General features: G+C 40.0%; 2 protein-coding genes, 1 non-coding gene and 2 pseudogenes across 3 annotated transcripts; 3 read left to right on the top strand and 2 right to left on the bottom strand.

The window, feature by feature from the left end:
* Nucleotides 1-9,948: 9,948 nt before the first annotated feature.
* On the bottom strand, nt 9,949-10,855 carry LOC114110789 (small ribosomal subunit protein uS2-like; annotated as a pseudogene).
* Nucleotides 10,856-31,530: 20,675 nt separating this feature from the next.
* Nucleotides 31,531-32,396, top strand: LOC101102285 (small ribosomal subunit protein eS1-like). The gene has a single exon (XM_042240883.2). It carries the CDS (start codon nt 31,553-31,555, stop codon nt 32,345-32,347), a length of 795 nt encoding a protein of 264 aa, XP_042096817.1. The 5' UTR covers nt 31,531-31,552; the 3' UTR covers nt 32,348-32,396.
* Nucleotides 32,397-36,958: 4,562 nt separating this feature from the next.
* On the top strand, nt 36,959-37,040 carry TRNAS-UGA (transfer RNA serine (anticodon UGA)). Its single transcript has one exon. It is a non-coding gene; the product is annotated as a tRNA-Ser (tRNA).
* Nucleotides 37,041-67,408: 30,368 nt separating this feature from the next.
* Nucleotides 67,409-109,783, bottom strand: DNAJC12 (DnaJ heat shock protein family (Hsp40) member C12). Its single transcript, XM_012105161.5, has 6 exons — nt 109,498-109,783; nt 100,952-101,056; nt 93,670-93,748; nt 84,449-84,588; nt 75,272-75,476; nt 67,409-67,956 (listed from the first exon to the last, which is right to left on the bottom strand). The coding sequence occupies exons 2-6, from the start codon at nt 101,027-101,029 to the stop codon at nt 67,862-67,864; spliced, it is 597 nt and encodes a 198-aa protein (XP_011960551.1). The 5' UTR covers nt 101,030-101,056; nt 109,498-109,783; the 3' UTR covers nt 67,409-67,861.
* A 24,431-nt stretch (nt 109,784-134,214) lies between these two features.
* Nucleotides 134,215-135,723, top strand: LOC114110790 (tumor suppressor candidate 2-like; annotated as a pseudogene).
* The last annotated feature ends 4,228 nt before the right edge of the window (nt 135,724-139,951 follow it).

The following is a 139,951-nucleotide window of genomic DNA, read 5'->3' on the forward strand; positions in this document are numbered from 1 at the left end:
AGTACAGTAGAATTCTGTATCACATCTGAGATAGTTTTTTCCTCTGAAATCTTACCAAGCATCATGCTCTGTGCTTCTAGGGTTTATTTAGACCCATGTAATTATTAATAAAGAATGTAAGTGAAGACTTACCAAAAGCTCCACAGGTGAAACCACTATTAAAATCACACACAAAAAAAAACTCTTTTCCAACAAAATTTCTTTTTCCTACAGCTATTCTTTTATATATTTCCTCTTTCCCTTTTTAATCTCTCACTATCAACATCTTACATTCACCGGAACAATCTTCCATACCCCTGCTTTATGCTTAATCACTTCATCTATTCCTTGACACCCCTCCTGAACTTGTACCATATTCTTTTAGGCATTAATACTTTTGTGACTTTCTTCCAAAGTCATAAAAGTAGTGACTGTAGTAGTAGGTGGTCACTACCCCTAAAATAGAACTGTTCGTTTGAGGTTTGGAATTCCTGTTCTCAAAAGGCTGAATTCAAAAACTTTTAAAGGCATTTTTTTATTAGCTCTATAGGCACTCTTAGAACAAATATTTAGGGAGCTAAGAGGAAAAGGCAAGGTCTGCAAATTGTCAGAGAGAATCAATTATGAAAGAGGTCTCATTTTACATGATTTCTAGGGAAATCTGTGAAATAACTATTTTCATGTAGCTTCCTTTAAAATGTGCATACACTTGACATTACATTTCTCTAACGATTCTTAGTTGCTAACATATTGTCTTCCCCAGATTTTTTTTTAAGCAGCTTTTTCCCCCTGGAGAATCTCAGAACAGCCTCTTTTCACAGTGAAAACAAAGAGTAAGTTTTATGTCTCTCAATCCATCTTTTCTTGAATAAAGAAATCACTTTTCACTTGCAAAATAGAAGTTTTTGTTTTAGAGCTTTAATAATGAATGTTTTCTAAACACAGACTGTTGAATTGAGCCCAAGATTAGACACCCAAATTCTATTATGAGCCAGCCTGCTCCTACTTTAAAGCCACAGATAAGTTACTTACCTGCTCTGTACCTCTCCTTTCCATCTGCAAAATGGAGATGAAAACCCCTATTCTTTCTATCTACTTTTCAGGGGATATGTGATTTTACATGGATCAAATCTGAAATGCTTCAAATTACATTGAGCTCCTCAGAGATGCAATACAGATACAATTATATTACTTGGTATAATCAAAGCAATTAAATAGTATAAACAATGAAATATAATTTTAAAGAGCTCTATAAAGTTGTATGTTTTTTTTAAATTCCCTCTTAAAAATGTCTGCAGCCTTCAAGATAGGTTTTAGCTGAAGTATTTCCCACTATAGCCACAAGAGGTCCTCCTCCTAGCAATTCAAATCACGTCAGATTTGATGAGCAGAGGCCCCACGGTTCTCTATATTTATATCGGTTGGGTGACAGAAAATACAGATCACCTATGTCAGATTTCCATAGCAAACTATAGGGTAGCAAACAAAACCGGAAAAATCTGGCTTTCTCTGGGTGATCACTGAAGCATGCTGAACACTAAATAGTTCCTGTAAACTACACAGCCACTGCATTTTGTGCCCTGGCCCGCTTCCAGATTTTCACAGTAATTCCATCTTGTCACCTTGCCCAGTCTTGTTCAGTATTTATTATCCTTCCCTATTTACTTGTTTTCTTTCTTTATACTTTAAAAACTTTAAAATTTTAGCTCACATTCTTCCTGCAAGCAAACAAATGTTAAGGATAGAGGAGCTAGATAAAAAGAGAAAAAAGAATAAATCAGAGCCATCACAGAAATCCTTCTGAGGTAATCAAGGGTGTCTTTGGCTTTAGGTATCAGGGCTGGCCCCAGACAAACTCACTCAACCACATGTACTGAGAAGCCCCTTGACGCAGAGCCCTGTGTCAGGGGCCAGTTAGATTAGAGGAACAGAAGGGAGGCCTCCAAAAAGAAAACAACTCAATCCCTATCAGCAGTCCCTCCTGGGAAATCAGCCTTTCAGGGTACAATCAGTATTTTAATCAGAATGGAATACAATTTCTTCTCTACATTAAAATCCCTTAAAAAATGAAAGTTAGCTTTTGCATGAACCATGAGTCCATTTTATTCTATATATGACACCCGAAAACATCGGCTTTCAGACGTAAAAATATGTATTTTCTGAACAGCTATAACACTTTTTTTTTCCCTAATTCATGTTTTATTGACTAAGGAGAGGCACCTAGCTGGAGTTTAAACACAAGATGGAAGTTGGAATGTCCCACCCAAAATCCTCTTTCTCATTCCAGCGTTCCAAGTAGCCTCTGTGTTGTTCACCTCACCTTGCCTCTGTCACACCTTTTTAAGATGATATTTGAAGTGAAGAATACTTTCAGTTTGTGATAATTAAAGGTATTTTATTCTAAAAATATGTGCTAAATAGTTCTGGTACTTTGTTGGGCGTTGTAGATGAATCTGCTCCTATTTCAACATATGTATACTGTAGTAAAAAGATGTTTACCCCACTCTCCCTTTCTACCCACCTTGTTTTTAAGTATTAACCAACTCTCCTGCCTCATTCACAAAAACAGCCATCTTGGAAGACAGCCTCTACCTTCTCATCATCAAATCTACAAACCCACCCATTCGAGTCCTGACTTCTCTCTTATTACAATTCAAGCTGTACCCTTGCTCCTACCGAAGGTTAATCTCTCCTCTCCTGCTCTGGATCCCTTCTTCTCCTACCTTCTCTAGGACTCTGGTCTTTCATTATCTCATGTACTTCATTATAACCCCTTCTCTACTTTCCTTGGCAGAAAATCAGGCCACCACCTTTAATTTTAAAACATCGAACAAACATCAGCTTCACCTTACAGATCTCTCCAGCTGCTCCTCCCAAGTTCTCTGCTGCCTTCATCACAACACTTCCCTGAGTTGCTTGCCATACCTATGTTTTCACTTCTCATTTATTCTACAAACCCATTCCATGTGACTTCTGTCACCTTCACTGCCATAAGGACCATTTTAAAGTCTATCCACAACTTCCATGTGGCCAAATCCCCAGCAGGGATTACATTATCCAATCTGACAGTTTTAAAAATGAGATCTGTAATAGGACGCTGAGCAGAATTTTTCTTATTGCTCAGAATTGGCAACTAAGGCTCAAAATGAAAGAAAAAGAAGCCTTCTGTGTACATCACATGCTAAGGGATTTTCAGTGTCTGAGGACAGACATCTCTCTCTGGGGCTTACTGAAAATCAGTTTAAAAAAAAAAAGCACATCATGCTTCCCTCTCAGCCCCAGCAACAGACAAATAGTTAGGGGACTTGAAAAACTAAAGGAGTCCATGGGGTCACTAAGAGTCGGACACGACTGAGCGACTTCACTTTCACTTTTCACTTTCCACTTTCATGCATTGGAGAAGGAAATGGCAAGCCACTCCAGTGTTCTTGCCTGGAGAATCCCAGGGACGGGGGAGCCTGGTGGGCTGCCGTCTAGGGGGTCTCACAGAGTCGGACACGACTGAAGAGACGCAGCCAACTACTCATCTCCTCTAGAAGATATCAGAGCAGGAGAAGTGGTGGAAAAGTCAATCTTGCCCCTTCCTCCTTTCAGGTCCCTCAAGAGGACATCTGGTCAGTGCTGGAGGAAAGGGAGGAGATGAGATTTAAATAGGAATGAGATGAAAGTTTCAAACTGGACTAAGCAGGCCTTAAAGCACTGAAAATGGCAGGAAAATTATGGAACCCACCAATGTGCCATTAAGGAATGAGACAGGGTGGTGTAGCAGAGCAGAGTGAAATGTAAGAATTGAACTAACTGATACACTCAACAGTCACACCTTCACAGGCTAACCATTCTCAAACTTGTATCCCCAACCCAGACCTCTCTCAGGAGCCCAGAGGCATATATCCAACTGCTATTTCTATTTGGAGAGCAAACATACATTTCAAATTTATTCTGTACCCAAAAAAATGTTCTTGATTTTTCCCTCCAAACCTATCTCATTTATGGTGATTATAACAGAAATATCAAATCAATATGTTGTACACCTGAAACTAACATAGCATTGTAGGTCAAGTATATCTTAATTTTAAAATTATAATTTAAAAAAATTAAGGGATGGAGGGGTGTAAAAACCCTATTTCTATCTCTCATACTCTAGTAATTGGCACCATCACTTAATTGCTTAAGCCAAAATCTTGCAGTCATCTTTCATTCATTCTTTTCCTTTACAATCATCAAGAATTTCCATAAATCCTACCAAAAGTTATCTTGAATACATCCACCTGTCTCTGTCTCCCCTACCCCAAGTATTCTGAGGCATTTGCAATCCATTTTCTACATAGCATCTAAATGATATTTCATAAGACAGTTTAATTCATGTTATTCTCCTGCATAAAGTTATCCAATGCCTTCCTATTATCCATAGCACAAAAGGAAAATCATTTACCAAATCTACAAGACCCTTCATGATCTGGCTCCTGTCGACCTCTCCCACTGGACTCACAGTACTGTTCCCCCTAGTTCGCTGACTTCAGTTACACTTTCTGTTCAAAAAACATCCAAGCTTATTCCCTTAGGGCCATTGCACTTGCTGTTCTTTTGCCTGAAATCATTTTCTCCCAGCTATTTACATGCCTGGCTCATTCTCATCTTTGATATAATTCCTCAGAGAGGTATTACCTGATTACCTTTTCTCACTGCCCCTAGTCACTTATCACAACCTTGCATATTTATTTATATGTTTACTTTTTCTGTTTTCACCACTGGAATAAAAGCCAGGGGCAATGGCAATGTCCTTAACAGCATGGCATATGAAAATTGACTATACAAGATAAAGTATCAATAGCTATTGGCTTTCAAACGAAGAAGAAATATCTCTAGAAGGAGGAGGTAACCAAGAAAATTTCCTGGAAGGAGTTATATTTGCCTTGATACAGAAATGAAAGATGTCAGCATCATGACAAAATGATATGCTATTAATTTTATTTCTCAAATATCCTTCAAACCCATTGCCTCTCCATGTTTACAGCTATTACCCTGATACAAACTACGGTTGTCTTGCTTGCTGTCTTTATATACTTACCACTTAATTTCTCCCTCTCCCTCTGTTTCACTTTGTGTAAACCCAAATATGGTATTTAGATGCTAGTCAGAATATGTGGATGCTAAAATTTTAAATCTTGATTTAACTATTTCTGAATTACTAAAACTGACACATTAACTTCACTGCCTTGGTGAAAACAGAAGGGCTAAAATGAATGTTCTTCTGATTAATTTTCTCAGAGTGCCATGCCTCAACTCTGACAGCTCATCTTGCTGTTAGTCAATAACCTTAACGAGCACAGTAATTACAGTCAATCATGTCTGCTTTACTTCATTGATTACTTTGTTATTTCTTTTACAACTTGTTAATGAAAATTCCCAGCACAGACATCCTGGGTGACATTTCTTTTATTAATTAACTACCCTATCAGTCCCTTGACTATATTATAACACCAAAGCATCTTGTATTGATAGTTTTAGAAACAACTTGCTCTTGCAGCTTTGAAAAAAATCAAAATCATTTTCAAGGCCATGGGATTCTGAGCATAGCCACAGTTACTGCCATAATTATGATGTGCTGTCTTTTCTTTTTCCTGCCTCTTTGTACAAACTTTAGTTAAAATGTTATCCTGTAGAAAATTAAGGAAAGGGTCTATTTCTTGAATTAGATGGAATATCGACCTGGAGAACAAGAGCAAAAGCAGCAATGCAGCAGCATGGCAAGGCATCCAAAACAGGAAAACATGATGGACCTCTTCCTAAACACAGCTGAGAGAGCTCTGGGCATGACTCAAAAATAAACCAGAAACACATTCAGGGGCTGATTTCCAGCACTAAGGCAGTAAGAATTTAAGCTATTGCAGTCTAGGTATCTAAAATAATACTGAGACTTCATTTTATAATACAGGTGTTGAAATAGAAATTTTAACAACATAAAGTTTTCAAGTAAATAGTAACTGTTTTTAATCATGTTAACTATGTAGTAAATGGTATACAGTTCATATTGCATTTTAGGCAGGCTCTATTTCAATTTCAGCAGTGAGAAAGTACAAGAGAAAGAACCAAGCAACAATAAAGAGCTGAGCCCAATCGAAGTAGCTTGGTGGCCTAATGAAATACAGTTAACTTGTATTTAATTAGGACCAGTTACAATATCTAAGAACCAACAATCTAGAGAGTGGGACACTGCAGCAGGAGTCTCTACCCAGCAATGTCACTGTATGTTAGGTGGTGGTAATGCCCTATTTCACGTGGTTCAACTGAAAACATCCAACCTGAGGCATAAGTTAGAGCCACAGTCAAGCACACTGGGCAGAAACCCACCTAGATTAAATGAACATGGTGGAAAGTTAGATGGAAGGCTATGATTCAATGGACACAAAATTGCTCAGGCTTCACACAGGCACACCAGATATGGGACTAAAATTCTGGCTTCTGGCTACAAGGTAGATTCATTTGGAAACAGGATCTGACTAAGGCTGTAGATTGCAAACATTACAATCTACACAAGTGAAAAAGTTTGGGGTAGGCATTCTTCACATAATATAGGTTTAGTTCTTCTCAAGTAATCAGTGCAAATACTTATCATGTCCTAAGCTGTAAGAACCCTTTTCATACACATATTCTTAGGAATAGGTATCTTTTTGCCTATAGTCAGCTGAATAAGAAGAACCTTTACTATATGGCACCTAGATATGAATGATCCTTGTTTGGGTGGGCTACTCCTTTCAGTAATACAAACATAAGAGTTTAATGTTTTACTTCAGAATTCAGATTGTCAAATACAGGAATATTAACACTTATCATGTGCAAACTAGGAATTTATGTCTCAGAAATTATGCAAAAAAACTTTAAGTATTCATTAAATTAATGAATGTATTTGCTCATGTATATTCAGTGTTTATGAACTTGATTAAAATCCTTTTGATGGGTTTATTATGACACAGAAACACTGTATAACCCAGAGTTTTACTTGAGGAAAAGGAAAGAGAAGGGAGAAAAAACTACATTTTCTCCCAAAATTTTTTCAGTACTCTGATAAGCAATTTAATCTCATGATCGTAAATAGTAGCTTCACTGTGAATAAATGTTTCATCCACCTTTTAAAACATTATAAATCAAGTATCAGCTATATCAGAAACTTCTGGTTAGCCTCACCCCTGATTCCCATCACACCTGTGGAAGATAGTTACTGGCAGGCCATAACACCCTCACATTGTTAGCATCACACCTCACATCTCTCACCGTCTGCAGTGGGGCTTCTCCAATACCACAGAGAACAGGGGGAACCCACTCAGTATGTGCATATCCATAGAAGTCCCCAGGACTGAGTGTCCAGGATTAAGACACAACCAGTGAGAGTGAAGAACTGCTCCCTCCAGTTGACTCCCATGTAGAGAATTCTAAGGGGCATTTTACACAATCCTCAGAAGGTTCTGGGTCGCATCAAGTCACAGTTGGACTCAGTAGTAACTCTGACAATGCAAGTTTATAAGATTCTTTTCTCTTTTCCTCATCTTGCCCAGTCTCTCATCCCTGCTCCCTGGTGCTACCACCTAAATAAACTACCTAGACACAAGTCCTTAGCTCAGGCTTTTGCTTTCAGGGAGAATTCAAGTCAAGGCTTGGAATGGGTTCCCCCTCTCCTCTGTGGTATTGGAGAAGCCCCACCGCAGACAGTGAAAGATGTGTGGTGTGACACTGAAATGTGAGGGTGTTCATGGCCTGCCAGGAACTATCTTCCACAGGCATGATGGGAATCAGGGGCTAGGCTAACCAGAAGTTTCTGGTATAGCTGATATTTGGTTTATAATGTTTTAAGCCACTTAGAATCAAGTAGGCCTAGAAAGCAGGTCCTTGGAATGATACTCTTGAATCAGATCACTAAAAGGCCAAATGGAAATAATAGCCTATTGCTGGTGAGTTGCATGTGGCATCTCATCTATTGGGGGGTAAGATGAAGTTACAGGTGAGAGAACTGACTGCCAGCATCTAATTCCAATTCTGCATTTACTGACTTCATGTAGGTAATTTTTAAATGCCCCATGGCTAGGAGTATTCACTGCACAAAAATTGTCGAACACTACAAATCAGGGCTTTCCCTTTCCCAGCATTCTCTTGAAAGGACTAGATGTTTGGGAAGCGGCTACAGAAGTTTGGCCAGCACTCTAGTTTTTAGCTTCTTTCTTTCCATACCCCATTTAAAGAGGTAACCTGATAACTTTTCCAGGATTTATGCTATAAATCACCAATTCCAAGGCTGCTCCTGTTAGCATATAAATCAGCTGCTTCCGCTATGGTCAACCTTGTATCCAAATGCAATAAATCTCTTTTTAGCAATTAAAAATTCTTCTATAGTGTAGTTTGGGAAAGTTTCTAAATATACAGTACATTGTGGTCTGCTAGTGCTCAAGTGAGGTTTCCATAAACATAAACAGGTAATACATATTAGTCATATTCTATTTTTATAAAATCATATCATTTGTACTCCAACTACAATTTATTTTCAAACTTTTTATCTCTCAGGGCACATAGTGCTTGATAAGACAATGGCTCTACAGTCTCTACATGAGTCATTTAACTATGTATCCACCTAATAAAAATATTAATTTATTATATTGCTTTTAAATAGCAATATCTGCCTGTCTAATATACTCTAAGGACGAGACCTTTCTTTCTCCCAATTTCCAACTACCAATTCCAAAATAAAAGCGTATAAATATACTAAGGAGAAAAAATTTTTCTTTTCTGATTGGTTATCTTTCAGTGGTAAAAGCATACAGGTACCCAGAATACTTGCCAGTCTCTAGAACAAGAACAAACCATGCTCTTCTTTTTCCAGCAAGCTGCCTTCAAAACACCCTCCAACCACTCCTTACGACTGTCCATTTCCCCACACACTATGGTGAAGAACAGGAAAGCCTGCCCTGCCACAGTCCATGGGGTTGCAAAGAATCAGACAGACTGAGCAACTGAACAACAACACTTTCATAGTGGTAGACACTCTGCTTGTCTTCAATTCCCCTACAATAAAAAAACACTGCAGCAGGAGACTTCCTTGTCAGTCCAGCGGTTGAGACTCCATGCTTTCAATACAGGGGGCACAGGTTTGATTGCTGGTCATGGAACTAAGATCCCACATACTGGTTCATGGGTCCCAAAATAAATTAATTAATTAAAAAGACAAACACTGCAACAAAAACCCTTGTAGTAATACTTAGGATAGTGTTATTTACTGTAACCAACAAACCCAAAATTTTAGTCCTCTCAGCTCCAAATCTACTATTGCTTTGTGATACTGGAGCTGGAACTTAGCTTGCCCTCCTTCACCAGGCTGGTTTTCTCTTAGCTTCTTCCAAGGACACTCGAAGGCAAGAGAGTAGGTGAAATTTGCTTTTTCCTATTTCCTTGCTGTTCATACAGCTCAGCCCAGCAATGGTTCTTCATTCCTTGAATCAGCAACAGCTGTTCCAGGTTCAGCTCCTTCACAGTCCCAGAAATGTCCTGTCTGTATCCTTCATCCTGACAGTTCTCTCTCCTCAGACAGCTGTGTCCTGGCTCCACTGGACCAACTTGAAGGTTTTAAGAATGCCTCTTCTTGCCTTTGTTCCCCCAAGGGTGATAGCTGTGCCTGTATTCCCTCTGGTTCCCTGATTTTCAGCCCTCCAACACCAATTTAACCATTTCCTAATAGTGAATTATTTTTACTAAACCTCCCTGTATTTTTTTTTTACTAGATGCTGGACATATACAGTTTATTGGCATTAATTATGCTATAAAGTCACCATAAACACTGAACTAGTGACTACTGAACCATTGCTCCTAGGAGAAATACAGTTACTGTGAGTCTGTGGTCACAATATTTCCACTATGATCAATATTTGCTTCTTGTTTTACGTGTGCTTCTGTTAAAAGCATCTTACTTGATATATTCTCTTTTTTTTACAACTGTTCATCTTCTGTCAACCCAATTTCCATTTTAAGAGTTTGAGGAAGAACAGTTTCTCCCCATTCCATGGCCCGAGCAGTGTGAGCTGCAGAGCAGCGGGCAGCGGCAGGCTGAGCACTCCATTCTTCAGTGGGGAACCGCTGAACAGGCACGGAAGGGACCGGCACACCTTGCGACCAGTCCAGTACCTCAGGTTGAGGAGAAGTGAACTCTGGAGCTGAAGTAGTCCATTTACCCTGAAACCCCTGCTCAGTCACACCTTCTCAGCTGCTGCCTGCTCTTCCTTTTCAATCTCTTCAGGATATCTGTCGATATCTCTTCAGGATATCATGCAGAGATGAAGCGTGACTTCCCATGAGTGTTCCACGCATGTGCTGAACTTCCCAGTTGAGCATCCACTGCACTCGACCCACTAAGTGAGCTCCCTTGTTGTTGCATGGGATGGCAATATCCACAGTGGAGAATCTGTCTTACACAGAGCAATGGTAGGCAGGTTACCATAGGCTTCTGTGAGAGGCTGGTGGTCAGCCCTGGGGTCAGTAAACACCAGAAATCATGGCTCCCAGAACACTGCATGTATCTGGTTAGTGAAGGCTCCAGGAGTGAAGCAGCCAACAATAGAAGTGGCAGCAGCGGCAGCAGCGGCAAAGTTCAACAAAGCTCGCTGGCCAGTGTTCCTAGAGAATATGACACCAGCATCAGCTGGGTTTTCAATCGCAACAATGAACAAGCTGCCAACAGAATCTTCTCCCAGGCTCTCTTCAGATTTATGATTTAGATGCCATCATTTTTGTAGATGTACTGTTCCGTGTGGAAGTCAAGGTTGGTGCCACCTAGGTGGGTTCCTACTGCAAGGAATTGGAGGACATTCTCCTCCTTCATTTGCAGAATGAAATCCATTTGAATTCTTGACCAGTAGCCCTATAACTCATATCTGAAAAAGCTTATGTAACACAAATATCTTCTCCATAAAACACATCACAGACTCCTTGCACTTAAGAACACTAGAGAGCGCTTGAACACTATACATATGTGAGAGTCATTTTAGATAGTGAAATCACTATCAAAAGGCACAAAATTGGGACTTCCCTGGTAGTCGGGGGATTAAGAGTCTGCCTTCCAAAGGAGAGTACGCAGGTCCAATAACTGGTCAAAGAACTAAGATCCCACAAACTGCAAAACAAATAAGCCAGCATGGCAGAACTAGAGAACCTGAAGGCCACAAGAAACATGCCCTGTGACGCAACTAAGATCTGACACACACAAATAAATAGGCAAATATTTTTTAAAGCTGTGGGAATGTGTAATAGTACGGCTTTTTAATATGTATTGATATCTGTTTTCCAGTAGTCATATATGGATGTGAGTGTTAGACTGTAAAGAAGACTGAGCACCAAAGAATTGATGCTTTTGAACTGTGGCATTGGAGAAGACTCCTGAAAGTCCCTTGGACTGCAAGGAAATCAAACCAGTCAATCCTAAAGGAAATTAATCCTGAATATTCATTGGAAGGGTTGATGCTAAAGCTGAAGCTCCAATATTTTGGCCTCCTGATGCCAAGGACTGACTCATTAGAAAAGACCCTGATGCTGGGAAGGATCAAAGGCAGGAGGAGAACAGGACAACAGAGGATGAGACAGCTGGATGGCATCACCGACTTGATGGACAGGAGTTTGAGAAAGCTCTGGGAGTTGGTGATGGACAGGCAAATCTGGCGTGCTACAGTCCATAGGGTTGCAAAGAGTTGGACTAGACTGAGCTACTTAACTGACTGACTGACTGATTTCATATCTAGCAATCTCACAGAACTTTCCTTAGTTTTATATTTCTTGGTTGATTCCTATGTCATCTACAAATGATAACAGTGCTGCTTTTATATTCTGCTCTCTGTTCCCTCAGATATACCAGCCTGGGCCACTCTGAACTTGGCTCAGACAAACATTTTCTTTGACAAGTCTTACCTAATTGCCTGGCCTCTTATACAACCATCAATCCTTGTTCCCCAACTAATTAAATGCCAAGTTAAATGTACCAACCCCATGCTTCTTTCTATATACCTCTGTTATAGAACTTAGCATATCAAAATTATGTGTTCACATGTTTCTCCACAAAAGAAATGAACTCTACCATATCTTACCCATGCTTATCCACCTAGGACCAAGCATGGTATGTAACACATAATATTCACTCAATGAAAGGTCGATAAGTAAATGAATAAATGTAATAGGCCAAAGTATTGCACACTGCTCACTCAGCACTTGGAGAGAACAAATAAATATAAATATAATCACTTAAGTGACTCATGCTAAACAGCTTTCTTGGAGTCAATAAACATATGTCCAAAATCCCCAAAATTATACAATATAAGAATAAAGCTTAATTGTGCTTCCTTTATTTTTCAGTTAGTATTTTAAGTTATGATGCCTAAGAACTGAGCATATTCACAGATTACAAAAAAATATTAAATAAGCTTATAATTAATAGTACACTAATATATGCTTTTCCCTGCAAATTTCTAGGAAAGCTGTAATTTATAATGACAATAAAAATAAACTTACTTTACCAAAGATAACTTCCTCTGAGAAAGTTTTTTATAAGTTTGAGTTTTTAAAAAGAAGAAGAAAATAGGAATCTGAGATAATGCCTTCTTAAAACACCTTTTCCATAAAAATTTAAATTTTAAAGGTTAAATATAATTGCAGGAAAAAGTAGAGCCAGTTTTCCATTAACATAAAATGTAAATAACTTAAGCATTATTAGTCACAAAAATGAAGAGCTAAAACCAAGAATCTCAGCAGCTGTACAAAGATGGCTCTAGAGTTAAACAAACACTAATAGTGCTTCTAATAGTATTATCTAATAGTTAATGGGAATTTGTCAGACATTATCCTAGCACTTTATATATAATGTAATGCTCATATCTATAAATTATAATTTAAGTGTAACATAATGCTCACATTTATCAATTAGATACTGTTAGATTATTTCTTTTTTAGATGAGCTAGTCTAAGCTCAAAGGTATTTATTTTCCAGAGACAGAAAACTAATACATGGAGAGGTGGTCTGTCTGGTTCCACAGGTCCTCCATCAACCCCTATGCTTAAGTAAGCAAGCACCTCTATGCTGAGATCCAAGGCAAGTAGGTCAAGTACCTTTTCAATTACTTATCATAGTCTCCAAATTCCTGCCTTTAGGGGTTTTAAGATAGAACCTGAGGAAGACTGTGAAAATATTTAATGGAAGAAACGAATCCAAAAGACACTGAGCAGCAAAAGGGTCAGTAAACTGAGGAGACAGGAAGTATACAAGCCTAAAAGGAGGTCTCAAAAGGAGAAGACATGAAATGGAAAACACAAAATTGTAACAAATTAACATTTTTAAGCACCAGCAACTGCCTGTTTTACAGTTTCACCAAATTTGTCTATGCCTTTTTGACAATATGAGAAGATATTGGTAAGTATATACAAAATAATATTGTAAGCAAGGAACTGCTCCCTCATCTCAACTTCTAAAAAGATAACCTTCCATAGTACAAATGTGGAAAATAAACAGAATGAAATTATGGACTTTTAAGCAGTCTTTAAATAGTATCTTTACAACATACTTTTAATGACTTTTACAAAGTACTTTTATTCCATAATGGTAAGTCCAAAAAAGACCAAAGTTTCAAATTGTATAGATTATATTTTCTAAAATTTGTAAAAGTATGTGTAAGAAAAACCCCTTAAAGAAATATTGAGGGAGGACAATTTTAGAAGACAAAAAAAAAAAATTCTTTTATTTTCATCTTTACTTCGGGATTTCTAGGCCAAGCCCAGTAATTTGTCAATGCAGTTTTGGCAAAAACACTGGAGGGCACTCTATCAGCGAATAATAGGGTAAAAGTGAAAGTGAAAGTCGCTCAGTCCTGTCTGACTCTTTGCGACCCCATGGACTATACAGTCCATAGAATTCTCCAGGCCAGAATACTGGAATGGGAAGCCTTTCCCTTCTCCAGGGGATCTTCCCAACTCAGGGATCGAATCCAGGTCTCCTGCATTGCATGGCATAGTAGGGTAATTCTCCACTTTCCAAATTTTAACGTGAGTCCTGTATTAGAACCACCTGGTGGTCCAATGGTTAAGACTTCATGCTTGTAATGCAGAGAGCCCAGGTTCAGTTCTTGATCAGGGAACTAGATCCCACATGCCACAACTAAGAGTTTGCATGCCACAGCTAAAGATTTTGCATGCTGCAACTATGACCTGGCACAGCCAAATAAAGAATGTTTTAAAACACAGTTTAAAAATAAATAAAATAAAGAACCACCATGAGGGCTTATTAAAACAGGGCTTGCTGGATCCCACCCCTAGAGTTTCTGAATCAATAGATACTATAGTTCTGACAAGTTCCTAGGTGATGCCAATGCTGCTGGTCTGGGACTCACACTTAAAGAAACACTGTTTTAAATAATTACATATATGTATATATTTATATACATAATTTAATTAAAATGTAATTTATTTTACTTATTTTATTATAGTACTTTGGTTATTATTTTCTATTTAATTTACTATCCATAATTAATGTAATTAAACTTTGTGCTTTTTTATAAATCTCCATAGTTACATAGATTTATTAGGTATATGTGTTGTTGTGTGGTATTTTATTCCACACTAAAACAGGAAAAAGAGACTAGCTGTATATTTGATTGATAGAATAAAACAACAAATTTGGCTTAACTGTTACTCATGACTAACCAAAGCTGGTGAGAGTCTGCTTTCCAGAGAGAATGTTTCTTCCTCTGAAACTTTCTTATTCATTTCTAAATCTCATTTACAAAATAAACAGCTAGATAATAAGAAAAGCAGAAATCTGAAGGCAAGATATCTAATTTTTAAAAATAGAGTTTTAGGAGAAAATGAAAAGATAAAAGCATTCTCTGACCCTTTCCCTATTCCCTTCTCTTCCACCCCCCACAATAGTACCAGAAATTATTCTCCATAAAATTCTACCCACTTTAAGCCCTGTTTAAAAGAGAATCTCCATCACAGAATGACAATGATGATCATTCTACAGCATATGACAAATGAGAGCATATGTGCTGGTTAAAAAAAAAAAGCAAAAACATTTACAGATCTATTAACTTATTTGCTAAATTAACCATTCTTTATGAGATTTGCCTACTCAGCAGCCTGCATTTTCAAAGTCCTATAGCAGTACACTTCTAAATATCCTAAAACAAAAACAATAAATAAAATGTTATTCTAGGTTTTTGAATACTATGTTCTGATTTAATTTCTACATGACTGGATTCAAAGAACATGATAGGAAGAAAGGACATTAATATCCTTTTGAGATTTTCTGATAAGAAAACTACAAACTGTATAAAGTGAAGCTCTAAAGGAATTGCATGGTCAGAATATAACAATCTGGCTTATTTCCATGGTGGCTGGTATATTAAGAACAAATTTTGAAGCCAGTATACCAGTTTATGTTCTAGAAAAAGTATCCATGTCTAGATTGGGCGGTCTTTGGGGATGATAAAAATGTTTTGGAACCAGAAAGCGGTGATAGTTGCACAACACTGGGAGAGTACTAAACGCTACTGAGTTGTCCTCTTTAAAATGGCTAATTTGGGGGCTTTCTTGGTGACTCAGTGGTAAAGAATCTGACTGCCAATGCAGGAGACACGGGTTTGATTCCTGGTCCAGGAAGATCCCACATGCCGTGGAGCAACTGAGCCCATGCACCACTACTATTGAGCCTGTGCTCTAAAGCCCATGCTCACATCAAGAGAAGTGAGAAGCCCGGGCACCACAACCAAGAGCGCCCTCGTTCAGCACAACCAGAGCCTGCCCAGCAACAAAGACCCAACACAGCAAAAATAAAACACAGATAAAATGACTAATTCTTGTTTTGTCTTTTTCACCTCAGTAAAAAATAATAAAAGCAAAAACAAAAATCAGCAAGACAACTTTCACAATGTCCACATCCTTTTAAGATCCTTGCTCCTGACATTTTACAACAGGAAGAAAACTTTTAAAAAGAAAATATTACATTTCTTATGTATAAACCCAATGGCCAAAAAATCTTCAATGCTCTACTCCCAAAAGTATTGAGAGAGTCAATTACTAGGCAGGTTGATAAGAACTCTGGCGGTCCCCAAGGAGAGAGGGGTCTGGAATTCTCAAGGAGGAGGAAAGGACAAACTTTTTTTCCTCTACATTCCTTAGGATTATATAACAATAATGTATCCTGCTTGAGGACAGTTTCTGGGAGGAAAAAAAAAAAAACCTTCTGGCTAATCTTGTTATCATAAAATGTAAATTATGGGAGTGGGTCTAGTAACATCTTTACAACCTCCAGACATTCTTTCGATACACTATAATATTTTTCTGGGCTCCAAAATCACTGCAGATGGCGATTGCAGCCATGAAATTAAAAGACACTTACTTCTTGGAAGGAAAGTTATGACCAACCTAGACAGCATATTAAAAAGCAGAGACATTACTTTGTCAACAAAGTTCTGTCTAGTCAAGGCTATGGTTTTTCCAGTGGTCATGTATGGATGTGAGAGTTGGACTATAAAGAAAGCTGACCACCGAAGAATTGATGCTTTTGAACTGTGAGAGTCCCTTGGACTGCAAGGAGATCCAACCAGTCCATCCTAAAGGAGATCAGTCCTGGGTGTTCATTGGAAGGACTGATTGCTCAAGCTGAAACTCCAATACTTCGGCCACCTGATGCAAAGAGCTGACCCATTTGAAAAGACCCTGATGCTGGGAAAGATTGAGGGCAGGAGGAGAAGGAGACAACAGAGGATAAGATGGTTGGATGGCATCACCCATCAATGGACATGGGTTTGGGTGGACTCTGAGAGTTGGTGATGGACAGGGAGGCCTGGCATGCTCCAGTTCATGGGGTCACAAAGAGTCAGACACGACTGAGCGACTGAACTGAACTGAATAACTAATTAAGAGTATATAACTTCATTCCTAACACTAGTGAGGGGGTACTCTTTCTGCCCTCTTCTGATGTCTATGTCAGAAGCTTTCTCTATCCCTTTTATACTTTAATAAAACTATTACACAAAAGCTCTGAGCAATCAAGCCTCATCTCTGGCCCTGGATTGAATTCTTCTCTGAAGGCCAAGAATCCTGGCATCTTCTTGGTTCAGCAAAACCTTTCAGTATTTAATTTGATTGGTTTCCCCAACCCACCTGTTTCTTCATCTACTCTCCCCTCTCTCTTGGAGTGACAGTCCCACTCTGACTTCACACATGTTATCAGTAGTTCTAGAGAAATTTTCAAAAATTTCTAAGTAAAACTTTACACATACATCTGAATGGTACACAGTTTTAGAAAAGAAAGTGTCACAAAATCTCAAAAATCATAATTTTTACAATTATTGTTGACTTTATCTTTTGATGAGTAAAAACTTTGCGTTACTAATTTCACCCGAACTAAGAAGTCACTTTGTGTTCTAAGCACTTACTAATGATATAACTTCGAATTAAAAATGCACTATGTTTAGGGTTTAAAAAAAGACATAACCTTTCATTTCAGAGCCCATCAGTGACAGAATGGCTTTATTTCTTACTACATTATTTACAAATAATGAGCCAACAATACAAAAATGGGCAGCGGTTTTATAACTGAGATATTCTAATAGTGTATGAAATTAGATAAAATATTTTCCAATTTGCAATCTTACACAACATATTAGTTTCTCATTATCTTTTTATTTGTCCATATAACTCTATAAGACCTGACTGTTAAAACTGTGCACTATAATTTATCAAGAAATGATTAAGAAATAGGTTAAAGATGGTAAATTGAGCACACCCTTATCTTCTCTTCCTCTCAAGAATTCATTAAAATTATACAGTTAAGCAAACAAGTCCAGCTCCTAAATGATCAGAGAGCAAACACACCAAACTTGGAACAGTGTTTATGGGAGAAATGCACAGAGATAGGAACAATAGCAGGTTCACAGTCCCATGTTGCCCAATACATAGCCAAAAAATGTAAATGGCTAGGTATGTGATATAGGTACTTGCCTGAAATGAAAATATAATAATGCTGCAGAAGTTGTAATGAATTACCCATGTACTTGTATTACATACATTTTATTTAAATTTTTAATTTAGGGACTTCCTTGGTGGTCCAGTGGCTAAGACTCCATTCTCTCAATGCAGGGACTGGGGTTCAATCCCTGGTGAGGGAACTAGATCTCACATGATGCAACTAAGAGTTCACAGTTCAGTTCAGTTCAGTTCAGTCTCTCAGTTGTGTCCACCTCTTTGCAACCCCATGAACCTCATGCCACAACTAAAAGGATCCTACAAGCTGCAAATGAAAAAACAAACAAACAAACAAAAACCCTGTATGCTGCAATGAAGATAGAAGATCCTACATGTTGCAAATAAAACCTATTACAGCCAACCAGATAAATAAATAAATACAGCAAAAATAAAATTTTAATTTAAAAATCAGTAAAGTTCTGTTTTGGAAAAGTTCAGATTAAAAAATAAAATGGCCCATAAAAATTTTCTTTGAAAAGTTGCTACTATACTTTCAGTTCAAAAGATTTTATTTTTCCTGAAAGAGTACCAGCTCAAATCATGATAAATCTATTTGAATGTGTCAAAGGCATTTCAAATACAACAGATATCTACAGTGGAATTCTCTATCACTCACTCATTCTCAACTTACTCTCCATTCCTAGATCATACCCACATCCCACCTCCATGCATTGATTCAACATTTAGAGAAGATGTCCACAGTTTGGAGAAGGGCCACAAGGACTTATGATGGTATATATTCTCTTCTATTGCTCAAAACAATTCAATTCTTGCCCTAAACTTTTGCTTCCTACTCACCTTCTCCAAGCTAGACTTCAACAGTATGTGAACCATGAACTTCCAGATGTTACAGCTGGATTTAGAAAAGGCAGAGGAACCAGAGATCAAATTGCCAGCACCCATTGGATCATAGAAAAAGCAAGAGAGTTCCAGAAAAATATCTACTTCTGCTTCATTGACTATGCTAAAGCCTTTGACTGTGTGGATCACAACACTGTGGAAAATTCTTAAAGAGATAGGAATACCAGACCACCTTACCTGCCTCCTGAGAAATCTGTATGCAGGTTAAGAAGCACAGTTAGAATCAGTCAAAGAAAAACAACATGGCTCCGAATTGGAAAAGGAGTATGTCAAGGCTGTATATTGTCAACTTGCTTATTTAACTTATGTGCAGAGTGCATCATGAAAAATGCCAGGCTTGGTAAAGCACAAGTTGGAATCAAGATTGCCGGGAGAAATATCAATAACCTCAGATATGCAAATGACACCACCCTCATGGAAGAAAGTGAAGAGGAACCAAAAAGTTTCTTGATGAAGGTGAAAGAGGAGAGTCAAAAAGCTGGCTTAAAACTCAACATGTATAATATCATGTATGAAATGAATTGCTAGTCCAGGTTCGATGCATGATACTGGATGCTTGGGGCTGGTGCACTGGGACAACCCAGAGGGATAGTACGGGGAAGGAGGAGGGAGGGGGTTCAGGATGGGGAACACGTGTATACCTGTGGCAGATTCATGTTGATGTATGGCAAAACCAATGCAATATTGTAAAGTAATTAACCTCCAATTAAAATAAATAAATTTATATTAAAAAAACTCAACAATCACAAAAACGAAGATCATGGCATCCGATCCCATTACTTCATGGCAAGTAGATGCGAAAACAGTGGAAACAGTGACAGAATTTATTTTCTTGGGCTCCAGAATTACTGCAGATGGTAACTGCAGCCATGAAATTAAAAGACGCTTGCTCCTTGAAAGAAAAGCTATGACCAACCTAGGCAGCATATTAAGAAGCAGAGCTATTACTTTACTGACAATGGTCTGTCTAGTCAAAGCTATGGTTTTTCCAGAGTCATGTATAGATGTGAGAGTTGGACTATAAAGAAGACTAAGTGCTGAAGAATCAATGCTTTTGAACAGTGGTGTTGGAGAAGCCTCTTGAGAGTCCCTTGGACTGCAAAGAGATCAAACCAGTCCATCCTAAAGGAAATCAGTCCTGAACATTCATTGGAAGGACTGATGTTGAAGCTGAAGCTCCAATACTTTGGCCACGTGATGAGTAGAACTAATTCACTGGAAAAGACCCTGATGCTGGGAAAGACTGAAGGCAGGAGGAGAAGGGGATAACAGAATATAAGATGGTTGGATGGCATCACCGACTCAATGGACATGAGTTTAAGCAAGCTCCAGGAGTTGGTAATCGACAGGCATGTCTGGCTTGCTGCTGTCCATGGGGTCGCAAAGAGTTGGACACGACTGAGCGACTGAACTGAACTGACTCAGCACTCAGCAAAGGAAGATTGGACCCACCTTCCTTGGAAAGTATCTAACTGAACACATCTTCCTTAGGTAATAGTTTAGCAACATCTTTCATTGTTGGAGCATGTTGCCCACAAATATCCCATTATTAGCACCCTCCCCACCCCCATCATTCCAAGCGTTTTAGTGCTTCCTGTCATATTTACTTTTTTTCCTGAGAGACATTCAGGAAAACACCATTTTCTCCATTCCATTACATTGCCACTGACGTTTTAGTAACACTTATAAGTGACCATTTGGGGGAGCTTCCTGGTGGCCAGAACCTAAATTTGATGCTGCCCTTTAAACAACACAAAAGAACAAGCCACAGTCCGTACCCTTCAAAGTTTCCCTTTCCATTAAAAGGCTGCAACTGGACCATTAAGAAGGAGACAGCTTTTCAGAAAACACTTACCCTCCACCAGGGAATTTATTTTGTCTCATAACAAAATAAAAACACACTGGGATAGTTTTTATTATGTCCAACTCAAACTCTTCCAGAAGCAGTGTCAGTTCCTTCTATCAACTATGTAAAACCCACTTATGGACTTGAGCCTTATTAAATAACTCTTTCCCTTTCTCTTTTTCTAGCCAATTAAAATTCCTTTAACCTGTGTTCAAATATTAATTCTACATTTTAATTAATTCAAATTAATTGTCCTTTTTTAAAAAAAAAACAATGAACTTAAGAACTGTGTGAAGATGGACTATGACTATGGTCAAAATCAGTGTGTCATTGGGACTGAAACATTAACAATCACATAATACGTTCTGAATCTGGAAGTAAAGCTGAAAAATCTCCTGTTTCTGGGATTCAAATCAAACAGATAAAAATTTATTGAGTGCTTACCCAAGACAAGCATCCAGTAAAGACAAATATGAAGAAATAAAAGATTCAAAAACATATCTGATCCTGAAAAAGTGAATAATTTAACAGAAGAAAATAATACGGTTTTACCTATCACAAAAGGGATAATTCATATAACAGTCAATTAATCAAAAGAAGGAGAAACTATTTATTGCTTATTATCAAAATATAAGAGAATAATCAGACTGGGCATAAGAAAGTCAAGAGTGCAGAGAAACAGATAGCAAGACACTTCCAGTGTGTACGCAAATTGGGAAAACAACTCTAAAGGACAATTTGGCAACAAGTACCAACATCCTTTTCAAAATACATACTTTTAATCAGAAATTGCATATCTAGGGATTTTTCCCAAAGAAATAACCTGTCAAGTATTTAAAGACACATGTACTACAAGGAAGAAAGCAACACAGTTTGTAACCATGAATAATTACAAATAATCTAAATGCCCTACAATATGGATGTGAACGTGATGACATAGCTGGCTAACCACCAGCATGGAAATATCTTTAAGATAGGATAAATGGGAAGCTTTATTAACAATACAAAGTATTTTTCTGAATAATATATACCACTGTTTTTAAAGACAAGTAATGTCCCCACAAAAAAATAAAATAAAAATAAAGACAAGCAATGTCCCCACACACTCTAGTATAAAAGGCTTAGAGCAAGGCCCGGAAACGTGAATTTTCAATATTCCCCCTCCCTGCACACGCACACACACACACAACTGACCTGGGTAATCCTGGCACAAGTGTTCTATAGAGGACCCTTTGAAACATGGTGTATGAACATACCTCAAATTTGAGAGTGAGTATATATGATAAAATATATATACATGATATATGATATATGATAAATGATATGATATGATATATGATAAAAATATATACATGATAAAATAAGAAAGTACAGTCTGGAAGTGATGTTTAATTGGAAGATTGAGAGATAAAAGAATAAGAAAATGAAATATAATACATCTACTCAGACTATCATGTAACCATTAAAATAATAACCACAGTGACAGAAACAGACAATATGATATAGTTTTAACTTATGTCAATCAACAGCCAAAAAAAAAAACAAACCACAAAAATATAGATCAAAAAAAGGCAAAGGAATTTGTGACAACACAGATGGACCTTGAGGGCATTATGTTAAGTAATACCTTTCTCAGACAAAGAAAAACAAATACTGTATGATGTCAGCAATATGTAGAATACTTTTAAAGCTGTACTCATAAAAATAGAGAGTAGAATGGTGGTTAACAGGGGCTAAGGGGTAGGGAAACTGGGGAGATGTTATTTAAGGGAACAAACTTGCTGCTAGACAATAAATAAGTCCTAAAGATCTGGTGTACAACACAGTGATTATAGGAAACACACTGTATTATAGATTTCAAAGAGACTAGATCTTAATTATTCTTCCCATAAAAAATGAAATAATAATTATGTGACATGATACAGGTATAACCTAATGCTGTAATGGTAATCATATTGCAATATACAAATGTATAAAATCAAAACACGGTATATTTAAACCTACACGATATTATAAATCAATTAAATCTTGATTTTAAAAAATAGGCAAAGGATTTACATAGACATTTTTTCAAAGGAGATATACTAATGGCCTATAAACACACTGGAAAGAGTTCTTAGTCATTAGTCATTCAGTTCAGTTCAGTCCAGTTGCTCAGTCGTGTCCATCTCTTTGCAACCCCATGAATCGCAGCATGCCGGGCCTCGCTGTCCATCACCAACTCCCGGAGTTCACTCAGACTCACATCCATCGAGTCAGTGATGCGGTCCAGCCATCTCATCCTCTGTCATCCCCTTCTCCTCCTGCCCCCAATCCCTCCCAGCATCAGAGTCTTTTCAAATGAGTCAACTCTTGGAAATATAAATCTAATTTATAGTGAGGTGAAAAAGCAAGAGAGTTCCAGAAAAACACCTATTTCTGCTTTATTGACTATGCCAAAGCCTTTGACTGTGTGGATCACAATAAACTGTGGAAAATTCTGAAAGAGATGGGAATACAGACCACCTGACCTGCCTCTTGAGAAACCTATATGCAGGTCAGGAAGCAACAGTTAGAACTGGACATGGAACAACAGACTGGATCCAAATAGAAAAGGAGTACGTCAAGGCTGTATATTGTCCCCCTGCTTATTTAACTTCTATGCAGAGTATATCATGAGAAACGCTGGGCTGGAAGAAGCACAAGCTGGAATCAAGATTGCCAGGAGAAATATCAATAACCTCAGATATGCAGACGACACCACCCTTACGGTAGAAAGTGAAGAGGAACTAAAAAGCCTCTTGATGAAGGTGAAAGAGGAGAGTAAAAAAGCTGGCGTAAAGCTCAACATTCAGAAAACGAAGATCATGGCATCTGGAGCCATCACTTCGTGGGAAATAGATGGGGAAACAGTGGAAACAGTGTCAGACTTTATTTTGGGGGGCTCCAAAATCACTGCAGATGGTGACTGCAGCCATGAAATTAAAAGACGCTTACTCCTTGGAAGGAAAGTTATGACAAACCTAGATAGCATATTCAAAAGCAGAGACATTACTTTGCCAACAAAGGTCCGTCTAGTCAAGGCTATGGTTTTTCTAGTGGTCATGTATGGATGTGAGAGTTGGACTGTGAAGAAGGCTGAGCGCCGAAGAATTGATGCTTTTGAACTGTGGTGTTGGAGAAGACTCTTGAGAGTCCCTTGGACTGCAAAAAGATCCATCCAGTCCACTCTGAAGGAGATCAGCCCTGGGATTTCTTTGGAGGGAATGATGCTGAAGCTGAAACTCTAGTACTTTGGCCACCTCATGCGAAGAGTTGACTCATTGGAAAAGCCTCTGATCCTGGGATGGATTGGAGGCACTAGGAGAAGGGGACGACAGAGGATGAGATGGCTGGATAGCATCACTGACTCGATGGATGTGAGTCTGAGTGAACTCCAGGAGTTGGTGATGGACAGGGAGGCTTGGTGTGCTGCGATTCAAGGGGCTGCAGACTGAACCGAACTGAACCACTTTACATCTATTAAGATACAATAGTTTTTAAAATGGAAAATAAGTGTTGGCTAGTATGTAAAAAAATTGGAACCCCCATACATTACTGATGAGAGTAATGTGTAAAAGATAAAGTGTAGAACGATGCAGCCACTGCAAAACAGTTTGGCAGTTCCTCAAAGAGTTAAACATATAATTACCCTATGACCCCACAATTCTACTCCCAGGTATCTACTCAAGAGAACTGCAAACAGATGTTCAAATTCTTGTATACAAATGTCATAGCAGAATTATTCATAAACATAGCCAAAAAGTAGAAACAACCCAGTGGTGATTAGATAAACAAAATGCAGTATACCTATACAATGCAATTATCATTCAACCTGAAAAAGAAATGAAGTAATACTTGTACACCACTGTTGACAGCAGCATGATTCACAAAAAACAAGTTAGAAACAACACAAGTATCCATCATTAGACAAAATGGATAAACAAAATGCAGTACTACATACACACAATGAAATATTATTCTGCCAAAAATGAAAGGAAACTATGATACATGATGCAACACGGATAAACCTTGGAAATATTCAGTTCAGTTCAGCTCAGTCGCTCAGTCGTGTCCGACTCTTTGCAACCCCATGAACCACAGCACGCCAGGCCTCCCTGTCCATCACCACCTCCCAGAGCTTACCCAAACTCATGGCCATTGAGTCGGTGATGCCATCCAACCGTCTCATCTTCTGTTGTCCCTTTCCCCTCCTGCCCTCAATATTTCCCAGCATCAGGGTCTTTTCAAATGAGTCAGCTCTTCACATCAGGTGGCCAAAGTATTGGAGTTTCAGCGTGAGCATCAGTCTTTCCAGTGAACACGCAAGACTGATCTCCTTTAGGATGGACTGGTTGGATCTCCTTGCAGTCTAAGGGACTCTCAAGAGTCTTCTCCAACACCACAGTTCAAAAGCATATTACATTAAGTAAAATATGCCAGACACAAAAAGATAAACACTGTATGATTCTACCTAAGGGAGGTTACCAAGAGCTGAGGAGGAGAGGGAGGACTCAGGAGTTATTGTTTAATAAGCACAGAATTTCCATTCAGAATGATGAGAAGGTTCTGGAAATGGATAGTGGTTGGTGGTACAACACTGTAATTGCATTCAGTGTCCCTGAATCCTGAATTGTACACTTAAAAATAGTTAAAATGGCATATTTTGTGTTACGCATATTTTGTCACAATCTTTTAAAGGCAACACAGAAAATTACTGTCAAAACACACACAAAAATTAAAAAATAGTGATGTATGGTATAGTCACATATAACCTTGGAAATGATATGCTAAGTGAAAAAAGCTGGACACAAAAATCCACATATCATATGATTCTATTTATATGCAAGGTACAGAATAGGCAAACCTATAGAGGAAGACCTAAGACCATGGCAGCCAGTTCCCTCACTTCATGGCAAACAGATGGGGAAACAGTGGAAACAGTGACAGAATTTATTTGGGAGGGGGGCTCCAACATCACTGCAGATGGTGACTGCAGCCATGAAATTAAAAGACACTTGCTCCTTGGAAGAAAGCTTATGACCAACCTCAACAGCTTATTAAAAAGCAAAGACATTACTTTGCCAACAAAGGTCCATCCAGACAAAGCTATGGTTTTTCCAGTAGTCAGGTATGGATGTGAGAGTTGGACTATAAAGAAATCTGAGTCCCAAAGAATTGATGCTTTTGAGCTGTGGTGTTAGAGAAGACTCTTGAAAGTCCCTTGGACTGCAAGGAGATCAAACCAGTCCATCCTAAAGAAAATCAGTCCTGAATATTCACTGAAAGGACTGATGCTGAAACTGAAACTCCAATACTTTGGCCACCTGATGTGAAGAACTGACTTGTTGGAAAAAACCCTGATGCTGAGAAAGATTGAGGGCAGGAGGAGAAGGGGATCACAGAGGATGAGATGGTTGGATGGCATCACCGACTCTATAGACATGAGTTTGAGTAAGCTCCTGGAGTTGGTGGTGGACAGGGAAGCCTGGCGTGCTGCAGTCCATGGGGTCGCAGAGTCGGACACGACTGAGCGACTCAACTGAACTGAACTGATAGGGACAAACAGATTAATTGCCAGGAAACAGAAAGAGTGAAAGAGTAGGGAGTGATTGCTTAATGGGTACAGGGTTTCCTCCTAGGATGATGAAAATGTTCTGTAGTAAGATACTGTGGAAAAACTCAAATGAACTTTTTGGCTAGCCCAATAGATAATGTTGATGCTTTCACGTAATGAATGTACTGGAAGCCCCTGACATGTACTTTAATGGTTAAAATTGGGAATTTTATGTTATATGAATTTATCTCAATAAAACAAAAGCAGAAAAATTGTCACATACACAATTAAAATTATGCAAAAACCTATGTAAGTGTAAGGGGAAAGATAAAGCAGAGATGCTAAAAAAGGCTTAAGTGGGTCAGGGTGTTTTCTATTTCTTAAAACTTTTTATAACATTATTACATTGTTTTCATAATAAAAAGAGAACTATCATGTATCAAGTACCTACTAAAAAATTAAGCACTCTGTTAGGCTTTTTCATGAATTGTAAGTACTTTCCAACATACTGGGTGAACAGGAAACATTTGATAGAAACATGTAAAGGAGAGCAAAGGAATCTAGTTATGGGCATGTGGGGTTGAATTCTTCGTTATGTATTTCTGTTTAACAATCCCAAAACATGGCTTTAGAAGAAAGATTTGTACATTTAATTCATAAGCTTATATAAGCTGCCTAAGGTCAACACTTGATTTTCCCTTATAATTGAATAGCCCCAAAGAGAAATCAGAATTAGTAAGAGACAGCATTCTTTTACAAAGAACCAGGACAGTGTTAAAATTATAATTCCTTAAAGTTAGGGCTTCCCTGATGGCTCAGACAGTTAAGTGTCTGCCTACAATGCGGGAGACCTGGGTTCGATCCCTGGGTCGGGAAGATCCCCTGCAGAAGGAAATGGCAATCCACTCCAGTATTATTGCCTGGAAAATCCCATGGACAGAGGAGCCTGGTAGGCTACAGCCCATGGGGTCGCAAAGAGTTGGACACGACTGAGCGACTTTACCTTACCTTACTCCTTAAAGTGAAAAGAAAACTGGTCTATGAGTTGTTTTCCAGTCAATTTTAAATATAATGAAGTGATCATAGCTATATTTTTATATAATTCATAAAGTTATTTTTATGACCTCTGTTCATAATTTCAGTTGCCTTTATAAAAACCACTTGGAGTAACAACCTGGAGGGTAGGACTGGGTAGGGGGTCGGGGAGAGACTCAAGAGGGCGGGGAGATGTGTATACTTATGACTGATTCACACTGTTGTATGGCAGAAGCCAACACAAAATTGTAAAGAAATTACTCTCCAATTAAAAATAAATTTTAAAAAATAATTTTAAAAAAAATCCCACTTGGAAACCCCAGTATCATCAATTCTATACAGAGAGCCAGTCCAGAGAGTTTTATAAGGCAATTCAATTCTTATAAATAAGCTGGGTGCAGATTTCATCCTTAATAAATTTATTCTGTCCTTTTGATATTTAATTGCACTTAAAAGTATACTAAGATGTCTTCCCTGGTGGCTCAGACGGTTAAGCATCTGTTTACAATGTGCGAGACCCGGGTTCGATCCTTGGGTCGGGAAGATCCCCTGGAGAAGGAAATGGCAATCCACTCCAGTACTATTGCCTGGAAAATCCCATGGACAGAGGAGCCTGGTAGGCTACAGCCCATGGGGTGGCAAAGAGTCAGACACGACTGAGCGACTTTACCTTACCTTTACCTTACCTAAGATGTCTTTAGTAGATCTAGATCTCTGCTGTTTCAAAATCAGTAGGTGCTGCTATTGAGAACTCAAGACTGAATATCATACCAGCATCATACCCTTCAAGAAAAGAGGATTCCATCATTCTTGACTTTATTTCTTAGTTGACATGGCATTAGAGGACTGATTAGGGAGGAAAATCCTACCAACAAATTGTTCTAGTCCTTACTAGGATATATCTCCAGTCTTCTTTAAAATATATACATATAAGCAATAAAATGATCAAAAAGCAATCCACAACTAATTGCTTAGACTTTAAAAGCACAGTTGGTGGCTTCCCAAGTGGCTCAGTGGTAAAGAATCTGCCTGCCAATGCAGGAGATGCAAGAGACACAGGTTCCATCCCTAGGAAGAGCCCCTGGAGGAGGAAATGGCAACCCACTCCAGTATTCTTTAACCTTGGAAATCCCATGAACAGAGGAGCCTGGTAAGCTACAGTCCACGGAGACTCAGTCAGACACGAATGAGCACACACACATGCAAAAATATAGTCATTTGCAAAGGAATAATTTTCAAGAGAATTATTTACATCACTTTTCAAGATGCCTGTAATTTAACAACTAAATTTTCATCAGGGTTTTGCTGCCAATAAATCAGTAAATTTTTGGCCATTCTGAACTAAGCCCCTTACATATGTTGTCACAAATGTACAGCTAGGTTTATTCTCCAATCAGTATAGAATTAAATTCAAGAATCTTGAATGGTGGCTAAGCATCTCAAACTCCACAGTTGTTACCAATTCTATTCCTTTTAAATGAAGTACAAAAGCACACAAAGCAGCTAAGTTAAAATTTCCACACTCTGATTACCTATCATTGGTTACCATATGTACTGTGCAGTGCTGAGTTCAATTCAGTTCAGTCGCTCAGTCGTGTCCGACTCTACAACCCCATGGACTGCAGCACGCCAGGCTTCCCTGTCCAACACCAACTCCCAGAGCTTACTCAAACTCATGTCCATAGAGTTGGTGATGTCATCCAGCCATCTCATCCTTTGTTGTCCCCTTCTCCTCTTGCCTTCAATCTTTCTCAGCATCAGGGTCTTTTCCAATGAGTCAGTTCTTCGCATCAGGAGGCCAAAATATTGGAGCTTCAGTTTCAGCATCAGTCCTTCAAGCAAATATTCAGCACTGATTTCCTTTAAGATGGACTGGTTTGATCTCCTTGCAGTCCAAGGGACTCTCAAGAGTCTTCTCCAACACCACAGTTCAAAAGCATCAATTCTTCAGCACTCAGCTTTCTTTATAGTCCAACTCTCACATCCATACATGACTACTGGAAAAACCATAGCTTTGACTAGATGGACCTTTGTTGGTTGTGCGCTGTGTAGGATGCCCATAAAAATACAATTATATAATGGAAAGAAGAGGGATTCTGAGGGACTCTGATTGGCCCAGCTTGAGCTGTCTGGTGGACAGAATTCAAAGATAGCTCCCCAGATCCCTGCCCACACTGTACACAGCCTGTATAATCCCCCTCACTTGAGCAGGATCTGTGGTATGATGCAACAGTGATTACATTATATTATATAAAACTCTACTGTAGTAAACTAGAGAGCAGTTTTCTCCTGCTGGCCTTGAAAACCCCAACTACCATGTTGTAGAGAGGGCCACATGGCAAGGTAAGTGGGCAGCCTCTAGGAACTAAGAAAGGTCCTCCACTGACAGCCAAAAAGTCCTAAAACCACAGGAGCTGAATTCTGGCAACAACTAGTGATCCTAGAAGAGGAAAATCCCAAGCCTTAGATGAGAACAAAGTCTCAGTCAGCGCCTTGAAAACTGGTGAGACCCTAAGCAGAGGACACAGTCAACCCGTGACCACACATCTGACCCACAGAAACATAAGATAATAAATTCATGTTGTTTATGCCACTAAGTTTGTGATAACCTATTATTCAGCAACAGATAACCAAGTCCCATGCCTACCCCTTAACCAGAGCAGGATGGAATACCTTGACTAACAGATGAAGTAGGTCCATATCCAATGCGGGAGGATCCATCCTCCTTAAGCGCAATTGAAGTGTCATCATCAGTTTGGAGGATGCATACTGGAAAAAAGAAAAGCAAAAATTATCCACCACAATATATTCAGTATCTGATATTTCATAGGCTTTCAGTGTTCAACTCACAACTCTTCCCTATTGTTGGCTCCCTAATCTCCCTCCCAATGCAAGAGATACAGGTTCGATCCCTGGGTTGGGAAGATCCTCTGGAGAAGGAAATGGCAACCCACTCCAATATTCTTGCCTGGAAAATCCCATGAATAGAGGAGACTGGCAGGCTACAGCCCATGGGGTTGGAAAGAGTCAGACACGATTGAGCATGCATGCACACTGCCGTATACACACTTCTAGAGCTACCCGTCACTGAGCCAGAGAAAACATGAGGGCAACAAAATCTAGTAAACAAAGTAGGCTAATATAACAAATTATAGTCTTGGCTCTGCCCACTAATTAGATGTGTGACCTTGGGCAACCACTCATGGGCCACAGTTCCTATCTGAAAATAAAAGGATTGGACTAGCTATAATGCTATTCCAACATTTAAATTCTGATTTATTAAAATTGGGGGGATCATCAAAATAATTCAAATTAAGTTTTGATTTGTTATAAAAGGACAAAGAAATGTCACACTGCTCCCAAACATATGCCTTATCCCTCTCAGGATTCTGCTTCTGAAAGTGGCATCAAGAAAGTTTTCGAGTGAAAGCCACAAATATTTGCCTTCCATACGCAAATTAGCTTAATAAAAACTACCACATAAAGGAACAAAATCTGGGGGTGGTATGGAGTAGGAGGCAACCAGAATCACAGGGACCTTTATAAACTAAAATGTCCATAGTTGAAAATCAAATTTTTATGATGTTATTGTCTTGAATGATAACATATCATAATTGGGTTGAAACATATGTATTTTATTTTTTTTCTGTTACTTGCCACTCACTGCATTAAATGGCAAGGCTAAAGAGCTAATGCTGGAAAAGAACTAATTTAGAAATTCACACTTTTTAAAAATAACACCTATAATAAATTTGACCTCCTGGCTCATTTTAGCAATATGATAAATCATTTTAAAAGGCAATTTAAGCTTTTTAAAAGCCTACAGTAACTCAAAGAAGCTGAAAATTAAAATTCAGAGGAAAAATCATCAAAATAATGTTAAACCTAGGTATTGCTTTTTTTAAATGATTCAAAGAAAAATTACTCACAATTGTTCTTACCAAATGCACATTAATTTTGTAATATTCTTTTCCTTTGCAGCATTGCTTTCGTCTACACAAACACACAAAAACCCTCAGTAGAATTTCTGATTGAACTATTTTAACCATAATCAACTCTCATTACCGTCAAGTGTTTAAGCAAGTGAAGAAAATTCTTAAAAGGGGAAGGGGAAGTTAAGGAAGAGTAAGAATTTTCCATAAATATTATCATTCAACGACACAGAAGAAAGGAATTTTTAAAAGACTTCAATTTTTGGCTCTCTGAGCAGCACCATGGCGGTCGGCAAGAACAAGCACCTTATGAAAGGAGGCAAAAAGGGAGCCAAGAAGAAAGTGGTTGACCCATTTCCTAAAAAAGATTGGTATGATGTGAAAGCACCAGCTATGTTCAATACAAGGAATATTGGGAAAACATTGGTCACGAGAACTCAAGGAACCAAAATCGTATCTGATGGCCTCAAAGGTCGTGTTTTTGAAGTGAGTCTTGCTGATCTGCAGAATGATGAAGTAGCATTTAGAAAATTCAAGCTAATTACTGAGGATGTTCAGGGCAAAAACTGCCTGGCTAACCTTCATGGTATGGATCTTACCCGTGGCAAAATGTGCTCCATGGTCAAAAAATGGCAGACCATGATTGAAGCTCACGTTGATCTCGAGACTACCGATGGTTACTTGCTTCGTCTGTTCTGTGTGGGTTTTACTAAAAAGCACAACAATCAGATTCGGAAGCCCTCTTACGCCCAGCACCAGCAGGTTCGCCAGATCTGCAAGAAGATGGTGGAAATCATGACCCGAGAGGTGCAGACAAATAACTTGAAAGAGGTGGTCAATAAATTGATTCCAGATAGCATTGGAAAAGACATAGCAAAGGCTTGCCAATCTATTTATCCGCTCCATGATGTCTTCGTTAGAAAAGTAAAAATGCTGAAGAAGACCAAATTTGAATTGGGAAAACTCATGGAGCTACATGGTGAAGGTAGTAGTTCTGGAAAAGCTACTGGGGATGAGACAGGTGCTAAAGTTGAACGAGCTGATGGATACGAGCCACCAGTCCAAGAATCGGGATAAAATGCAAACTCTTAATGGTGACAAATAAAAGATCTTATTTGTGGTAAAAAATAAACAAATAAATAAATAAAAAGACTTCAAGATATAACCAATAAATAGTAAGATAAAATTATAGATTATCTCAGCACACATAGAATATAAGAGATAAAAAGACAAAGCTTTATTTCTTCTTGGATAGTGTCTAGTAGAAAAGCAAACGTCAATATAAATGTTAATATACATGATAAAAGTACGTGTGCATACGTGATACAAAAGTAAATGTTAATATACATGATAAAAGTTATGCCTGGAAATATCAGAATAATTTTGCTCTCATATAGTGTTCATAAAGAAACTGAGACCACCCACGTAGCTCTGCCAAATTAAAATCAAACAAAAAGATAAAATTTTTAAAAGCAAAATCTCAAATTAGATAAAACTTATTCTTACAATTCTCAAGTATTTTGCTCCTCATCCACAATTCAGTTCAGTTCAGTTCAGTTCAGTCGCTCAGTCATGTCCGACTCTTTGCGACCCCGTGAATCGCAGCACGCCAGGCCTCCCTGTCCATCTCCATCTCCCAGAGCTCACTCAGACTCACGTCCATCGAGTCTGTGATGCCATCCAGCCATCTCATCCTGGGTCGTCCTCTTCTCCTCCTGCCCCCAATCCTTCTCAGCATCAGAGTCTTTTCCAATGAGTCATCCACAACTAAATAGATTTAAACTAAAGGAGATCAGTCCTGGGTGTTCATTGGAGGGATTTATGCTGAAGCTGAAACTCCACTACTTTGGCCACCTCATGACTCACTGGAAAAGACTCCGATGCTGGGAGGGATTGGGTGCAGGAAGAGAAGGGGACAACGGAGGATGAGATGGCTGGATGGCATCACTGACTCAATGGACATGAGTTTGGGTGAACTCCGGGAGTTGGTGATGGACAGGGAGGCCTGGCGTGCTGCAATTCATGGGGTCGCAAAGAGTTGGAAACCACTGAGCGACTGAACTGAACTGAGACACTTAGTACCTTGTTTTAGTTAAGCTGTTGTTCTGTCACTCTGTTGTGTCCGACCCTACAACCCCATGGACTGCAGCATGCCAGGCTTCCCTGACCTTCACCATCTGCCGGAGTTTGCTCAAACTCATATGCATTGAATCAGTGATGCCATCCAATCATCTCTTCCACTGTCATCCCCTTCATCTCCTGCCTTCAATCCTTCCCAGCATCAGGGTCTTTTCCAATAAGTCAGCTCTTCACATCAAGTGGTCAAAGTATTGGAGCTTCAGCTTCAGCATCAGTCCTTTCAATAAATATTCAGGACTGATTTCCTTCAGGATTTACAGGTTTGATCTCCTTGCTGCCCAAGGGACTCTCAAGAGTCTTCTCCAGCACCACAGTTTGAAAGCATCTATTCTTTGGTGCTCAGCCTTCTTAACGGTCCAAATTTTTCACATCTGTACATGACTACTGGAAAAACCATAGCTTTGACTAGACAGACCTTTGTCGGCAAAGTGATGTTTCTGCTTTTAATATGCTGTCTATATTTGTAATAGCTTTTCTTCCAAGGAGCAAGCATCATTGGACTTCATGGCTGCAGTCACCATCCACAGAGATTTTGGAGCTCAAGAAAAAGTCACTGTTTCCATTGTTTCCCCATCTATTTGCCATGAGATGATGGGACTGGGTGCCATGATATTAGTTTTTTGAATGTTGAGTTTTAAGTCAACTTTTTGACTCTCCTCTTTCACCTTCATCAAGAGGCTCTCGAGTTCCTCTTTGCTTTCTGCCATAATGGTGGTGTCATAGGTCATTGATATTTCTCCCAGCAGTCTTGATTCCAGCTTGTGATTCATTCATTCACAGCCTGGCATTTCACATGATGTACTCTGCATATAACTTAAATAAGCAGGATGACAATGTACAGGCTTGATGTACTCCTTTCCCAATTTGAAACCAGTCTGTTGTTCCATGTTCAGCTCTGTTGCTTCTTGACTTGTCTACAGGTTTCTCAGGAAGCAGGTAAGGTGGTCTGGTATTCCCATATCTTTAAGAATTTTCCACAGCTTGTTGTAATCCACAGAGTCCAAAGCTTTAGCATAGTCAATGAAGCAGAAGTAGATGATTTTCTGGAATTCCCTTGCTTTTTCTAGATCCAACAGATGTCGGCAGTTGATCACTGGTTGATGATCGCTGGTTCCTCTGCCTTTTCTAAGTCCAGCTTGTATATCTGGAAGTTCTCAGTTCATGGACCATTGAAGCCTAGCTTGAAGGATTTTGAGTATTCCCTTTCTAGCTTGTGAAATGAGTGCAATTGTGCAGTAGTATGAACACTTTTTGGCATTGCCCTGCTTTGGGATTGGAATAAAAACTGACCTTTTCCAGTCCTGTGGCCACTGCTGAATTTTCCAAATTTGCTGGCATATTGAGTGCAGCGCTTAGCTAAGGGAGATGGCCGACAAACATGGGAAGAGATGTTCAACATCACTAATTATTCAGTTCAGTTCAGTTCACTCTCTCAGTCGTGTCCAACTCTTTGCGACCCCATGGATCGCATCACTAATTATTAGAGAAATGCAAATCAAAACTATGAGATGCCACTTCACACCTGTCAGAATGGCCATCATTTTAAAAATCTACAGACAATGCTGAAAAGGTTGTGGAGAAAAGGGAACCTTCTTGCATTGTTGGTCGGAATGTAAACTGACACAACCACTATATGGAAGTTCCTTAAAAAACTAAAACTGAAACTACCATATGACCCAGTAATCCCTCTACTTGGCACATACCCAGAGAAAATCATAATTCAAAATGACACATGCACCCAAAGGTTCGCTGAAGCACTATTTCCAATAGCCAGATTATGGAAGCAACCTAAATGCTCATCAGCAGAGGAGTGGATAAAGATGTGGTACCTATATATAGTGGGATATTAATTACTCGGTCATAAAAATGAGTGAAATTGGATCGTTTGTGGAGATGTGGATGGACCTAGAGATTGTCATACAGAGTGAAGTCAGTCAGAAAGAGAAAAACAAATATTATATATTAATGCACTGGGCTTCCCAGGTGGCACTAGAGGTAAAGAACCCGCTTTCCAATCAAGAGACATAAGAGATGCAGGTTCCATTTCTGCATCGGGAAGATCCATATGTATGGAATCTAGAAAAATGGTACTAATGAACCTGTTTGCAGGACGGGAATTGAGACACAGAGGTTGAAAATAGACATGTGAGCATGAAGAGGGTGGGGAAGAGGACAGTGGGACAAATTGAGAAAGTAGCGCATATGTGTGTGTATACACACTAGGGAACTCCACTCAGTGCTCTGCAGTGACCTAAATGGGAAAGAAAGCCAAAGAGTGGACATATGTAAATGTATGGCTGATTCACTTTCCTATGCAGCAGAAAATAACACAACATTGTAAAGCAACTATACTCCAATAAAAATTATTTTTTTTAAAGTTTAGATGAGAAAGGTACTGGAAAAAGATCTCAAGAAAATTCACACAACTTTCAACTGAGGTCACTTAACATCTGGTCTTCCAAAGAGCAAGAATTCGTTCTCCAGCCTTACTATGAAATCCCGGCCCACGCCCGGGAAAAATTCTGTATCTGTGAAAATGTCTGTGAGAAATTACCGTGAGAAAGATGGTAACGTTTCCCTGAACAGGTTCAGAAATTTAAAGTAATAAAAGGCCTCCTATGGTTTTCTGAAGATCTTCCTTCAACAGACAGAACTTTCGGGTAGTAGGACGCCACAGTGTGCGAGTAGGAGGTGCTTGCGTGCACCCTGGGATTCCCAGCGCCAACCCCTGGGCCACATTGCCGCCTCAGTTCTCTGAGGTAAGAACCAGGGTACAGACCTACCGGATTCTGAGAACCTTAACGAAATAACGCAGTTAAAGTACCCAGTGCAGAAGCTACACTTTACAAGTGAGGGTGGGGGGTGGAATTAATGGCATTTAAAGGTAAAATGCAGACCTAATTCGCAGAACTTTGTTCTCAACGCATCTCCAAGTCACCACGTCAACTGAGAAAACTGAGGCCACAATCGGGCACATTTTCTTCCAGAAGGGCTCAGCAACGAAGGCGTCAATGGGGAGAAAATGAAAGGTGACTGCATGGGCAAGAGCCTGGGAGAGGCGAGCCCCAGGGCAGCTGCGGAGGGCTCATGCATACCCGCACTCCTCCCTATCATTCCGCAAAAAGAGGAGCGCTCAAACGCGATCACCGCGGTCAAAGCAGTCCAAGATGCAGAACTTTTCCAGGGTGCGGGCCCGCAACACTGAAGGAGAGAGTTATTTGTTTCAGATCTCTCTCTGTGACCTAATGAGGAAGCGGGAGGGCAAACAGCAGGTCTGAGACCAGAAGCTAAGCAAGGTGGCGATTTTCGATTTTCCAAGCGCATGGAAGGGAAGGATTTCTAAGATCCTCCCTTAAAGGCGTTTACTTAAACTACTTAAGGGAGATTTTATTATTTCTTCGCGTTAACGAGGTAGCTCCTGCAACTTGAGCCCCGGCCGCCTCTCACAGCAGACCTCCGGAGGATTGTAGGCCCCGCCCACTAGCGTGTTTGGTGCGCATGTGCTCAGTTTTAACACTAAAGTGTCTCCGCCTTCCCTTTCTCGCCGTGGCAGCGATGGCCGAGTGGTTAAGGCGTTGGACTTGAAATCCAATGGGGTCTCCCCGCGCAGGTTCGAACCCTGCTCGCTGCGGAAGCGGTTGACTTCACTCTTTTTTTCACCGATTTCTAATAAATACCTTCAAATGATAATCCGCATTCTTCAGCTGAATTTCCGGTATCTGCCGGCTAAATGGTCTGACTACAGAGAAATTAAACGTGTCAAAGAAAAGCCACTAAGTGTCAGTGCTGTGAACATGCCGCTGTTCACACTAATGGAAATAGTCTTCCTTTATCCTAAACAGCAAGCTAATCTTTCAGAATCTTGTTCCTGTTTCGCAGAATAAAAATAAAATGAAGATAAATATTGGTGAGAATTTTCAGGCTATGATAGCCTGAACAAGCTATCATCTCATTAAAACTGATGGCAAACCTAATATTATCTCTCCTTCCATCCCAGAATCACCTTCACCTCACAACATCTAAAAGTGGTGTGAAATGCAAACTTCTAAAAGTTCAACTTCTAAAGTAGAATAGGTAGATCCGCACGATGGAACGCTGCATGTAGCCACTAAAATGATATTACAGACATGGAAAGACTTTTCCAACATATTTCCAAATGCAAAAAGTTGGACAGGTGGAAAGACAATATATATTATTATCACATTTTTGTTAAACAATTCATTTATATAATCATTTATGTGGAAAGAATGGCAGAAAAAAAGAATAAATGGGGGCTGGAAAGAAAACCAAAATGTTAGCAGTAATTATTATCTCTGGATGGTGGAATTTGGGGGGGGGTTAATTTTAGTTTTCCTAAAAGATAGTTTTTTGTTTAACTTAGTTTTCTAAAATGTGTGTATTTATCCAGTTTTTTTTTTTTTTCTTTTAATAATAAAAGGACCAACTCTAGCAGCTTAAACACATAAGTGGTTTGTCTCAAGAAATCTGGGAACAGTTAACTCTCCAATGGAACAATGGAACAGTGCTCTTTCCAGCTTTCTTTTCTGCCATTTTTATTTTATTTTATTTTTTGTCCATATGGCACACGTGGGATCTTAGCTCTCCAACCAGGGGAACCATGCCCCCTGCCTTGGAAGGACCAGTCTTAACTAGTGGGCTGCCAGGGAAGTCCCTCTGCTCTGCCATTCTTAATGCACAGGCCACATTCCAAGCATGTTGTCTCATTGTGCTAAGATGATTGCCAGACCTCCAGACCTCACATCTATATTCAGCTAGAAAGCGAAGAGACAAAAACCCTGTTTATATCTCATTTCCTTGAACTGTGTAACATGACTACCACTCAGTTCAGTTCAGCTCAGTCGGTCAGTTGTGTCCAACTCCCACCAGCTACAAGGAATTCTAATGAAATAAGTGTTTTAAGCTGACTGTATTGTTACCCAATTCAAAATTAGAATTTCACTGATAAGGAAGAAAAATGGATGGATAGGGAGTGGACAATCAACTGTTTCTGCCACACTCTTCTAATAGGAAAGTCAAAATTTCTAGGTGTAAGACCTTCAAAATAAGTCCCCTATCTGCCTCCCCAGCCTTCCCGTCCTTCTCTTCCATCTCCTTTTGAGTTATTAGAAGGCTTCCCAGCCCTGTTTGATGGCTCTTGTCTTTGAACCTTTTCACTTGTTCACACACAATTGCCTTCCTAGTTAAAGGGAGGCAGCATGTGACCTAGGCCCAACCAATCAGATGTGCTCACTGCCCCCAACTTTCAATCAGAGGTATTAATGCAAAGAAGCAGGGAGGGTAAGGATCCACCCTGTTGGTAAGCAGAGGCCACAGTGGCAGCTGCAGAGATTGCTAAGGGTAGCAGCACCAAGGTTACAAACGAAGTTTACAGTCAGTCCTTCAACAGCAGCAACAGTAGTGTCGTCATTCCACAGTGTCGTCATTCCACATTGATCTTGGACTTTGCCTAGCCTAACTTACTCCTGTCCCATTTTCCAAAAGTGGCTGTGCAGCCCTCCTGGCGATCCTATGAACTATTTGATTTCCTTCCAGTAAGTATTCTGCTTAAATCAGGCTCAGTCAATTTCTTTTCTTCCAAACACCAGATATGGCTTCCCTCTTCACCTCACCATTACCTGCTGGGAAAACTCATGTTCTTTCTTTAAATGTCACCTTCTGGGTAAAGCATTCCTGCAACTTCCAGGTTTGACCCCAGAGGCCCCATTTTTATTCTTTTATTCTCGCTACTTATTATAGCAAATCTCACGTTGAACTATTTCTGCCCGTTTGCCTCTCTGCCCACTAAACGGTAAATTTCCTGAGAATGTAAAAAGGGATCATGTCTCATCTTTGTATCCCTGACTAGCACAGAAAAGGTACTCTATAAATCTTTAATAAAGGAATGAATAAATATATGAATCAACACACAAGTCCACAGTCCACCCCTAGAATACCCTGGAAAAAATGGCCGGAGGGAAGCAAACTTGTTATCTTCCTTTTGAAGACCACTTACCTTTGCCTCAAGAGCAATTCTCCTGGGTTTCCTTACCCTACTGCTCTCCACCCGGGTGTCCTTTCCCAATAAAATCTCTTGCTTTGTCAGCACATGTGTCTCCTCGGACAATTCATTTCCGAGCGTTAGACAAGAGCCCAGTTCCAGGCCCTGGAAGGTGTCCACCTTCCTGCAACAAATGGCGACTCTGGTGGGATTCTTCTTCGCTGAGATTGACATCCTGACCACTCGGGGTACTCAGGGGCCAGCTTGCCTGCCAATGGACCAGACCCAGCGGCCACAACTGGGACCCTTTTGTCCCTGGTCTCCTCCTGACATGGACGACTGGCCAGAGTGCCCCGACCGGTAAGGAACAAGAGACTTTATTGACCTCTCTCCCCTTCCCTCTGTCTTTCCTCTCCTTAACCCTTCCTATCCTTCCCTGTTTTTCTAGTCCCCTGGTCCTGGACGCAGGAATCTGGTCAAAGGGCCCTCAGCCTAAGCTGAGGATTGGAGACTGATCACCTCCTCTTGGCAGAGAACTCGAATTCTGGTTCTGGTCTGGTCTGATTTCTGATAGGGCCGAGTTCCAGTCCTCCCTTCTCTGGAGGCCCAGAGAAAAGTTCCAAAACCCCTGGGCATCTGTAGGTGGCAGGTGGTGTAGGTAAGGCCACCCCTTTCGCCCCCCACCTCCCGCCCCTTCTTCTTTCAACCTGGCTTCCTTTCCTCCCTTGAAATCTTTGATGTTAATACTTGGATTCTTGTATTTAAGGGCTTCCCTGGTGGTGCAGAGGTTAAAGCGTCTGCCTGCAATGTGGGAGACCTGGGTTCAATCCCTGGATCGGCAAGATTCCCTGGAGAAGGAAATGGCAACCCACTCCAGAATTCTTGCCTGGAGAATCCCATGGAGGGAGGAGCTTGGTGGGCTACAGTCCATGGATCACAAAGAGTCGGACACGACTGTGCGACTTCACTTCACTTTCACTTTACCTTTGCCTCAGGCTTCCCAGGTGGTACAGTGGTAAAGAATCCGCCTCCCAATGCAGGTTCCTGAGTTGGGAAGATCCCCTGAAGGAGGGAATGGCAATGCCATTCCAGTATTCTTGCCTGGAAAATCCTATGGACAAAGGAGCCTGCTGTGCTACAGTCCATAGGGTCACAAACAGTCAGACACAACTGAAGCGACTTAGACACGCAACCTTTGTCTTAGCATGAACGTGAGTTAATTTAATATATAACATCTTCCTCCCTTCCTTACCTTTCCATTTCCTTCCCTTTCCTTATTTTTTCCTTGCCATCTTTTTATTTTTCTTCTGTTCCCTTGTCTTGTAGCACTGAAAGAACCAACTGAACCAGGAGGCAAGGGCATACAGACCTCTATCTCTCTGGGCAACCTCCATGCCCATCTCCCTACGAGTGGTTCACTTTCACCCTGGCCTCCATGTAACCTGAATGTCATCTCTCTCTGTGGGGAGCAAAGAAAAATCCACAGAAGATTTTGGAGGAGATGTGGAAGTGGTTCTGTAGCACACTCCTCAGAGGACACAACCTCAACTTCTTCTCCTTCCACGTTTGTCTTCATCCCAGTTCCCCAGCACCTTCACTCTCCTGTGCATCCCTGAAGCTTACAATTTCCAACCCAACTTCATATGGTGAATTTTTGAGGATTTTCCCCCAAGATCCCAGCTCTCTCACTCTTTTATAATACAGAGTAATTAAGTCTCATCCCTGTGCATTGGCATCAGTGTGCCCAACAATCAAAGAGCCCCTCTTAGAAGGCAGAGGAAGTTATAAATATGATTCCAAAGTCTCCTTACCCTACCTCAGATATTTCTCTATCCACTTCTATTAATACAAAATAAATCCTTAAAAAAGTAAATAAATAAATCCTTCAACTTCCCAGAAAATTTTTTCAATGTAGATAAACTGAAGAGAATTTTTTGTAAATTGTAATCAGTCGATCTGTAAGCAAATGCTGAACTCTTAACCATCCCTCCTCACCTTCCAAATCCAGGTCCTTCTCCATCTGTGCTTCCAGTTTGCAGCATCTCGACCCACTGAGCAGGACATACCCACTTGGAATTATCCTGATACTTCCTATTCCCCACCTCATCTATCCACCCCAAGTGCCCCTGAGGTTACCCCTAAATATGCTCAGAATCCACTTTGTTCCAAATCTACCACCATCACCCAATCTAAGTCAACATCACCTCTCAGGCTGATTACTTCTCAGCCTCCTGTCTCCCCCATCTACTCTTCCTCCCCTTTAATCCACTGTCCATAAAATAAAATTCAAAAATTTAATATACTGGGAATTACCTGGTAGTTATGACTCTTCTTTCACTGCTGTGGGCCCAGGTTCAATCCCTGGTAGGGGAACTAAGATCCAGCAAGCCACGTGACACAGCCAAAAAAATACTTAATGCACATTTGGTCTAATAACTCTGCTCTGAAGACCTTTCTTGAGATTCCCAAGTGCTCTTAAAATAAAGACTAAACTCCCTACAATGACCCCTTAGCTCCCCATGATCCTGCCAGCATTCCAAGTGGGCTTCTCCCACTCATTCTCTGGCAAGATATACTGTCCTTTCCTTTAGCTTCTTGAAGAGATTCCACTCTTTCCCACCTTAGGAATTTTATGTATGTTCCAGTGTAACCCTCCCCATCAAATTAGGTTGCCTTCTTATGTGATTTCATACCATTTTATTCTTTTTTTTTTTTTTCACAACATTTACTGTACTATGTGACACATTAGTATGAATATTTGTTTAATTTCTCTCTGTATGTGAACATATAGTGTGGGATATATATGTGTGTTTAACCACTGAAACTCCTTATCTGGTCCTTAGTGGGCCCGCAATAATTTTGCTGAATGACTTTTGTGGTTGAGAAGATCAGCGAGCACAAGGTCTCAAAATGGGACTCCTCTGGTGGCCCAGTGGTTGGGAATCCACCTTGCAATATGGGGGACAAGGGTTTGATCCTGGGCAAGGAACTAAGTTCCCACATGTCTCAAAGCAACTAAGTCCACAGCAGAAGGATCCTGCATGAGGCAACAGAGATCCCCCTATGCTGCAACCAAGAACTGATGCAACCAAATAAATTTGTTTAAACAGATCTCAGAATACTTGAAACAGTAGGAGATAGAGTCTCTAATGAGGGTGGGTATACTCTGCTTTCCTTCAGCTTTCAGGGATGAATCAAAACTGTACCTGAGGGACTTCCCTGGTGGCTCAGTGGTAAAGAATCTGCCCGCCAATGCACAGCACAGAGCTTTGATCCCCAGTTCAGAAAGATCCCACATGCTGCGGAGCAGCTAAACCCATGCACCACAACTACTGAGCCTGTGCTCTAGAGCCCAGGAGCCACAACCACTCAAGCCCTCAAGCTCTAAAGCTTCTGCTCTTCTATAAGAGAGGCCACTCCAATGAGAAGCCCGCACACCACACTGAAGACCCAGCACAGCCCAAAATAAATATAAATAAAAACTGTTTAAAAAATTATGCCTGAATAGATTTGTGTCCTGACTGCATAGATCAGCAGGAGTGTTGCAGCTGAACCAACTGATGTATTGCAGTACTCTCTAGCATGATTTATGAAGCTGTTATTTTGTTTTAACACATCATGTTTATTGTAAAGGAGTTTCATCCCCAGTGGTTTCATTGCTGGAAACCTACACTGGGGTGTGTAGTGTGGCTGGGGAAAAGCGATTCAGAGATAGGGCTGGCCTAGAACATGGCAACCCACTCCAATATTCTTGCCTGGAGAATCCCATGGACAGAGGAACCTGGTGGGTTACAGTCCACGGGGTCGCAAAGAGTCGGACACGACTGAGCAACTTTACTCACTCACTCAGAACATGTATAAAACTTATATTCCAAGTCCCTTCTGGCCCTGACAAACCCCCCATGCCCACTTCTGAAGGCATCACTCCCCAATGTGCCCACATCCTCAAGAACATCTGGTCTTAGGCCTTTTCTAAATGCAAGAGCAGAAACAACTAACAATGATGCCTAAGTCATAGTCCCTGCAGGAGCTAGAGAGACAGAACTTGTGACACTGGAATTTTCAGATAGAACAGATGATTTGTTCTAATCTGAAGCAATGATGGAGAAAACTTAAGAGCTTTCAGCTCTTGTTTTAATCACTAGTTTCCTTCCCAACATACATGAAGTTAATCAGACAAGCTCACTCAGGCTGGTAGACTGGATGCCACAGGAAACTGGTTATTTCTTTTTCCTTCCCATTTTCCCTCACTTCTACTCATCAGTCCTAGGCCTGGGGGACACTCAAGAGTTGAATTCCAAGACCTAAAGAGTGGATGGGAGGGACTTAGATTTACCTTAGCTTAGTTAGTCCTAGACCTGGGGACACTCTTTCATGGGTTGGATTCCAAGGCCTAAAGAGGGACTTAGGTTTACCTTAGCTGCTTTGTCTGGTACTATGCTGCCAGGGGAGGCATGAGTGAACAAGGCCAGGTATCCATTGGTATCTCTAGGCCAATCAGGAGACACCAGTGACAGAGAACATGGCCCATGGGTTTCATGCTCTTGATGTTCTTTGATGCTTGAGGTCAGGGATGGAAAAGAGTCAGGAATTGCTCTGCTCCTCACTGAGGTGCTGAGGCAAGGCACAATCCTGGCCTGGTCAGCTCATCAATACCAGGTCCCACCCCAGAGATCTCAGAATCCTTTGTTCTTTCGTATCACATTCATTTCCAAACACTTCGGGGGGATATGTTTCCCTCCCAAACATAGTCATTTGAGACAAATTCAAAGTATTTGTCTAGAGAGGCAATTTTTTGCATATTTCACCTGACACCATATTTCATTCTAAGAGATAAGTATATACAGTGTCCATATAAAAGGTATTTATCTTCCAGATGTTAAGACACATGCATCAGTGGAGAAAGACTGTTATTGTTCTGACATCATATATATTGGGACGTTGGAGCTCAGAAATACCATACTTCCTTTTGGTACATATTTGTAGTACAAAGATCAGCAAGGTTTTACTGTAAAAGATCAGCTAGTAGATATTGCTTTACAGGTCATGCGGTTTCTGTTGCAACTACTCAGCTCTTTGTAACCTGTAAGAAGACATAAACAAATGAGTTCCAACAAAACTTTATTTACATGACCAGGCAGCAGTGAGAGGGTAACAGGTAGCAAGGCCAAAGGTCCCCAAGCAGCAAGAAGAAATAAACTGCAAGTGGCAGATGTTTTCCCTTCCCTACACAAAATTAAAGAGTGCTCAACTCTTTGGGACCCCATGGACTGTAGCCCACCAGGCTCTTCTGTCCATGGGACTTTCCAGGCAAGGATACTGGAGTTGTTTGCCATTTCCTTCTCCAGGGGATCTTCCCAACCCAGGATCAAACCTGGGTCTCCTGAATTGCAGGTAGATTCTTTACCAACTGAGCTACCAGGGAAGCCCTCATGGCTTTCTAACGGACATAAAACACTTTGCTAAAAACTGGCAAGGGGGCACTCTTTCTGTCCCCTTCTGATGTCTATGTCACAAGCTTTCCCTATCTCTATTATACTTCAATAAAACTTTGCTACACAAAAAGTTCCAAGTAGTCAAGCCTCATCTCTGACCCTGGATCGAAATCCTCTCCTCTGGAGGTCACCAATCCCGGCGTAACACACAGCTTGTAGCAGCAACCTTTCAGCAGGCTGGATTGGCCCACAGGCTGGAGTTCACAATCCCTGCTCTAGAGGACTCTCCCCGGTATAATTTTAAAAAAAGAAAAAGTCTTTCCAAGTCATAATTGTTAAAATACAATTAATTGGGACATTGTTAAGAGGCTGTTAACATTTCACTTATGGTATCACATTTATATTAATACCTAGCTATGAAATCTTACAATTCCCATTAATATAAATATATCTGGCTCAGTGGTAAAGAATCCACCTGCCAGTGCAGGATTCCCAGGTTCGATCCCTGGGTTCAGAAGTTCCCCAGGAGAAGGAAATGGCAAACCACTCCAGTATTCTTGCCTGGGAAATCCCATGGACAGAGGAGCCTGGCAGGCTATAGTCCATGGGGTCACAAGAGTCAGACATGACTTAGAGACTAAACAAGAAGAAGAAAAGATATCAAGAAAAGACATCAGTAATACATACATGAAACAAAATTGGGAGTAAATGTTTTCTCAGATCATTCCATCTCAATACATCAACGTGAATACATTGGAATACAATCTCAATACATTTGGAGTTCTTTCCTGTACATCATGCTTGTCAGCTCCACTCAGCAGACTGATAGGGTGCAGACCGTGGAAATACCTGCTTATTTTCTTCTCTTTCTGTATTTTGCCATGTAGGCCTCTGCTCTGAAATAAGAAGGTATTGGATCTGCTGTTGTAAACAAAGCCATTCAGCCTTTGAGCATCTTAAGGTGAGGTTTGAATTCCTGTTTGCAAGTTTATTTGCAAACTGCCCTGAGCAAGCAGGAAGAAGAGGGACTTTGAAGTCAGAGCAACCAGGCTTCAAATCTAGGCTCCTTTCCTTTCTTGCTGTGTAACTCCGGGCTTGTTAACTTAACCTTTCTCAGCCTTAGTTTCCTTATCTACTAAGAGGCAATAATTATTACTTCTACACTGTGGCATGATCAGAGCCATTTTCTGAACTGGAACCATAGGTCTGGCACTGTGGTAAGTGCTTTGTATACATTGTTTCATTTAACTCTGGAAACAGGTCACAGCTAGTTTACCAGTGAGGAACTGAGGGTGGGATCACATGCTGTTATGTCCTTCCCCTTTCTCCAGAGCTGGTCCCTCACAACAGTGTCTAGGACCAACTCAAAGGAGCCACTGGATAGAGATGAAAGAGGTCTTTCGATTTATGTTGCTGGGGTGCAATTTTCTTTGTTCTGTTGTCTGTCTCAGCTGGATAAATTAGGGAACAAGTTCCCAGGGAGTTGATAGGTAAAGCTGCCCACGCTCTGGTAAGGATGTGTTTGAGACTAGCTGAGGCCTTCTCTAACAAACTAGCAGCTCCTTTGAGATTCTCTTATGTGGGCTTTTTTCCCCTGATGCCTTTAACCGTTCATTATTGGTTTCAAAAATATAACTTCCCAGCCTGTGTTACATTCCTCCTTCCAACTCCAGTCCACTCCAGTTGTTTTTTTGTTTTTTAACTTATTTGACTGCAGCGGGTCTTAGTTGCAGCACGCAAACTCTTGGCTGCAGCAGGTGAGATCTAGTTCCCTGGCTGGGGTTGAACCCAGGCCCCTTGCATTGGGAATGCAGAGTCTTAGCCACCAAACCACCAGAGAAGTCCCTGCCCCTGCTTTCTAAATGTATGTATCAACTGCATGATATGTGTCTTAACCCCGGATGTGAGATGACCTATCTCTGGGAAGGAAAAATCTGATTTGGAGGACCCTCTTTCCTGCATCTTCTGGACTTGCTAAGTCTGTCTGGCCACTATCATTGCCTCTTCTTAGACAATGATCTGAACCACCAATCTCCCCAATGGATCCCCTTGGCGGGCAGAATAAAGGCAAACTCCCTAGCTTAGGAGTCTTAGCAAAGGCCCCTCAAAATTTGGCCCTGACATCTTTATTACCTTCTTTCAAAGTACTCCCCAACATGATGCTGGAAGTGTTAATCTGACTTAACAACATCTCCCACAGAACAAACTTAGCAGTTTCTCAGACGCTGGCACTCTTGGCTCTCCTTAATGGCTGATTTGGAATATACACACCCAGCAACATGCACGTACACATACATACACACACACTACCCCACACACACAGATTTGAGGATGAAGGAAAATTCAATTCATGTTCTTCCTTTTCTGTCCCATGTTCAAGAAATACTCCAGAAAAGCCAACAAGAATATCCGGTATTATATATCAGGGAAGCCAAGAATGGAAACACCAGGAATCCTATTATACAGCAAGACAAAGTGAAGATTTCTTTTTAGTTAAATTAGGTTGACTTGCTTATCAAATAGGCAATATATTCTTATAGATCAAAATCATAGTGGTTCCTGCCCTTCCCTGGCATCCTGCCAACATCACCTTCCTGGACCACCAGCTATCAGTTTCTCGTTTTTTCTTTCGGCACCTTCTTTATGCACACACAAGAATATACATATTTTTAAAACAATGTTAGCATCCTATACAAACTGTTCTGAACCTTCTTTTGCTATTGAAAAGAACATTGTGAACATCTTTCCATAAAAAGCTTTCTCATTAAAAATGGCCTCTGCTAACTCAAATACCACCTGCAGGTAGAGCTCAGTGCCTCAGAATGAATGGACCCAAATTTATTTAACCAAATCGTTGTTGACAATCATTCAAGTTTTCCAATCTTTTCAGTTTACCAAAAAAAAAAAAAAAATGCTTAAAAGAAAATCTTGTGTGTGTGTATACAATTATATATGACATTTTCTAAAGCAAGAAGCTTAATCTCTGTTACCCATTTTCATGTACAATTGGGAGAAAGGGGTCAGCCCTTTGAGCACCTAGCAAGAATTCGCTACAAGAAATCAAACTCTAAAAGCATAGTCAAACCTCAATAAAGCTGAAAAATAAATAAAATAAAAAGGTATAGTCTACACAAATAATCTAGAAAGAAAAGGGAAGCCTCCACTCTGGTAATCTATTTCATTTCCAGGGGAAAGGGAGGATCAGAAGTAAAAGTACTCATTTACCTTTTGACATCTCAAGTGAGTTAATTTCTGTTTCCCTTCTCTTCTTCCTGTTTCCCCTCCCTGCTGCTTAGCTCCACATTCTACCCAGTAGCTACTGGGCTTCCTGGGATTTTTATTAACAATTGAAGATGCTCCAGGAATCATTTCTGTGACCTCAGCCAATGGCCTCTGGGCATAATGCTCACTGCCTCTGGCTCATAAAAAAGACAGCAAAGGCTGATGTTACAAATAATGCAGGTCTGGAACTTTCCCTGAAGAATGACAATGATTATTCGTAAGGCAAGGGAGTGATGGAAGGTCCACAAGACCCACTCTCAGTTCCTGCTTCTATTTTCAGGGGTGAGATGTATGACTTGATGAATTTTTTCAGTACCTATATTAATATCATGCCACAGTCCCAACTCCTTTGCAAGACTGACTTGAGGGTGCATCCATTGCAGAAACAAATTTATTTCTTTTTTTTAATATAAATTTATTTATTTTAATTGGAGGTTAATTACTTTACAAAAATTTATTTCTTAAATGCAGGCAAAGAGGCACAGAGACACTCTTATCTATTGCTTTTCCTGTTCCTGTTTTTGCCATGAAAATTAGCTAATATATGGTTCAAATCTACTTGTAACAATTTGATTTTGCCTTACATTCATCCAGGCTTGAAAAATGACCAGAGCTCAGGCAGATTGATGCTTCCTGGCCACTCGTTTCTAACATGTATTAATACACCAGCACCACCAGCACCAACTTTGAGTAAATTATTCTTTGTTTTTACCCCCAATGCTTTTTAAACTTCATTAAAACAGAAACCCCTAAACATTTTTCCTGATTGTCTCTATGAAACACCCAGACTGCTGACAACTAGGCTGTATCTTCATATTTTCAATTTTTTAATTTTTTGGCCACACCACACATCACGTGGGATCCTAGTTCCCCAACCAGGGAGCCAACCTGTGCCCCCTTCTTTGGAAGTACAGGGTCTTAATCACCGGACCATCAGGGAAGTCCCCGTATTTCAATATCTTAGCTGCTCTTTTTTATTATCTATTACTATTACAACAGCATTCCCATTGAGGGGAATGTTGGGCTATTGAGGGAATAGGAGAGATTTTCATTGGTCAAAAACCAAAATTCAATTGAGTAAACTTGAAGATCTAATTGGCTTTCTTCAATAATTCTTGAATCAGGCAGCGACCCAATCAGTAAATAGAGAAGCTCTGAGGCAGAATGAGGGTGAGGCAAGAAGGTATTAGCAAAAGAAAGGATTCTTTTAGGCCAGGCTGATGTCTTTGGGCGAAAGGGAATGGTAGGGGTCTTTATCACAAAGGATTCCTCAATAGGGCTGATGAGCAAATTTCAGATTGACTGTTTAAGCGGTCACTTTTCTAGTAGGTGTTGAAACTGCAACTAAATCTTGGTATTTTAGGGGACAAATGATTTCATTTGGGGTCTCTTTTTCTAAACACATTTTTTTAAGGTAATAGTCTCTCTCCCTTTTTAAAAATATGAATTTATTTATTTGGTTTCACAAGGTTTTATTTGCAGCACATGGGCTCTTCGATCTTTGCAGCATGCAGGATCTTTAGTTGAGACACGTGGAATCTACTTCCCTGAGGGGGAGTGAACCTGGACCCCTAGCATTGGGGGGGCAGAGTTTTAGCCGCTGGGCCACCAGGGAAGTCCCTTGACACATCTTTCTGCTAAAGCCCACCACACAGCTACATCATTTCCAATTATGACTCTTCTGCAATGTCACAAGTTCTAGTGGGCATTATATTTGGAAAAAAAAAAAAAGTATCAAAATGTTTATATCTGTTCTAAAAAGTAGGTTTTATTATTCAGGTATGGTAAGGACAACAGAGATTATCATTGAAAAGATAATTTGTTATTCACAATATTGACTGAAAAAAAAAATGCACTGGGTGAGAGTTGTGAGTTAAGTTTTTACTGGGGGCAATAGCCCAGGAGAGAGTTCTCAGGAATTGCTCCAAAGTGGTTGGGGGAAGGTCAGTACTTTATTTGATTTTAGTGAAGGGAGATAAGTACAGACAAACACACATATAAACAGAAGGTTGCTGCTAGTCATGAGGAGGGGATGTCTCTGTTAATTATTTTAGTGCTTTTCTAAATATGAGAAGATTCAAAAAACTGGACTCATAAAATCTCCTGAAAATATTTAACTATCCAAAACCTGTTCTGCCAGTTTATCCAGAGCACAGAGTGCCTCATGCCTGATCTCCACCCTGAACTTCTTTCAGGTCAGAGACTGAAGTAGCCCAACCTAATCCTTATAGCGGCAGATGTTGTTGTTAAGTCACTAAGTCGTGTCCAACTCTTTGTGACCCCATGGATGGTAGCCCACCATGCTCCTCTGTCCATGGAATTCTCGAGGCAAGAATACTGAGTGGGTTCCTTCGCCAGGGGATTTTCCCAACCCAGGGATCAAACCCACGTGTCCTGCATTTTATACATTGGCAGGCAGCTTCTTTACCACTGAGCTACCAGGGAAGCCCACAGAGGCAGATGGCAAGTGACAATTTTTAGCTGGCAACAGTTACCAAAGGGAGGGGTCATGCCAAGCCATGGGTCTGTCCAGAAGTAGAGGAAGCAAAGGGGAAAGTTGGGCAAGGGGCTCCATTTTAGTTTCTGTGAGGAGCTGGGAAGACAGGGCAAATAGGTTTAGGATTGGCTAGTTTGAATGATTTCAGCAGGCTGTTGGGTACTTAAGGTTTATTCCTAGTTGTCTGGTATCTGGCCCTGGAGTGATCAAGACAGAGTAATAGTGGCCCACAGGTGGTGGAGGTACGGACTCAGGATTGGTTCACTTGCATATAAAAGGTATGCTTGCAGCTGAGATGTTCACTGTCTCCAGGAACTGGTTGCCCTGGGAGGGACAGTCTCTCCAGGGTTAGTAAGGTCCCAGATGTCAAAGCACCAAAAATATAGAAAATGAAAGGGCATGATTAATAGAGTAGCAGCAAGTATCTCAGCAAGAAACTGAAAGTACACTCAACTTAGGGCAATCCTATATGGGCTTAGTAAGAAAAGACTATTTTCGAAGGTTATGGAGAGGGTACAGAAAACTCACAAGGGACAGGAAAGTGGTGAAAACAAGGAATGTCCCTTGCCATCTAGTTCTGCAAGGATTACTGTCAATGACCAACAGTACACCCTAAAAGGAATTCAGGACTAAGAAAAAGTTGAGGCATTCTATGCTTCAGGGAAACAGGCCCTGAGATAGTAATATGAACCCAGAGTCTTGCATCTTCCCACACTTAGAAAAGCACAAGAATAATTAACTGAGATACCTGCTCCCTGTGCAGCAAATGTCTACTGAGACGTGTGCTGGGCCGCACCTACTCCTTAGTCAATATCACATTATATACTCACCTCTCCCCTTACATCCTCAGAGCAGTTCCGCAGAGCTCTCTGAAAGGCTGTCTCCCAGGTTGTAGTCCTTGCTGAGTCCCCAGATAAAACTGAAACTTCGTTTTCTCATTGTGCCTTTTATGAGGAGAGGGAGTGGACACCAGAACTCAGAAGGGAGTTCTGAGGAAAGGACTGTCCCTGAGGAGTCCGCAGCGATCCTGAAGGCAGAGAGCTGAACCTGCTCACTCTTCTGCCTCCCTCCACACCCTGAGTGGGCCTCCCCATGGTCCAAACGCCTCTAGTCAGTCTCTGTAGCTAGAAACCGGGCAGAGAGTGGGTCCAAGGGGGCAGAAGGAGATAGCAGGACTCTGATTTACATAAAACTTGGAAAACAGAAAATAAAAATACTTATACCTAATCAAGCACCTGACACACCAACTTTATAACAATGGTCTATTTCCTTCCTGTTCTATTTGTATATAGTTTAGTACAGAACTGTATTTAAAATTCAATCATTGCACTTCCCTAATGGTCCAGTGGCAAGAATCTACTTGCTAGTGCTGGAGGACACAGGTTCAATGTGCCACAACGACTAAAGCCTGAACGCCCTAGAACCTGTGCTCCACAACGTGAGAAGCCACCGCGATGAGAAGTCCGCACACTGCAGCCAGAGGGTAGCCTCTACTCTCGGCAACTAGCTCGTGCGCAGCAACAAGGACCCACATGATGTACTCTGCATATAACTTAAATAAGCAGGGTGACAATACACATCCTTGAGGTATTCCTTCCCCAATTTGGAACGAATCCATTGTTCCATGTCCAGTTCTAACTGTTGCTTCCTGACCTGCATACAGATTTCTCAGGAGGCAGGTCAGGAGGCAGGTCAGGTGGTCTGGTATTCGGGTCTCTTTTAAGAATTTTCCACAGCTCGTTGTGATCTACACAGTTAAAGGCTTTGGCGTAGTCAGTAAAGCAGAAGTAGATGTTTTTCTGGAACTCTTTTGCTTTTTCAATGATCCAACGGATGCTGGCAATTTGATCTTTTGTTCCTCTGCCTTTTCTAAATCCAGCTTGAACATCTGGAAGTTCTTGGTTCACATACTGTTGAAGCCTGGCTTGAAGAATTTTGAGCATCACTTTGCTAGCATGTGAGATGAGTGCAATTGTGCAGTGATTTAAACATTCTTTGGTATTGCCTTTTTTTGGGATTGGAATGAAAACTGACCTTTTCCAGTCCTGTGACCACTGCTGAGTTTCCCAGATTTGCTGACACTTGAATGGAGCACTTTCACAGTATCATCTTTTAGGATTTGAAGTAGCTTAACTGAGATTCCATCACCTCCACTAGCTTTGTTTGTAGAGATGCTTCCTAAGGCCCACTCAACTTTGCATTCTAGGATGTCTGGTTCTAGGTGAGTGATCACACCATCATGGTTTTCTGGGTCATGAAAATCTTTTTTGTATAGTTCATCTGTGTATTCTTGCCACCTCTTAATCTCTTCTGTTTCTGTTAGGTCTATACCATTCCTGTCCTTTATTGTGCCCATCTTTGCATGAAGTGTTCCCTTGGTATCTCTAATTTTCTTGAAGAGATCTCTAGTCTTTCCCATTCCATTGTTTTCCTCTATTTATTTAAATTGATCACTTAGGAAGGCTTTCTTATCTTTCCTTGCTATTCTTGGAACCCTGCATTTGGATGCGTATATCTTTCCTTTGCTCCTTTGGCTTTAGTTCCTCTTCTTTTCTCGACTATTTGTAAGATCTCCTCAGACAACCATTTTGCCTTTTTGCATTTTCTTTTCTTGGGGATGGTCTTGATCCCTGACTCCTGTACATGGTCACAAACCTCCCTCCATAGTTCTTCAGGCACTCTATCAGATCTAATCCTTTGAATCTATTTGTCACTTCCACTGTATAATTGTAATGGTCTAGTGGTTTTCCCTACTTTCTTCAATTTAAGTCTGAAGTTGGCAAAAAGGAGTTCATGATTTGAGCCACAGTCAGCTCCCAGTCTTGTTTCTGCTGACTGTATAGAGCATCTCCATCTTTGACAGCAAAGAATATACTCAGTCTGATTTCAGTATTGACCATATGGTGATGTCCACATGTAGAGTTGTCTTTTGTGTTGTTGGAAGACAGTGTTTGCTATGACCAGTGTGTTCTCTTGACAAAACTGTTAGCCTTTGCCCTCCTTCATTTTGTACTCCAAGGTCAAACTTGCCTGTTCCTCCAGGTATCTCTTGACTTCCTACTTTTGCATTCCAGTCCCCTATGATTAAAAGGACATCTTTTTTGGTTGTTAGTTCTAGAAGGTCTTGTAGGTCTTCATAGAACCATTCAACTTCAGCTTCTTTGGCATTAGTGGGTTGGGGCATAGACTTGGATTACTGTGATATTGAATGGTTTGCCTTGGAGATGAACAGAGATCATTCTATCGCTTTTGAGATTGCATCCAAGTACTGCAATTCAGACTCCTTTGTTGACTATGAGGGGCTACTCCATTTCTTCTAAGGGATTCTTGCCCACAGTAGTAGATATAAAAGTCATCTGAATTAAATTCACCCATTCCAGTCCATTTTAATTCACTGATTCCTAAAATGTCGATATTCACTCCTGCCGTCTCCTGTTTGACCACTCCTAATTTACCTTGATTCATGGATCTAACATTCCAAGTTCCTATGCAATATTGCTCTTTACAACAAAGGACTTTACTTCCATCACCAGTCACATCCACAACTGACTGTTGTTTTCGCTTTGGCTCCATCTCTTCATTCTTTCTGGAGTTATTTCTCCACTCTTCTCTAGTAACATATTGGGCACCTACCAACCTGGGGAGTTCATCTTTCAGTGTCATACCTTTTTACCTTTTTATAGTGTTTATGGGATTCTCAAGGCAAGAATACTGAAGTGGTTTGCCATTCCCTTCTCCAGTGGACCAGGTTTCATCAGATGGCCTCACTGGTGCTGACCAGAAAATTCCAAACTGAGCAGTTAAAACTACATTCCTGGAAGAGACTGAAACTGCAACTAGGGTAAGTTCTAAGTTTCAGTTCGGTGATGTGAGCTTAGCACTCATGACTTCATTAGAGGCCTGTTGCTTCTTTTGTAACAATAGTATATTTTATATTTTCCATTAAAATTATTTCATAAGGTTTTTGCTCTCCTTTGTCTTCATAATCATGATTTTTAATGCCTCTGTAATAAACTAAACAGTAGCTGCATCAAATTTAATGAAGCAATGATACACTGTGGCTGCTTCCTTTTTTAATTTTTGCTAAACAGCAATGTTAAATAATGTAATGTACATCCCTGAGATAGAAGTTTTTCCCATATTTTATTTTATTTCTTTAGGATCTACATCTCCAGGAATGAGAATATTGAAGCTGAGGATATGAACATTTTTGTGGCTCCAAATACATATTCCTAAATTACATTCCTAAAGAGGTGTACCAATGCCTAGTGCTACCAGTAATGCTTAAGAAAGCTGTGATCATAAAATACTTACCTACCTTGAATATTATCACTTGCAACTTTTTTTTTTTGCTAATTTAACAGGTGACATGCTCATTTTTATTAATTTGCTTTTCTTTGATTACTATTACTGTTTCTGTATTTTACTGTATCTTTGTTTACTAGTTGTACTTACTGCTTAGTTTTTGACTTTATACTGAATCAGCAACCAGTCCCTAAAACTGCTGCTGAAATTGACTCTTGGAGGAATCCTCACTGAAAACAATTGAGCATCATGGTGATAAGACAGTAATTTCAAAGGAAAGAGGCTAATGAATTTCAAGTTAAGGGTTTATGGTCTTAACATCTACTTTTCTGGGAAGTTTATTATTTAACTCTATTGGATTACAAGATAGATCCACCTCTTCCCTAGTACCCTTCTTGCCCCTGTTTCACCACTTAAAAGAACTTTTGCAAAACTAAATTCAGTCTGACTGACTGCAGTCGCCAATCATATTACTTTCTGTTCTTTATTGGCAGTATGATGACCCAGCATCCATCCCAGGAAATACTGGCCTTGCCTGACTGATTCTGAGAGATATATGGGTCTATTATGGCATAGACCATATTATTATCATCATCATCAATCATCCTCTTCTCTCTTTCATCATTTCACAGGTTATTTGAAGAAGTATCTTCCTTGACCCACCAGAATCCAGGGCAGTGAAGGGGTTCTTATTATATCAGAGATTCTCAAAAATTAGAAGAATCACCTATGACAGATTACTAAAATCACGACCCTTGCACCTCATTGTTGGAGATTCAGATTCAATAGATATGAGGTGACCCCAGGAATCTACACTGTTTTTTAATGATTGAGAAGGAGAGGAGTCTAATGACCAAAAAAACACTGGCATAAATCCTTGAGATAGGAAGTAAATTTGTATTAAAAATATTCAACATAGAGGCAGAAAAGAGGCTAGCAGTGGGGAGATTGGGGAATATAGGTCATTAAGAGCTCCCTCTGAGCCCATTCTCCAAAGTGTCAGTGTGGAGGAAACTGCAAATAATGCCAGAATTGGGTGCAGAGCGTGGTCAAAGTACACCCAGAGCAACTTTCAAAATTGCAGGATTGTTTAAGATTTCTTCTAGGTTATATTCATGAAATGTCAGTGGTGAACAAGGATACCAGCTAACCACACTGTAGAGGTGCAGAAGCAAAGAAACAACCAAATCTTGTGTCTTTTCCAACAGCACGGCAGCTAGCAAATACATTTGGGGCGGGGGGCGCGGGGACCTGTCTCCTACTCCTGGCCCAAGGCTGCCATCTTGTGGCCATCTAAGGAATGGCGATGCAAGCTTACAGATTTTTAAGAACTTTTGTTTTAGGGGAGGATATGAATATATTGGTCCCCTGGAAGAAGTCTTTACATTTTCTTCTCACATCCTCTATAAAATTTTAGCTTGGATAAAACCTACTTTGGCTAATTCTGAAAATAGAAAAAAACCTACTCAGATAAGCATAGAAATTTACAACAGAAAAGATTTTAGAAATCACCTTATGAAGAAATAGCCTTGCTTTTTGTAAAACTAGTTCACCAAAATGCCAACACCTTGATGTGTCTATCACTCTGCAAAAATCACTAAAGACCACATTATACATTTTTCACACAGTAACTGTGCATCGTGAAATTCCTCTTTATCCTGAAATGAAATCACTCCTAAGGAAAGACTTCATTTGATACTCATTGCAGAAACCAACCTCCTCTGTTTGAAGTGCTCTCCCTGGCTCGTTTTTCTTTACGGCTTCAACTATACATGTATATCTACAGTTCTGATGTCTTCCCTAGAGCAAAGGAAAAATCCTTGTTTCCAAACCCTTGGTAAACACCTCCAGCACTGTGTCATTTTCTTGTTTCCTCTCTGAAACGACTTGTAAGGCTCTACTCTCATCATTGAAAAGCACAAAACATCAAGTACACGTACACATATATACAAAAATCTACCCTGGGCAAGCACTTTAGTTGTCCTCAGCACAGCTTTGGGCACTGTACCAAATGCACAAATAGTGTCAGAGCTCAGTGAGGTGGAAGCCACCGCGGGGAGGGGGACTCGCAGAGACTGATTGCCAAATAGAAAATAGAAGAGCAGTCCCTGGCAGCACTCACAGAAAAGAGTTAAACAGTTACATGCACACAGATTTTTTTTTTTTCCTCTAGCTCTCTGAAAGAAAATTTTTACCATAGATTTGTACAGAATTATCATAAATACAGTGTTATTGTAACAGACTACTTTTTGTTGAACTGTTGTGTGTGAGGTCAGGGGTTCAACAAGATCTGGTGGTGAACAATATAGTCCCTGCTTCAAGGAGCTCACAGTCTTGTGGCAGCGATAGGCAATAACCAAGAACAAGCAAGTGATATACGCTACAGCAGGTGCAGACTGGTTCAGATGCTGTTCAGTGCAGGGCAAGCAAGGGAGGCTTCCTGGTGTAACCCAGCTCCCTCACTTTACTGAGGAGAAAAATATTCCGTTGGCCAAAAAGTTCACTCAGATTTTTCCATAACATTTTATGAAAACCCAAGCAAATTCTTTGGCCAACTCACTAAATCATCTGTATATAATGGTTTGCCCAGTGTTTCTGAGTTAGTAAATGGCAGCTCCAAGACCAAAAGCCATGTCCGTGATTCCCAAGAAGGAACTAACAACGGCCCAGAGGAGCATGGCTTGTTCAGGAAATTCAACGCTGTCTCATGGGGCTACGTTGATTGCTAAGGCAGTGTATGCATCTGTCTAGATTTCTAGTCCCACCCTCCTTACCTCCACCTCAACCTCTCCCTCTTTTTAGATTTCAGTTCTCCGTCATTTTCCTTGTTCAAAGTAACAGAAGATCGTTCCCAAGATGAACATATACTGAAGATGTTTAGACTATGTTGTGGTAGAAAAAAGAAGCAAAGACAAAAGAGAAGAAGAGTTTAAGTTAAAGCTTTACTCTTTTGACTTTTTAGTATGGAATGCATTCGCTTCCTAGAGATGCCAAAACAAAGAACCAGAGAGTAGGTAACCTGAGCCAACAAAAACATTTATTGTCCTGTGGTCCTGGAGGCCAGAAATCAAGGTGTTATTAGGATCATGCTCCGTCTGATGAGTCATCAGATGAGACTCCTTCCTTGCCTCTGTCTAGTCTGGGGATAGCCATCAACGCTTGGTATTTCTTGGTTTGCACCTGTACCACTCTAGTCTCTGCCTCTACCAGTCACATGACATTTCCCCTAAGTGTCTCCATCCAAATTCCCCTTTTCCTTGTTTTCCCAGCTTTACTGAATATAACTGACGTATAACACTGTGAAAGTTTAAGGTGTACAAAGAGTTGACTGTACACATTTATACACTGCAAAATGATTACCATCACTTTGCATTAGCTTATACCTCCACCAGCTCACACAACTGCCAATTCTACTCTCCAATTCTACATTGGAGATAGATCCAATGTAAGATCTACTCTCATATACTTTCAAGTACATAATACAGTATTATTAACTATAATCACCATACTATACTTGGATCCTCAGAATTGAATTCATTCTTTTTTTTAATATTAATTTTTATTTATTTATTTGGCCTCACCAGGTCTTAGTCGAGGTACATGCAGGACCTTTGATCTTTGTTGTGGCATGTGGGACCGTTTAGCTGCAGCATATGGGATCTAGTTCTCTGACCAGGGATTGAACCCAGGCCCTCAGCATAGGCAGTGCAGAGTCTTAGCCACAGGACCACCACAGAAGCCACTAAACCACCAGGGAAGCACAACATTTTTTTTAATTTTGACTTAAAGTTAATTAAAATGAAATAATATTAGAAATGCAGTTCCTCAGTCACACTAGCTATATTTCAAGTGCATAAGAGCCATGTTTGGCTAGTAATCAAAATTTATGAATCACATAAAATCCAGATGTCTAGCTTTTTAAACAACAATGAAACAATTATCCTAGCCTAGGCTTAGCCTCTTCCATGGCAACACTGGCTGAATCTGAATATGCTTTTCTCAAGTTACCACAGTCGCCAGCACTCCCAACTGGAGTCCTGCCATGGGCCTGCAGTATCACTGGCCACTTACCGTTGCCCTTGTGCTCTTGATTCTCTTATAATTGGCCTGCTTCATTCATTTACATCACTTGCTTGACTTTTAGAGTCTGTCACCCTTGTCCCAGGTAATCTGCTTCACCTAGATGCTCTGTGGCTACAAAAAATAATAATAATTACATAACAATAATTATTCTAGAGCATCACTGTCCAATAGAACATTCTGAGATGATGGAAATGTTCTATAATCTGCAGTGTCCAATACTGTAACCACTAGCCCCATGTGGCTCTTGTGCACTTGAAATATGGCTAGTGTGACTGAAGAATTGAATTTCTAATGTTATTTCATTTTAATTAATTTAATTTTAATGGCCAGTGACTACTGAATTAGAGATGCAGTTCTAAGGCAGAGCTTCTTGTGATTTAACTTGCATAGAAATACCCTGGGGAGGGAGGGGCATTGGGAGCAAGAAACCTCTGGTGGTCCCGTGGTTAGGACTCTGAGCTCCCACTGCTGAGGGCATGGGTTCAATTTCTGGTCAGGGAATGAAGATCCCACAAGTTATTTGGTGTGGCCAAAAAAAAAAAAAAAAAAAAACCTGGTGATCTTGTTAAAACACAGATTATAATTTAGCAGCTCCAGAGTGAAGCCCAAGATTCTGACTGTCTATCTAATAAGTTCACAGATGATGCCAATGATTCTGGGGTTTGGTCCACACTTTGGGAAGGAAGATTTTAGAACAGTGCTCCTTCAACTTTAGCATGTACCTGGAGATTCCAGAAAAATTCCAAAACATATTCCTAGGCCCTGCCCCTCATAGTTTCTGACTGAGTAGATTTGGGGTGAGGTCCAATAGTTTGCATTTGTAACAAGCAACTGGATGATGCTGGACTACCAAAGGAATGGGATGGTGTTGGCAAAATATCTTTTTAGTCACTTTCTGATTTTCTTCCCAGTCATTACTACTAATAGTTAATATTTGTGTTTGATATTTATTATCCCATTTTACTGATGAGGAAACTGAGGCACAGGGAGGGTAATGAACTTACCTAAGCTTACGTGAAGGTAACTGCTTTCTCTAGAGCAACCTTCTTAACCACACATTTCTCACCATGGATGATGTCACCGTGGATGTTGCCCAGTGTACTGTCCCTGCCTTGATGTAAAGACTTCATAATTCTTTGAATTTAAACTGGAAGATAAGAATCAAAAGCAGAACAGTCTACTTTGGATTCCCAAGTTTCCTGCTTTCCTTTCACATCTCATTTTAAGAGAGGAAATGGGTTCAGAGAAGTAAAGGACTTGCCTGAGGCCACACAGCTAATCATTTCTCTTTAAGTATGATCTGGTAAATAACCTTCATGCAGGCTTTTTTTCTTTCCTTTCCTTCTGTTTTTTTCTGCAAAAAGCTTTACTGTTTCCATATGGTCCAAGGCTTGGGAAAGAGCTCCAGAGTGCTTAAAAAGCTACTCAGTGGCTGCAGAGAGGGGCTTCAGGCAGAAGCGCTGTCACCAGAGGGGCTCTTCAAAGGCTGCTGGACTTCGGAGGCTACTAGTCATGCTGGAGGTGTACCTTTGGAAGAGATACTCGCCCTGCCCCGCCTGGGAACCAGCCAGCCTGTGAAGGTTGGTCAGGTAGCTGCCCATTTTCTTGATGAGTTTCACCTTCTTGTCTAGGAGGCCGGTCGCCAAGGAGTCACAGAAGCGGGAGTCTGCGCGGACAGACCATCAGAATGGCGCCTTCCACACAGTCCTGGGTTTTACCCTACTCCTGCAAATGGCTACTGCCGCTGGTTTTGCATTTTCAAGAGAGGCTCAACCTCATGCTTCTCCTCAGCCAATTTCAGGAAAATAGTGTCCCAGGTTCTCCAGAGCCATATCCTTCGTGGTGGAAATACAAGCCCAGAGACAGAGAAGTGTAGGAGACCTGCAGACCCCTGTTGACCAGGCGGCTGAAGACAACCTCCACCTCAGTGGGATAATTCTGAGGTATCTGGGAGCTCACGCTTGATTGGTAATAAGGAGTTAAGCTCAAAAAAATGGTGTTAGCATGTCCTGGCAGCTGAGGATAGCCGAGTAACTGATTCCAAAGCTTGCGACTGGAAAACAGGTTGGAGGGGGTCGAGGCTTGAAGGGGTGAGCCTCGGTCTGTTCTGTCCAAACACTGTTGAAGCAAGAGCCGTAGACCTCTGAACCCGCGGCTCCCCGTGCCAGTCCCTCACCCACTCACCAGCTGGCAGAGGAAAGGCACTGGGGGTGAGGCCAAGGTGAAAGAGGAGAAGGACAGTCTGGGAGAGCCAGTTCTGTGCTCCCAGTCAGGCGAGGGCGAGTCGCAGCCGCTGAGGAATTGTTTAACACGAGCCTAGCGAGAGCAAGCCTCCGGAACAGGCCCCCAGGCGGCCCTTCTTCCCGCCAGCAGTACTCAACGCGCGGCAGCGGCAGCAGGGGGCGCTCCAAGCGGCCTCCTCGGCTGGAGGTGAAAACCAGAGAGAACCGTGGCGAAGGCAACTGCCTTCAAGGTGACTGCCTCTCACAGACCTGTTGGGAGCCCAAATGAAGCGCTTCTGGGGCCAGGGGAACCCAAAAAAATGACCAGTGCCCCGGAAGGGAGAACTCTAATCTCCTGTATGCAGGTAGAGCCAACAAGATGTTAACCATTTCATCTGTAACCTATTTAAGCTACGTGGTCCTCAACACATGGCACTTTAGTATTACCTGGAGCTGTGAAAACCCAGCGCCCTTGGGATAGACATAGAGGCCAATTAAATCAGAACCTCTGGGTTTGAGACCCAGACATCGAGGGCACATTCCCAAGGCAGATTACAAGACTGAGAAAAATGATTTCACACACACAAAAAAATTAATTAAATTTAAAAATCTGTTTTCCATTCTATTGTAGTTTTTAGGATATAAAAAAAGTTACAAATTCCTCCAGAAAATGGAGTTAGTTGTGAGATTTAAACACGATACATGAGAAAATGCCTTGGAAACTGGTAAAGATAAGAGTTAGTATTGTTGTTGTTATTATTTTACCTGTTTTAGAACTTCCCCTGATAGTCTAGTGGGCTGGAAAGTATTTAAATACTTTAATATACTCTGAATACAAGTCACCATTGTCTTCAGAGATGGAATGCTATCAAGAATAGCATTGAACTCAAATGAATGTAAAAAAATAATTGAGGTGTTCAAGGCTGTGCCTATAGACAGATATATTAATACATACTTAATTGTAATCTCTCCTTTTCTATCTCTGCCCTTTTACTTAAATGAATAGTAAGAAAGGAAGAGTTATTAGAAAAAATGAAGGAGACAGAACACTCTTCCTCTGCCTTTCCTGTCCTCACTAATCTTTGACTTCTTCTTCTGGACTACACACTCCATATGTTTCCACACTCTCCTGGCCCCCACCAGAGCCCTGAACAGGTCAACTCTGAATCTGGTCCTGAGCCAAGAGTCTGTGTTCTATAAAGGGGAGATTCTTAATTCCAGCCTCAGGGAGAAAAAACTGGATCAGAGAATTCAAGTCATTTGCCCTAAATCTCACGATAGGTTAGAACCAGAGAAAGATCTAATTCTCCTTCAACCTAACCTAGATTCCACTGTGAAAATATTTACTCTTGGCTGCTAATTAATACAAAAGTCATCAAAGCAAAATCATTGGAAGATGTGAGAGCCGAGGTGGGAGGAGAAATGGTGAGAATGACCTGCCTAATACAAAATGTTCACCATGAGGGTAAGACAACACAGGGAGCTGAGAATAATACTAAACACACAGCCACGCTGATGCGTATCACAAAACCTGAAATTGAAGGGAATTGAAGCCTTTCTTGTGAGACATTTCATCATTTTCTCAGTAATTGCATCAGCTTTATAATTTCTTCCATCACTGAGTCCCCAGTAGCCCTGGCATCTCCTCGTCTGTGATATGGAGGTGGTAGGTAATGGTGTTTGCCTTCAGGAAATTAAAGACCCCTCTCAATAACTGCATTAGTCATCCACACTTGCTGCTATGACTGATCTTGTAACCACAATCAGATCTGGGCACAGAAAGGATATGAAAATTCATAAGCGGGAAAGCAACCTTATCTTCCCCTGATCCAGCTCTCTCTTTACGAGAAATATCTGCAGAGTTTTTTTTTCACGTTTGTAATTTGCTCATCAAAGGGGATGTTTTTGACAGGCTGGTATTTGTCCATGGGCAACTAGGAACTATTGGGGATCATAGGAAATTGTGAATTCTGCCCAAATTTTCGAGATTTGCTCTGTTGAGTTGCCCTTTACTTAAAAAAGCAAAAATGTTTTAGAACTGTATTTCAACATTTCGGGACACCCAGAAGCCATAACACTGAAAAGAATATCCTGAGCTCATCCTGTCTCTGTGGAAGATACTAGAAGAAAAGTATATTCTGATTTTATTTTTGCTTTATATCTTGGGCAATCCCTGGTACGGCAGGGGGTCAGAGACAGCTGGTAAACTGTTCCATAAGCTTCAAACTGAGGTACTCAACAAAGTCTATCCTAGAGTGGAAAAGACTAAATACAAGAATCCCAATGAACATGAACTATTTTCTGGGTTTTATAATTCAGTGGCTCTAAGATCTGCAACTTCCCAAATTGCATCTGTTGTTTGCTGAACTATATGGTAATCTAATTATGTGTGTGTGAAAATCACTAAGTCATGTCTTTGCAACCCCATGGACTGTAGCCTACTAGGCTCCTCTGTCCATGGAATTCTCCAGGCCAGAATACTGGAGTGGGTAGCTGTTCTGTTCTCCAGGGGACCTTCCCAGCCCAGGGTTTCCCACATTGCAGGTGGATTCTTTACCATCTGAGCCACCAGGGAAACCCAATCTAATTCTAAATATACATATACATTCTCTGATCCATTCCAATAAGAAGTATTTATCTTACAGTATATTTCACATACAAGAAACTGTATGTAAAGCTATTCACTACATTGCTCTTTGTGTTTCAGGGGAAAATTGAAATAACCTGGAAAGGCTCAAGTAGAGCAAATTAAATAACTTATGGTTCACATAATGAAAACCATGTAGCAGATTAAGAAAAAAAAAGGTAGAATTTACATACTAAACATGGAAAAATCTCCAAGACATAGAAACTGAATAAATGAAAGGTATGCCACAGGATGGAGAAGGCAATGGCAACCCACTCCAGTACTCTTGCCAGGCAAATCCCATGAACTACCCATGAGGAGCCTGGTAGGCTGTAGTCCATGGGGTCACTAAGAGTCGGACACGACTGAGTGACTTCACTTTCATTTTTCACTTTCATGCGTTGGAGAAGGAAATGGCAACCCACTCCAGTGTTCTTGCCTGCAGAATCCCAGGGACGGGGGAGCCTGGTGGGCTGCCGTCTATGGGGTTGCACAGAGTTGGACACGACTGAAGCGACTTAGCAGCAGCAGCAGCAGCATGCCACAGGATAGTGTTCCCATTTGAGTAGAGAAAAGAACAGAAACACATGTATGTGTGTAATGCACAGGATATCTGGAAGGATATACCAGAAACAGCGCTTCTGAGATGGAGAATTGGAGGAAAGGTAACAAGGAGGGAAAGAGGCCACAGTTCTGTTAACTGATTATCACAAGGTTTAATATGTAAGAATAGTAATAGTACACTTAGTGCTTACTATGTGCCAGGCATGTACTAATCACATGACATACCTAAACTAATACAGCATGCCCCTTTTAAACTACAAGATATTCCGATATCTGTCTTACTTCACTAAATTTTCATCTGTGTTAAGTGTGCTAAGTTGTTTCAGTCATGTCTGACTCTGCAAACTCATGGACGGTAGCCTTCCAGGTTCCTCTGTCCATGGGATTCTCTAGGCAAGAATACTGAAGTGGCTTGCCATTTCCTTTTCCAGGGAATTTTCCCGACCCAAGGATCAAACCCATGTCTCTTACACCTCCTGTTGGCAGGCGGGTTCTTTATCACTAGTACCACCTTAAGCATTTTCATATCCTACACAAAGTGAAAGTTGCTCAGTCGTATCTGACTCTTTGTGACTCCTTCCAGGCCAGAATACTGGAATGGGTAGCCTATCCCTTCTCCGGCAGATCTTCCCAACCCAGGAATCGAACCGAGGTCTCCTGCATTGCAGGTGGATTCTTTACCAACTGAGCTATCAGGGAAGCCCCAATTGCTAGTACATGTCACATAATAATTTTCTCAAGAAATATGTGCCTCATTCATTCACTCATTCAATATCAAATATAAGAGAAACTAATTATCTTTTCCATTTAGAGATGACTTAAGAGCTTAATCACTTTCATGTAACATTATCTTTTCATAATCATTTTGCTATGCCATGAATTCAAGCCATAATTCAGTAATAAGTGGCTTTGAAAATGTGCTGTTACACATACATACAATTGTGATTCTGCTGGACACACTGGGGAATTCAAACAAATTACTGAGGAAAGTTGTCCTGTTTTCTTCTTACTTTTTATTCAAAGAGAAACACTCTTTCTTTTGATTGTATTATCAAAGTATAGTCACCTCCCTTTTTAAGTCTTGAGTTCAGGAGAGTTCTTAACTGTTTTAATGTGAAAGATCTCCTACTAAGTTAGATGAAATCAAGTAAATAAAGTGCTTAGCACAAGGCTGACCTATCCGAAATCCCTATTCAAGAGGCGCTATTTCTTTAGAGGCTATTTCTTATTTAGAGGCTTCAAATGGGAGAGGAAAGTAAACAAGAGCTAATGCTCAGTCTTGTCAACAGTTGGGAAATATGTCTGTGACAAAAGCAGAGCAGACTGGGGGAATGAGAATGTTTTTCCCCTCCAAAAGTCACTAAAAGTCATCAGTGCTGTAAATCAGACAGTCTAAGGGAAAAAAGAGGAAAAAATTAAAACCCTGATTCTTTAGATTCAAAAATTCAGTTATTCAATCTGGTATTTATTCCAGTGCCTACTTGGGCCAGGCAGGCATTATGACAGGCAACTATAGTCCAAAAACTCATTTTATTAATTTAACATGCAACCTCTTTTGAATTTACTTTCTGTTTTTGAAATAAACTTTGTAGACATGATAACAATGCCAAAATACATTTTACTAAAGTGGTAAAATGTTGATAGAAATAATTATTTAAATGGCTGGCCCTGATTTTTGGATTTGGCAAAACAACAAAACTTCAAATAATATTAAGGGAACCAACACAGGGTTGTATTTGTTTAAAAAAATTTTTTTTCATCTATGTTAGGTACTGAATTATGTTCCCTTAAAATTCATTTATTGAAGTCCCTGCTCCCAGTAGCTCAGAATGTAACCTTATTTGGAGAAGAGCTCTTTAAAGGGATGAAGTTAAAAGATGCTTTTAGGCATCCTTTCGAGTATGGGGTCCTGATCGAATATGACTGATGCTCATAAGAAGAAAGGCCTTTGTGAGGATAAAGCAGCCATCTGCTAGGCAAAGAGAGAGGCCTCAAACGAAACCAAATATGCATACACCTTGACCTTGGATTTCTAACCTCCAGAACCCTGAGAATTATTGTTTAAGCCACCCAGTCTGTCGTATTTTGTTATGGCATCCCAACAAACCCATACAATCTATTATGACACTATTTCATAAAAGGAAAGCACATTTTAAATCACAAAGGTAGGAAGGACATAATTTCTGAATTATTTTGCTTTTAAAAAAATCTTCCTATATTATTTTTTTTCACTTTGCTATAGAACAGTGAAAATTCTGTTTTGAACAAGGAACTCCTGCTCTAAAATCATTTTTATTCTTAATTTTTCATTCACTTCTTTCCACAATAAAAAGTAACCATCAACTACACTCATGAAAAACCCAGTAATTCCAACCTAAAAAGGACATATTACGTCATAGGTCAATTTTCATAGTTAGAATATAGTTTATAAATGTATCACCTGCTATATAATAAAAGAACTGTTGTGAAAACATGTTCTCAAATGAGTAATGTTTTAAATTTATAATTATTAAAATTGAAGTAGAAATACTTATTCAAATTATTTTCAAAATACAACTGAACTATAAATTCATTATGGGGACTTGCCTGGTGGTTCAGTGATTAAGAATCAGCCTTACAATGCAGGGGAGGCAAGTTCAATTCCTGGTCAGGGAACTAAGATCCCACATGCCTCAGAGCAACTAAGCCCAAGCACCACAACTAGAGAGCCCATCTGCCACAACTAGAGAGCCCATCTGCCGCAACTAGAGAATCTGAGTGCTGCAACAAAAGATCTCTCATAATGCAACTAAGGCCCAATGTGTGTGCATGATCAGTCACTTCAATCATGTCCAACTCTGCAACCCCATGGACTGTAGCCTGCCAGGTTCCTCTGCCCATGGAATTCTCCAGCCAAGAATACTGGAGTAAGTTGCCATTCCCTTCTTCAAGGGATAAGGTCTGATCCAGCCAAATAAATAAATTTTTTAAATAAAAAATTCATTATAAACTTTGGAAAGATTATTTATTTCATTCAATATACATAAGTAATTTCACATTTCATTTTAAGTTCAGAGTCACAAAACATTTCTTGTATATCTAGCACTAATAACGATCATGGAACATCAATGAAATATTTAACAACAAGGATTGATTTTTAATAGATATCTATAAATAACATTAACAGGAAAATACACATAATACAATCTGCTCTGGATCTAAGGACCTTAATCTACTTCAATATTGAAATAAATTAGTCTGAAAATTTTCTCATTTAAAAAACACATTGAGAGAATGGGTTCAAGGATGGAGGAATGATTTGGTACTCAGCAATTCACAAATATGACATTTTTAAGATCTGAAGAAAGACTGCAAGTTGGCAGCACAAGAAATGATCTCTCTCTCTCTCTCTCTCTCTCTCTTTCTTTCTTTTTATCTCTCCTCTATGGAACAGGGATATTTCATATTTCATAGTTTCTGAATTTCCTCAGGAGTTCTGAAGGAGCATCCCCAGACCAGCGGAAACGAAGGTGCCAACAGTTCACGTCTGCAAAACCTGTAGAAGAGAGAAGGGGATATTTTAAAATTAAAGGTGGGAAAAGTCAAGCTTATCATAGTAAAATAGCTTGTTCATAAGATTTCAAGCAATAAATGAAATGTAAGGGTAAGTCTTTGGTGTCAGTTTTTAGTATCTTACACAAATGGATAAACAGACTTTTGAATCTTTATGAACAGGAATTGATTTATGTGGATGATAGGACTTCACATGTTTAAATGCTTAAAAATAAAAGGATATTTATAGATGCTTCCAGTGGTAGGAATTTTGACAATTCATCTGCAAAGAAATTGAAAACTACTTTCAAACAGCTGCCAAAAGTAAAAGGTCAATGGAAAGAATCCCTGGAAATACAAATAATTTATTTAACAATAGTAAGATTGTTTTATTCTAATAAACAACTTTGTTGAAAACTAGAAAAAAGGTCATGTTCATTCTCTACTAGAGGAAGGGTCAGTTCAGTTCAGTTCAGTCACTCAGTCGTGTCCAACTCTTTGCGACCCCATAAATTGCAGCACACCAGGCCTCTCTGTCCATCACCAACTCCCGGAGTTCACTCAAACTCATGTCCAGCAAGTCGGTGATGCCATCCAGCCATCTCATCCTCTGTCATCCCCTTCTCCTCCTGCCCCCAATCCCTCCCAGCATCCGAGTCTTTTCCAATGAGTCAGCTCTTCGCATGAGGTGGCCAAAGTACAGGACTTTCAGCTTTAGCATCATTCCTTCCAAAGAACACCCAGGACTGATCTCCTTTAGAATGGACTGGTTGGATCTTCTTGCAGTCCAAGGGACTCTCAAGAGTCTTCTCCAACACCACAATTCAAAAGCATCAATTCTTCGGCGCTCAGCCTTCTTCACAGTCCAGCTCTCACATCCATACAGGACTACTGGAAAAACCATAGCCTTGACTAGACGGACCTTAGTCGGCAAAGTAATGTCTCTGCTTTTCAATATGCTATCTAGGTTGGTCATAACTTTTTTTCCAAGGAGTAAGCGTCTTTTAATTTCATGGCTGCAATCACCATCTGCAGTGATTTGGGAGCCCAAAAAAATAAAGTCTGACACTGTTTCCACTGTTTCCCCATCCATTTCCCATGAAGTGATGAGACCAGATGCCATAATCTTCGTTTTCTGAATGTTGAGCTTTAAGCCAACTTTTTCACTCTCTGTCACTTTCATCAAGAGGCTTTTTAGTTCTCTTCACTTTCTGCCATAAGGGTAGTGTCATCTGCATATCCGAGGTTATTGATATTTCTCCTGGCAATCTTGATTCCAGCTTGTGCTTCTTCCAGCTCAGCATTTTCTCATGATGTATGTACTCTGCATATAAGTTAAATAAGCAGGGTGACAATATACAGCCTTGACGTACTCCTTTTCTATTTGGAACCAGTCTGTTGTTCCATGTCCAGTTCTAACTGTTGCTTCCTGACCTGCATATAGGTTTCTCAAGAGGCAGGTCAGGTGATCTGTATTCCCATCTCTTTCAGGAAGGGTAAATTGGCAAATTTCTTCTAGCAAAATTCTTCTAGCAGGTAATTTGGCAATATTTATCAAACTCATTAAAATGTATAAACCTTTAAACCAATAATTCTACTTCTAGAAATTTATCTTAATGAAATAATCATGATGTGCCCAAGCGTTTAACTATAAGGATGTTTATTGTGATACCATCTATAAATGTTTCAAAGAAACAATCTAAATCTTTGTAACATAAAATTGGTTAAAAGGTTTTGATATAGTCATTAACAATTTTTAATATTTATCATTATAGAAAAATGTTCATAATATATTGCTAAGTAACTAGTAGTTAGGAAATAATTTTGACAGCATGATCTCATTCATAAATTCATTATTTACATGGGTATTTATATAAAAGCTTTTTTAAGTCTACAAGGAATTACCCCTAAATGTTGATAGTAGCTATTCCTGAACAGTTGCAATACATATGATTTTCATTCTTTATACTCTTTTTCTGTTCATCTGTATTTTTGTACTTTTCTACAATGAACAAGTATGCTTTATATTATTTTTTATGTTTAAAATACTGCCAATAAAACACAGGTTACAGAATAATACATAAAATATAGAATAATAAATAATACATACTTCACTGATATTTAAAATATTATCTAAATATCTAGCAGGAAAAATATACACAGAATAGTTGACAGTGATTATCCCAGGAAAATAGGATCTGCACTTTCTTTACAATTATCAGAGAAAAAAATCTGAAGAATTTCCATTTGGGGGAAAAGGCAAAAATAAAATTGTTTCCAACAACCTGTAATTGAAACACACACACAAAATATGTACAGTGATATCCTTTTCATCTTAAGTATACTAACATATCTTAAAAATATACCAAAATAGTAATGATAAATATTTCCCTAAGTGGTAAGACTGCAAGTTACTGTATTTTGTTCCTTTTGCTTGACCGTATTTTCCTCACATTTCTACACTAAATATATGTTATTTTGGGAATTTAAAAAAAGATGTTTTCACATTTGGGTTACCCTAGAAATAGACCTCAGACAAGAATTTGAATGCAAGTGGCTAATCTGGGAGGTGATCCCAACAGACCCTGATAGGGAAGTAGGGAAAGGAGCCAAGTCTATAAAAGGTACATTTTCAGGAAGTTACTACTCTGGACAACTAGGATTTGATCCCCTGGGGAGCCCTGGGAGACAATACGAAAAAGAAAAATCAAGACTTGTTCCACTTGAGGGGTGAAGGTGTTGGAGAACTTATCCTCCCACTCACATTCATTATCTGATGGCTACATCCACAGGGTATTTACTCCTTGGCACTTAACTGTCCGCTCACTTGCTGCCAAACCAGATTCACTGCCAGTGAAAGCCCTCTGGTGGGAGCCGTATGGTTGGCAATGCCTGGGAAGGCAGATGCCCAGAAGATATGTTGGCACATCAACAGCATCTGCTATGTTTGATTTTTTTTTTTTTTACTCCAGGATGTTATGCAATACTATTTGATTCTAGAACTGTATTTATCAGAAGGCACATTTATTGCATATTTAAATGAAAATAAAGTAAACATTAGATTGTCTCTTATGTGGGTTTTCAGATGCTGCGCTCCTTTTTTTCCTGGCTGCAATGAAGAGCTGGAAATGATGGGGGCTGTTTGATGGATGTTTACGACAGAAGAGGCATCAAAAGGCAAACTTCAAAGTAAATACCAAGCACTGCTTGAGGAAATCAACAAAAATGCTGAAAAGTTATGTGGGAAGCCACTTGGGGCTTGGTAAAGCTGACATGAATAATATTTCTTAAATGCTGACATTATAAAAATTTTCATTGCAGTCAAATGAAATTATAAATAAGCATGTAACTGTACTTTGGCATGTGAAAACCCAACTTTAAGGCACTACTCAGAACAGCCAATAATCTCTTAAATAACGTTAAGAAAATACTGGTATATGCAGCCTTCAGCAAAATTTCATAATTCTTATTCTTCAGTAGTAGCTTTCAGAACAGTGATCCTCTCCCCCTCTCACCCCCTTCACTTCCTTCCTTAACCATAGTATAATATACTGCATGATGTGAGGGTATCAAAACTGGCATCACAACTTGTTCAGAGTCAATTACAATACATCTACACTATGAAATATTTATCAGTTGTTAAAACCAATGAGTTCATTCTAAAAAAAGGGTCTAAGGAGAAACCCCATAGTAATAAAAGCTCACACTAAAAAAGCACTGGCCATGTACCAGGTCTAAATAGTTTACATATGTTATTTACTTCTCAAAAAGACCTTATAAGGTAGACACTAATATTTTAACCATTATAGAGAGATAAGAAGATATAAATACAGAGAGGTTAATTTGCTTGCCCAAGGTCACATAACTCAGCAGTGGAAAAAGCCAGGCTCTGGTTACAGAGTCTGTACTCTTAGTTACTGTGTAACAGAGAGAAATGTGCACAGTATAACCCTCACGAACGAACATATGCTTATGCATGCCTTTGTTAACGTAGAGAACCAGTGTAGAAGGAGACACACCGGGCATTTGCACTATTTACTTCAGGAAGTAGAAGCAGAGAAGGATGAGACACTAGGGTAGACACTAAGTTATTGTCTATGTATGATTCTTTGAATTTTTAATGTTTTTTTTGTTTTTGTTTTTTGGCTGCACTGCTTGAGATGTGGGACCTTAATTCCCGGACCAGGGATCAGACCTGAGCTCCCTGCCCCCTGGAAGTGGGGAGTCTTAACCACTGGACCACCAGGGATGTGCTGATTCTTTGAATTTTCAATGATAAGCTCATATTACTTTGAGGCTTTTAAATATCTAAATAACTTTTTTAAAAGAAAGAGAAAATTTTATAGAATCTTATGAAAGGGATTTGAGTGTGGCCTTAGTGTGAGGCTCTGACATGATCAACCCCCTCAATTCTAGTGAACTCAGAATAGGCCTGAATCTGAAATAAAAAGTCACAAGGAGGGCCTAGAGAGGTTCAGGAAGCACAGATCTGAACATTCCAAGGATAAATGGGAAGCAGTCACGTGTTTACCTGTATATGCAAACTGTGGTGGGTGGGTGGGTGTTTATATGCGTATGTTTCCCTGAAACACTTCTTGGGACATCTGGCCTTCTGCTTTGATCTGTTTGTTATATTATAACCGTTGCCAGTTATGAGGCTGATGCAATCAACTGCAGGCTCTACGAAAGGATCTCTTGGAAAACCAGCAGAGGCACCTGAATGAAGCACTAAGAATCTTTATTCCCACCAAGAAATAAGCATGTAAAAATTCTCACCAGAGTTTAGAAGAGACTATTTCTAGAAAGACTATAGTTCACCATAACCTATCTAATTACCTTCTTTTTTATAAGAAGATTTTGAGGACATTCAGGAAACTTCTACTGAAAGACTAGGGACTTCCCTGGCAGTCCAGTGACTAAGACTTTGCCTTCTGATGCAGGGGGTGTGGGTTCGATCCTTGGAGGGGGAGCTAAGATCCCATATGGCCAAAAATCCAAAGCATAAAACAGAAGCAATATTGTACTTAAAGGCTAAATTCTACTGGGGTGTTGAGGGTAGTTAGAGTGTGGATATATAACACACCTATACAAGATAAACAGATGGGCAGATAGACAAAGAAATCATAACCATAGCTAACAATTGCCCAGGGCCTGCTATAGGCAAATCACTGTCCTAAGCACTTTGCATGGATCACCTCATTTAATCCTCTTGGTAACTCTATAAGAAGGTACCACTTAGATCTCTGTTTTGTAGATGAGGAAACTAAAGTGTAAAGGAGTTAAATAACTTTCACTTCATTTCACTTCAGTCACTCAGTCATGTCCGACTCTTTGCGACCCCATGAACGGCAGCAGGCCAGGCCTCCCTGTCCATCACCAACTCCCGAAGTTTACCCAAACCCATATCCATTGAGTCGGTGATGCCATCCAACCATCTCATCCTCTGTCCTGCCCTCTCTCCTCCTGCCCTCAATCTTTCCCAGCATCAGAGTCTTTTCCAATGAGTCAGCTCTTCGCATCAGGTGGCCAAAGATTGGCGTTTCAGCTTCAACATCAGTCCTTCCAATGAACACCCAGGACTGATCTCCTTTAGGATGGACTGGTTGGATCTCCTTGCAGTCCAAGGGACTCTCAAGAGTCTTCTCCAACACCACAGTTCAAAAGCATCAATTCTTCGGTGCTCAGCTTTTTTTGTAGTCCAACTCTCACATCCGTACATGACTACTGGAAAAACCATAGCCTTGACTAGATGGGCCTTTGTTGACAAAGTGGTGTCTGCTTTTTAATATGCTGTCTAGGTTGGTCATAATTTTCCTTCCAAGCAGTAGGCATCTTTTAATTTCATGGCTGCAATCACCATCTGCAGTGATTTTGGAGCCCAGAAAAATAAAGTCTGACACTGTTTCCACTGTTTCCACGTCTATTTGCCATGAAGTGATGGGACTGGATGCCATGATCTTGGTTTTCTGAATGTTGAGCTTTAAACCAACTTTTTCACTCTCCTCTTTCACTTTCATCAAGAGGCTCTTTAGTTCTTCTTCACTTTCTGCCATAAGGGTGGTGTCATCTGCATATCTGAGGTTATTGATATTTCTCCCGGCAATCTTGATTCCAAGCTGACATGGTCTCCTTTGGTGTCTATTGCCAAGGACGTTGGGCCTCAGGTTGCATACATGGCTCTGGGCCTTTGGACCACCACCTGGCACCCAACTTGGCCCTTGCTGCTTGAGCTCTTTCATGTGCTTCTGGATTTTTAGGGGCTTCCCTCATGGCTCAGGCAGTAAAGAATCTGCCTGCAATGCAGGAGACCTGGGTTCAATCCCTGGGTTGGGAAGATCCCCTGGAGAAGGGCATGGCAACCCACTCCAGTATTCTTGCCTGCAGAATCCCTGGACAGAGGAGCCTACAGGGCTACAGTCCGTAGGGTCACAAAAAGTTGGACAACAACTGAAGCAACTTAGCACGGAATATGAACCCAGGTGGGTTAGCTTAGGAGCCAAGAGTTTAACCTTTGTAATACCCTGCTTCAGTGGACCTATACGTGGGTCAAATGTCTACAGAGCTACCTACAGATAATGTATCTTCTGAGGATAGTGCAGTGCCTTAGAATGCAGACTCTGCAGTCAAACTGTCTCATCTCAGACCCCTTTCCTGCCACATACAAGCTGGATAACCTTGAGAAAATTATTCAGCCTCCCGAGGCTTCAGTTTTCTCATCTGTAAAATGAGAATAATACTTGTAATGAGGATTAAATAAATTAACTCATGTAAAATTAATATTAAATAATAGATTTTAAGTAATAAAATATATGAAAAGAACTGCACACAGTAAATACCCAAGACAGGGATTTCGCTGGTGGTCCAGTGGTTAAGACTTTGCCTTCCAATGCATGGGGTGTGGGTTCAGTCCCTGGTTGGGGAGCTAAGATCCCACATGCCTCAAGGCCACAAAATCAAAACATAAAACAGAAACAATATTGTAACAAATTCAATAAAGACTTTAAAAATGGTCTCACATCAAAAAATCAAAAAAAAGTTTAAAAATAAGTAAATATATACATATATACCCAACACAAGCTAGCTAGTGTTTTTTCAGTAAAGCAGAAGATGATCCCAGAAATGTCTCAAGTTTTCGCTTGCAAGGGATGTGTTAAGGAATATATCTAGTTTCTGTGTCGATGCTAAGCATCTTGCAAGGTGCCAAAACAACATTTATAGTTGGTATTACTATGTAACTGGAAAGGTTGAGAATACATATGATATAAAACGGGTCTTTTAATCTCAGACCTCTGTTCTACAAAATACATGACATGACTTACCTGGAGAATCTGGATTTTGTGGGGAGAATGACTTCTCCACAGATTTGGATTCTTTCTGCTCCATTTTCTCTGTGGTTGAACCAAACTCCTCTTTCTTTATCTGTTTTTGCTCGTCCTGTTCCTCATTTTCAATTTTGTCAGTATGAGTCTGGTCAGATTCTTCCAACATCAGATCCTTTTTTCCTCTGACAGCCCAGTGCATTGACTACATTAATTGAAAGCAGATGTATAATATAAAATCCATATTATATAGTTTCTATAGTTAAAGTTCAATACGTAGTAACATTAACCTACTATTATAATGCTGATTAACAAAATGTTGGACTTGACTATTAGCCAGATATTAATCAACAAATTCAGATATTAATTGATTAATCCTCACTGATTTGGAAAACAAAGAATATGAGGAGAAATTTGTATCCTAGTATAAAGGAAAGGGACCAGCATCAGAGAAATTAAAAGAATGATGTTTTTCCAGAAAATTAGCCATAAAATTAGCATATGTCCAAGCAATTCAGTTCCTAGATACAAAGAATTGAAAGAAAAACTTACACACAAATATTCATAGCAGTCATGGAAATAATCCAAATGTCCATCAATTCATTGGATAAACAAAAATGTGGCACATCCATGCAATGAAATACTATATTACCATAAGAAAGGAAGAAAGTACTACAATGTGGATAAACCTTATAAATATTATGCTTAGGAAAAGAAGTCAAACATAAGAAGCCACATTCTGTATAATTCCAGAATAGGCACATTCATACAGATAGAAAGCAGATTAGTGGTTAGCAGAGGCTGGGTGAGAAGGGAGTAGGAAATGATTGCTAACAAGGACAGGGGTTTCCTTTTGGGGTGATGAAAAAGATTTCAAACTAGACAGTGATGATGGGTGAACAACTTTGGGAATGTACTTAGTGCCACTGAAACGTACACTTTTAAATGGTTAAATGGTAGGTTTTATGTGTATTTTAATATCAAAAAAACAAACAACTGGACTGTGTACCTTGAGCCATGCCAGAGATTAAACCTACTACTGTTGTGACCTTCCTTCCAGCCATGATCAATGCAGAGCTGGCAAATATTAGAATTCTGGATTATACATCTTCTCTTTAAGAAAACTCATGGCACAAGCAGTTGTTGTTCAGTCACTCAGTCGTGTCCAACTTTTTGTGACCCCATGGACTGCAGCACGCCAGGTTTCTCTGTCCTTCTCCATCTCCTGGAGCTTGCTCAAACTCATGTCCATTGAGTCAGTGATGCCATCCAACCAACTCATCCTCTGTTGTCCCCTCCTCCTCCTGCCCTCAGTCTTTCCCAGCATCAAGGTCTTTTCTAATGAGTCAGGTCTTTGCATCAGTGACCAAAGTATTAGATCTTCAGTATCAGTCCTTTCAGTGAATATTCAGGGTTGATTTCCTTTAGGATTGACTGGTTTGACGTCCTTGCAGTCCAAGGGGCTCTCAAGAGTCTTCTCCAACATCACAGTTCAAAAGCATCAATTCTTAACTCTCACACCCATACATGACTACTGGAAAAAACCATTGGTTTGACCCTATGGACCTTTGTTGGCAAAGTAATGTCTCTGCTTTTTAATAAGCTGTCTAGGTTTATCGTAGCTTTTCTTCCAAGAAGCAAGCATCTTTTAATTTCATGGCTACAGTTACCATCTACAGTGATTTTGGAGCCCAAGAAAATTAAGTCTGTCACTGTTTCCATTGTTTCACCATCTATTTGCCATAAGGTGATGGGACTGGATGCCATGATCTTAGTTTTCTGAATGTTGAGTTTTAAGTTAGCTTTTTGACTCTCCTCTTTCACCTTCATCAAGAGGCTCTTGAGTCCCTCTTCGCTTTCTGCCATAAGGGTGGTATCATCTGCATATTTGAGGTTATTGATATTTCTCCCTGCAATCTTGATTCCAGTTTGTGCTTTATCCAGCCAGGCATTTCACAATATGTACTCTGCATATAAGTTAAACAAGCTGAGTGACAAATACATATTTGACGTACTCCTTTCCCAATTTTGAACCATTCTGTTGTTCCAGGTCTGGTTCTAACTGTTGCTTCTTGACCTGCATACATGTTTTGCTGGAGTTTTCTTTAAGGAAACTCATGGCACAAAGCAGGAAGTTAGTCAATATTTAATGTGAAATATATGTCCTAATTTTAAGTTAATTCACTTCAAGTCCAGTTACAATCAAATAACAAGAACTTTTAAAATATCTCTCCATTTGGTTTTTTTTAATGATATTATGGATTTCCCTCAGAGAAGGCAATGGCACCCCACTCCAGTATTCTTGCCTGGAAAATTTCATGGACGGAGGAGCCTGGTAGGCTGCAGTCCATGGGGTTGCGAAGAGTAGGACACGACTGAGCGACTTCACTTTCACTTTTCACTTTTCTGCATTGGAGAAGGAAATGGCAACCCACTCCAGTGTTCTTGCCTGCAGAATCCCAGGGACGGGGGAGCCTGGCGGGCTGCTGTCTCTGGGGTCGCACAGAGTCGGACACGACTGAAGTGACTTAGCAGCAGCAGCAGCAGCAGCATGGACTTCCCTGGTGGCTCAGACGGTAAAGCATCTGCCCACAATGCAGGAGACCCAGGTTCAATCCCTGGGTCGAGATCTCCTGGAGAAGGAAATGGCAGCCCACTCCAGTATTCTTGCCTGGAAAATCCCATGGACGGAGGAGCCTGGTAGGGCTACAGTCCACAGGGTCACAAAGAATCAGACATGACTGAGTGACTTCACTTTCCCCTCATTCAATGATAGAATTATTCTGGAGACTTTTTATGAATGTGCCTGTATACATTATGGAAGTTTTCTGAAAGAAAACACAAGAAACTACAATGGTAGCTTTCTGGGAGAGGGAAGTAGAACTGAGGTATGAAATAAAGGTGGACTCACTTTTTATTACATATCCTATTGTACTAGTTTTCTTTTTTAAGTGTTTTATTATTTTTTAAGTTACAGTTTTAAAAAATCAGGGACCATAAATCAAGTGTTGGGCATTCCCCCATTGACTTCTGGCTAAACTTTTATATTTTTAGACAAACACAAGATTCAAAACACTTGAAAACTCTCCCCAGAAACTCGATATCCTAGAATGGTGTCCGATATACTTGGTAGTGGTCCTTTGCCAAATAATTTAACTGTGTAATTTTTCCAGCCTAGCTCTGGCTACTGATGGTGATGTCAGGAGTGAGGAAAAAATGAAAAATGGATCTTCAAAATGGAGCAAAGGTAAGAGACAGTTACTTTTACCCATGCATGCTTCTGGACCCTTTTCACATATGTCTTATATATGTATTTCCTTCTCTCTTTTTTTGGCTGAGCTGCATGGCTTTCAAGACCTTTTTTCCTTGGCCAGGGATTGAACCTAGACCATGGCAGTGAAAGTGCCCAGTCCTAACCTTGGGACTTCCAGGGAACTCTCTGTATTTCCTATTAAGATGTTTAAAACTGGATGGATGTGTAGATAAATCAAAGGGAGAATAGATGAATACAGAGTAAGAAATAGAGTTTGCTGTATCAAGAATATTCAAGTAGAATAATTAGCTGTGGCATAAGCCAAAATAATAAACATAACTGTTTCTTGAAATCTCATCTGATACTGTGGGATGCTGTTCCTAAAGCACTACTGAACAGTAACCTCTGTTACTCAGAAACCGAAGAAAAACCCATAAGCCATGTATTGGGGCAAATTAAAACCGTAGAATAAATTATTTTCCTAATAATGAGGATATTGTTTTCCTGTACTAAAAAGAAAAAAAAGAATAAAAGCAAAACAAGAGCACAAAGCAAAAACAAAAACATTGATTTTCTGAAGTCCAAGGCTTAGTGAATAAACTCAGAAGTTGTGACATTTAAAAATTGTGCCAAAACTCACAGAAGGGGCCACTGCCTCTGCTACACACCCATCCCATGATGCAAGGGACATCAGGCTTTTCATCTGCAGTGCACTCAGATGAAACTCTCTCAAAATACTGCAGCTGCCAACTCCTTCCCAGAGCACCACTTTATTTGCCAGTTTGAACAAAGCAACATAGGGAGGCGGTGGCCCATTGCATGTGGGCTTGGCCATGTTTGCTCACCCAAGCAACGTGAAGGGGATGGGGCGGGGAAGGAGCAGGGATCATCAGGATCTTACAGAGCTTAGAGTGATACCATCATTTCTTACCACTTGTCTCAGGAGCACTAACACTGACCACATAGACAGGAACCAGGAGAAGCACCTCATCAGAAAAAAGGGAAAGTACAACCTGGTAAAATGCTTCCTTGGAATCTTAAATAAATCTGTTCATCATCATTTTTTAAGAGAATTTAGAAATGTTAATAATATGGTATTTATGAATACCAGCCAACATGATCACAAATGGGCTTCCCAGGTGACACTAGTGGTAAAGAACCTGCCTGCCAATGCAGGAGACTCAGGAGGCTCAGGTTCAGTCCTTGGGTCAGGAAGATCCTGGGAGGAGGGCATGACAACACACTCCAGTATTCTTGCTGGGGAATCTCATGGACAAGGGAGCCTGGCGGGCTATAATCCATGAGGCCACAAAGAGTCAGACGTGACTGAAGTGACTGAGCACACACATAACAAATAGATGATCTCAATTAAATTAAAAGGCACAAAGATACACTCAAATATAGATAAATAAATATATATGTAGATACACATACATAAAATATACATACTAAAGGGCAATATAGCCTTGTGCACACCCTAAAACCATAAGGATATTCAAGCCTTCTGCTTTGATCCAACCAGAGAACTCACTTCTTCCCACATTCAACCTGTCTCTCCTCAACTGCAAAGGAGCATCATCCTAATTCCTCTTCCCCAAAGAAAGACCCCGTAAAGCAATGTCATCATTCAGTGTAACCGGCTCTCACGCTAACAAATGATGGGCAGAAAACACTGGAAGGAAATGCATCAAAATACTAATGGGGTTATCTTGGCATGGCAGCATTATAAAGTCTTTTTTTTTTCTTTTTATATTTTGGTGTCTTCTAAATTTTCTCTGACAAGTCTATATATATGTACAACTAGGTTTTAAATTTTTAATGAAGGACTTCCCCAGTGGTGCAGTGGTTAAGACTTCTCACTTCCATTGCAGGAGACACAAATTTGATCCCAGGTAGGGGAATTAAGATATGGCATGCCAAAGGCTGTGGCCAAAAATTAAAAATTAACAAAATAAAAATTATATGGAGTTATGATTGCCAAAATATATTAAGGAGGGAGCTTCTGGGTACCAGTAATATGTGTGTTGGGGAGAGGAATGGTTACAAGTATAGACTTCACAACTGTTTACTAAATTATAAATGCAGGTGTTGAGCATTTTTCTGTAGGTTTTATTTCAAAATAAAAGTCTTAATTTTAAAAAGAGGCAATGGCTTCAGCTGGTGTAAAATATAAGCTAGTTTTAGTTTGGTTGGTTTGGATCTGTTGTTATTGTTTTGTTTGCTTCGTTTCTTGGGTTTTTTGCATGTGCAAGGAATAGAGGAGACTGGCCAGTGGCTTTGTCTGTGGAGGGCAAAGGATATTGAGAAACTTAGTGAAAAACTGAGAGTAAGAAATGCAAACTTTCAGGTCCAGAGAACTGAAAACGTGAGCTATATGTGTCACAGGTCAGCTAGGTGGCCTGAATACAATATCTTGACTCTCTGTCTCAGTACTTCTCTCTCAGAATAAAAGCGCCTACAGTCTGCCTTAGATGACGGCATGAGGATTAATGACTGACCTATAGTAAATACTCTGAAAGCATTTGTAGCAACTGATACAGCATGGGACACTTTTAACAGCTTATGAGAATGTTTTTCTCAGAATTTTATTGTGACTGTGGCTTTGCTGTAACCCTTTCCCCAGAAGCATCCTCAAGCCATTTTGGAGGAAGAACCATTCACACCGTGGATCCCTTGGGGTAAAACCATATAATAAGACAGTAATGATTTCCCTAAGATTCTTTAAGCTGGAAAGGTATCTGTTTTCAAGTTATTCCAAGATCTGAAGGCCACCGTTACTGAAGTCCCCACTTCATAGTCCCTTTTTTAAAACCAACATTACATATCTAGATTTAAATTTCCCTCTTTTAAACCAATATTACGTATCTAGGCTTAAATTTCCAACATATTCGTTGACCTGATCGAATTCTTTTTTAGTTGTATAGTTGCCTTACAATGTTGTGTTAGTTTCTACTGTACAGAAAAATGGAAGAGCCATTCATACATATATATCCTCTCCCTTTTGGAGACTGATTTATCAAAAGTTTTACAAGTTAAACTATCAGGAGGAGCTTCTAAAAAGGAAAAAGGAAAATCAATAGCTGGTTAAGTGACAAGGACTTGCTGTGGGGAAAAAAATACAAATTAGAGTTTCATCACCATTGAATGATAGAAATGTATCATCCCTGAAGCTGTGTGAGGAATTCCCTGTAGGAGATTCTCATGATAGGAACCTGTGTGATGCTGCAAAAGTGCATTGTGATTTGTCCTTAGGGCAAGCAAACATGCAGATATGTTTTAGATAAATGTCACCTAAAATTTCAAGTCCTGAATTATAACCACTTTATCGTCAGAATGGCGTATGTAGTATATCTAGTCCAAATACCCTAATGATGATATTTATCTACACAATGGTAGTGATCTAATAGGTGCTGAACAATACTGGGTATGACAATTGTTATTAATTTCTCTAGAGTAGTGAGTGTGAAAGGATGGACAAAAGATGCACACACAAAAAAAAAATGACAACTAAAATGTTATAGAGAACCTTACTTCTGCATGTGAGGATCGCATGCAGAAGTCACTATGAGAATTAGAACAGAAGGGAATGAAAGGAAGTTACAGAAAGTCTATCTGGGACTTCCCTAGTGGTGCAGTGGTCAAGAATCCACCTGCCAAAGCAGAGGACATGAGTTCAATGTCTGGTCCAGAAAGATCCCAGGTGCTACATGACAACTAAACCTGTGTGCCACAGTTACTGAGCCCATGTGCCTCAACTACTGAAGCCTGTGTGCCCCGAAGCCCATGCTCCACAGCTAGAGCAAGCCCGACACAGCAACAAAGACCCAGTGCAGCCAAAAATAAATAAATAAATAAATAAATAAAATTTTTTTAAAAAAGAAAGTATATGCAGTGAGGTACAAAACACATGAAACTTGGTATAGGGGTTTCAAAGTTCACTGAGGAAGAAATACAGAAACAGCATGGTTGAGCCCAAACAAAGACTGTGCAAGGAAAAATGTCACTGCTGATTTAAAGTGGAAAGATATGCATTTCATCATTTTTGTACCACTAATGAAAATAAATCCCGAACCAAACGCTAGCCCAGCATAGTAGTTCAACATTGCTGACAAGACCAATAATGCAGCCAGTAAGATCTGAAATGTAATTATTGTAAGCCCTCAAACACTTCATAATTAAACTAAATTCTAAGCAGAAATGATGTGTTTGGAGATAGGCCATTAGTATTTAATGGAAAGACATCTGCAATATAAATTAGAACAGGGACTTGGAGAAAAGTTTTTGAAAAATCCACAGCTAACTTGATATTAGCAGTTAAAATTAAGTAATACAGTTCAGTGGGTCACCAAGAAAAATGAACTATAAATCAAAAGGCATTAAAATAGCAAGGGTCACTAATTCACTAGCAGTTACAGTGTATAACACTCAAGAGAATAGAAATATGGTTATATAGAGGTGGCAGAACAATGTTTAGTCAGAGTTAACAAGGAATTTTGGATATACAAAATGTAGAAGAAAAATCCTATTTTTGAGTATGTGAAGCTAAGTCACTATTTTTTTAAAGATTTTCTAGATATTTTGTTTGTATATTCAACAGTCTTATGGTTAGTCCTTCATAAATAATTAACCAACCGTAAACAAATCATATAAATATACACTGCATTCTAAAATGAAATGAAGAAAACCATTTACATGTTATATAGAGTGGCTTTCACTATATACTTTGAGAGTTTTGCATTGTTCTTCCCCATCACTTCAAAGACCCTCCCTCACTGGTACAGGTCATTTATCAATGAAAAATCAATTTGATCAAGTCTTGTTTAAATAAAAACTATTAAGAAGGAATCTGAACATAACCCTGAAGAACTGGAATTTAAGAGATGTGAATCACTTTATACACTTATTCTAACATGTCCCTGAACACTTCCTTATAAAGGTAACTTCTCCATTTTTAAGTCTCATGTTATAGAAAAGTATTCCTGTAGGGAAAAAAAAAAAGGCAGATTAAAAAAATCATGTAAATCATGACTAAGAATGTAGAAACCTTTAAAATTACATTCTCTCTGCAATCTACAATGGTCCATGGAAGGACAAAATAAATATATAACATAAAAGTTATAGAGATTATTTTATATTCGGTTTTTTTAATGGCGTGGAAGAAAATAACAGAATGGTTTTAAAAGTCTCTCTGCATCTATCCAATAATTCTTTTACCAAAATAATAACAGGAATAGTTTACAAATTTCTTTGATTAATCAGGTCCTGTTTTTATTGACTTTATTAAGTTTTGAAAAGAGAACAAGCTCATATGAACTAAAAAGATGGAGCATATGAATTTGCATTGGTTCAAACTTCAGCAGTGTTGTATGAGCAACTTGAGAAGCACAGTTATCAGAATGTATCAAACAATAGATGATAACAGGAAGCATATGTATATACATATTCATGTATACAAATCTACATATACATATACAAACAGCCAAAGAGACTGAAAAGCATAGTCAGAGATTCTTCTGACCCTGATGTATTGCATTTCCTTTCACAAGATTTTGTGGATACTGCATTGTATCCAGATTCTACCAGCTTCTTGGTCTTTTCTCTCCTCTTGTCCACTGACACTTTAAGCTACTGGGCTGTGTGCTGTGCTTAGTTGCTCAGCCATGTCCAACTCTTTGCGACCCATGGACTGTAGCCTGCCAGGCTCCTCTGTCTATGGGAAGTCTCTAGGCAAGAATATTGGAGTGGGTTGCCATGCCCTCCTCCAGGGGATCTTCCCAACCCAGGGATCGAAACCAGGTGTCCCACATTGCAGGCAGATTCTTTACCATCTGAGCCACCAGGGAAGCCCCTTTAAGCTACTATGTGAGTCTAATCCAGGGCAGCCTGAGCTTCAAAAATTCCCTTCATCCCAGCGAGAAACCTACCATTTTCACCGAGTCACTCAAAGCTTCCCACTGCTGGAATGACATTGATATCTGGCTCCTTCGCCACTGGTCATAGCGGGCTCGACTTGCTTCATTAGTCAAAATGTCCTTTGCCTTCTGCAGTTTCTGAAAAGTCTCCACTGGAAAACAAATCAGAAAATGAGCATGCCCCAGAGGAGTTATTTTAAATGCCCAGTCAAACTGATCTCACTGAAATATGTCTGTTATTTACCAGCTATGTAACCTTGGGCCAATTCACTTCATCAAGCTTTCTTTTCCTCGTTTATAAAGTGTACCATAAGGACAAGTGAGATAATATATGCAAAGTACCTGGTTCACAGTTTATCCACTCCCTTTACTGAGCTCCAGTGATGTGACAGGTGCTATCCCAGGTGCTGATGATGCAGATATGAGCAACAGACATAATTTATCTCATGGGATAGACATTTACAAACATTGGATAAGTTACAATCTTTTCTGTGTGTGTGTGTGTGTGTGTGTGTGTGTGTGTGTGTGTGTGTGTGTGTGTTCAGTCACTCAGTCGTCTCTGACTCTTTGCAACCCCCTAGACTGTAGCCCGCCAGGCTCCTCTGTCCATGGAATTTTCCAAGCAAGAATACTGGAAAGCGGTAAAGAATCTCCCTGCAATGCAGGAGATCCAGGTTCAATCCCTAGGTATGGAACAATTCCCTAGAGGAGGGCATGGCAACCCACTCCAGTACTCTTGCCTAGAGAATCCCATGGACAGAGGAACCTGGCAGGCTGCAGTCCATAGGGTCACACGGAGTCAGACACGACCAAGCAGCAGCAGCATGGAATCTAGAAAGATGATACTGATGAACCTATTTGCAGAGCAGCAATGGAGATGCAAACGTATAGAACAGACTTATGGACACTGTCAGGGGTTGGGGAAGGAGAGGGTGGGACGAATGGAGTGAGTAGCGTGGAAACATGCACACTACCATATGTAAAATAAATAGCCAGTGTGAATTTGCTGTGTGACTTGGAACTCAAACCAGGACTCTGGTGACTATTCTGTGACTAGGGGGTGGGATGAGTATAGTTTCTTGTTCACAACAACCTTATCAAGTTCATGTTATTAATATTAGTATTATTCACATTTTATATGATCTAAAGAGCTAACTGAGGTTAATGTAACTTGTCCTAAGCTCCAAGTGATGGAGCCACAATTCAAATCCAAGCCTGCCAGGCTCTCCAGCTGGTGCTCACCAGGCTACACTTGACTGCCTCCTGCCCCTTCCATTTTCCTGCAGTACATGTTACCCTCTAATCCCCACTTTCTCCTTCATCTCTGAGGATAATGAAAATGTCATCATTCATCACTAAGATCCAGGTTGTGCCCTTGAGAAACTTAGAGTCTAGTAAAGAAGCAGACATATAAATAAATCATTTCAGTACAGTGTGCAAAAGAGAAATACAGAAGTAAGATTAATTGTGCTTGAGGGGTCAGGAAATGCTTCACTAGTTTCCTCTACACTTGGGGTCATCCTTGACTCTTCTCTTTCTTTCACATCTCATTTCTAATTCATCAACAAGCCCTGTTGACTGTATCTGTGGAGTCAGTATACCTTTAAACTATACCCAAGCTTTGACCTCTTGCCCCTGCCTCCACTGCCATCACTCTAGTCCAAGCCACCATCCTCTCTTGGCTGGATGATTATATTAGCTGCTCAACTCATCTCCTTGCCTTTGCCTTCCTTTATCTTCTACCCAGCAGTCAGAGTGGTCTTTTCAAAAATAAGTTACATAGGGGATACCCTGGTAGTCTGGAGACTGGGACTCCACACTTTCATAGCTGAGGGCCTGGGTTCAACTAAGACTCTGCAAGCCACACAGCATGGCCAAAAAAGGGAGGGAAAAAAAAGGAAGAGGGGCTTCACTGGTGGTCTGTGGCTAAGACTCCACATTCTCAATAGAGGAGGCTGGGATCATTCCCTGACCAGAGAACTAGATCCCACATGCCAGAACTAAGAGTTCACATGCTTCAACTAAAGATCCTGTGTGCCACATCTAAGAATCAGCACAGCCAAATAAATAAATAAAATTTAAAAAATTTTTAAATGATCTTAAAGAAAATAGAAAGTAAAAGAAGTCACATAATATCACTCCTCTGCTCAAAATCACTTCCATTTTTACTTTTCATTTTTGTTGGAATTAAACTGAAAATTCTCACCATGGCTATTAGGTCTGACATGCTCTGCCTGCTCTCTAACCTTCTCTTCCTTCTCCAACTTCATTTCCTCCTACTTTGCCCATCTCCTTCACTACAGCCATAGTAGCTGCCCTGATGTTCCTTGAGTACACCAAGCACACTGCAGCCCCAGGACTTGGAACTTGCTGTCCTTTCTGCCAAGAACACTTTACCCTAAGCACTCACACAGCTTACTTCTTCCAGATGTCAGCTTGGGTATTGTCTTGTTGATGGAGTTTTCTCCAACCTTCTACATAAAATAGCTGCCCACCCCATCAGCCCCATTCCTTTATCTCCCTTACTCTGCTTTACTTTTCGTCATGGTACCTGAGTGTGTGCTAAGTCACTTCACTCATGTCTGACTTTGTGCGACGTTATAGACTGTAGCCTGCCAGGCTCCTTTGTCCATGGGATTCTCCAGGCAGGAATACTGGAGTGGGTTGCCATTTCCTCCTCCAAGGGATCCTCCCAATCCAGGTATCGAACCAGCATCTTTTATGTCTAACCTGCAATGGCAGGAGGGTCTTTTACCTCTAGTGCCACCTGGAAAGCCCCCATGGTACCTACCCCCTGACATTAGGTACAGTTATTTGTTTATAATCCTCCATGAGAATGCAAACTCCATGAGGGCAGAGACTTCGTTTTGTTATATGCTGCCTCCCTTGTACTAAAGAGGTGTAGCAGGTGCTCAAAAAGTATTTGTTCAATGAATGAATGAGCAGAGGCTTCCAATCTGAATGTGAATATAAAGATGTTCATAGAATGCTATTACCTAAGCTACAAGCACCAAAAGAGTGACATGCCCTTAAAACATTTTGTGAATTAGGCACCTTTTAATAGTGTTAGTGGGAAAAATAATTTAAATTATCCTGAGAGATGCTTAAAAATACCTCATGGGAAGTAGTCAATGTCCTCTGAAACAAAAGATGTTAGGACAATGTATAGTCAGTACTGATGGTACCACCATACCAATTGTGAAACTAATGAAATACTTCTGTACCCCAGTTGGTAAAGGGCTACTGTTCCTGAGCTCTCATCCCCCAAAACCACTACTTCAACTATTCCTTCAGCAACCAGAGATACTGCCCAACATGGCAGGGTTCCTCCTGGACCCTGTCCAAAGCTGAGCAGCACAGGTGCTTAATATATCATTAAATATTTAATATCACTGCTGGAGGTAGTAGCAATTGATGGATTAAAAGGAAAATCCTAAAGGTGGGGCTATTGAAAGAGAAGGAAAACAAATACATAAAAAACATCTTGCAATAGCTGCCAGCTCGAGTGAGTAATCCTTCCTGTTGCTGACGACAATGTAAATGTACCAAGATATAAACGAGATGTCACTTTTTCCAACAGAAATAAAAAGCTCATTAAATTATTACCACGGATGCACACACCAGTGACTACCAGAGCAGAGGTTGTAAAAATTTACATTTTTATCTACGATTCACCTTCTCTTTGCACATTATTGTTGGCCTCATTTTTCAGAGTTTCCGGAATGAAAGAAATTATTCTTATGTCAATCCCTCAACAGCAGATGATAAGCAGAAAGCAAAAGAGACCTTACCTTTCCTGTTAGGTGGCCTTTTCTTTGTTCCACACCTTCACCACATTTAATAAAAATGAGCTTGGATTTATATTTGTCCTTTAATATACCATCTAATCAAATGAATCATACAAGATAAACATGTACCAGTTCTGGGAAGAGAGATTTCATTTGATAAGCTTATACAAGCAAATGATGATGGAATACTTAAGAAACATTCCAATTTAACGCCAGATCTGCTTTGAAAATACAGCGGTCCTCTTAATTCATATTTCACAATAAAAATTATATTATTATAATAGCCACATTTTAACTGTAGGCCACTTAAAATTACTTGAGAAATAATAATGAGAAGAAGTCAGGATATGCTTTGAAAACAATCTGGAGGAAAATATATCCACTGTTAACAGTGGTTCTCTGGCAAAGAGAGATAAGAGCAGACTTTCACTTTCAACATTATTTAATACCGTATGTTATTTTTATTCTAAGAGAAAAAAAGCAATAAAGAGTTTTCAAAGTAGGAAAACATTGAGAGATTGAAAGATTTCAGTTAGTAAAAGACAAAGAGTTCCCCTTCTTCAAATATTCAGATGTCTCTGAAGCCTGTAAATCAATAACAAAAATACCATTTCACAGGTCCTTAAGTTAGTCTGAAATCTCTTCAGGGTCAAAGGGAAGTTAATAAAGGGTTGACTTGAAACCATTAGTGTCACACACACACACACACATATACACACAGGACTGGCATGAGCACCAACCTGCGGCTTTTGATCTCAGTGACTCAATTTCTATAGCATGACCAGTCCTGCCTGCATCACCCACTGCAAAACGAGGATCTCAAAAAGCCTTAGATTTAGAGTTTTTTTATGAGAGAAATGGCTAATATTTACTTACAAAAAAACTGCCCCATTTTGTTAAATTTTTATCTTGCAGTACTTCATAGAACAAGTACACTGAATCATAATTGCCGACATCCATTGAGTTCTTCCCACATGCAAAATACCTCATTTAATCCTCACAGCAGATACATGAGATTCCCAGGTGGCGCAATGGTAAAGAATCTGCCTGTCAAGGCAGGAGATGCAGGAGACTCAGGTTTGATCCCTGGGTCAGGAAGATCCCTTGGAGGAGGGCATAACAACCCACTCCAGTATTCTTGCCTGAAGAATCCCATGGACAGAGGAGCCTGGCGGGCTACAGGCAATGGGGTCACGAAGAGTCGGACATGACTGATCAATTGAGCACACCCAGACACAGAAGAGGTGATGATATGCTATTAGTCTCCCATTCTGCCTAGGAGAATGCTGAGGCTCAAAGAGGTTGCCCAAAATCAACTAGTTCATAAGTAGGAGCTAGGAGCAATGCAGACACACAGACCTGTGTTCTTGTCTACTACTCCATCATACTACCAAACCAGTCGTTTCAATGGCAATGGTTGAGACTACATTTAGCAAGCCAAAAAGGCATATTACACAAGTTTGATTTCTTCTATCTGCATTTGCTCTACAGGCTTAGCTTTTTACCTTAATGAAATGTGTTTCCAAAATCTGTCCAATATATTCTGGATTTCAGTCAAGCTAAAACCAGCATCAGGGTGAATTTTTGTTTCACATTTTAAAGTATTTTTTATCAGTAACCTTAACCCTTCTGCAAGTATGTAAAGAACGACTTAAATTTTCAGGAAGTCATGTTCATCCAAATTAAGTAAATAGACGCTTGAACATGTTTGAAAACAATTCCTATCCAAAGGTTGAATCATCTATCTATTGCAAGCCTGAACAAAGGAAGATATTAGTGTCTGTGTATCTTTTCATTTTAAACAATATTTACACAGTCCAGTGTTTCTCTGAACAGGAAACCTTCAGGTCCCCGTACATGGAACTCCCGTCACCATGGCAACTAGAATGGCAATGACTGCACAATGATTCATCATGTATCCTTAATGGAAATCATTTGCCGTGACAGAAAAACAACTCAACGCCATGCTTCACTGGACAAGAACCCAGCTAAAGAATAATCTGTGGTGGTGATTTTTTTAAGTGTTTATCAAATTTTTACAGTTTTATGCTAAGATACTATCTTAATATAAATGCTAGAAGGGTAACTAATATATGTTTCCTACAGAAATGTTCATGAATTCATTCTTTCACTCATTCAAGAAAGTTTGTGCACAAAGTAGCTGTCCTCCATGGCAGGTGCTGTGCATGCTATTTTGGGTGCAAGGCATACCATTTTGAATTAGATAAACAAGACCAGCTTCACACAGCCTCCAGTATAATTAATAAGCAAACAGTTAACAAGCTAACAATATAATAAACAATTGGCCACCTGACATATGTACAGGGGGCTCTGGGTAGCTGGGGCACACATGAATCCCAGAGAAAGTGATGGCCAAGCTGAGACCTGACTTGGGAGCATGACCCAGCCAATCCAAAGCAGGGCAGGGAGGTAAGCAGGCCTCAGGAATGTTCCAGGCAGAAAAAGCAATAAGTATAAAGGTCTAGAGAGTAGACATCAGGACACATTAAAGAGCCAAGGTAGTTTTTTTTTTTTTCTTCTTCTTCTTCTTCTTCTTTTAAATAATTCCTTAAATGCTGGGATTTTTTAAAGATTCATTTTTGGCTGAGTAGAGTGTTAGTTACAGTATCCAGGCTCTCCACTGTGACCCACGGGCTTCCCTCTAGTTGCAGTAGGCAGGCTCCAGGGCACATGGGCTCTTCGGCTTGCAGCACACATTCTCTCTAGTTGAGGCCCTCGGGCTTAGTCATTCTATGGTATGTGGGATCTTCGTTCCCCAACCAGGGATTGAGCCCATGTCCTCTGCACTAGGAGTCAGATTCTTAAGCACTGGACCACCAGGAATGTCCCTAGGAGCCAAAGTAGTGCTGAGTGGCTAAAACGTAGGGCTGTAAGCGTGGTGGTGAAGAGAAAATGAGACTGGAGATGTGGGGAGGTGCACAACATGAAGGGGCTTATGCCTCAAGGCCCAGCAATGACAGACAATGAACCACTGTTACATGCACAATCAAGGTGTAAAGATTACAGACACAAGGTAAAGCAAAAGAAGCTTCACAAAAGAGTACATACCATATGATTCCAGGTATATAAAACTTAAAACTAGGCAAAACTAATCGATGATGATAAAGCTCCAACAATGGGAAAGGGTGCTGGCACTGAATGGGACATGAAAAGGGACTTTTCCTGGAGTGGCAGAAATGTTCTACATCTTCATCTGGGCAGTGGTTAAACTGGTTATATGTAGACAAAAATCTATCAAGTTTATACTTATGATTTTTTCACATTTGCTTTAAGTAAGTTATGTGTTCATAAAAAGGGGAAAAATCAAATGTGCGGTGGTAATAGTTAAGTATCTAACAAAAGTTGACTCTATACATTGGAAAATAACCCATTTATACAATCAAAGGGATCAGTGATTTCTAGAGAAAATTAAGAGCTTTACGATAAGGGAAATTATTTTTTAAATAAAAAGGAGTTGAGTTTTACCATTTGTGAAATGTGGAGTTAAAGACAAGTCTTAATGGGCTTTCCTGATGGCTCCAGGGGTAAAGAATCCACCTGCTAATGCGGAAGATGCAGGTTCAATCCCTGGGTCAGGAAGATCCCCTGGAGAAGGGAATGGCAATCTACTCCAGCATTCTTGCCTGGGACATCCCATGGGCAGAGGAGCCTGGCGGGCTACACTCCATGGGGTTGCAAAGAGTTGGACACAACTTAGTGACAAAAGAGCAGCAGCAGCAGCAGACAGGTCTTAATCATACTTTCCTTATAGAGAAATCACATATAGTACTTCCCTGATGGTCCAGTGGTTAAGACTCCACCCTTCCACTACAGGGGGTGAGGGTTCAATCCCTGCCCAGGGAAGATTCCATATGTTCCAAGACATGGCAAAAAAAAAAAAATCATAGGTATACACATACTAGACATATACCAATAGTAGGGTGGTACATACATGGACACGACTGAGCGACTGAGCATGCACATAAAAGGTGAGAGAAGGATGAGTAATGAGGCCAGTTTTTGACAGAGAGATATTGAAATGTCCTCAAAAGGATATTTTCAAAAAGCAGTCAAAGCCACAGTCTGAAACTGAGGAATGAGAACTGAGTTAAGGATAAAATGGGAAGCCATCAACAAATAACTGAGGATTGAAAACCACAGACTTCAACAAAATTCTAGAAAAAAAGTGGGGAGTAAGCCCAGAAGAGACTTTAAAATTTTTTTAAAGATTTTTTTTATGTGTTCCATTTTTAAAGTCTGTATTAAATTTGTTACAATATTGTTTCTGTTTTATGTTTTACTTTTTTTGGCTGCAAGGGATATGGGATCTTAGTTCCCCAGTCAGGCCTCAAACCTATACCCCATGCATTGGAAAGCCCAGTCTTAACCACAGGACCACCAGGGAAGTCCTCAGAAGAGATTTTAGAAGGGAATCTCAGGACAGAAGGGAAGAAGTCACAGCGGAAACAGAAAGAGGAGCCCAAGAAGTAGGAGGAAAAGCATAAGGGCATATCCTGGTAGCTAAGAAAAAGGAGTTTCAAGAAGATGAGCATGATCAACAGTTCCAAATCCTGATGCTAGCTCAGGGAAGATAAGGACTAAAAGGAGTTGGCAGCCAAGAAGTTCTTAGTGACTATTACAAGCGCCATTTCTTAGAAAGGTGAGGAGGAAGTCAAACTGGGATAAATTGAAAACTGGCTGAAAGGGAAGTAGCGATATCAACTGTGAACTTCTTTTTCAGGAAAATTGGCTCTAAAGGGAAGTACAGAGATAGAGAAGCAGCAGGAGGGAGAGAGGTTAAGAAAGGATTATTGTTTTGTCTGTATTTTTTCAAGCTGAGATACACAAAAGCATTTATATATAAATTCATGATCATGAAATTTAAAATATGATAAAGAAAAAGAAAATGTATGAATATATTATTATACAATATATACAGACCTATTCAGAAGAAAACACAGCAAGGTTCTCATTAAGATAACCACCTAGTTACAAATGGAAGTCACCGTTAACATTCAAAAATTGGTGAAAGGAAGCATAAAACTGACACATTTTTTTAATTCTTATTGTTATTTTATTTATTTATTTAGGCATGTAGGATCTTAGTTCCCCAACCAGGGATCAAACCCACACCCTCTGCATTGGAAGCACCGAGTCTTAACCACTGGACCACTAGGGAAGTCCCAATTGGACAAATTGTAAACCATGAAGCAGCACATTACAGCAGAAAGATAAATGAATATTAAGTGACTGCTATTAGAAAAAAGACCCTACCCGGTTTCCTCGTCAGCCTCCATCCAATAGTGCAAAAAATACTCTTTGGCATTAAATGAAAGAATAATTTTGAGCATAAATAGATAAAAGAAAATGAAGCTACTATTCACTGGCTTTTTAGGTCTATATGCTATACATTTTCATGAAAAGCAACCATTATTAAACACTTACCAGCTTTGGAATTTTCAGGATGCTTGTCAGGGTGACATTCCAGGGCCCTGACCTTAAATTCTGCAAGGATTTGTTCAACCTAAAACAGAAATTAATGAATGAGGAATCCAACTTGAATAGCATAAAGGGAAAAGTACGGTGTCAGTCCTTCCCAAAAAAGCCACCATGAACACCTACCTTTTTATTTTGATTCCTATTTGTATTTTGACTTTTTAGTCTAAGAAATTATTTTCTCAATCACAAAATTCAGAAAGTATCCAATAAACATTCTTATTCAAATAGTAGCATGCAATGACAATTGAACTTGCTACTGTGATGATGTCACAAGACACCTATGAGTTCAGTAAATTTAAACATTAAAAGTAGTCATATAGGTTTATCCTGCAGCTGCTGCTGCTAAGTCGCTTCAGTCGTGTCCGACTCTGTGCGACCCCATAGATGGCAGCCCACCACGCTCCCCCGTCCCTGGGATTCTCCAGGCAAGAACACTGGAGTGGGTTGCCATTTCCTTCTCCAATGCATGAAAGTGAAAAGTCAAAGAGAAGTCTCTCAGTCGTGTCCGATGCTTAGCGACCCCATGGACTGCAGCCCACCAGGCTCCTCCGTCCATGGGATTCTGCAGGCAAAAGTACTGCAGTGGGGTGCCATCCTAACAATATATAAAAGGTGTGTTTACACACCTGAGTTCTTCAAAGGATGTTTAGCCACGTCTGTTATTCAAGATGATTGTCCAGTTTATAAATTACCCATTATAAAGTTCTTTCTTCTTTTTTTGTCCTTTTCTTTTCCATTAAGAATTTCACACATACACACAAAAAGAATTTCACAACTGGGGATGGAGGGGTTAAATAAAGGTAGTCAAAAGAAACAAATTTCCAGTTAAATAAGTATTAGTGATGTAATGTAAAAAATGATACATATACTTAACACTACTATATGTAGCATATGAAGGGTGTTAAAAGAGTAAATCCTAAGAGTTCTCATCACAAGGAAAAAATTTCTATTTCTTAATTTGGTATTTATATAGATGATGGATATTCAGTAAACTTGTGGTAATCTGCACTTCAGACTTACAGTACTGTATGTCAATTATATCCCCATAAAGTTGGAAAGAAAAAAATGTTTCACAATTTAGGGGGAAAAAAAAGGATAAACTTGATCATTTTGTTACCAGTAAACAGTTTGGTTAGAGATATTGATTGAAAAAACAGAGATTTCCGCCCAAACTAAAATGAGGTTTCAGGGCCATCTATGATTTTTATTGGGTTTTACTCACCCATCTAATCCTTATTATCATGAATTATCAAGACTTGGCTTTATCAATTATAATTGTAATGTCAACATCAGAATGCAAAAGTGGTTATGTGGCTCTTAGTATCTGACTTTTTGTTGTTTAGTCGCTAAGTCATGTCTGACTATCTAATTGCTTTGTTTGAAATCCCAGTTCTGCTCTGTCGGTGCAGGCAAGTTATATAATTTCCATGTGCCTAGATTTCCTCATCTTTACATTTCATGAATAATGTAACTCCAGCACTTAACACAAAGCCTGATCACAGTAAGAACTTAATAGCTATTAATTAAACATCAGTGGTTAAGTTCCTTGAACTCATTTAACTTGATACTGCGGGAAAAAAGCTGAGTTTTTTGTTAACTAAGCAGTTGGAATTCAAATCCAATAATTCTTTTTGTTTTTTGGCTGGCTACACAGCTTGTGGGATCTTAGTTCCTCAACCAAGGATCAAACCACGGCCCTCAGAAATGAAAGTGAGGAGTCCTAACCACTGAACTGCCAGGGAAATCCCCAAATCCCACCAACTTAACCACTGTTTTACATGGGCCAGTTCTTCAGGCTTAGGACCTATTAGCAAGTTCCACATTTACTATGCATGAATTCATGAAAGCAAATTACCTCATTTGAGAATTAAATTCTCAAGCAGTTCAGTTTAATATTGTCATAAGAATCATGGGAGAAATATTTTTATCAGCTCCATGTCATCTTTAATCAACTCTCATAAAAACAATCTTCACTTTTACAATCAAAGACAGTATTAGATATGAGTATGTTTAAAGCCCAGATTGATATCTCTGTTCTCTTCCTTTAAGTATGTCCTGGGAGACCCTTGTAATAACAGGAAGAGACAGATTTCCTAGGAAGAACTATAGTTATGTTTCCTCTTCCTGGGTGCTCACTTTACCTGTCACCATAACCTGCTAATAGAACAAAGAAAATTGAGATTGGGACTTGTTTTAAAAGTTTTTAATATTAAATATTTTAAAGAATCTAATAGCATTTTTAAATTAACAAGTAATTTATAAGTACTCACAAACTCTCTTTGAAAAGATTTCCATCAATACAGAATATTTTTTTAAAAAGACCTTTATTCCTGTACTTTCCTGGTGGTGCAATGGATAAGAATCTGCCTGCCAATTCAATATCTGATCAAAGAAGATTCCACATGCCTCAGACCAACTAAGCCGGTGTACCACAGCTACTGAGCCCATGCCCTAGGGCCTGAGAACCACAGCTACTGAGCCTGTGTGCCACAAATTCTGAATCCCACATGCCTAGAGCCTGCACTTCTCAACAAGAGCAGCCACAGTAATGAGAAGTCCTTGAACCACAACAAAGAGTAGACCCTGCTCACCGCAACTGGAAAAAGACCCCAAAAAGCAACAAAGATCCAGTGCAGCCAAACATAACATGATAAAATTTTAAAAACACTTTTACTCCTTTTCCCCTATGATAGAATCCTTCAAGACACATTTTTATACACATTATATATTTATGTATATATCTTGGGGAAATTAATAGCACAAATGGATAGAAACTATACCTATATATCAAAAGTAGAGAGTTTGAGGGGTTTGTTGTTGTTTATTTCATTTCTATCCAATTTTTTTTTTTTTTTTTTTTCATGCATTCCCAAACATGTGCATCCTGCGTCAGACATAGACTGGCGATTCAATTCACATGATAGTATACATGTTAGAATGTCATTCTCCCAAATCATCCCACCCTCTCCCTCTCCCTCTGAGTCCAAAAGTCCGTTATAAAGTTAAGAATAGTGCATATCAGTCTATCATTACTTTTCATATTTTACTACCACAAAATTTATCACAGATCTCCTGTGTAGGGCTGGTTCTGGGGAAACTAACCAATAAAGTGGCTTAGTTTGTCTTGGGCACATTCTATTTATCTCCTGGCATCACTACCTCATGTTCCTGGCGCCAGGAGCAGCTCATGGACAACTGAGGCCCTTCCTGTCAAAGTCCGCTGAATTTTGCGTTTCTGACACAATGTCCAATGATCTGGAAAGCTGTCTGTTCTACTGGCCAATAAATATACAATAAATATCAACTTTACTCATCATCAAAAAGTCAAAATATCCATGGATTATTATAACCAGTGCCACTGAGGGTACAAGGAAATGAACTCACCTGTGCTTTCCTGGGAAGAATTTAAATATTCTTTTAACATTTTTAGCAAATTTTAGCAAATTTTCTATAAATCAATTGAGATATACATATATAAAGCTATGATAAACATAGACAGGATATTAAAAAGCAGAGACATCACTTTGCTGACAAAGGTCCATATACTCAAAGCTATGATTTTTCCAGTAGTCATGTACAGATGTGACAGTTGGACCATAAAGAAAGCTGAGCACCAAAGAATGGATGCTTTCAAATTATGGTGCTAGAGAAGATTCTTGAGAGTCCCTTGGACAGCAAGGAGATCAAACCAGTCAATCCTAAAGGATATAAACCCTAAATATTCATTGGAAGACTGATGCTAAAGCTCCAATACTTTGGCCTCATGATACAAAGAGCCAACTCATTGGAAAAGACCCTGATGCTGGGAAAGATTGAAGGCAAAAGGAGAAGGAGGTAGCAAAGGATGAAATGGTTAGTTAGCGTCATTTACTCAATAGACATGAGTTTGAGCAAACTCCAGGAGATAGGAAAGGGCAGAGGATCTTAGTGTGCTATACCCCACGGGGTCACAGAGAGTCAGACATAGGGACTGAACAACAACAACAAAATATATAAATCCTTTAATTTTTTTCATACTTTTCAATCCAACCATTTCAATTATAGGAATTTGGCTAAGAGGATAACTGAAGGTAGGGAATGGATTTAGTTCTAAGAAGGTTCAATGAATAAAAAGTTGTACATTTTAAACAAAAACCTGTGTGCCTAGTAATAGGATATTGTTAAAATTAATTGTAATAGGGCTATAGGATGGCATATTTTGCAGTCATTTAAAAAATCTTCTTGTAGTAGAAGATTTTTAATAATCTGAGAAATTTTATATAAAACATTCTATGAGAAAAAGGTAAGCTATAAAGCATTGTGTGAGGTATAAAATCTTAATGTTTTACTCAAAAGGAATCATGTAACATATATGTATATATGTGTATATGTAAAATAATGAGGAAATTATCTGGCAGTCCAGTGATTAGGACTCCATGCTTTCACTGCCGTGGGCCTGGGTTCAGTCGCTGGTTAGGGAACTAGGATTCTATAAGCTACACCAAATAAATAAAATAATTATAAATAATGGCTAAGATTTACTGAGACCTAGTGTGTGCCAGGTACTGTTCTAAGTACTTTAAATATAGCATGTCTTTCAATTCCCACAGCAACTCTGTGAGGTGGGTACTAATATTATTCCCATTTTGCAGATTAGGGAAACGAAATATAAGAGAGTAATTTTCCCAGTCACAGAGGTAGTAAGTTGCAGAGCCAGGATTTCAACTCAGGCAGTCTGACTCCAGACACAAGACCCCATGGACTATACTAGAGTCCATAGAGTTCTCCAGGCCAGAATACTGGAGTGGGTAGCCTTTCTCTCCTCCAAGGGATCTTCCCGACCCAGGGATCGAACCTAGGTCTCCCGCATTGCGGGCGAATTCTCACCAGCTAAGCCTTGGGGAAGCCCATATATAAAGATAAACATATAAATATGTATACATGTACATGTACTTATTTATACAAAATTATATATATATACATGCATAAAATGGCATGCATATATCATAGTTCCAAACATTAAGCGTTTGGGTTGGCATTTTTCCTTGTGCTCTCTTTATACTCCTCATTTCCTTATTGAACATACATAATTTTAGAAATTAAATTTTAAAACTTAAAAGCTTATATTTTGCATATCCTAATAGCACAGTATTTTGCTCTGTGTCAGGAAATACTCATGTGCAATAGGGACTAATTTGATTCCCACTTTAAGGGATCTTCTCCACCTTTCCCCTGGTCACTCAAATGCCCTCTGCGTCTTGCTCCATGCATCTAAATTTTAATGCAAAATCATTTCACACCCCATCTCCTCTCCGAAGTCTTCTCAGACATTCTTTCCTTAAACTTTGGTAAATGTTTCTGAACAGGGAGTATTTGTTTTCTACTCAACAGCATGGAAATGCTTCCATGGCTTTACATGTGTCATTTATTAATTTCCAACACAAGCTTTAAAGTGTAAGAACTGTATACTAAGCAAAAGAATTATGTGTGTGTCTCAGTTGTTTTAAGTAGTATCAAAATATCAAGTTGCTAAATTGCTTTTGGATAGAAACAGTTCTGGTTAATTTTTTAGAGTATCAAACCAAGGAATATTTGAAGTAAAGAAAATCCAGACAACACAAATCAAGTAAAGGAAATGTCACAATAATAGTTTAAAAAAGCATTAATTATAACTGGTCACGACAAAATGAAACTGTTATAAACATTATAAATAAACAATGGGATCATTTTTTTAGTCTTTCAAAACTAATCTTTCTTTGTAAACTGAAAAGACAATAACAACTACAGGAGCCTGACTAAAGAGATTTATTTAGGGGATATTACAACCTTTACTTTATAACCTAGCATAACAATATTTTTAAAAAATCCAAATTGTGAAGCCTTTCAAATTAAATTATGTTCCTTTGATTTAAATAGTTCCTTCAAAAATTATTTGGCAAGAGTATAATTCAAAGTATGAATAACACATGATAAGCTTTCTCAATTAATATAAGTAAACCACCCCTAAAGAAAACAAAAGTAACATATTACCCTAAAGAAGAAATATGCAATTAAGAGAATATTATAACCTCTTTTGTGTGTGGGTGTTTAACTACAAAGTACCTAAGCTAACTTCCTCAGGGTGATGAAGATAGAGATTTCAATCTTTGCACCCAACACTGCATTCGATTTGCCAAACAAAACTAAGTATATTTTATTACTTAACTCCAGCCTTATAAAACAAAGATAAATAGAAAACTAATTTGCTTTAAAGCATTTAATATTAATAGTTATATTTTAGTAATAAAATAAATATTTTAATACTCATAAATATAAAACAATGTGAATATATTTAATAATGTAATAAAATATATTTCATACTCATCTAAACAATATTTTAAATACTAAAAAACTGTAAATGTTTAACAATAAGAGAATAATCAGTTTTGGTACAGTAGTAAAATAAAATTTAATGCAATCATTAACCCATGTATGAAGAACCTTTAGTAGCATGGAGAAATCCTTATTATAATATTAATGGGTAAAAAGTAAACATGTTCTTCAAAAATAATACATAGGAAAGAGTCTGGAGACTAATTTACCAAACATTAAGAATGTTACCTTTGGGAGGTAAAATTATAAATGAACTTTCCATAACGTGAAAAACTTTTACGACCTTATAATTATCCATAGGGACCTTTAAAACATTGTTCTATTACAGATCAAATGAACAATTACAGAGTTGTCACATATTTTGTTTCAGAAGCCACAGTTTAAAGAAGTAATTCCTTTTACACAATTTGAATTATTAACCCAAAAGGATGTTTCTTGGTTTAAATAATTTACGTGCTCATGTAAGACTACATAATTTAATGAAACATTTAAAAATCATTACTAGAAAATTAAATTTCATCTCAATTACAGTATACATTACCATAATAAAGATATAGCTTATATATATACTATGAAACCCTGCCAATAGCAATTACAATAAAATTTCAAATATATATTTTCAGTATATTTGGAAAACAGTCTATGACCATGTGTAAGAATACACATATTCAATCAGAAGTGTCCAGAAAATTGAAAGAGGACACTATTCAAGAAAAGACCCAACACTCTATTTTAAGTCCTTTCTCTGAGCCAAAAGAGCTTTAAAATAATACATGATTAGGTTTTTAGGCAATGTGACTTAAAGTTCAAAATGTTAAAACCTTAAATAAAACTTGAAACACTGTTGTGAAAAAGAACAGCATTATTCATTGCTTACCGAAGACAGTTCATCACATCCCAGTAATGTGTAGTAATCTTCAGTATCTTCCGACTTGTAATTCAGTATCGCATCCATTGAGATGACTAAACCAGTTTTTCTTCCCTTTGAAACAAGAGGCACAATGAACTGAGAATTAACAGGAAACGCCTTTTGAGATCTGGTTTACAGCAGTGCGTTCCAAACGGCAGTTAACTAGATTTAAGGCTGGCCACAGTCAACACGCCAGCTGTCATCCTAGACCTTTGTAAACTCTAGTTTTCATTGGCTGTTTATACAAGAGAAAAGAATAGCCCACGTGCGGAACTGTTGCAGTGCTGGCTGGGATCTGTAGTTTGAGTTTATGTAAGTGATGCAAATGAACCATTCCTTTTAGAAGTTGATAAACACTATCCATTTTTACATACTCCTCAAATTGGCCATTTTTTCACCTCTGATATGTTTTCACCTCTTTTTTTATTAAGGAATAGAAAAAAATTTGAAGCATTATGGTAAAATCTTAGTGTTTGTTAAATATGAGTAGTGAGCACTTTTCTGAGTGTTAAGAATATTTCATAATTTTTTAAACAGCTTAAGAGTAGACAGGCTTCCATGGTGGCTCAGACAGTAAAGAATCCGCCTGCAATGCAGGAGACGGGGTTCAATCCTTGGGTCGGGAAGATCCCCTGGAGAAGGAAATGGCAATCCATTCCAGTATTCTTGCCTAGAAAATCCCACGGACAGGCTCCCAGAGGAGCCTGGAGGGCTACAGTCCATGGGGTCACAAAGAATCAGACACGGCTAAGCTGGCACCCCACTCCAGTACTCTTGCCTGGAAAATCTCATGGACGAAGGAGCCTGGTAGGCTGCAGTCCACGGGGTCGCAAAGAGTCGGACACGACTGAGCGACTTCACTTTCACTTTTCACTTTCATGCATTGGAGAAGGAAATGGCAAGCCACTCCAGTGTTCTTGCCTGGAGAATCCCAGGGACGGGGGAGCCTGGTGGGCTGCCATCTATGGGGTCACACAAAGTCGGACATGACTGAAGCGACTTAGCAGCAGCAGCAACAGCAAGCAACTAACACACACAAGAGTAGAAAGAAATAGACTAAGACCATTTGATAATTCATTTGATAATCTATTCATTCAACAAATATTTACTGAGGACCTATTTTCTGCTCAGCATGATTGTAGAAAAAGATGTGGTAAACAGTTCTTAGGGAGCTGACAGTGCAGTGGAGGGAGGGAGACAAGACACATACAAACAGGATTATTTAAAACAATGACTTGTGGGACTCCCCTGGTAGTCCAGTGGTTAAGACTGCACTTCCAATCCAGGGAAAGAGAGTTTGATCCCTGATGCAGAAACTAAGAAACTAAGATTCCACATACTGCATGGTGAAGCCAAAAAAAAAAAAAAAAAAGTGTACAAAGATACAGCAATAATGATAGTTATCATTACCAATTAACAATAATGAAAGTTTTGTAGAAAAATTAATTGTCCAACAATCATTTAAATAATGATCCACATACAGTAGTATATCATGTAGTCATTTTAATGTCAGTTCAATTGAGTTCAGTCACTCAGTCGTGTCTGACTCTTTGCAACCCCATCAACCGCAGCACACCAGGCTTCCCTGTCCATCACCAACTCTCGGAGTCCACCCAAACCCATGTCCATTGAGTTGGTGATGCCATCCAAACATCTTGTCGTCCCCTTCTCCTCCTGCCTTCAATCTTTCCCAGCATCAGGGTCTTTTCAAATGTAGAAACATATTTAATACCTGGGAAATGTTCACACATTGTTAGGTGAAAAAAAGGTAACAAGCAATTATGTAAATATTCACTGACCATTGAGACTTTGCACATTACTGGGCATAAGTTATATCTCAATTTAAAAGGAAAAAATACAAATTTTAAGTTTTAGAAGTATGATATTCCTGTTCTATAAATATACAGCTCTTCCTCAATTTAGCATGGGGTTTTGACACCATAAACTCATCCTAAATCAAAAATGCATTTAACCCAACTATTGAGAGTCCCTTGGACTGCAAGGAGATCCAACCAGTCCATTCTGAAGGAGATCAGCCCTGGGATTTCTTTGGAAGGAATGATGCTAAAGCTGAAACTCCAGTACTCTGGCCACCTCACGCGAAGAGTTGACTCATTGGAAAAGATTCTGATGCTGGGAGGGATTGGGGGCAGGAGGAGAAGGGGACGACAGAGGATGAGATGGCTGGATGGCATCACTGACGCGTTGGACATGAGTCTGAATGAACTGCAGGAGTTGGTGATGGACAGGGAGGCCTGGCGTGCTGTGATTCATGGAGTCGCAAAGAGTTGGACACGACTGAGCGACTGAACTGAACTGATCCTACTGAATATCATATCTTAGCCTAGCCTACCTTAAATGTGCTCAAAACACTTACATTAGCCTACAAGTGGGAAACAGCATCTAACACAAGCCTACTTAATAATGAAGTGTTGAATATTTCATATAACTTATTAAATACCTCAGTATCATACCACATGTCCCTGGCCCAGGAAAAGATCCAAACTGAGAATTCAGAGTACCATTTTTACTGTACTATATTTCTTTTGTACTATCATATTCCAGACCAGAATACTGGAATGGGTAGCCTTTCCCTTCTCCAGGGGATCTTCCCAACCCAGGGATCGAACTCAGGTCTCCCACATTGCAGGTGGATTCTTTACCAGTGGAGCCACAAGGGAAGCCCAGCATATTACCTCATCAAATGTTAAACTGTACAGTTTAGAGGGAAAATTTAAAAGAAATCCATAGAAGCATTTACAGAATAAATGGAGAGAAGGAGGAAGGAACAAAATGCATACGCTGTTGTAGGAAAAAATATTCAGGGAAAAGTGAAGAAAACAACTTTACAGCAGAGTGTGCTGAAGAGAATAACATTTGAGACCAGTACTGAAGATGAGCCAGAACATGGAGAGCCTTGAGGATCAGGCAGAGGATGCTGAACAAGTGTGGAGGCAACAGGGAACTGCTGTAGCTTCTTAAGCATGTGACATGTTAAAAGTGAAGGTTCAAGATTAATCTGATGGCTGTGTGCATTTGGAGGAAGGAAAACTGGAAAACACTGACAATATGACAACCATCACTTTGAAGTTAAATTTAATTTTAATTAAATTTTATATTTTTAATGGGCACTGTTGTTTGATGTTTAGTCTCTAAACTGTGTCTGGCTCTTTTGAGACCCTATGGACTGCAGCCCACCAGGCTCCTCTGTCCACGGGACCTCCCAGGCAAGAATACTGGAGCGGGTTGCCATTTCCTTTCTCCAGGGGATCTTTTCGACCCAGGGATTGAACCCACGTCTTCTGCTTGGCAGGCAGATTCTTTACCACTGAGCTACTTGGGAAGCCCTTAATGGGCACTACATGCGCATACAACAAAATTTTAAAGCTATCAAAGGGATGAAAGGTAAGGGTCCCTCCCTCCTTGGGTCTTCCAGCCATTAGTTTTATTCCCTAGAGGTAACCAAGATAACCACTGCCAACAATGTCTGGTTTTTGCATTCATTATATGCATTTACACACATGTATATATATATATATATATATATATATATATATATATATATACATGTGTGTGTATGTATGTATGTGTGTATTTATTTTTTTAATCCCAGTTCCTTACTGTCAGACACTTCAAATCTTCAGCTCTAATAAGAAATACTACACTGAATACTCTCGTTCTTAGATTCTTTCACTCATGTTGGCACATCTTTTAGAAAAGAAAGCTAATGTATATGTAAGTCAGTAGGGATTTACTGAGAGACTATTGGCTATACACTTACACAGTTCCTATAGTTTTGTGCTTTTTTTTAAAGAACTCTGATGATTTCTTTTATTCTCCCTACATCCTATAACTGAGTTTTACCAAAATTTTTATTTCATGTAAGCATAAGGTTTTCATTACTTTCTTTAATCACCTAAAATTAAGCAGTTCTACAAATAGAATACACCTGCATCATATTGTTATTTATCATATTATTTACTTAACTGTGGCCTACATGTTTGACACCTTGGCTCTGAATGGTTCCCTCTTTAGTGCCCTCAACTCACAGGACCCCTTAGGATAAAGGTAAGGATTAAAAAGAAAGAGCTCATAATTCAGTAAGTACCCAGCTGAAGGTGTACTTTATGTTGTGAGGTTACAGTTTTACGTGGCATTACTGGTTATTTTCCTCCTTTTGATATTTCCACATTTATTTTCACTGTCAGAATTCAGTAAAAAGCTCCTTCCCATCTTGTTTTAAGCCTCTGAGGTTTTGTTATTTTTATTAATAATAGTACTGAATGACTTGGTTACAAGATCATATCCCAAAAATAAAAACATTGATTGTAACAACTTTGCATGGCAATAGATGGTAACTAGACTTACTGTGGTGATTATATAAAAATATTAAATCATGGGAGGTCCCTGGTGGTCTAGCAGTTAGAATTTGGTGCTTTCACTGCCTTGGCCAGGGTTCAGTCCTGATTGGGGAACTAAGATGCCACAAACCACACAGTACGGTAAAAAAAAAAAAAAAAAAAAAGTCAAATCACTATGTTGTACACTTGAAACTAATATAGTACTGCATGTCACAAATAATTTAGCTGTATATATTTAAATATATATTAGTATATTTATACGTGTTCTTAGTTGCTTCAGTTGTGTCCAACTCTTGGCGACCTCGTGGACTGTAGCCCACCAGGCTCCTTTGTCCATGGGATTCCCCAGGCAAGAATACTGGAGTGGGTTGCCATTCTCTCCTCCAGGGAATCTTCCTGACCAAGGGATCAAACCCTCGTCTCTTCTGTCTCCTGCATTGGCAGACAGTTTCTTTACCACTAGTGCCACCTATGTATTTTTACATAAAATGTTGAGTTTGATAAGTCTTGATGAAAATGAATACAATGTGATTTTATAATCAGAGAAAAAGAAAATCTTAAAAGGAAGTGCCCAACCACACATCCTCATGTTTTTCTTGTTATAAAAACGGGCTTCCCTGGTGGCTCAGTGGGAAGCTACGTGCCTGCCAGTGCAGGAGACTCGGGTTTGACCTGTGGTCTGGGAAGTTCCCACGTGCGCGGAGCACTAAGCCCACACACCACAACAACAGAGCCTGTGCTCTAGAGCCCGAGAATCCCAGCTCTTGAGCCCACACGCCTCAGGACATAGTATTCTAAGGTTTTAACAGAAAAGTAGACTTGCCTCCTATCTCCCTCTGCCCAGAGGCAAATATGGTGAAACATTTAGCTATTTCTTCTTGTATTTTTCACCATGTTTTTAAATGATGTTTATACTTCAGAATTTAAGTTCAACATATTGCACCACTGTATCCACACTAAAGTCTTGATCAAACAATAGCAAAATGACAAGAATACACTATCCAGTCCTGAATAAAAGCCTAAGTTTCACCAGTGAGACAATCCGCCCACCCCCCAAAGGATGACTTTGGGGTCATATTTGTATGTATTACATGTGAATGTAATATACATGGTAGTGGTGGTGGCTTAGTCGTTCAGTTTTGTCCGACTCTTTAGACCCCTCTGGCTCCTCCATCCATGGAATTTCCCAGGCAAGAGTACTATAGTGAGTTGCCATTTCCTTCTCCAATATAGTGTATACATTATATATAAAATAGTCAAATGCTTACATGTAATACTTAACTTTCATTATTTAGCTATAGATAAAATGATCCAATGACCTATAATATTCAGCTTTTTAAATTTACTTAAACCTATATATTTAAAATACTATATTATGAAAAACTGTGTTAGTTTAAGAATAGTGCTGTTCTTCCACTGTATGAGAAACTGTAAGGTTACAAGTATAAGGTATCTACATTTTCTTCTAAAGGATGATTTGGGCGAAAAGTTTCCTTTATATTTGAATATACATAACCCTCTGTCAATTTGGGAATTCTGCTTCAATCATTCATAATTTTTAAAATCATTTTCATATTTTTTATTTTTCAAGTTGTATAATGATTAGAAATCTTCATTACTTTAATAAATATTAAATAAATAATACTTTATATAAATATAGTATAAACACATAAATAATAGGAACCTTTTGGGGGTATTGTTGGAAAAAGCAATAATATAAGGTTAGTATGTGTTTGGAGAAAAGTAGAGTACCACTTATTTATTTCTACTCTTTTCCCCAAAACTAACTTCTAAACTTGCTGCAGCATCTTATGGTAGGGTATATCTTTAATGTTCACTGGGTTTTTCTCTCTAATGATAAAGGTAATAAAAATCATGTTGGGGCCATTGGCTAGTATTTTGAAAAAATGATGATGCTAGAGCCATTCCTCCTTATACCAAAGTAAGTTACAGATAACCAAATAACCCAGAAGCCATAGGATAAAATTAATAAACATGACTGTACAAAATTTATGCAGATGTGTAGTGGCAAAAAAAAATACAAATGTGAAATCAGAAGGTAGGTAAATAATGTACAAGGAAAAAAATTTCACAATTCCCATAACAGACAAAAGTTGAGTTCCCCAGTTTACAAAAGTACCAAAAAATCAGTAAGAAAAAGATTAACAACCCAATAGAAAACTGGATTAAGGATATGATTTCTTTCAGAAATATAAATAGCCATTAAATGTACCAAGAAAAGTGCAGCCTAATTCATAATTATGAAACTGCTAATGGCTCAAAGGAAGATACATTGTTTACTTCTCAGAGAGGCAAAATTTCTAAAGTTGATAATACCCAATGCTAGAATAGAAGGGAGGAAGCAAACACCTTCATACATTGCTGGATACTACTATAAATCAGTGTGTGTGTGTGTGTGTGCGTGCTCAGTTGTGTCTGACTTTGCAACCCTATGGACTGTTGGCCACCAGCATCTCTGTCCCTGGGATTTTCCAGGCAAGAATAAGGTAGTGGCTTACCATGCCCTCCTCCAGGGAATCTTCCCTACCCAGAGACTGAACTTCTGTCTACTGCATTGGCAGGTGAATTCTTTACCACTGAGCCACCTGGGAATTCCAGTGTAAACTGGTACAGTTTAGCAATTTGGTGATATTTGTAAACTTTTATAAAGCATATATCTCCTTGGCTTGATAATTTTTCTATACAAATTTATCCTGTGGATTTACACCAAAATATGTTCCAGGCAGTCATTGCAAAATTGTTTGCAACAGAAAAAAGTTGGAAATAATCAAAATGTCCCTCAATGGGATGGTGAAGAAGAGATCAATGGATGAATACATTATGGTATTTTTGTTATGAAATACCATACAATCATTTTTAAAAAAGAGTAAGATAGCTCTTTTTGTGCAGTATGGAAAGATCTCTAAGATGAATTATCAAATGAAAAAGAAAGGCTAAAAAGAGTATGATGTCATTACCTCTTTTGCATACTTTTTCATAATTCATATATTTATTGACCAAAAAAGAAATTTCCCTGTGTAAGTGGACCCCTGCATTTCAAAGCCCGTTTTGTTCAAGGGTCAACTATATGTACATTTGCACCTGATTTTTTTCTTTAAAAATCAAATATACAGATTCCTTTTAAGGGAGGGAGCTGAGCAGGTACAGAAAGCCTTTAATTTCGGTTTACATCTTTCTGAACTGTTAGTGTGAAGTCAATATTGTCATCCTACCACTTTTGTTTTCTGTATGCTTTTTATTCTATTTAATAACTTGTATCTATCTTCTTACTGGCCCGGCTTTCGAGATCTTAGTTCCCCCACCAGGAATGGAACCCAGGCCGCCTACAGCGGAAGCAGGGAGCCCCACCCACTGCACCCGCAGGGAATTCCCTTGGGATGCTTTTTAAAAGAACAAATATAATTTAATTTACACAAGCTGGTTAAAAAGAAAAAAATTTTTAACTTAAAAAAAATACATATACCAAATGCAGAAATCACGTAGAGCTTTTTAACTTAGCGAAAGCTCTTCGCATGTGGCCCGTCAGAGGCCCAGCCTCAGAACCAGAAAAACCGCCCAGTCTCCTACGACCCTGGAGGCAATCGCCGTCCCAGGACTACAGCTCCCACAAGACATCGCGGAAATTGGCGCGTAAAGGGAGCGACAAAGGAAAGCCCAGTTACTTCCGGCCTCCCGGAAATGTCCCTCCGGAAATGCCTTAAAAAAAAAAAAAAACACCATAGATTTCAGAGCCTTTTAAGGGAGGGGGAAAAAGCCAAAAGAGCTCAAACGGAAAGTCTAGAAAAGTTTCCAAGCCCCAGGAGCTCCGAGCGAGAACAGAAATTAGGCAGCCCATAGCAATTAGGTGGGCTCCACGCGGACAACTCAGAGTCGTTCTGACTAGCAGCTACTCCGTTTTCCTTCCAGTCTAGCGCCGAGTTCTGCTATGCAGAACGAAATCGGCACCTTCCCCTTGCGGTCCTTCGGAACCCTAACTTCCAAGACGCCAAAGCCCAAGTTCCAGAAAGACCCTGCAGTCTTTCGTTCTGATTTCCCACAACACAGGCCCCTGCTCCCTTCTCAAGCTGGGGTTTGGACATCAGCTGAGCGCTCTGATTAGAAACGGAATCTCATTTCTGATTTAGCTCCTACCTCTCAATGTCTTTTCTTCAGAATCTGCTGCTCCGTTCCAGCATAATATTCAGTGGAAAGAAAACGGAACCTGCCAAGATCTTAACCTCACTCTTTCAGACCTGGTTGCCAGAGCAAAAGAACATTCTGAGACAGAACAGGATATGTTTTTAAAATAAAAAAAAAAAAAAGGAAAAGGTCTTTCTGTTAAATCAGACATAAAATACAATCTGTAAATGATTCGTTAAAGGCTGTTGAAACATTGCTTTGAAGCTTCAGTCAAGTGCAAAATGCAGTGACAAATGCTAGTAATCCTCTTGTTAATGTTAGTGAGGGACAGAGGATAAAAGGGAACTCTGCTTAATTTGGCTATGAACCTAAAACTGCTCTTCAAAGTTACTTACTAATTTTTAAAATAACAGTAACAACAGGAAGAATAATCACCATTATTGAGCTCCTACTGTATGCCATGAATAAAGCTAGCATTTGAACTGTGCTGTGTCTGACTCCAAAGCTCTTAGTGAACATAATGCATAAAAGCACTGCATCAGATTATTTGGCCAGAATTTCGGCATTTCAGAAAATGCACTTGACAAGGCTGTTAGGAAACCTGATTTCTAGTATCAGCTCTCCACTGGCTCCTTGTTGAGCCGCACCACCTCGATTTGTGAAGGAGAATTCAAGACCAGAGCAATGATTCTCAAACTTAAAAGTGCACATGAATCACGTGGATTTGGTGAAGATGCAACTTCTGCTTCAGGATGTCTGGGAGAGGTCTGAGATTCTGCATTTCTGACACGCCTCCAGCTGAAGTCCCTGTTAATCCAGGAATAGGAAAGGACGGGATGACCTCTGAGATCCTTTTAAGTTCTAACCCTCAGCATGGATCATTCTTTCCCACTCTAATCTTAGCACCTTTGCTCTTAAGGAAATATGGAAGGATATGTCAAAAAGGAGAATGATTGAAGTACAGATTCCTACTGAAGCCAAAATATGAAAATTAAAAATAACTGTAGACTATAGTGTCTCTGGAAAGATACACAAGAAACCCGTAAGAGTACTTATCTTCAGGGAAGTAGACTTGATGATCCCAATATAGGAATGGAAGGTAAACGTTATACTTCTATAACTTTTGTAATTTCACTGTGTGTGTGCTTTCTCTTTTTAAAAAATAATTCATTTTTAATTATCATTGAAAAATGGTTTAATATGTCACTTGTTAGTGAGGCAGAAATCACCAGGTTTTTAGTTTAGGCCTCCTGTTATTATCACAGATTTCTTTTAAACAAAGAAATTCCATGAACAGTCACTCAATTATGTTTGGGAAACAAGCACTTAAATATCTCCCCGAGGTTTCAGCTTTTTCCCTCTCTTCTCAAATAGAACTACAGACAAGTATATTGGTAACGTGAAAGTGTTAGTCTCTCAGTTGTGTCCAACTCTGCGACCCCATGGACTTATAGCCTGCCAGTCTCTATGTACATGGATTTCTCTAGGCAAAAATACTGGAGTGGGTAACCATTCCCTTCTCCAGGGGATCTTCCTGACCCAGGGATGGAACCCAGGTCTCCTGCATTGCAGGCAGATTCTTTACCGTCTGAGCCACAAGGGAAGCCATATTAGCAGTATAGTAGTCAAATAAGATATAACAGCAATTTTAGGAAAATAGTGACTTAAGGGCATGAAACTGGGCCAAATAACTCATGAGGTAACTTCTGGCAGTAAGATCAAGATTGTCTGGTCTTATGAGTTCTGATTACCAGATACCAGACCAGTGACCCTCTCTAGTCTGGCTGCACATTAAAATCACTTGGTGGGGAAGTTCCTGGTGGTCCAGTGGTTAGGATTCTGGGCTTCCACTGCAGGCGGCCCGGGTTCAATCCCATAAGCCATGTGACCTGGCCAAAAATAATCACTTGGTGAAAATATATATATATATACACACACATATTTATACACATATGTGTATATACATTTACATACACAACAGTGCCAAGACCCTCCTTTAGAGCAATTAAAATGGACTTCCTGGGGTTGAGGCATGGGTATTTTTTTTTAAGGCTATCACCAGAGATTAAAATGTGAATCAAGGTATGACCTAGACCAAAGATATCAATCTGATACCAGGATTATTCCAAGTACAAATGCAATAAAAACAAGAAACTTCTAATGAATACTTTGTGTCCTAGGCCCCATCATCCTCTTTAATAAATTCAAAGAATCCATTGGCTCTGATAAATTCACAGTACAGTGTATGTTTGTCAAAAGGAACTGAAATCTAAATATAGAATAATACTCATGAACAGTTTCAAAGCTCAGCAAAAATCTTTTGAGTACTTGGCTGGTACCTACCACTGTGAGAGATAGAAAAGAAATCTGCTTTTGCAGTTTCTCACAGGGAACTTGCATTGCAATTAAAGAGACAAGAATGAACTTATGACCCACTGATCAAATCAGTCCTGCCAAACCATGTTCTTAAAATGTGATTTCATTGCCAATGTATTAAATTTGGGAGATTTTGCATAAAACTCCAGAGTCCTATCTTCTCTTAAAAAGATCTGATGATTTGGGATTCCCTTGTTTCCCTGGTAGCTCAATTAGTAAAGAATCCACCTGCAATGCAATTGCCCAGTTCCTGGATCAGAAGATCTGCTGGAGAAGGGATAGGCTACCCACTCCAGTATTCTTGGGCTTCCCTCATGGCTCAGACGGTAAAGAATCTGCCTGCAGTGTGGGAGTCCTGGGTTTGATCTCTGAATTGGGAAGATCCCCTGGAGAAGGGAAAGGCTACCCACTCCAGTATTATGGCCTGGAGAATTCCATGGACTATATAGTCCATGGTGTCACAGAGAGTCAGACACAACTGAGCGACTTTCACTTCACTTACCATTCCTAATGGCAGCATTTTTCTGAAGCTGAGCTGGGAATAAATACCTCCTTTATGTGAGACCCATGCTGCTGAGTCTACCACAGTCTCCAAACTCTCTGTTGCTTTCTGATACTGAAGTTAATAATCAGTTGCCAGGCGTTATCATATATTTTTATGATAAAGTTAAGAGGAAAGTGAAATATTTTTGATCCCTCTTTTTCAAATGTAGAGCAACAAAAACTAGAGCAAGAAGGCCCCATATTTCACATCCTGGTCCCTATACACATCTGAGTTTATGCCCCATGATCTACACTGATTATATGTTCAGTATCCAAATAAAAAACTATATTCAGGTAATTCAAGTACTGGTTAAATGCTTGTGGTCTTGAGTCAGACAGGGATTCAGTTCCAAGCTACCACTTATCAGCCATACGTAGGCGTATGGCCCAATGCCTCAGGTCTACCTTCTCCATCTGTACAAGGGAAGCGATCAGAGCACCACCTCCCAGGGTTGATTTGAGGGTTGAACAGGGTAACATTAATTAACATGGTATCTGGTACCCAGTGACAACTCCCTAAACATCAGTTATTTTTATCCTGGTTAGGAAATGCCAAGGTATGAGTTAAGGATGGGGCACAGAAGGAAATGGCAACCCACTCTAGTACTCTTGCCTGGAAAACCCGCAGACAGACAAGCTTGGCAGGCTATAGTCCATGGGGTCACAAAGGCAGACACAACTAAGCAACTAACACACACACAAAGTGAGTTGTTGGGGAACCTTTGTAGAAGGATGAGCTGACCAAGATGCGTGGAAGATATAGATTGTTCACGTGGAGAAAAGACAAAGCAAGATAGGCCTGAGCAGAGGCTCAGAAGAGATGGTGATCAGGGCCTGAATATTTAAGCCACACCATTGTAAGACTGCTGCACTGGAGCGTTTTCCTCATGGTTTACTTTTGAACTCTAAAGACTACTTTTCGATTGCTTTATGATCTACAGTAGATGACTGTAACAATCACTGTAGAGATTTTGGGCTCTTTCCCACTCACGCTTTGGCAAGGATTTCAAGAATTCAAACATCTGAATGTTTCAGAGTTCTGTTAAAGATACATTAGCTGGGAATGGAATGTTTGTGCTTGTACTCAGACTGCCCCATGCTTGCCACTAGAGGGACTAGAACCAAAGGAATCATCAAGCTTCTGGGTACAATTTTCACCTTCCTAGATTCTTACTCAATACTCTATTAACATGTTTTTCCCTTGAAACTTATTTTTTTTTTTTTTGCACTTTAAAATACTTTAAAAAATCCAAATTCTCCTGTATTATTTCTTTTACTTTGTTCTGTGTAAAAGGGGGAAAATTAAAAAGCTAGAATACCACCTCCCCCTAAAAAACATCCAGATCCTGCTGTGGTATAGAAAATTAGAGTCCTACTAACCATCATCCCCACAAAATAGCCACTTAATAATGGTAATAAGATTTTGTGTCTCCTTCCAGATGTTTTCAATTTGTATACAAACATACGTATTATTCTTTTATTTAAACCCATGATTTGTCCCCTGACTAGCACTTTGATTTCACCCCCTACCAGGCTCTGCCTGCTGTACAGACAATATCCTAGATCTTCAAACTTGCCACCCTGTTCCAGGACTTTTGCACTCGGGACCTTTGCACTCAGTACATTATCTTCTTGAACCACTTACTTCTCCCAGGTTATCCTCACTCAAAGCTCAGTTCATATGTCATTTCCTCAGAGAGGTCTTTGTGATACCCATCAGGTAACTATTCCCCAGCCCATGTCACTCTCCGTCACCATTAGTTTTACTTTCTGCTTCTATCACTGTTTGAAATTAACCTTGTTTATTTAAATGTTTGCCTACTGTATTATTGTTTAGTTACTCGGTCATGTCTGACTCTTTGTGACCCCATGGACTGTAGCCCACCAGGTTTCTCAGTCCATAGGATTACCCAGGTAAGAATACTGGAGTGGATTGCCATTTCCTTCTCCAGGGGATCTTCCCAGCCCAGGGATCAAACCCATCTCCTGCACTGGCAGGTGGATTCTTCAGAATTGAGCCATCTGTGAGGCCGTATGCACTACTAAAATGTAACCTCCATGATAACAGGAACTCTGGCTGCCTGATGTACTTCCATATCACTAGTATCTCGAACATAAATTAGGGACCTAAAAGTATTTGTTAATTAAATAAATAAATGAAAAGAGTGTTGTACATATTATTCTGTGACTTTTTTCTCACTTAACATATCTTGTTCAAGTTGTAATTTACTTATTGTAGATAAGCCTTATTCTTTTATTTCAGTCATAGTCTTAATTTTTAATTCAATTTCTTTTAAGTTAGATATTCAAAAACCTCAAAAGTAGAAATGTAGAAAGGTAGTCAGTGAAAAGTCTCACATCCACTTCTATCTACCATGTACTTAGTCCCCAGTCAACCAGGTAAACATTTATGTTAGTTTATTGTATAGCCTTCCTTATGTCAAGCACACATATGTGTATTTTTTTAGTCTTATTTCTTCCCTTTTTTGCATAAAACAGAAGCATAATATATATGTATAAGGTTCTATACCTTTATTCTTCTAATGCTTCATGGTATTCATAATTTATATGGACCTATAATTTATTTTGCTCAGTTCTCTATTAATTGACTTTTGGTTGTTTCTGAATTTTATTATTGTAATTGATGTTTCAGTAATCATTTTTATTTTTATTTTTTAATATAAATTTATTTATTTTAATTGGAGGTTAATTACTTTACAATATTGTATTGGTTTTGCCATACATCAACATGAATCCGCCACAGGTATACACGTGTTCCCCATCCTGAACCCCCCTCCCACTTCCCTCCCCATACCATCCCTCTGGGTCGTCCCAGTGCACCAGCCCCAAGCATCCAGTATCATGCATCGAACGTAGACTGGCAATTTGTTCCATATATGATATTATACATGTTTCAATGCCGTTCTCCCAAATCATCCCATCTTTTCCCTCTCCCACAGAATCCAAAAGCCTGTTCTATACATCTGTGTCTCTTTTGCTGTCTCGCATACAGGGTTACCATCTTTCTAAATTCCATATATATGTGTTAGTATACTGTATTGGTGTTTCTCTTTCTGGCTTACTTCACTCTGTATAATAGGCTCCAGTTTCATCCACCTCATTAGAACTGATTCAAATGTATTCTTTTTAGTGGCTGAGGAATACTCCATTGTCTACAAGCAATAAATGCTGGAGAGGGTGTGGAGAAAGGGAACCCTCCTACACTGTTGGTAGGAGTGCAAAGTAGTACAGCCACTATGGAGAACAGTGTGGAGATTCCTTAAAAACTGGAAATAGAACTGCCTTATGACCACCAATCCCACTACTGGGCATACACACCGAGGAAACCAGAATTGAAAGAGACATGTGTACCCCATTCATCACAGCACTGTTTATAATAGCCAGGACATGGAAGCAACCTAGATGCCCATCAGCAGATGAATGGATAAGAAAGCTGTGGTACATATACACAATGGAACAACCATTTTTATACTTGATAACTGTACAGAGGAATAAATTTCTGGGAGTGGAATGACTAAATCTAAATACCTATATATATATTAAATCATGAAAGATCTTACCAGATTTCCTTCCAAGAGGGTTGCCTCAATTTCTACTCCCACCACAGTACAAGAGCACAGCTTCCCCACACCCTCACCAAGTCCTAAATATTATAGGCTTGAAAATATTTGCAAATCTGATGGATGAAAAATGGTTGCTACTATTGTTTTTAACTGTCATTTCTCTATGTATGAGTGAAGTTGAATATCTTTTCATATTTTTAAAATAGATTTATTGATATGTAGTTCACATTCCATATAGTTTACTTATTCAAAGTGTACAGTTGGATGGTTTTTAGTATACTCACAAGTATCGATGCAGTTGCACAGAGGTGCAACCACCAAGGTCAATTTTAGCACATTTGCATCACTTCAAAAAGAAGCCCATATTCTATCACTGAAAAAGCAAGAGAGTTCCAGAAAAAAACATCTACTTCAGCTTTATTGACTATGCCAAAGCCTTTGACTGTGTGGATCACAAAATCTGTGGAAAATTCTGAAAGATATGGGAATACCAGACTACCTGACCTGACTCCTGAGAAATCTATATGCAGGTCAAGAAGCAACAGTTAGAACTGGACATAGAACAACAGACTGGTTCCAAATCAGGAAAGGAGTGCATCAAGGCTGTATACTGTCACCCTGCTTATTTAACTTACGTGCAGAGTATATCATGCAAAATGTCAGGCTGGATAAAGCACAAGCTGGAATCAAGATTGCCAGGAGAAACATCAATAACCTCAGTTTTGCAGATGACACCACCCTCACAGCAGAAAACAAAGGAGAACTAAAGAGCCTCTTGATGAAAGTGAAAGAGGAAAATGGAAAAGTTGGCTTAAAATTCAACATTCAGAAAACTAAGATCGTGGCTTCTGGTCCCATCACTTCATGGCAAATAGATGGGGAAACAATGGAAACAGTGAGAGACTTTATTTTTTAGTTCAATTAGTTCAGTTCAGAGCAGTCGGTCAGTCATGTCCGACTCTTTGAGACCCCATGGACTGCAGCACACCAGGCTTCCCTGTCCATCACCCACTCCTGGAGCCTACTCACTCATGTCCTTCCCATCACTGATGCCATCCAACCATCTCATCCTCTGTCATCCCCTTCTCTTGCCTTCAATCTTTCCCAGCATAAGGGTCATTTCCAATGAGTCCATTATTCACATCAGGCAGCCAAAGTATTGGAGCTTCTGCATCAGCATCAGTCCTTCCAATGAATATTCAGGAATGATTTCCTTTAGGATCGACAGGTTGGATCTCCTTGCTGTCCAAGGGACTCTCAAGAGTCTTCTCCAGCACCACAGTTCAAAAGCATCAATTCTTTGGTGCTCAGCTTTCTTTATAATCCAACTCTCACATCCATACATGACTACTGGAAAAACCATAGCTTTGACTAGATGGACCTTTGTTGGTAAAGTAATGTCTCTGCTTTTTAACATGCTGTCTAGGTTGGTCATAGCTTTTCTTCCAAGGAGCAAGTGTCTTTTAATTTTAATTTTCTTTGCACAACCCCAATTATTTGTAATCTAACAAATAACAGCTTGCTTCGACAAGCAGTATTTCTTCTTGTGATGATGAGCTTATTGTTGGAGAAACTATTTGCCTCACAAAATAATTTGAATCACAAGCAAGTCTCCCATTCAACTAATGAGAAAAGTCAACATGTAAGTAATGCTTCAACAGCATTCTTTTCAGAGTTATGGCTACACTATATTTTTATGGATAAAAATAAACAACCTCTTAATTGTCTGTAGTCAGTAGATAAACTGAAAAAAAAGGTGATTATCTTTAAACAGATACTAAATCAAGTTAGTTTGAGAGGCAAACTCTAATGCAAAACTTGTGTAAGAAACAAAAGTAAACTGGTTTTTCCATTAAAATCAAAGCCCACAGGACTTCCCTGGTGGTCCAGTGGCTAAGATTCCATGCTCCAAGGGGGGCCAAGGTTTGATCCCTGGTCAGAGAACTAGATCCCACCAGGCACAACTAAGACCCAGTACAGCCAAACATATAATTAAAAATAAGTAAATACTGAGAAAATTGAAGCCACCTCCCCCCCCCCCCCCCCCCCCCAATCAGAATGGGAGAAAGTGCAAGGCATATATCTACTCAGGGAATTATATTCAGAATATGTAAACCCTTATGGCTAAATAGTACGTAGGCAAATAACCTAACTAAAACACTGGCAACAGTTTGAATACACATTTCTCCAAAGACATAAAAATGACCAACAAGGAAATAAATGCTGTTCAATGAAAACATGTTCATTGAAAAAATATTCAACATCATTAGTCATTAGGGAAACACAAATCAAAACCACTTCATACCCTCTAGGGTGGCTCAGACCATAGTGACAAGAAGACAAGTGGAGGCAAAGATGTGCAGGAATTGGAACACTCATACTGTGTTGATGGGGAAGTAATGATGGTAAGGCTGCTGTGGGAAACAGCCTGGCAGTCATTCATCAGGTAATTGAAACATGGTTTACCACAAGTTTCAGCAATTCCACTCCAACATATATGGGCAACAGAACTAAAAAACATAGGCTCACACATAAATCTGTACATGAATGTTTATACCAGCATTATTCCCAATTGTCCAAATGTGGAAACAACCCCATTGTCCATCAACTAGTAAAGAGATCAACAAAGTGTGGTGCATCCATACAATAAAATATTATCTTGAAAACGTTATGCCAAATACAAGAAGCTATTCACTAAAAAACACATGTTGAATGATTGTATTTACATGGACTATCCAGAGCAGCCAAATCTGTACAAATAGAGAAAAGATGCTTGCTCCTTGGAATAAAAGTTATCATCAACCTAGACAGCATATTAAAAAGAAGAGACATTACTTTACCAACAAAGGTCCATCTAGTCAAAGCTATGGTTTTTCAAGTAGTCACGTATGGATGTGAGAGTTGGATCATAAAGAAAGCTGAGCACTGAAGAATTGATGCTTTGGAATTGTGGTGTTGGAGAAGACTCTTGAGAGTCCCTTGGACAGCAAGGAGATCCAACCTGTCGATCCTAAAGGAAATCATTCCTGAATATTCATTGGAAGGACTGATGCTGATGCAGAAGCTCCAATACTTTGGCTACCTGATGCAAAGAATGGACTCATTGGCAAAGACCCTGATGCTGGGAAAGATTGAAGACAGGAAGAGAAGGGGATGACAGAGGATGAGATGGTTGGATGGCATCACCGACTCTATGGACATGAGTTTGAGCAAGCTCTGGGAGTTAGTGATGGACAGGGAAGCCTGGCATGCTGTAGTCCATGGGGTCACAAAGAGTTGGACACAACTGAGTGACTGAACTGAACTGAACTGAAGCTGGAGACTGGGTGAAGAGAAGGAATGACTACTGACGGGCCCTGTTCAATTTTAGGGACAACTGCAGTGTTCTAACATAGTGGTGATTGCTTCAGCATCAAACCTCCACATTCTTAATAGTAAAAAAGAAAACCCTTGACTCATATGTATGCATTAAAAGGATGAATTCTATCTCACCTTCATTCTTAAGAAGCATAACTGAGAAAATAACTGCACACTCCATCTGGTTTCCTAGGGCAGCAGCAGTGATAATGATGTGCAGAAGATTGGCAGTGAGAGGCAAGGATGGAGGCAGGGGGTTAGCAGGGGAAGGAGACAGGATGCAGCTGAGGTCTCTCCTGAGATGGGTTGGGAGGAAATCAGGAGGCCACTTCGGGGAGCAATTAGGTAAGACTTGTCAATGCTACAAGGTACATGTTCTGTTAGGAAAAGTTTCTACTTCTTAAAATTAATCCTATATATTTAGACTCTGGCTGATGCATTGCTGTAGAAGAGAATTTCATGGTGGCATCATAGAGGAAGACTAGAAATGGCCCAAACATTCTTCAACAGCAGACTGGCTAAATAAATTCTGGCTTAGCCAATTAATAGAATACTGCACTGCTGCTGCTAAGTCGCTTCAGTCGTGTCCGACTCTGTGTGACCCCACAGACGGCAGCTCACCAGGCTCCTCCGTCCATGGGATTTTCCAGGCAAGAGTGCTGAAGAACAATTACATTCACATGTGCAGATGGATGAAATGGGAAAATATATGGTTAAGTTTAAAAAGACAAATATAAAAAAATGTAAATGGTATCCCCATATTTTAGGAAAGTTAAAACAGAGAAAAAATCATGTATATTAATAGTACAGTGGGGACTTTCCTGGTGGTACACTGGCTAAGACTCCACACGCTCAATGCTGTGGGCCTAGTTCAATTCCTCATCAGGGAACTAGATCCCGCATGCTGCAGCCAAGACCTGGTTCAGCCAAATAAATAAAACCAAATATATATAAGTATGGCAGAGCAAGATGGCGAAGTCGAAGGACGTGCGCTCATCTTCTCCCTAGAGAACGCCAAAATTACAGCTCACTGCTGAACAACCATCAACAGGAAAATGTTGGATCCCACCAAAAAAGATACCCCACATCCAAGGGCAAAAGAGAAGCCCAGGCAAGATGGTATGAAGGGTAAAATCACATTTAGAATCAAACCCCATACCCTCCAGAGACACTTGGAAGGCCCAAACAAACCTTCTGTGCACCAGGACCCAGCAACCCCACAGAGACTGAGCCAGGACTATGTTTGAGTGTCTCCTGTGGAGGTACGGGTCAGCAGTGGCCTGCTGCAGGGCCAAGGGCTCTGGGTGCAGCAGACCTGGGTATGGCATAAGCCCTCTTGGAGGAGGTCACCATTAACCCCACCATAGAACCGCCAGCACTTACACAGGACTGGGGAAACAGACTCTTGGAGGGCACAAACAAAACTTTGTGCACACTGGGACCCAGGAGAAAGGAGCAGTGACCCCAAAAGAGGCTGACCTGGATTTGCCCCTGAGAATCCAGGAGTCTGTGGCAGAGGTGTGGGTCTTGGCTTGCTGCAGGCTGGGGCACTCAGTGCAGCAGTGTATGCATGGGATCTTTTGAAGGAGATTGGGTCGTGCAGAGTCAGACACCACTGAAGCAACTTAGCAACAGCAGCAGCCATTATCTTCATTACCTCCACAACAGTTTGGCCTCAGGTCAAACAACAAGGAGGGAACACAGACCTGCCCATCAACAGAAAATTGGATTAAAGATTTACTGAGCACGGCCCCACTCAGAATGAGACCCAGTTTCCTGCTCAGTCAGTCTCTCCCATCAGGAAGCTTCCATAAGCTTCTTAACCTTATCCATCAGAGGGCCAACAGAATGAAAACCACAAGAAGAAAATGATACAAATGGATTTTTTACAAAACAGAAATAGCATCACAGACATAGAAAACAAACATGGTTACAAAAGTGGGGAGGAAGGGGAAAAATTAGCCTGGGATTAAAATATCTACACAACTGTCTATAACATAGATAATCACAAGGACCTACTGTATATCACATGGAACTATACTCAATATTTTATAATGAGGGATAATGAAAAAGAATCTAGAAAATATTATATTTCTGTGTGTGTGTGTATGTGTCTGTATAGCAAAGTGATTCAGTTATACATACACACATATATCAGTTCAGTTCAGTTTAGTTGCTCAGTCATGTCCGACTCTTTGCAATCCCATGGATGGCAGCACGCCAGGCCTCCCTGTCCATCACCAACTCCCAGAGTCCACCCAAACTCATGTCCATTGAGTCAGTGATGCCATCCAACCATCTCATCCTCTGTCGTCCCATTCTCCGCCTGCCCTCAATCTTTCCCAGCATCAGGGTCTTTTCAAAGAGTCAACTTTTTGCATCAGGTGGCCAAAGTATTGGAGTTTCAGCTTCAACATCAGTCCTTCCAATGAATACTCAGGACTGGTTTCCTTTAGAATGGACAGGTTGGATCTCCTTGCTGTCCAAGGGACTCTCAAGAGTCTTCTCCAACACCACAGTTCAAAACCCTCAATTCTTCAGTGCTCAGCTTTCTTCACAGTCCAATTCTCACATCCTTACATGACTACTGGAAAAACCATAGTCTTGACTAGACAGACCTTTGTTGGCAAAGTAATGTCTCTGCTTTTCAATATGCTGTCTAGGCTGGTCATAACTTTCCTTCCAAGGAGTAAGCATCTTTTAATTTCATTGCTGCAGTCACCATCTGCAGTGATTTGGGAGCCCAAAAAAATAAAGTCTGACAACTGTTTCCACTGTTTCCCATCTATTTCCCATGAAGTGATGGGACCAGATGCTATGATCTTTGTTTTCTGAATGTTCAGCTTTAAGTCAACTTTTTCACTCTCCACTTTCACTTTCATCAAGAGACTTTTAGTTCCTCTTCACTTTCTACCATAAGAGTGGTGTCATCTGCATATCTGTGGTTATTGATATATCTCCCAGCAATCTTGATCCCAGCTTGTGCTTCATCCAGCCCAGGGTTTCTCATGATGTACTCTGCATATAAGTTAAATAAGCAGGGTGACAGTATACAGACTTGACGTACTCCTTCCTGAGTTTGGAACCAGTCTGTTGTTCCATGTCCAGTTCTAACTGTTGCTTCCTGACCTGCATACAGGTTTCTCAAGAGGCAGGTCAGGTGGTCTGGCATCCCCATCTCTTTCAGAATTTTCCACAGTTTATTTTGTTCCATGCAGTCAAAGGCTTTGGCATAGTCAATAAAGCAGAAATAGATGTTTTTCTGGAACTCTTTTGCTTTTTTGATGATCCAGCGGATGTTGACAATTTGATCTCTGGTTCCTCTGCCTTTTCTAAAACCAGCTTGAAAATCTGGAAGTTCATGGTTCACATATTGCTGAAGCGTGGCTTGGAGAATTTTGAGATGCTAGCATGTGAGATGAGTGCAAGTGGCCTGTAGTTTGAGCATTCTTTGGCATTGCCTTTCTTAGGGATTGGAATAAAAACTGACATACATATATACTTGCTGTTTATTAATTTTTAAATGTCACAGAAGTGTTTAAGAGGTCTTGCCTACCCAGATAGAGAAGCATGGCACACATGAAATAAAAGCATATATATTGTGTATTCTACATGCCAAGCAATGTTTTGGGGCATTCTGTGTTTTGAAAACTCGCTTAATTCTCCAGAAAAACCTGATGAGGTAGACAGTTCTTTCCATTTTTCAGATGAGCAAACTTACAGGTAGAAAAGAGTCTTGCCTGTTGTCATATAACTAAGAGAAGCAGAACTAAAATTGCAATCTTGATAGTCTGTTTCCTGTGTATTCTCTTAACCATCTATATTATCTCTTTATTCACATGTCTTACATCTTATTGTGCTATTTGGGCCAGTTAAAATACTTATTTTCTTGAATTAATGTATTACTCCAGTACAGAAAATTTCACATAACATTAAATACATTTTTGTGTCTCAGATTTATCCCTTATCTGGCTTTGAGAAAAGGGAATGGTATGTTTCTATCATTGAATAACGTTAATTAAACTATCTCTTTGCACATGATATTATCTGTCTATCTATTACCTAGTATCTAGCGATCTGTCTTTGCTGAATGGAAAAGAACATGTTTCTAGGACTTAAATACCTAAACACACGTTCAAAGAGCTTTTGAAAAGGAATGAATTACTTTTGATCCAAAGTAAAAGCACTTCTGAGTAATTAAAATAACAGAATATCAGAAGTGATTAGCAATCTGATTTTTTTTAAATGTGACACTCATCTTTCTAAGTATTTTATAGTAATCTTCTGAAGTAATTGTAAAAATTAGTCCATGGTTTTACATCCCAAATAATGCTCACCAACAAAAGACAAATTCTACCCAGTCTTAATGGTCAACTAGCTTTGTTTACAATTAATCAATAACCCTAATATATTGTCCCACAAAGAGCTAAAAATATCATTCAGAGAATGAAATGCAACAATATTTAATCTCGTTCTCACTCAGCTAAACATTTTAAATTTCCCTTTGGTAAGCAAGAGCTGAGGATCGGGTTGCAGCCTGCTTGAATACAGATGCTGCTGCTGCTGCTGCTAAGTCGCTGCAGTCGTGCCCGAATCTGTGCGACCCCAGAGACAGCAGCACACCAGGCTCCCCCATCCCTGGGATTCTCCAGGCAAGAACACTGGAGTGGGTTGCCATTGTCTTCTCCGTGAATACAGATAGAGGATGTCAATTATAATTTTGTTCATCTTCCAAAGGATCAACCTGGAGGTTAATGGAATCACACTGAATAATGAAGGAAAATGCCCATATTTTATTTTTTTCAAATGACCTCTTAAAATTCAATTATATATGTCCTCAATGAAAAAGTTAAACTCAGTTATAATGACTCAAAACAGTGTAAAATGAATCATCCCAGGACTCTAAATTCATTATGGAATTATTCTGAAATCTGCTAACTTTCAAAATTATGTTGGAAAACCCATCAGTATTAAGTTAGCAATAATTTTTTAGAAAATTAGTAAGCCAATATTTTTACAAAGTATCTGCCTCATTTTAAATTTTAATAATCCATTAATAAAAATGAAGAAATATTATGATTTCTTTCTCTTCCAATTGTAGAGAGGTAGTCATATTCATGGTTAGGGGCAAGAAATCATCATATCTTGCACACTGAATTTTCCTAATTTTTCTCCATTTTCCACAGCAATAGTATTCTCCCACCTGAAGTAAGCTATTCCTTTACCTAAAGGTTGTTCTTGTTACCAATCTTTTGTGCTTTACTTACATGTATAATTATCTGCTACAAAAGTTAAACTATCTCTGAGTCACTCTGTGTTCCAGTGATGACTTTTCTTGCCTTCTGACCTGCATATGTATTTTGATTCTGACTGGAAATATTTTCCCACCTCTCGGCCAAGCTGAAGCCCTAACCCCTATTCAGGATTTTGTTAAGAGAACACTTTTTTCTCAAGAAAGCGTATTCTCAGGTTTAACATGGCTTTCTATGTGATCCTCTATTCTCAATCAGATTACATTTTTAGACACAGAATCCAATTATTTCTGTATTTTTAATTCCTTTACCCTCATATGCCTCTATCACTAAGTTTAAGGTGACTGAGCAGATGGCCTGACTACCAGCAGTTCACAGGTACCCACCAGAGTATGGCTTTAATAATATCTAATAAATAAATACTGTATCTGTGACACTTCTACATTACTGATTTCATCACGTAAGGCCCCTCTGTGACCTGAACCTGCAGCTGTGTTTGAAATAAGTAACTTCAGTTAATCTGTATGTTGGCTTCTTTCATTTTGCTCCAGTTTAAAAGGTCAGGGCATTCAAAACATTCAGTAGTATCCAGTACCAAATATATTTAACAGGAAGAGAGCAATAACACTGGTCTATTTTTTCAAAATTTATTGAGGTATAGCTGACTTACAATGTTGTGTTGATTTCTTCTGAACAGCAAAGTGACTCAGTTGCACAAATGTATATTCTTTTTTTTATTCTTTTCCATTATGATTTATTATAGGATATTGAGCATTGGACTGGAAAAGGTTAGTTTTCATTCCAATCCCAAAGAAAGGCAATGCCAAAGAATGCTCAAACAACCTCATAATTGCACTCATCTCACGAACTAGCAGAGTAATGCTCAAAATTCTCCAACCCAGGCTTCAACAGTACATGAACTGTGAAATTCCAGAAAATCTGAAATGGTTCCAGATATTCAAGCTGGATTTAGAAAAGGCAGAGGAACCAGAGATCAAATTGCCAACATCTGTTGGATCATCAAAAAAGCAAGAGAGATCTAGAAAAACATCTACTTCTGCTTTATTGACTATGCCAAAGTGTATGACTATGTGGACCAAAATAAACTGTAGAAAATTCTGAAGGAGATGGGAATACCAGACTACCTGATCTGCCTCCTGAGAAATCTGTATGCAGGTCAAGAAGCAACAGTTAGAACTGGACATGGAACAACAGACTGGTTCCAGATCAGGAAAGGAGTACGTCAAGGCTGTATATTGTCACCCTGCTAATTTAACTTATATGCAGAGTACATCATGAGAAATGCTGGGCTGGATGAAGCACAAGCTGGAATCAAGATTGCCGGGAGAAATATCAATAACCTCAGATATGCAGGTGACACCACACATATGACAGAAAGCAAGGAAGAACTAAAGAGTCTCTTGATGAAAGTGAAAGAGGAGAGTAAAGAAGTTGTAGTAAAACTCAGCATTCAGAAAACGAAGATCATGGCATCTGGTCCCATCACGTCATGGCAAATAAATGGGGAAACAATGGAAACAGTGACAGATTTTATTTTGGGGGGCTCCAAAATCACTGCAGATGGTGACTGCAGCCATGAAATTAAAAGACACTTACTCCTTGGAAGAAAAGTTATGATCAACCTAGATAGCATATTGAAAAGCAGAGACGTTACTTTGCCAACAAAGGTCCGTCTAGTCAAGGCTATGGTTTTTCCAGTGGTCATGTATGGATGTAAGAGTTGGACTGTGAAGAAAGCTGAGTGCTGAAGAATTGATGATTTTGAACTGTGGTGCTGCAGAAGACTCTTGAGAGTCCCTTGGACTTCAAGGAGATCCAACCAGTTCATCCTAAAGGAAATCAGTCCTGGTGTTCATTGGAAGGACTGATGCTGAAGCTGAAACTCCAGCACTTTGGCCACCTCATGCAAAGAGTTAACTCATTGGAAAAGACTCTGATGCTGGGAGGGATTGGGGACAGGAGGAAAAGGGGACGACAGAGGATGAGATGGCTGGATAGCATCACCAACTTGATGGACATGAGTTTGGGTGAACTCCGGGAGTTGGTGATGGACAGGGAGGCCTGGCATGCTGCGACTCATGGGGTCGCAAAGAGTTGGACATGACTGAGTGACTGAACTGACTGAACATTTGTTGTAAAGCTGGTTTGGTGGTACTGAATTCTCTTAACTTTTGCTTGTCTGAAAAGCTTTTGATTTCTCTATCAATTTTGAATGAGGTCCTTGCCAGGTACAGTAATCTAGGTTGTAACCTAGGTTTTCCCTTTCAGTACTTTAAATATATCCTGCCATTCTCTTCTGGCCTGTAGAGTTTCTGCTGAAAGGTCAGCTGTTAAGTGCATGGGGTTTCCCTTGCATGTTACATGGTCCTTCTCCCTTGCTGCTTTTAATATTCTTTCTTTGGGTTTAGTCTTTGTTAGTTTAATTAGTATGTGTCTTGGCATGTTTCTCCTTGGGTTTATCCTGTATGGGACTCTTTGTGCCTCTTGGACTTGATTGACTATCTCCCTTTCCATGTTGAGGAAATTTTCAACTATAATCTCTTCAAAAATTTTCTCATACTCTCTTTTTCTCTTCTTCTGGGACCCCTATTATTCGAATGTGGTTGCATTTATTGTCCCAGAGGTCTCCAAGACTATCCTCAGTTCTTTTCATTCTTTTTACTTTATTCTGCTCTTCAGAAGTTATTTCCACCATTTTATCTTCCAGCTCACTGATTCGTTCTTCTGCTTCAGATATTCTGCTATTGATTCCTTCTAGAGTATTTTTAATTTCAGTAACTGTGTTGTTTGTCTCTGTATATTTATTCTTTAAGTCTTCTAGGTCTTTGTTAATTGATTCTTGCATTTTCTCCATTTTGCTTTCAAGGTTTTTGATCATCTTTACTATCATTATTCTGAATTATTTTTCAGGTAGTTTGCCTATTTCCTCTTCATTTATTTGGACTTCTGTGTTTCTAGTTGGTTCCTTCATTTGTGTGAGATTTGTGCTGAGTTTTTGTTTTTTTGTTTGTTTTTCCTCTGATGGGCAAGGCTCAGTGAGGTGGTAATCCTATCTGCTAATGGTTGGGCTTGTATTTTTTTGTTTGTTTGTTTAGATGAGGCATCCTGCACAGGGTGCTACTGGTGATTGGGTGATGTGGGGTCTTGTATTACAGTGGTTTTCTTTGTGTGAGTTCTCACTATTTGATACCCCCTAGGGTTAGTTCTCTGGTAGTCTAGGGTCCTAGAGTCAGTGTTCCCACTCCAAAGGCTCAGGGCTTGATCTCTGGTCAGGAACAAAATTTCCACAAGTGGTTTGTTATGGCATTAAATGAGGTTAAAACAAATATCCAAAACTGAGAAACCAAAGATGAACCCTAGGCAAATGGCTGTTACAAAATCAGGCAAATAATAATTCAAATAATGGAATATCCACATATACATATACACCCATGAGCCAAGTCAAAACAGTCCAACAAATATAAAGTACAGTAGATTGATCTGGCAAACAAAGGAAATCAAAAATTATTATATTTGCCAGTTAAGAACAAAACTAACTAAAGCACAAACTGGAAAACAAAACTAAAGCAAGGTACCAACTGGGGAATAAAGCAATGAAAACAAAACTAACAACTATGTTGAGAGGAAAGGAAAAAAAGAAAGAATAGATATGCAAAGTTAAATAGAGGTAGATGAAGAAGAGTTATATATATTAAAGATTAACTGCAAGGGGAAAAGCAAAGTAGGAAAGGCAAACAAAGGAATAAATGTAGAAAAAATAGGGTTAAAAAATTAAAAGTTAAAATTATAAAAAAGAGAAAAGATTTTTTTTAATGAAAGAAAAAAAAGAGAAAAAAAGGAAAACTCCACAGAACTACAAAAGCCCAATGTAGATACAGAGGTTTATAACAACAATAAAAAGTGTGACTGAATACACACACACACACACATATATACACTCCATAAGCAAAATCAAAACAGTCCCACAAAAATAAAGTACAATAGCTTGACCCAGCAAACAAAGGAAACCTAATATTATATCTACCAGAACAAAAGTAACTAAAGCACAAACTGGAAAACAAAACTAAAGCAATGTGCCAACTGCGGTATAAGGCAATGAAAATAAAACTAACATATGTTGAGAGGAAAGGAAAGAAGAAAAGAAAGAATAGCTATGCAAAGTTAAAGGAGGTAGATGAAGAAGATTTATATACATTGAAGATTAACTGCAAGGGGAAAAGAACAGTAGGAAAGGCAAACAAAGGAATAAATGTAGAAAAAATATAATAGGTTTTTAAAAATTAAAATTATAAAATAGAGAAAATTAAAAAAATGGAAGAAGAAAGAGAAAAGGAAAACTCCACAGAATTACAAAGGCCCAATGTAGAGGCAGAGGTTTACAACAACAATGAAAAGTGTGACTGAATAAACACATGTACATATACACCCATAAGCAAAATTAAAACAGTCCAACAAAAATGAAGTACAATACATTGACCTGGCAAGCAAAGGGAACCAAAAGTTATGTCCACCAGAACAAAACTAACAAAAACACAAAGTGGAAAACAAGACTAAAGCAAGGTGCCAACTGGGGTATAAAGCAATGAAAATAAAACTAACAAATATGTTGAGACTAAAAGAAAGAAAGAATAGATATGCAAAGTTAAATAGAAGTAGGTAAAGATTTATATTTATTAAAGATTAACCCACCAGGGGACTTCTCTGGTGGCTCAGACAGTAAAGTGTCTGTCTACAATTCGGGAGACCAGGGTTCAATCCCTGGTTTGGGAAGATCCCCTGGAGAAGGAAATGGCAATCCATTCCAGTACTATTGCCTGGAAAATCCCATGGACAGAGGAGCCTGTTAGGGTACAGTCCATGGGGTTGCAAAGAGTCAGACACGACTGAGCGACTTCACTTTCAAAGATTAACTGCAAGGGGAAAAGAACAGTAGGAAAAGCAAACAAAAGAATAAATGTAGAAAAAATAATAATAGATTTTTAAAATTGAAAATTATAATTTAAAAAAGAGAAAAAACAAACTCCCCAGAACTGCAAAAGCCTGATATAGAGGCAGAGGTTTATAACAACAATAGAAAATATGACTGAGAAAAAAAAAAAGAAAAAAAAAGCTCAAAAGCTTAGAGTTCATAGTGCCAATAAAATCAACAACTACAACAGAGGCGGGGGAAAGGAAAACAAAAAAGGAAAAAAATCCAAATCTACAGAACACTTATGTCAAAACATAAGAATAATAAATGTTTTTCTTAAGTCACTGCTGTCGGAGTCCTTTCCCTTGCTGGGAGTCACAGTTCACTCCACCTCCCTAGGATGCCCTCTAACACTGTGCTGATCTCTGGACCTGCTGTGAGGGCAGCTCAGATTCTAATCTGTGTGTTCTATAGATTCTAATCTGTCCTACTCCTGTGTGTTCTTGCCTCCAATGTCCACAGCTATCAGAACTAGTGCGTTTTCTTTTGTGGGAGCTCTCAATGACCTTTTATATATTTCACAGACACAGAGTCTGCATAGTTGATTGTGTGGGTTTAATCTGCAGCTGTACAGCTGGTGAGAGGGTTTTGGGTCTTCTTCCTCAGTCACACTGCCTCTGGGTTTCAATTGTGATTTTATTTCCACCTCTGGATATGGGTCATCCACTGGGATTTGTTCCTGAGGCTGCCCTGGAGGACTTGGCTTTGCCCTTGTGAGGGCCAGGTGTGGAGGTGGTACAGCTGCTTGGGTTGCAGGGGTTCTGGCAGCACCAGGTACCCAGGGGATTTGGAGGCTAGGGCAGCAGGAAATATAGTGCTCTAGAAGGGTACGTTAACCAGTACTGGCCAATACACTCCAGTATTCTTGCCTGTAGAATCCCCCTCGATGACAGGGAAACCTGGCGGGCCACAGTCCACAGGGTCACAATGAGTCAGACACTACCAAAGCGACCCTGTGTGCATAGGCACAAGACTTCTTTTGCCTGTGGCAGTCTGTCCCAGTGAGAGTTGAGCGTGAAGGTAGCGCAGCTGCTTGGCTTGCGGGGGCCCTGGCAGCACCAAGTTTGCAGGGACACGGACTGCCTCCACCGCAGGAGTTATGGCCCTATCAGAATCTTGTCTCAAGCTTCTTGTAGCTGGCAATCAGAAGGCCTCTTTGGCCAGTCTTTCTCCATAGCTCCAACCCTTCAGGCACTTAGAGGGCTCCCTTGCCTGGAGTCCTACTCTGTAGATCAGCGAGTCAGGCACTTAAAGGGGCACCCTGGGTGGGGTCCCACTCTGTAGTTCAGTGCATCAGACATTTGATGGGACAGCCTCTCTGTTGTTCAGCTGCCAGTGCTAGTGTGCTGGGGAAGAGAGGTTATGATGGCTCCAACCCCTATGTGTGACTTGCTTCCATGATTGCCTGGCTTTCCTCCACAGGCATTTCCCACCACAATCTCCTCCCTCACATCCCCTCAATCTGTCTCTCTGCAATCAACAGCAGCCCTAGCCCTGGGATTGCTCCACAATCCCAACTCCAGCTCTCAGCCATTGAGCCACCTAGGGTATGTATGACTGTGGCAAGGGCTATCCGATTCTCATTCCATTTAGGCTGCCACAGATCAGCTGCTTCCCTCAGCCTTAAATGTTTCTCCTCTGACTCAGACAATTGCCCCAGTGTGGGGATCGGACCCCTGCTTCAGTTCCCCCACCCGCTGAGGGCAGGAGTCCTACTAACACTCCCATTTTTCCCCCAGTTCTTAGTCCTACTGAGTTTTGCTGGCGGCTCACTCCAGAACTCTTGCCTGGGAAATCCCATGAACGGAGGAGCCTGGTAGGCTGCAGTCCGTGGGGTCGCGAAGAGTCAGACACAACTGAGCGGCTTCACTTTCACTATTCACTGTCATGCGCTGGAGAAGGAAATGGCAACCCACTCCGGTGTTCTTGCCTGGAGAATCCCAGGACGGGAGCCTGCCATCTATGGGATCGCACAGAGTCGGACACGACTGACGTGACTTAGTAGTAGTAGTAGTATATATTCTTTCCTGCTGGTCAGGTAACTCCTGTCCACTCTCAGCTGGTGCTCTGCATGCACTTCTGTGTCTGAAAGGGTATTCCTGATGTATCCATGGAGAGAGATGTATTCCACGTTCACCTCCTCCTCCATCATCTTGCTCCTCCTATGTACTACATTTTATATCACTAATATCAGGGAAAAGGAAATCTGTAGATGAAATTATTAGAAAATTGGTCCTTTGAGGACCCACCTCTACTTGCCAGTATGTTTTCTCCTGAGCATTCAGATACTTCCGAGTTGAAATCCAGTTGTAATTTAATAGCTGTGTGTCTTTGAGGGTTTACATTCACTCTGTTCATCCTAGCATTCTATGCAACTATGTTGCTACACCCGCTCCCCTGCCAGGGCTTCAATACAGGAGACAAGGTGAAGTGAAAAGACCAGCCATTGTCTCTCCACTCGGCCTCCTCAAGGCTGGTGTCACTCTGCTTTTTCAGTCTTAATACACACTGTCACTGCAAAAATTAAACAGGCAGGCTTAGTACTTTCTAGGGGGGTGTGTGTTTGTGTTTTAGTCACTCAATCGTGTCCAACTCTTTGTGATCCCATAGACTGTATCCCGCCAGTCTCCTTTGTCCACAGGATATTTTCAAGCAAGAACACTGGAGTGGGTTGCCACACCCTTCTCCAGGGGACCTTCCCGACCCAGGGATCAAACCTGGGTCTCCTGCATTGCAGGTAGATTCTTTACCGTTTAAGCCACAATCTACACTTTATTGAAGAGCTTGAAAAAGAATGATGGAGTCCAGGTGGATGAACCTGTGATGGTGGAAAGACAAAAGGGAAACACACCTGAAAATGGGGCGCTTGTGCCGTGACCTGAGCCATCTCCACTCTGATCACCCTGTTCTGCATGGTCAGGAGATAAACAGGCATTGCTTGTATTTGTACCACAGCTTTCAAATGTAATTTTATCCTAAAGGTAAGATCCATGGATGTAACAAAGCAGCAATAAGCTGCTGTATTTAAACTATATTCCTGCAGGAAATTATGAATGTTCAGAATTAGAAAGCTTACCTTGTTTGCATAGCAACTAAGGACCTTCAGATGCACTGGGTTTTACTCTTAAAGATGGGAAGAGGGGTTTCACTCCTGACTGGTTTGGGACAGTGCTCACTAGGACTCAGAGGGGAGTCTGAAACACTTTAAATGGCAGGTCATTTTCTCAAGCAGTTTTCTGCCTGTAAGCAGTTCCTGCCATTCTGTTCCCCACAATAGGATGGGCAGTCAGACAGCTACTGGGGGCTACAGAGTTCCACGGGGACCCCATAGATGATGGAAACCAGGCTGTGACCCAACAGCCAGGAGGGTGCAGTCATTCCTGTAAATGAGCCCCCACAGTCTTCTGTTACAAGGATAAAGTCAAACATGAATTGTCCTCTTAGGGTCCTGTGCTGACAATCTGGTCTACTCTCCACAACTCACCACCTGCCATGTCCTCCTCAATTATTCATCAGGAAAGTGAGGAAATACAGCCCTTCCATGGAGCACAGGGCTGTGGAATCCACAGAAATATCCCAGAATGAAAATCGTATCTTCCATGTACTACTTTATAAGTTGGAATCAATTTTGGTTTCCAACTGAATGTGAGAATTGCAAAATACAAAATCTTTTAAAAATCCAGTTGAATTCTGCCTAATTTACTCATTACATGGTGGTAGAATCTCTTATTTTAAGACAAAGGAGGGAGCAAATTTCCTTTCCATAACTGTATTTAAAACACTTAAATCAGGCAAAACATGTGGATATAAAAACCCAACTCAACCTAATCCAACACAGCAAAAAAGCCACTTGTGCTATCTCTAAACTTAGAAATTGATCTCTATATATTTGAAATCATCATGTGAAAAATGTAAGCTATGGAGCAAATGTCAAAACAGTGTCTTGATCTCCCTGGTGTTTTCAGAATGCTAAAGCCAAAACTGTGGTGCTGGAGAAGACACTTGAGAGTCCCTTGGAAAACAAGGAGATCAAACCAGACAGCCCTAAAGGAAATCACCCCTGAATGTTCACTGGAAGGACGGATGCTGAAACTGAAGCTTTGGCCACCTGATGCAAAGAGCCGACTCATCGGAAAAGACTGACGCTGGAAAGATTGAAGGCAGGAAGAGAAGGGGATGACAGAGGGTGAGACGGCTGGATGGCATCACCGACTCAATAGACATGAGTTTGAGCAAATTCCGGGAGATGGTGAAGGACAGGGAAGCCTGGCATGCTACAGTCCATGAGGTTGCAAAGAGTTGGACGTGACTAAGTGACTGTACAACAACATATGTGTGTGTGTGTGTGTGTGTGTGTGTGTGTGTGTGTGTGTGTGTGTGTGTGTAGTGGTGGTTTAGTCACTAAGTTGTGTCTGATTCCTTGCGACCCCATGTACTGCTGCACACCAGGCTCCTCTGTCTATGGGGATTCGCCAGGCAAGAACACTGGAGTGGGGAGACAGCGGAGCCTGCGGAAGGCGGCGGCGGCGCGGCATCTGAGAACCAAAGCCCAGGCAGGGTATGGTGGCGCCGATGGCCTTGTAAGAGCGAAGTTACCGCGGGGCCGGCCATCCGCCGGCAGCCCTGACATGGCGCCAGCGGCTCCAAAGCTCGGGGCCTGTGGCCCTTCACCTCGGCGGCGGGGGGCGGCCCAGAGGCGGCGGTCGCTGAGCAAGCTTTGGTGCGACCGCGAAGCCGAGTCGTGCCCCCCCTCGTATTCACGCCCCGCGGCTCCATGTTCTGTGACGAGGATGGGGATCTGGCTCACGAATTCTATGAGGAGACAATCGTCACCAAGAACGGGCAGAAGCGGGCCAAGCTGAGGCGGGTGCATAAGAACCTGATTCCTCAGGGCACCGTGAAGCTGGATTTCCACCCACCCTCCCACCCCCCGCATCCACGTGGATTTCCCTGTGATCCTCTATGAGGTGTGAGCCTGGGGGGTGGCAGGCATAAACACGCCCTGACCCAGCAAGACACCCCCAGGCTCAAGGTGTGGCTTCCATTGAGGAACCTAGGCTGGGGCCACAACCGTGAATAAACTCCACTGGCCTGGAACCTTCAGCTGTGAGCAGGGCAGTCCTACAGTGCTGGTTGGGTGTTGGTTTGTATGTGGACCAGAGATGGCTGGAAGCTGGTGAGGGCTGATGGCGGAGTTACCAGTCCAGCTTTCCCAGCAATTCCCTACAAGGAGCATGGCAGGGACATGCTGGTCAGGAATGCCTGGTTCCTGTGCCCTTGCCTGGCCTGCATTCTTCCAAGCTTGCCTAGGGCCCAGCCCTGCTAGAGGCTACAGCACTTTACAAGCAAGGTCTGCCTTTTTCCAGCCCCAGGGCAATGGGAGCTCTACAAAAGTGGGAACTTCCTTTCCCTCACTTCCTTTACCCTCTGTTGGAGCATTTCAGCCGTTTGCTACCTCGATTCCTCCCGTGTTGGACAGAGGCTGGGGGCAGAACAAGCCTGATTTTTCCTGCCTACCTGCCCATTTGTTCCCAGCCACACATGGATGGACAATTTGCTGGCTGTTAATAGGAGTAGGGACTGGTGTGGGAGGTTTCTCCCTCTACCCAGGGCTGGCCTGATCCCTCCCCACTGCAACTAGCTGTTCTCCCTGCTACAAGTTGAGAGGGCAGAGGATGGGGATCAGGAAGGGCTCTGGATGCCTGTGCCCCATCCCACCTACTGTATCTAATCCCCCTTGCCCTTGCATATCCACCACCCTGTGGTAAGGCACAGCACCCTAGGGCTGGTGCCAGTAGCTCTGAGGAGCCCACCACCCCTTTTCCCTACAGTATACCCCTCCCTTCAGTATCAGTCAAAAGAAAAGTACTGGAGCCCCTGGATAGGGGCAGAAAGGAGAGAACAACCATTAATAGGATTACTTAAAATGTGAAAGCTTGTAAATAGTCTAGTCCATGATGTTGTTGGGGCAGAGTCTGATTTCTACATAGAAATGATGTTTTTTTTTTTAATTCCTTACTGTGCAAACTCTGTGCTTTAAGCGTGTGAGAAATGGCTTGGGGAGGGTAGTCCTCAATCTAGGAAGGCTGTTGTGTTATTTGTTCAATAAAATTATTTGTAGACCCTGCAAAAAAAAAGAATACTGGAATCGGTTGCCATTTCCTTCTCCAGGGGATCTTCCCAACCCAGGGATCAAACTGGGGTCTCCTGAATTGCAGGCAGATTCTTTACAGACAGAGCTATGAGGGAACCCCATATATATAGATATAGATAGGTATGTATATATAGATATCTATACATATATGGATGTTGTCACTTATATACATATTATTCCATCCAAAAGTATAATACACTCTTTTCAAGTGTACGTGGAACATTCTCTATGATACATTCATTACATGCTAGGCCTCAATACAAGCCTTGATAAGTAAGAAAATTTAGAAATAATATCAATCATCTCTTCTGACCACACCACTATGAGACTAGAAATCAACAAGAAAACTGAAAAAAGCACAAACCCTTGGAGGCTAATCAATGTGCTACTAAACAGCCAATGGACCACTGAAGAAGTTAAAAAAAGTAATAAAATTAATCAAAATACCTGGAGACAAAAGAAAATGAAATGATCCACAGGTCTATGGGATGCAACAAAGGAGGTTCTAAGAGGGAAGTTGTAGTGATACAAGTTTGCCTCAAGAAACAAGAAAAACCTCTAACAATCTAACCTTATGCCCAAAGGACTAGAAAAAGAATAAACCAAACCCAAATTGAGAAGAAAAGAAATCTTAAATATCAGAGTATCAAGATAAGTAAATAAAAAATTGAAAAACAGATAAGATCAAGGAAGCAAACAGCTGGTTTTTTGAAGAGTGAAACAAAACTGATAAACCTTTAAACAGACTCAATCAAGAAAAAAAGGGAGAGGGCCCTAATCAATAAAAACCAAACATGAAAAATATTACAACTGGCACCGTAGAAATACAGAGGTTCATGAGAAACTACTATGAGTAACTATACATCAATAAAATAGACAAGCTAATAGAAATGGACAAATTCTCTGAAATGTACAATAGCCTAAGACTAAACAAGGAAGAAATAGAAAACACCAACAGATCAATTGCCAGTACTGAAATCTAACCAGTAATTTAAAACTCCCAACAAACAGAAATCCAGGACCAGATGGCATCACAGATGAATTCTACTGGACATTCAGAGAAGAGTTAATGCAGACCCTTCTGAAACCATTCCACAAAAACTGCAGAGGAAGGAACACTTCTGAACTCATTCTGAGGCCAGCATCACCCTGTGGCCAAAACCAAAAAAAATAAATCACAGAAGCAAGAAAGTTGCAGGCCAGTAACACGGATAAACATAGATGCAAAACCTTCAATGAATTAACAGGGAAATTCAGGAATTTGTTGAAAGGACCACAGATGATCAAGCGAGATTTATCCCAGGGACGGAAGGATGGCTCAGTATCCACCTATCACTGTGATACAACACAGTAAAAAATCAAATAAAAGCCACCTCAGTAAATGGATGTTGCAGCCTGGTGGAGCAGAGACCAGAACCTGCCCCGTAACTCGAGGGTGCAGCAAACCGCACCCTCCTTGTCCTAGTAAGCATGCCTAACGGACATTCCTGGGGCGGGACGTGCTCTCTGCTCCGCTTCACAGCCTACCCCTGCGTTCGTCCCCATGGACGCAAAACAAGCTATTCCTGATCAAGAGCAGAGCCTGCGCTAATCAAACTCCCCTGTATAGCTAGTCCCTAATGATGTCATGTGACTTCTGCCAATAAAAGTGCGGGCTGGAAGCAGCTATTTTGTCTTCCTGCCATGGAGAACAGGAGGCCCCTCTGACTCCCCGCTTGCCAAATTACATGTCTGTCTTTTCATTACGCGCTCGCCCTTGTTTCAGGTCTTTCTCACCCGCTGTGTTGGAAGCGGCAGGTGGCGCCCAAACGGGGACCTGAAGTCGGGAAGGATTCCCGCAAGGGAAAAACTGAACGCGAAGACAGAGAGCGGTACATGAGACGCCTGGATGGAGACCAGGCCCTCAGACTCTAAGGGTGGGAAGTCCCTTGTTGTCTTAGGAAGTCAGGGTAACAATGAGGAATGATCTGAGTAAAGGTGAGAAACTTGATCTCCAGCTTTTGAAGCACCTCCGCCATAATGCTGGAGCGCAGGTAAAAGAGGAGCAATTGACGCAATTGCTAAAAGAGGTGGTTAGATATAACCCCTGGCTTCCAGAAGAAGGCGCTCTAGATATTGAAATTTGGGACCGAGTGGGAGAAAATTTAAAAACAGCACACAGGAGACGGGATCACATACTCGTGACAGTATTTGCGACCTGGGGGCTAGTGCGATTGGTCCTATACCCTCTACAGTACGAGAAACCATGTGAAAGGCCATGTCCTCAGAGGTGGCTCCTGTTAACCATTCTTCCCCTTTGCCATCCAAGCCTAAGGGCGATTTTCCAGCACAGCCTCTCCATCGGGTCCAGAAATGTCCTGGGAGGATAAGCCGCTGGCTCAGTTTCAGCAGACCGTGACCTCCGCCCTTCATTCGGGTGCTTTGTACATTGCGAACCATCTTGCTTTCCCTCTTGATTACAGGCCTGACCCCAGTAATCCCACTCAGGTTGTTGCAACCCATGAAACTTTTGAAATCAGGTTTTAAAGGAATTAAAATCTAGTGTTAGGTTGAACGGGGCCAATTCCCCCTATAGACAGGAACTATTGGAAATTTGTGTGGGCGATGCTCTTCTTACTATGTTAAAATATTAGCCAAAGCTGCTTAAAGTGATCCCCAATATTTACAGTTTTTTGCCTCTTATACTAAGTTGTGCCAAAAGCAAGCCAATATTAATTTGGCCAATAGACATAGTCTTACTTTTGAAATGCTCACAGGCACAAGGCAATATACCAGTCCAACAGCCCAACTGACTTACAAAGGTGTATTAATGCTGCCGAAGGGCGTGGCAGACAGTATCAGACCCTGGCAAGCATACTGGTTCGTTTGTTAAAATATTAGAGAGACCCGGAAAAGACTTCACTGAATTTGTAGACCGTCTCTCATCTGCTCTCCACTGTCAAATTAATAGCGGAGAACATTTTGTTAAAACAATTAGCCTATGAAAATGCCAATGAAGATTGTAAGGCCACCCTTAACCCTATTCATCAAAATGGCAGTCTTGCAGATTTTGTCCGAGCGTGTCAAAATATTGGTATACAGGCCCACAAACAAACCATGCTAGCCCAAGCAATTTCTGCTGCCTTTAAAAATAATTTTAACTCTTCCCCTGCTTTCAAAGTGAAAAGCCTGGACATATAAAAAAGGATTGCCATTCCCATCCCAAAACAGGTGTTATAATACCTCCGCCTACTGGTGACATTAAAACACCAGGACTGTGTCCTCACTGCCAAAAAGGCAATCATTGGTCTAATCAATGCAGATCAAAAGTTCATAAAAACAGTTCCCCTTTACAGCTGGGAAATGGCCAACGGGGCCAGCATGAGGCCCCACAAACAACGGGGGCATACCCTGTGAGGACCTCCAGCACACCTTTCGGGCTATCTTCAGCCTCTCAGCTGCTACCAGCAGAAGTGCTGGGTTGGACCTCCCAACCAGAGTAACTGTTCAGATTAGTGAATCGGATCCTCATTTAGCAATTCGTACTGGGATCCAAGGCCCCATTCCAACAGGGACCGTAGGACTCATTCTGGGCAAAAGTGGCCTAAATCTTAAGGGCCTCCAAATTCTTCCTGGCCTTATTGACCTAGACTGTTCAGGAAAAAATTAAAGAAATGGCTCTCTCTCTCTGATTCATTTCATGTCATTCCTCAAGATCAGAGAATTGCTCAGCTCCTTCTCTTGCCTTACCACATCCCTAACAATTCTAATCGTGTCACCAGAGGCGAACAAGGATTTGGGAGCACAGGTGATCAAGCAGTGTGCTTTACTCAACAAATACTCCAGTTTTTGCAGTCCCTAAAAAGTCAGGCAAATGGAGGCTGTGTCATGATCTTCGAGCTATTAATGCAGTTAAGCAACCCATGGGGGCCTTGCAGCCTGGACTCCCATCCCCTTCAGTCATACCTCAAAAATTGGCCAACTGTAGTTCTGGATCTTAAAGACTGTTTTTATACAATCCCTTTTGCCCCACAAGACAAAGAGAAATTTGCATTTTTGGTGCCCAGTATTAACCAAGAAGCTCCCATGAAATGGTACCAATAAAAAATGTTGCCTCAGGAAATGATGAATAGTCCTATGCTATGTGTGGCTAGCACTCTTGGTCCCTCTATCCTCAAGTCTACATCTTTCACTATATGGATGACATAATCTTAGCTGCCCCAGAGTAGTC

This window comes from Ovis aries, chromosome 25 (assembly GCF_016772045.2).
Source record: "Ovis aries strain OAR_USU_Benz2616 breed Rambouillet chromosome 25, ARS-UI_Ramb_v3.0, whole genome shotgun sequence".
Classification (NCBI taxonomy): Eukaryota; Metazoa; Chordata; class Mammalia; order Artiodactyla; family Bovidae; genus Ovis; species Ovis aries.

Bases quoted from the DNA above. Each gene is read 5' to 3' on its own strand.
- LOC101102285 (XM_042240883.2), top strand. From the start codon at position 31,553: ATGGCGGTCGGCAAGAACAAGCACCTTATGAAAGGAGGCAAAAAGGGA.
- DNAJC12 (XM_012105161.5), bottom strand. From the start codon at position 101,029: ATGGATGCGATACTGAATTACAAGTCGGAAGATACTGAAGATTACTAC. The intron at 93,749-100,951 runs GTAAGCAATGAA...TTTCTGTTTTAG, and splicing joins GATGTGATGAACTGTCTTCG to GTTGAACAAATCCTTGCAGA. The intron at 84,589-93,669 runs GTAAGTGTTTAA...TTTGTTTTCCAG, and splicing joins TCCTGAAAATTCCAAAGCTG to TGGAGACTTTTCAGAAACTG.